The sequence below is a fragment of the Gymnoscopelus braueri genome (genome assembly GCF_963280865.1).
Source record: "Gymnoscopelus braueri genome assembly, chromosome: 11".
NCBI classification, from domain to species: Eukaryota; Metazoa; Chordata; class Actinopteri; order Myctophiformes; family Myctophidae; genus Gymnoscopelus; species Gymnoscopelus braueri.
This window is the reverse complement of record NC_137613.1, coordinates 53,994,513-54,138,691: the sequence shown is the minus strand read 5'-3', so window position 1 is coordinate 54,138,691 and position 144,179 is coordinate 53,994,513. Positions and strand designations below refer to the sequence as shown.

The 144,179-nt window shown below is 42.6% G+C and overlaps 3 protein-coding genes across 4 annotated transcripts; 1 reads left to right on the top strand and 2 right to left on the bottom strand.

The window, feature by feature from the left end:
- Positions 1-26,006: 26,006 nt before the first annotated feature.
- hgh1 (HGH1 homolog) lies at positions 26,007-44,592 on the bottom strand. Its single transcript, XM_080442173.1, has 10 exons — positions 44,535-44,592; positions 43,591-43,716; positions 43,249-43,387; positions 42,190-42,327; positions 40,590-40,750; positions 37,869-37,969; positions 35,502-35,600; positions 29,600-29,691; positions 27,969-28,091; positions 26,007-26,938 (listed from the first exon to the last, which is right to left on the bottom strand). The coding sequence occupies exons 2-10, from the start codon at positions 43,701-43,703 to the stop codon at positions 26,726-26,728; spliced, it is 1,179 nt and encodes a 392-aa protein (XP_080298299.1). The 5' UTR covers positions 43,704-43,716; positions 44,535-44,592; the 3' UTR covers positions 26,007-26,725.
- A 3,590-nt stretch (positions 44,593-48,182) lies between these two features.
- Positions 48,183-82,132, bottom strand: bop1 (BOP1 ribosomal biogenesis factor). 2 transcript variants are annotated; one of them, XM_080442169.1, is made up of 17 exons: positions 81,988-82,132; positions 78,189-78,365; positions 66,255-66,410; positions 64,719-64,873; positions 64,421-64,538; positions 62,812-62,913; positions 60,176-60,391; positions 58,720-58,881; positions 57,970-58,050; positions 57,726-57,795; positions 53,153-53,285; positions 52,527-52,707; positions 51,550-51,627; positions 50,979-51,192; positions 50,476-50,560; positions 49,799-49,906; positions 48,183-48,617 (listed from the first exon to the last, which is right to left on the bottom strand). In XM_080442169.1, exons 1-17 carry the CDS (start codon positions 82,042-82,044, stop codon positions 48,464-48,466), a joined length of 2,247 nt encoding a protein of 748 aa, XP_080298295.1. In that variant the 5' UTR covers positions 82,045-82,132; the 3' UTR covers positions 48,183-48,463. The 2 variants fall into 2 exon arrangements, with proteins under 2 accessions (XP_080298295.1, XP_080298296.1); XM_080442170.1 differs by having other exon boundaries at positions 66,255-66,401.
- A 2,284-nt stretch (positions 82,133-84,416) lies between these two features.
- LOC308095202 (heat shock factor protein 1-like) lies at positions 84,417-110,509 on the top strand. Its single transcript, XM_080442172.1, has 15 exons — positions 84,417-84,811; positions 89,210-89,318; positions 90,393-90,529; positions 94,953-95,077; positions 96,276-96,351; positions 96,778-96,839; positions 97,827-97,923; positions 98,138-98,253; positions 98,346-98,491; positions 100,236-100,356; positions 101,581-101,631; positions 103,088-103,193; positions 103,315-103,368; positions 104,144-104,183; positions 106,255-110,509. Exons 1-15 carry the CDS (start codon positions 84,671-84,673, stop codon positions 106,440-106,442), a joined length of 1,569 nt encoding a protein of 522 aa, XP_080298298.1. The 5' UTR covers positions 84,417-84,670; the 3' UTR covers positions 106,443-110,509.
- The last annotated feature ends 33,670 nt before the right edge of the window (positions 110,510-144,179 follow it).

Genomic DNA, 144,179 nt, shown 5'->3' with positions numbered 1-144,179 from the left:
GGTTTAATATGCAACACAATTTTATACAACTAGCCGATCCGACCAAAATGTCTGAGTCATAGTATCGGGGGCTTTGTCAGAGTATCCAGTATGCCCAGATATGAGATCCCTGATGTCATCAGTATGTGCCCATATATGGCATGCCCATATATGGGCATATCGGTTGGAACAGCGGTTTGGGACAACTGGATATCCACATACAGTATGCCTATTTATGGACATATCGGTCTGATCGGCTGTTCTGGACAACCGCTTGTCCGAACGACTCAACGGCGGGCACCGCACTCCCTCCAGTCCTTGCCGATGCGCGCACCGGGTTTGAAGTTGGTCGGTCCCATTTATGCACATGACCATATATGGGCATAGCGGTTGGATCTGTGGCTCTGGACAACCGGATCTCCATGTATATGTGAACAAGGCCGTAATTGTATCACATTTGACTTGCAATTATCTTGAGGTATTGCACACTCTATTTGTCCTTTAATAAATAATTCAATATCAAACTCACAACAATAAAATATCAATGCACAGTAAAGTGCTGGGTGCGTAATTATTGTGAGTTTCAGTCTGAATATTGTTTAGTTTGTCGACTACGCCACTTTTGTTATAGAGGAGAGTCCCCTTTAAATACACCTTTACTTCTACAGGCTTTCACAGGTTCGAGTTACTGGTAAGTTTCGATACTTTGGTTTTGAGAACACACACTTTAGAAAATTCCCTTGAGAAACTGGACACGGATGCAAAATGTATCAAAAAGGTAAGTATATTTATTGGTCCCTAATACAGTGGCTTCTTTGCCTTAAAAACAATCAAAATAACACTATACTAATAAAACCTAACTAAAACACAACAAAGTAATTTACACAACAACTATAAAATGAATTATAAAGTTGTGCAAATTACGCAGGGCTTGGTCAACAGGTTTGCAATTAGCAGGGGTTTCTGTGCAACAATACTTCATAAGAAAAGTGCTGTGCCAATAAAGTGCTTTGAGATACTCAACACGTTTCGTTTCAGGGGGAAATGCTGCATGTCCATATATGGGGGTAAGTAGGAAGAGGGTTCATGCCAGTCGTCTTTGTCTTCTTTTCTTCTTCTCTCCTTCTGCAATGATAGAAACTATGACCAGTTCACTGTGCATTGGTAAAGTACATGCGCGTTTTCACAGTTGGTGGTTATACAAGGATGAACGTTGCATGGATCGGTACTTACTGACAGGCCAGGCTTTTACACCTGGCGCTGAGTAGGTTGCGTATGCAACGTTTATCACCACTCTCCGTCTCAGCGCTCCTTTGATGGTCTGGTCTCGGTTCGTATGGTCCTCTGTTTATGGTCTGGTCTCGCTCTCTCTTCCTCCCCTTCGGTTCATAGATAGGTACACCTCGGCTTCCAACTGCTTGGTGGCTGGTGTAACTCGCTCAAGTTCCCTCACTTTATTCCGGGGCTCTCATACAACCTCCTCCTTTGCTTCCTCTCTCCGTCTGACCCTCCTTCTCTCTGGGCTCTGCTTCTGCTTTCAACTGTCCCGCCTCCTCTTTTATACCTGTCAAAACCACACCTCCCTCTTCCTTCATTTGTCCGTGGTGACATAATGTCTGGGGACATTGGCCATGACCGTGGCCTTGGGCGGGACCTCGTGACCACCTCTCGGCCACTGAATGTCTCTCAATGAGTGAACCAAGGGACCGGGGGAAAACAATTGTAACCCAATACAGTGCAAAACGGTTGTACAAAAATAATAAGATGGTGGTTAAATGAGCAAATAATTATACATTAAGCACCAATAAAAACATTTACAAAAGTTTTAAGAAACCCCCGTTTCACCTTTGTCACATTCCCCCCTACTTTTCCGTTGGCAGTCCCTGACAACTGGTTCTAATCGTCATGTCCATACCTCTCAGGTGGCTGTCCTAGGTTCGCTCTTCCAGAGCGTCGCGGACCTTCAGGTTCCCTAGGACCGGGAAAAAACCCTATATAAGGCGGCCATACAGGTCCCACCGGTTCTGACACTGGGGCAGGTGCGGGGCTCTCCATCGGGGACCTGGGGGCTATACACACTTTTAATGCATTCCTATGGATCGTTTTATCTCGCCCTCCTTTCTCAGGTCGGATCCTATATACTAACCCCGCATCCCCCACCCTCTCCAACACCACAAAAGGTTCTGGGTCCCACCATGGGCCCAGTTTACCTTGTCCCTGGCGGTTCCTGTTTCGCACCCATACTCTCTCTCCAGGCAATAGCGGTGGCATGCCAGCTCGGCGGTCATAAACCTGTTTACGCTGTGCTGCTATATTTACCATTTTTTTCTCTGCTGTCCTATACGCTGTGGCCATTCGTTTCTGGTGATCCTGCACCCAATCTCCCACTCCCATTCGATTCTGTGACAGCGGTACTCCTAATGCTACATCTACCGGACGCCTCAGATGGCGACCGAACATTAAGAACGCAGGGGCATAGCCTGTAGCACTATGTTCAGTATTGTTATAAGCATGTACTAACTCAGGTAGGTGTTCATTCCATCTTCCTTGGCGATCAGTATCTAAAGAGCGCAACATGTTCAACAGGGTTTGGTTAAACCTCTCCACCCCCCCATTACCAGCTGGGTGGTAAGGGGTGGTGCGACTCTTAGTAATACCGTAAGTATGACACAATTGCTGCATTAATTCAGATTCAAAATTTGGGCCTCTGTCAGAGTGGAAACGAGCCGGGCAGCCAAAGGGCTGGATAATATGTGTCCAAAGCGCACGGACAGTCGTGGGCGCTGTTTGGTCACGCGTTGGAATAGCCCAACTGTACCGAGTAAACAAATCGGTTGCTACAAGAATATTCTGCCATGCATCATTAGGTCTACCTAATGTGAGGAAATCAATAGCCACTACCTCCATAGGATACGACACTTTAAATGGCTGTAAGGGGGCCCTCGGTTCTAACCTGTCCTTCAGTAGGCTGCAGGCGACACAACCTCGCTGGAACTGGCGCACCGCCCCCTCCATGCCCGGCCAGTAGAACCGGCGCCGAAGCTGCGCCAAAGTCCGGTCTAACCCGGCGTGTGCCGCGGCCACATGGAGTCCTTTCCACACCTCCTCTCGTCGCGCTCCTGGACAAACAAGTTGTGAGTATGTTTCTTGTGTATGTTGATCAGTCACTTGCCTATATAACACATTGTCTCGTATGCGTAACCTGTCCCATTGTCGCAGCAGCTGTCTGGCTTCCCGTGACCAACCCTTCTTCTCCATAAGGGTAGGCAGCCTCCTCCGCTCTACACAACTCCTCACCATTTGGATGTCTGGATCCCGATCCTGTGCTTCCCGCCACTCAGCTCCAGCCCACCCATCCTCCCTAGCCACCGGCGTCAACTCCACCACGGCCACTCCTACAGGTTGAACAGGGAATCTAGACAGGGCATCTGCATTTGCATTGTTTTTTCCAGGTCGGTACTTTATGTCGTATGTGAACGATGCTAATTGGGCCGCCCAGCGCTGTTCCACAGCGCCTAGTCGAGCTGTTTGAAGATGCGCAACGGGGTTATTGTCTGTATATATTGTAAACTGAGCGCCGGTTAAATAATCCTTAAATTTTTCTGTCACGGCCCATTTAAGGGCCAAGAGCTCTAACTTAAAGGAACTATAATTTGCATCATTTTGCTCGGTCGGGTGTAGACTTCGGCTGGCGTAGGCAATCACTCGTTCCTGGCCATCCTGGACCTGCGCCAGAACCGCACCGAGCCCACGGCCACTCGCATCAGTATATACCACAAAAGGCTGATCATAATCTGCGTAAGCCAGTATTGGAGCCTGCGTGAGGGCAGTTTTTAGAGCATTAAACGAATTTTGGCATTCAGGGGACCACACTATTTTACACTGGTGGGACTTGACATCATTTGGGATTCCGATTAACAAACTATTTAGTGGCCTAGCTATAGCAGCAAACGAGGACACAAAGCGGCGATAATACCCGGCCAGACCTAGAAAAGCGCGGACCTCACGGACAGTCGAGGGTGGGGACCAATCTCTTACCGCCGCTACCTTTTCAGGGTCCGGTCGCACTCCCTCCTTGTCTACAACATGGCCCAAGAATTTTACCTCCTTTTGGAGGAGCTTGCATTTGTCCAAACGCAACTTCAGTCCGTGTCTCCACAACCGCTCGAAGACCTGGTCAAGGTGCTGCATGTGAGAGGAGAAGTCAGGTGAATAAACAATAATGTCATCAAGGTACACTAATAACGATTCTGTCACCTGGCCACTCAAACATCGCTGCATTAGTCTTTGGAAGGTTGCGGGGGCGTTACATAACCCAAACGGCATCCGCTGGAATTCGAACAGTCCTAGGGGGGTGGTGAACGCTGTCTTCTCCCGATCCCGAGGGTCCATGCCCACCTGCCAATACCCGCTAGCCAGGTCGAGTGTGGAGAACCACTGGGCTTTGGTCAGGCTCGTTAAGGTCTCCTCGATCCGAGGTAAGGGGAAAGCATCTTTGTGGGTTACTGCATTCAGTTTTCGGTAGTCGACGCAGAAACGCCAGCTGCCATCTTTTTTCTTCACCAGGACAATGGGCGCTGCCCATGGACTGCAACTTTCTTTTATCACTCCCTTGTCCAGCATGTCACTCAGTAGAGTCTTCATTTCTCTGTACATGGAGGGCGGCAGCGGTCGGTGCCTCTCACGAATGGGTGCCGCGTCTCCAGTCGGTATTTGGTGCTGTACAACGTCCGTCTGCCCGAAATCCTCATCATGGACTGCAAACACCTTCTTCCATTTACACATCATCGCATGCAGCTCCTTCCTCTGCTGTTCAGGTAAGTCATCTCGTCGGGTCAACTCCTCCATCTCCTCAGGTAAGGTCTTCACTGGTCCATCGTCTTCTATGCTCACCAGGGACACTTCCACTGCTCCATCGGTTCCCAGGGACAGGTTCAGGTCTCGTCTCCCGCGGACGTCGGCCTCCTCCACCGGATACAGCTTCCCTAATTTTTGATATCGGCCCACGGACAGGCTATACGAGTGGGGGTTGCAGATGCGCACTGGGACTCGACCATTACGCACGGTGACCAACGCTCGGGCCACTCCCAGCTCCTTCCCTTCCGGTATGGCCTCCATCAGGGCCTCGTATTCTGCTCCATTTGGTCCTTTCCATGCACGGCCCCATACTACTAATTCACTGCGGGCGGGGACTCGGATTCTCCGCCGGCCGACAGGCCACACATAGCCCAACGCTCCATCTTCGTGGGTTACGGCTTCCACCCTCCTACAGGCGGCGAAGGCTTCTCTCCATGGCGTCCTCTCCTGTTGGCATGGAAACACAGACCTCCCAGGTAATTTGAATAGTGCGTGCCACACGGCGTGGACCACATTCATTCCAATTATCAGCGGCTGGATACAATGTTCATCTTTCACAATTACTATTCCTCTTCCAGGTATCTTCAGTCCTTCTAATTCTAAATCGAATATGGCATAGCCAGAGTATGGTAAATCGAGACCATTCGCTGCCCGTAGGCTAAACACCAGAGGCCCATTTTCCATCTTTTCTTGTGAGAACTTTTCGTTAAACAAACTCTGTTGCATCAGCGTTACTTGGGACCCCGTATCTAATAAACCCCGCAATTTGACTCCCCCCATCATTATCCCAATTGTCGGACATTCCCCAATAAACACTTCATTGGCCCTTAACTTTTTCAGTGAACGTTGCACCTCTGCCCCCCGGACCTCGGCGACAGGGCGTACTAGTTTAACTGAGCTCGATCGGATCTACAGAACCTCGCTATATGACCAGCCTGCCCACACTGTCCACATATCGGCCTACCTCCTTCATCCCATTCATAGCGCTGAGAGGCCGTGTACCGTCGTTCAGGTGGGGGCGGAGTGCGAGATCGTGCGTCAGCGGTGCCAGTGCGGAGGAGCGGTCTGATTTCTTTCATGAGTTCCTGCGTGAATCCTTGCATTTGGGTTTTAACGTCGTCCATGATTTCCTGTTTTAACTTTTCTCTCCAAGCGGGGTCCTGAGAGGGTTTGGGGACAGAAATAGGATTAACAGCGTGGCACATTATTTCAGTAGTTCCGTGTTCAGCATCTAACAGACAGGCTTCTTCGCGCAGAGCAGCAAAATCTTCATCAGGGTGTCGTCGAGCATATACTTTTAAGGCTTGGCCCAGAGGGCCCTCAGCTAAGCCCATAATAAACTGATCACGAAGAATGGCATCGGAGGGAGCGGTGCCTGAGTCGTGTCGCCGCAGCCCACAAAACAGCTCTCTAAGTCTCAGGATATAGGTTTGTACATTCTCTCCTGCACGCTGTGCGCACCCATAAAATAAAGAGCGCATTTCTGCGACTGAAACAGTTTCTTTATATAAAGTGTCTAAGTATGTAAAGATTTTTTCCACTGTGTCACGTTCGCCATCATCAACCACACTAATTTGCCGTTTAGCTTCGTTCGTGAGTGTTTTGATTACAATAGCAACTTTTTTTACTTCTGTTAGTTCCTGGGTACTTAATAATCCTTTGATCTGCTCTTTCCATTCCTTATATCTACTCTCACCTTCTGTACCACCAAAAGTGGGCAACCACGGGGCACCGGGATACACTGGCATCATCATCATTATAAAGCAAAAACAAAACACAAAAATAACAAAATAACAGTACAGTTTCTCTTAAGGGTTTTTTCTGTGTGTTCTCAACCAGTCCTGCCGCGCTACGCCAAATATGTGAACAAGGCCGTAATTGTATCACATTTGACTTGCAATTATCTTGAGGTATTGCACACTCTATTTGTCCTTTAATAAATAATTCAATATCAAACTCACAACAATAAAATATCAATGCACAGTAAAGTGCTGGGTGCGTAATTATTGTGAGTTTCAGTCTGAATATTGTTTAGTTTGTCGACTACGCCACTTTTGTTATAGAGGAGAGTCCCCTTTAAATACACCTTTACTTCTACAGGCTTTCACAGGTTCGAGTTACTGGTAAGTTTCGATACTTTGGTTTTGAGAACACACACTTTAGAAAATTCCCTTGAGAAACTGGACACGGATGCAAAATGTATCAAAAAGGTAAGTATATTTATTGGTCCCTAATACAGTGGCTTCTTTGCCTTAAAAACAATCAAAATAACACTATACTAATAAAACCTAACTAAAACACAACAAAGTAATTTACACAACAACTATAAAATGAATTATAAAGTTGTGCAAATTACGCAGGGCTTGGTCAACAGGTTTGCAATTAGCAGGGGTTTCTGTGCAACAATACTTCATAAGAAAAGTGCTGTGCCAATAAAGTGCTTTGAGATACTCAACACGTTTCGTTTCAGGGGGAAATGCTGCATGTCCATATATGGGGGTAAGTAGGAAGAGGGTTCATGCCAGTCGTCTTTGTCTTCTTTTCTTCTTCTCTCCTTCTGCAATGATAGAAACTATGACCAGTTCACTGTGCATTGGTAAAGTACATGCGCGTTTTCACAGTTGGTGGTTATACAAGGATGAACGTTGCATGGATCGGTACTTACTGACAGGCCAGGCTTTTACACCTGGCGCTGAGTAGGTTGCGTATGCAACGTTTATCACCACTCTCCGTCTCAGCGCTCCTTTGATGGTCTGGTCTCGGTTCGTATGGTCCTCTGTTTATGGTCTGGTCTCGCTCTCTCTTCCTCCCCTTCGGTTCATAGATAGGTACACCTCGGCTTCCAACTGCTTGGTGGCTGGTGTAACTCGCTCAAGTTCCCTCACTTTATTCCGGGGCTCTCATACAACCTCCTCCTCTGCTTCCTCTCTCCGTCTGACCCTCCTTCTCTCTGGGCTCTGCTTCTGCTTTCAACTGTCCCGCCTCCTCTTTTATACCTGTCAAAACCACACCTCCCTCTTCCTTCATTTGTCCGTGGTGACATAATGTCTGGGGACATTGGCCATGACCGTGGCCTTGGGCGGGACCTCGTGACCACCTCTCTGCCACTGAATGTCTCTCAATGAGTGAACCAAGGGACCGGGGGAAAACAATTGTAACCCAATACAGTGCAAAACGGTTGTACAAAAATAATAAGATGGTGGTTAAATGAGCAAATAATTATACATTAAGCACCAATAAAAACATTTACAAAAGTTTTAAGAAACCCCCGTTTCACCTTTGTCACATATATATGGGTGTAACGGGTTTGCTCATGGTTATGTCTGAGTCAGAGTGACGTAGTCGTGGTCCACCCACCCACCCTTAGCCAATTTATATATATATATATATATATATATATATATATATATATATATATATATATATATATATATATATATATATATATATATATATAGGTCAAGAATCGTAACACAATTGAAGGAGACAACAGCTTTTGTACAATTAAAGTGCATTTATTAACCAATAATAATAAATGGTACAATGCTTGAATGAATGATATGAAATAGTAACACAAACTTAATGGATGAACAACAGAGAAGGAACTTAAATCAGGCTAACCAACAACAAAACACAACTATAACTAAACAAAAATAATGATTCCCCGAAGGGATCTTCAGAGCACCACCATAGTCACTGTTGGATAGTTAGGATTGGTTGAAAAACAACATAAAAACTAAAAAATACCTGTAGTTTTGGGATAAAATGGTCTTATTGCCTTCTAAAATATCCATATGTAACTCATAAGTTCATGCATCGCCTTATTTGTGCAGAAAGATCATGTTTCCTCAAATTGTACCAAATGCAAATGTTATGTTGGGTCCATGTTTTATGGCTTGCAGGCAATGAAACCTGTATGCCAAGTTTCAGTCAAGTGGGAATAAAATGTATGATAAATTAAATACAGTGTTAGCATTGCATGTAAATGATCATCCTTTACATTGCTTACTAGGAAATATACCAGCTTCAACAGATGAGCATAGTTCAGCTGCTTGTATTGTTGGAAAGAACAGCAATTAGGGAGTAAAAAACAACAACTGTACTGTATGTGCTGACATCATTATAATGAAAAACTCAATAAAGAGAGCTTTATGAGAAAGGAAAGAAAGAACAAAAGAAAGAAAGAAAGAAACAACTTACAGTAAGTTCTGCATCCATTTCTTTGGAAGCCAACATAAAGGTTCCATTTTCCAGATTCTTCTGATATTCATCAATGGCTTCCAGAATCACCTGAAAAACACTTTAGCTTTAGCTATCATTGACAATCATCTTTTTTCCCCTCCTTTATTTCTGAAGACATGATAATCTGAAGTACCTTTATCCAGTCGTCTCTCTCTTGTTCAGATCTGAAAACGGAAAGAAAAATAACTTGTAAAAATTCACACTTTTGGCTTATGGAAATAGTTTTAACTAGAATTAAAGCTGCAAGCAGCGATGAACGGGCCCTCGACGTTCTGTCCAAGATACAAGCCTTTAAGGCTACATAGCTTAAGCAAATGAACCGAAAGCTTAAAAAGGAAAATATAAAGTTTGAATTAAAAAAAGTTCTGGGAAAAAAAAGAAATACATTTGGGGAAAAAAGTTCCCCAAATGTAGTTCAGAAAAAAAAAATCTGAAAAAAAAAATAAGTCCACCCATAAATTATGGACTCGGCAGAATGCTGCGAACCGAAGTTATGGCTGTTTAAAGGCCGGCCAATAGGAAGACAGAGGGGGCGGAGCCTCAGAAATTACAGCTCGTCCCTATTGGTGGTCTTAGTCAACATACCAAATTTGGACTCGGTAGCATGCTGCGAACCGAAGTTATGGCTGTTTAAAGGCCGGCCAATAGGAAGACAGAGGGGGCGGAGCTTCAGAAATTACAGCTCGTCCCTATTGGTGGTCTTAGTCCACATACCAAATTTGGACTCGGTAGCATGCTGCGAACCGAAGTTATGGTTTAAAGCTGTTTAAAGCCCAGCCAATAGGAATTGTAGATCGTCTATTCTCACTTCCTGTTTGGCGTTGAAGTTTGACGCTTTGCCACGGTCACGCCGTTTTACAAAAACTCAAGCTTTTGATAACTTTTCATCGTTAACGTCTTTTGTGTACTCTGAGCGAATTTGAGGTGGATCCGATAATCCGCCTGGGAGGAGTTCGTTAAAGTACAACCCGTGAAAATGGCGTGAAATACACAAAAACACCACTATCAATTCAAAATGGCCGACTTCCTGTTTGGTTTTGGTCATGGCTACAAGAGACTTTTTCGTAAATTGGGACATGATATAGGTGTGTACCGATTTTTATACATGTAGGTGAAACCGTATTGTCGGGCTTGAAGCACAAAGTTTTGTAGGGGGCGCTATTGAGCCATTAGGCCACGCCCACTTTTTTTTTTTTTTAATACGTAATTTTTCACCACTGATGATGTGTGTGCACAGTAGCGTAACTTTTGGAGTACGTGTAAGCCTTCATTTTCCCGTTTCATTATCGGGAATAATAATAATAATAATAATAATAATCATTGCAGTTTCAATAGGGCTTCGCACTACTGCGAGTGCTCGGGCCCTAATAATCATTGCAGTTTCAATAGGGCTTCGCACTACTGCGAGTGCTCGGGCCCTAATAATCATTGCAGTTTCAATAGGGCTTCGCACTACTGCGAGTGCTCGGGCCCTAACTAGTTGGCACCTTGCAGATTCACTATAACTAGTTGGCACCTTGCAGATTCACTATAGTTGGCATCTTGCAGATTCACTATAGTTGGCACCTTGCAGATTTACTAACTAGTTGGAATCTTGCAGATTCACTATAACTAGTTGGCACCTTGCAGATTCACTATAACTAGTTGGCACCTTGCAGATTCACTATAACTAGTTGGCACCTTGCAGATTCACTATAACTAGTTGGCACCTTGCAGATTGACAGGTCATTGAAGGACAAACCCACCTGGCCTGCAGCTCGAGGGTCCTCTCCTTGCCAGAGACCTGGAAGGTGTGTGGATAGTTGTCGTTGGTGGTCTGCTGCACCTTCATGCCCTCCACTCTGATCTGATTGAGTACAGCGAAACGCTTTCCCACCCCGCTGTACCTCGGAATGCAGCACAACAGGAAGTTGTTGAACTGAGAGGAAAAGATAACGACGGAGAGTTATATGCCAAACCTTTACTTTTTGCATCATTTTAACGTGCAATACTTATCAGTCAATATTCAGATGTGTGGTCCCAGGGGATGGCAATTGCCATCCCTCTAAATGTGACAACGTGTTTTCTTGTCTGCAACCATACATTTAATAGGGACTTTCAAACTGGGGTCCCTATTTTGGGACCCCTGATTTAGAAAAGGTTGGGAACCACTGCAGTAGCAGGCCTATAGAGTACAGTTTAAAGTTGCACACGAATGCTGAGGAGTTTGAATCTCAATTTAAAATCAATACATAGGCTAGATAAGAACTGATCAGTAGTGTGGGTTTTAAATATGAATAGCTTTTTACAGACTGTGTAGGCTAAGAAGACTAATTCTACTTTACAACAATTAATGTGAGGCAAACTCATTAAAATATGTAGTAATATGTATAAGATAGAATAGTTTCAATAGAATGTGGCAGAAGCCACCGATTTTTACGGACAAAAATATTCTCTCCACCCCCTGGCTTGCAACAATTGGAAAGCCCTGCATCGTGTTGAAGACATAAAGCCAAACGAAGAACAGAGGAGGTCATGCACATCCATACCATTTAAAGGCAGGTCCTGAACTCTTAACTCTTTTCTGCCTCGTACTGAGGCTAGCCTTTGTTATGTGTCTTACATAACAAAGGCTAGCCTCAGTACAAGGCAGAAAAGAGTTAGAACACTGTCTAGCTCTCTTCTAGTACTTTATTGTGGCATCCACCAACACGTAACGTTTCAAACAACAATGCTCTTCTTCAGACCAAAGAAGCGATAACCACAATAAAGTAATAGAAGGGAACTAAAGTGTGCAAACTCTCTTCTGCCTCATACGTGTATTAAAAGTTTTAACTGAAAACTCCACTCCAGTGATCCATGGCAGGATTTTTTCTCTCTGATTTCTAAAGCCTTTGCAATGAAAAAATTAATCTTTGCCTGCGGATGTCGCTGTTGAGGGATTTTAACTGTCACTCATCGCCTCTGCTACCCCCCCCCCCCCCCGCCCCCCCCCCCCCATCCGCTGGTGTCGATGGACAGTCCTAACCTGTACTGTATGTCTTGAATGACGTTCCTGAACGCAGCTCCCTGGCCCGGTCAAAGTTCTTGACGTACTCGCCATACATTTTGAGGAAAGGGGCGCAGCAGCATTACGTTTCCAAGGCCTGGGTGCTCCCACCTAGATTTGGCCACAGTGGGAAGGTCAAATGTTCAGTCAACAGTTCAGTTCGGGAGTTTGAGAACCAGGACACTAGCATGACATGGGTAAAGCCTTTGCGGTTTCATTATACACAGCTTCTATTCTGAGAAGGTGCACAATAGGGATAATAACGCCATCTGTAACAAATCAAATCTTGAATAAAGCAGAGATTAAAGCAAAAACATATCTCACGACTTTTGTCAGTCCTCCACACTAGTGCTGGGTTTCCTAAACAATTAGCAGAATAATAAGCAGAAATATAGCTGCAAGCAGCAATAATACGGGGCCAGTGAATGCAGAAAGAAAAAAGAAAGAAGCAATGATAAGTAATATGCACAATAAGCCATAGTAACATAGAAGACTGAACTTGAGAGAAAGAAGACCATGCAATTAACAAATGAGCATTTTAAACCCTCACTAACACTAACCTCAGTAAAACGACGCCTAAGCCTATCCTCAAGAAACACTATAGTAAGGGCTGTTAAGTCCATTTTTATGTTACAATCGTTCACTTTGTGATACAAGCGCCAAATTTGGCATGAACAATGCCTTGGGCCTACTTTTGCAGAAAAGCACGTTAGCCACGCAAAAAAATCCAATATGGCTGCCATTTTCCAAAATGGCTGCTGGTGAAAGACATTTTATGTGTATTTTGACCTGGATTGTGATTGGATTTTGATTATTTTGGTATCAACATATAGTTTTGACTCCCCCGCCCCCTCCCCCCGTTAGCCACGTGAAAAAAAAACAATATGGCTGCCATTTTCCAAAATGGCTTCAGGCAAAAGGCATTTTATGTGTATTTTGACCTGGATTGTGATTGGATTATCCAATTTTGATTATTTTGGCATCAGAATATAGTTTTGACTCCCCCCCGCCCCCTCCCCCGTTAGCCACGCAAAAAAAAAAACAATAAGGCTGCCACTTTCCAAAATGGCTGCTGGGGAAAGACATTTTATGTGTATTTTGACCTGGATTGTGATTGGATTTTGATTATTTTGGTATCAACATATGAGTTTTTACCCCCCCCCCCCTGGATCACAAATGGTTCTAATCGTCACATTTGCTGGCACTCAGCTGTGTGCACTGAAGGCCAAAGCGGTAGCACTGCATTTACCATGACATTCAGTCTTGCACCGGCATTTTGTCAGTTGTTCACAAATCTGGGCAATTGGTAGAGTGTCATCCACGCTACTTGCCAAATATCATCTTCTGCTCGCCATCCCCAGCTGGCAGGGCTCTCTGTACGCATTTGACATACAGTTGCCTGGCTTCAGACACGGGCAACTTGATAAGTGGCATGCTTCACATGATGTGCAAGAGATGCCCTTGTAGGTGGAATGGCATCATAGGACCTCTGCTTCCATGCAAACAGGTAAAATCTTGCATCATCACCCCCATCAGCAGTGCTGTTCTTGTCATGCACTGTTACTGGTGGGTATTGACTGAGCTTCTGGGAAGACATGAGACACTTCAGGCCACACTTGCCGGGTTTGCCATGCTGTCTTTTTGCCTTTTCCCACGAAAGGCTGACACAACATCACATCCAGTGAAAGCGTGAAAGAAAAGGATGCCAATGGATTTTTCAGGGCCTAGATTCTTCACTAAATCGTGAACTGGTAACCAACAACAATACAGTACAGTACAGTACAGTACAGTGCTGTTCAATAACAACACAGTACAGTACAGTACAGTACAGTGCTGTTCAATAACAGTACAGTACAGTACAGTACAGTGCTGTTAAATAACAATACAGTACAGTACAGTACAGTACAGTGCTGTTCAATAACAATACAGTACAGTACAGTACAGTACAGTACAGTACAGTACAGTACAGTACAGCACAGTGCTGTACAGTGCTGTTCAATAACAATACAGTACAGTACAGTACAGTACAGTACAGTACAGCACAGCACAGTGCTGTACAGTGCTGTTCAATAACAATACAGTACAGTACAGCACAGTACAGCACAGCACAGCACAGTGCTGTACAGTGCTGTTCAATAACAATAACAGTACAGTACAGTACAGTACAGTACAGTACAGTACAGTACAGTACAGTACAATAGCAATACAGCACAGTACAGTACAGTACAGTACAGTACAGTACAGTACAGTACAGTACAGTACAGTACAGTACAGTACAGTACAGTACTGTGCTGTACAATAACAGAACAGTACAGTAGAGTAAAGTACAGTGCTGTACAATAACAGCACAGTACTGATTTGTAATGTGTTAGTTTGTCGCCGGCAGCCATTTTGGAAAATGGCAGTCATATATATTTGTTTACGTGGCTAACGGGGGGAGGGGGCGGGGGGGAGTCAAAACTATATTCTGATGCCAAAATAATTTCAATCCAGGTAAAAAAAACACATAACATGTCTTTCACTGGCAGCCATTTTGGAAAATGGCAGCCATATTGTTTTTTTTGGGGTGGCTAACGGGGGGAAGGGGTGGGGGGAAGTCAAAACTATATTCTGATGCCAAAATAATCCAAATTGGATTATCCAATCACAATCCAGGTCAAAAACCACATAGCATGTCTTTCGCCGGCAACCATTTTGGAAAATGGCAGCCATATTATTATTTTTTGCTTGGCTAACGGGCTTTTGTGAAAAAGTAGGTCCAGAAGAAACTTTGTGGAAAATTTGGCGCTTGTATCACAAAGTGAACGATCGGGTCACTAACAGCCCTGGCTATATGTGTAAACCTAAGAAAGCCAAATCATGATCACCTTAATACATTGTCAGGGACAGGGATCGAACTAGCAACCTATGGACTCACAGGCTGCCTCTCTTCTCATTGAGCTAGATATATGGCCTCCCTGACAGTATCTGTTAAAGATAAAGATAATTCCTTTTAACAGGACGTTCATGAAAGTCCTTGCGGGCTTGTTTCCAATGAGGGCCTGTGAGCAATTAGGGGTTAAGAGTCTTGCTCAGGGACAAATTTCATTTCATCGACACATATGCTGGCGTGGCCTGGAATCGTACCTGGGGCAACCAGGGCCTCTGGCTCCCTAGGCGGGCTCACTAACCACTCAGCTATGGCCGCCCCCTGTTGACATCTATAATTATTTCCGTCCATTATAAACCAAGCCTCTGTGTCCCGAACTACTCTAGATCACTGGTTCACAAACCATTTAGCAATAAAGATTTTTTTTGTCTCCTCGGAACGAAAACTAGTGAAAGTATCCGATCTACAATCTCACAAAGGGTTGCTATCTGAAAAGTTGTGTGATTGTAGATCGGCTATTTTCACATTGAAGTATGTCACATATTGTAAAAACATACTCTCAAATAAGCATTTCATGTTTCATGCAAAATTGCACATGCATTATTTGATGCAGTCATGTTTTGTGCGATACAATTAAAAAGTGGAATGACCCACGCACAGACAGACAGACACACATGGAAACGGTAATAGCACATGGAAACGGAATAGAAATTGAAATTGAGACAAAGCAAATGATTCCAACAGGCGAATGTACTTTTCAGCTCGACCCAGCTGAGGTGGTCATACGTAGGACGCAGGGGGGCAATCCCAGGTGAAGAACCTCACTCATGGACACCTCAACCTATTGCCATTGACAGGAATCGAACTCTCAACCTTCAGACTCACAGGCTGCGACACTACCTGTAGTGCTATAGCTTCATCGAGGCTGAAATTGTCTGTTGAAGATGATAAACTTCTGCCTTCTGTCATGAACCAAGACCCTGTTTCACTAACACTAAGATCACTCGTTCACAAACCATTTACCAATAGAGAAATTGTATGTCTCCTCGAAACCGAAACCAGTGAAAGCAGCCGATCTACAAGCTCACAAAACGTTGCTATCTGAAAAGTTGTGAGATTGTAGATCGGCTATTTTCACAATGAAGTACGTCATACATTGAAAAAACATACTCTCAAATAAGCATTTTCATGTTATCTTTACCATTTGCACATGTATTCATTGATACAGTCATGTTGTTTGCAATTAAACTTAAATGAAGTCTGTATCAAGTGAGGCTTAAACTGGCGTCCTTCAGGTTGTGAGGCACACGTTTAAGCAAGAAGCCATTAGACCAACAGACAAGAACCTGTGAAAAAGGAGACCAGAGAGATGATACAGTTTCACGCAAATAGCTGAAAAATCCTGGGTTTAAGTGTTTTTCAAACTGCTCAAAATTGCGGACAATCTAAGGGCGGAGCTTACTGGTCAACATGATACATGTGTTCCTCATGAGTCAAGGCACATGTGTAAGCAGGTTTAATGGCTGTCGGCCAAACGAGGCATGACTTTTGCCTGTTTAAAGTTTGCATTTTCAAAAAATTGCTATAGCGCCCCCGTTTGACCAATTGGAGTAAGATTGGTTTCAGTGATATTTGGAATGACCCTGTACATTACTGCAATTTTTCATGAGAAATGTGAGTCTGCATGTATGTGTAAGGGGCAGATGAATAATTGTCATAAAACTGCAATATTCATTGGCTCATTAAAGCTTCATTTTTTCACTTGAAAAAATCCGCTCCCAATGTTATGTCGGCATAGGTCCAAAGTTCATGTGTAAAAAGTTTCGTGCAGATTGCTCAAAAATCCCAGGAGGAGATAGATTTTAACAGCTTTTCATGTAATTCAAAATGGTGGGAGATCTAAAGGTCAGAGGTCAAAAGTCAGAGTGTGAAAGTTGTTCATCATGAGGAGACGCATGTGTGTATTGAAGTTTTATGGCTGTAGGTCAAACAGGGCATGAGTTGTACCTGTTCAAAGTTGGCATTTTCAATTGAGTGCTATAGCGCCACCTTTTGACGAAAGATTGTGAGATTTTTGGAACCAAACCAAGCCCCCAGAACCCAGTGGTTTCATTGAAGCCAAATGGACATGCTGGCCATTCATGGTACTGCAGGCCTGGGGCCTCAACATGAACTAGCGAAAACGGTTTCGACCAATGGGCTCGACTCACGAGCGTGCGCACGTGCTTGCGCACGGGGCTGCGCGCTTCTGTGACGCAAAACGCGTCACCTCTGTGACGCACTGAGGCCCTAAATAGGCCGCGCCCACCAAATTTCCAACCCGGAAGAAGGGGTGATTTAGGCCCATGCGCTGGGTGAGCAACTCAATGCAAGCGGATGGGAGGAGATTTCGGGTGCCCTCTCTATTATTTTTAACTCTATGAACCAAACACAGTAGAAAAACATTTAAAGTATAATTTCCAACTAAATAGGGGATGCCTTTTCATTGGGTAATACTTTTGAGATCACCAGATTTCAAGGAAATGCATTTAGGTCTAGGTCAAGGTAAAAATGTGCCCACAAAAATAGAAAAATGCTTATAGGTTATAGGTAAAAGCGCGAATCGGCCTGTTATAGTGCCACCATAAGGCTGATTTGAAAATTCTCAGGTGACATTTCTTCCTTGGCCTAGTGGGAATGTGCGTGGAAAATTTCACAGAAATCGCATGCCGCGTTCATGATTTCACACACACAGACACACACGGACACACACGGACACACACACACACACACACACGGACAGACGGACGGATGGACGGACAGGGTGCAAAACATAGTCTCCCCATGCCTACGGCCTGGCAGAGACAATAAAAAGGCAATCACTAAAGACCAGGGATGATGTCAAGCCGCTTGGGGTATATGCACATGTCAGTATGTCAGTATGTCAGTGGTGCTACTAAAATGCTACACATTTTAAAGGACAAGAATGCTGTGACGATCCTGGTACCCCCCCCGCACACATGAGAAAACAAAGCCAAAGCAAAAGTGGAACAATACATTCAAAACAAAATGATGTATGTACAATTAAAAGGGAATAGAAATGGAGTGTTCACAGAGCTGTTACATTGCAACTAAGGGACATACAAAACCATAAGAATTGTGCATTTGCTGTCAGAAATAGTAAAGACTATATATCAACATACTGTATGAAAGGTCAGCTTGCGATAAGCTTTTGCAAAGTTGCGCACAAATAGCAGCTGTTTTTCAAAAGTGTTTAAACATGGTAATTCAGTGTATAAACTTGTATTTGTTTTCCTTTAGGACCAGACTGAGGGACTGAGGCTGGGCATGGTGCCCTCCGGTGGTGTTGGTGACCCCCGTCGCCGTGTGCCAGGACAAACCACCCTTTGCTTTGCGTGTGTGTGTGTGTGTGTGTGTGTGTGTTTATATAGCGCTTTTATCCAAAGCGCTTTACATTGATTGTGCCATTAACCCATCACACACACATTCATACACCGATGGCGGAGGAAACCATGCAAGGCACCAACCTGCTCATCGGGAGCAATTAGGGGTTCAGCGTCTTGCTCAAGGACACTTCGACACTAACTCTGGGGGAGCCCCCCAGCCCGGGATCGAACTGGGAACCTTGCGGTTTCCAGTTCACTCTACCCCGGCCACTCTACCCCTGAGCCACTGCCACCCCATGTTGTATCTGGTAGGTCATAGAATTAGATGTTAAACAGCATTGAGGAGAACACACCCTTACGGAATACCATTCCTCAGTCATCTGAGCCAGCTGTGCTGGCCATTACTGGTCTGTAGAGTGAAGCTGCGGTTTGACAGCATCTCCATGATGAAGTTCACCATATCAGGGATTGTCCTCCGAAACTTCAGGTGGAATTCACAGTGCCAGACTATTTTGGGTTTAATAAAAAAAAAAAAATCTGATTTCTAAAACATTTTTAATTCACTTCATAATAATAATATTAATAATATTAATAATAATAATAATAATAATAATAATAATAATAACTTTATTTCACTTTCATACAGAAAATGCAGCTTAAAGTGCTTCACATAAAAATGTATATGAAATGAACATTAGTTCATAACAATGCATAAAATGCAGCAATAGCACTCGAAGGGTTATGGCTTTTTTTTTTTTTTTTTTACAAGCGCTGTACTGCATCCAACAGTTTCTGGTTGATAGTGGGCAGTATTGAACCTTTTTTGTGGAAATTAGACAAGAAAACATGCTCAAATCCTTTTTTAACATGTGATATTGTGTGCGCATAATTTAATTGAGTTGTTTGATCAGTACTTGATCAGTTGTGTGATTATGTGATCATAATAAATTCTTGTCACTGATATTCAATCTGTATCCTTGTTTTGCTACAAGGAACAAATACAGCATAGTCAAATCTAGCAGAAAGGGCCAAAAAGCGTCATACTTACAGGTCATTTTCAAAACTTTCCCTTCATACGATTCCTTGCGACTTTTTTTCTGTGATTCAGGACATATTGAGGATACAAAATCAGCTGAGTTTGGTTTTGTTGCAATTAGTGGGAGGTTGACCCCCATTTTTGCTTAAAATGCCTGGACTAAAAATGGTTCTACTTACCATTGTTGTTATTATTAATGACACATTTGTTTTTTTTTGTTATCCACAACCAAATAATTGTACTGTTGTGTATCCTACTCATATATAAGATAAAATATCCCAACTTTAAGGAGTGTAGGGAACAGCTCAGCCCTGTACTGAGACACATGTTCCAGTTATCAGTAGACACTCGCTACATTCCAAAAGCGTGGAAAACTTCACTTATAGTTCCAGTGCCGAAAATGTCCAATCCCAAAGTCCTATCGGCCAGTTGCCTTGACATCATTGATAATCAAAAGCTTGGAGGGCATTATTTTAAATGACCTCCTTAGTAATGTGAGTCAATATAAAATGGACCCCTTCCAGTTTTCATATAGAAAGGGGAGGGGCACTGATGACGCTCTTCTTCTTATGCTTAATAAGATCTATTATCATCTAGACCAACCTAAAAAGACACGATATGCTCGGGTACTTTTTGTAGACTTTTCTTCTGCATTTAACACGATGAGACCTCATATTTTGATGGGGAAACTGTATGACCTGGGTGTTAACACCAATATCATCAGATGGGTGGAGTCCTTCCTGACTGATCGGGTACAACATGTCAGGGTGAATAAATAAATATCTCTCCCTATAACCAACACGGGGCAAGGGAGCGTGATCTCACCGGTATTGTTCACTCTGTACACAAGCGACTGTAGGAGTGAATCAGATAACACCTGTATTGTTAAATTTGCCGATGACACAGCTATTGTTGGTCTGATTGAGAACGATGAGATAGGCTACCGAAAAACAGTGGGTGAGTTTGCTGGTTGGTGCAAGAGTAACTTCCTTCAATTGAATATTAAGAAAACTAAGGAGGTTATATTTGATTTTAGGACTAGTGCTCATGATGCACACCAGCAAATAGTTATTGATGGGGATGGGGTGGCGACTGTTGAGGAATACAAGTATTTGGGTACAACAATTGATTCCAAGCTGACATGGAATTCCAACACTGATGCCATCTATAAGAAAGGTCAGCAGAGGCTGCATTTTATGCGCAGACTGAGACAGTATGACGTGGAAAAAAGTGTAATGGTACTCTTCCATCGATCCTTCGTGGAGAGTACACTGACTTTCTGTTTTGTTTCCTGGTATGGCTCATTATCATTGGTTAATAAGAACAAACTCCATAAAATCATCAATGTATCCAGCAATATAGCTGGGGTACGACATGAGAGTATGGCAGCAATGTATGAGACCCGGGTGCTTAGGAAAGGGAGAGCTATAGAGCGTCGCAGTTCCCGCCCACTTCCTGTTTTTTTTGGTGCCGGAAGAAAAAACTCAATGCATTTTTCCATTGACATTTCCAAAAATATTAATATCTATTAATTTAAGCCTCGAATCAAGCCATCATGAGATGACATGAATCATGACCATAAAACGTTTTTTTCTGTGATTTTTTTTTATTTTATATTTAATTATATGATATACTATATTTAATAAATACCCTTTGTTTTGCCGTTTTCAAAAAAAAATAATCACAGAATCAAACGTTTTATGGTCATGATTCATGTCATGTCATGATGGCTTGATTCGAGGCTTAAATTAATAGATATAAATATTTTTGGAAATGTCAATGGAAAAATGCATTGAGTTTTTTCTTCCGGCACCAAAAAAAACAGGAAGTGGGCGGGAACTGCGACGCTCTATTGCTAGGGATAGAACGCACCCGTTATACAGTCAATACCACCTTTTACCATCAGGACGACGGTACACAGTGCCAATGTTGCAGGCTAGGGCTTCAAGATCATTTGTCCCTACAAGTATAGGACTCCTGAACAAACAGGCCCCATCTCAATTCTGTGCATAAAATGTAATGTGATGCCTCTTGAACCATGACTGGTGGCCTTGTCTAGCTTGTATGTATTTTGTAATTATGTTATCTGTTTGTGATTTTTTGTATCCTGATGACTGCTTGGCACAAAATGAATTTCCGCAAGGACAAATAAAGTATCTATCTATGTCCACATAAAGACATAATTTTAACACTTAAAAAAAAATCTTCCTCCTAATCATAATACCTGATGATCATGTTTTGGGGGGGAAATCACTGAAAATCACAGCACCCCGTCTTCAAAGTAACGTTTAACTTTGGAAGAACCTTGAAATAGCTACAGTAGTGTCACGGTTTGAGTCAGGGCGGATTGTAGGACCCAAGTGCAGGAGGAGGCAGAGGCAGAATAGGTTAGATCAAAGGGTTTAATAACAAAAACATGGATACAAAGTATAAGAGCTGAACTCAAGACGGTATCACACATAACAGTTCAACAATGAACTAGCAACCAAACACTGGGAACAGGGAGGTATAAATACACAAGGACTAACTAGACACAGGTGAACACAACTGGACAATTAACACTGGGATAGGCTAACAGGCAAACACAACACATGTGACTAGGGTTACAATAATTACAGGGAGGTGAGTCAAGACAGGTAACAGTAACTAAGCACAACAGGAAACAATACTACAAAATAAGGTACACAGAGAACAGGACACAAATGGAACAATACAACAGAAGAGTCCGAATAAGTCCATGACCTTATAAGGGCAGAAAAGGTCCAAGGACTGAGAAACACAGTCAAAGTACAAGGCCCTAGGAGCGGACCGTGACACAGTAGTATCTTACGGTGCTGCTGTGTAGAGTTGAGTGAAGATGGATGAAGCCTTTTTTTTTTACAGCTGTCTCAAGAGTCAAGGCCTGCTGTCTTCAGACGTAGCATGGGACCAAGCTTGTCTCCTATAGCTGATGATCGACTTTCCCAGCGATGGGATGGACTTTGCAGATCTACAAGTCCACTTGAAGATCTGCTACTTTCGGGTGATACACCACGGGGTGACCGCAGGGTCCTAAGAAAGCTGGAAAGGGACTGGGCTGCCTCAGTTGTGCCCAGCGCCGGTTCTACGCTGATCAGCGCTCTAGGCAAGATTCCTCTGATGCGCGAATTATGGGCGGATTATGATACGTTTTTGGCTACTTTATTTCGGTTTTTGGGTTAGGGTTAGGGTTAGGTTAGGGTTATGTTATTCAATTCTGATTTTACAGATTTATTATCATTATTTATTTTTTTCCCCAACTTTTTTTGCCGCCTCTCCAAACTGCCACTCTAGGCGGCCGCCTAGGTCGCCTGTATGGACGCGCCGGCCCTGGTTGTGCCTGTCTCAAATGACTCTGGCCACTTGTGCCATAATACATTTTCCACACCTTTTAATATTACTCCTACAGATTTTGTCCAAACCGGTGCACATTATCTCTGCAGAGTGAGAATCCAAGGTGTCCAGGGAAAAAATATTGTACGAGCTACGGTTCAAGAGTTATTGGTCGAAACGTTGAGTTGGCTGTTGTAGCGCCACAATGAGGCAGATGTGAAAACATTCACGTTCTTCCTTGGCCTACTGTGAGTGTGTGTGCAAAGTTTCACAGCAATCGGGAGCTATGTTCATGATTTGTGGCATTTTGTGCAAACGCAAAGTTAAAAAGGAAATCAAAGCCAGCTAATATGAGAAATCTGACGGATATGTCTTGATCACAGAGATGGGGACTCGAGTTAGGGACTCGGACTCGAGTCGCACTCGAGTGGCCAAAAACGAGACTCTCGACTCGACTCTGACTCGCCCCTCAAAGACTTGAGACTTGACTCGACTCGAGCCTCAAAGACTTGAGACTTGACTCGACTCGAGCCTCAAAGACTCGTGGACAATCTTTATTTTATGTTTATTTTTTGGACAAATAAATGAATGAAATGCCCAAAAAACTTCCACTCACCTGTCCCCCCCCCCCCGCAAAGAAACCTCCGCTCCAGTGCGTGCTGCGCGGAGCCGGCTTCAGTCAAGCTGTTTCATGCTGCTCATTAACGTAAACATGGAGAGGCGAGCGCAACAGCTGCTATGTGTGTGGCCGCCGCGGCCTTTCATCATAAAGTTTAAATATAAAAACTTCGAAATTAAACAAATATGTTTAGCTCAGAATCAGCTATATAACCTCAGTTATCTTGGCATATGCTTACATTTTTTATAAGATGGTCGGATCATCTGTGACAGCACGTTTAGGAAACATCGGATTTTCATTTCGTTAAACCCAGCTGGGTGAATATTCAACACTTCACCACGGTAAACGCTACGCTCATGTAATGTTCACTGCATAAAAGCTGTGGTTCTCAAACCTTTTCAGGCCGTGACCCCCCAAAAGAATCATATTTGAACTGGGGATCCACATTTAGACAGTTTTTTGGTGCGCAACACAGCCCTCGTTTAAGTGAATTGCTTTCACCTGCTCTGCTGTTGGACTGCTGTGCGGAGTCGAGTGTGCGCAACAGGGCATATCTCCGCCAAGCCAGGGTGACCTACCCAGGCCCATGAAATTCATATGCAGGCATAGTAGCCAATTAGAATGAAATCTGCAAAAACTGACTCATATACTGATACAGAACCATATTGGCTATATATTATCGCTGTCGGGTGGAAATCTTGTATGTTCCTTTTTTATTATTATTTAAAAACAATTAAAAATCATGAAAATAGCCAATCTACAAGCTGTAATTATTAATAATTAAGAAATACTATATTTTAAAGAGTGAAAAATCAACTAAAGTCATTATTAGTGCAAGTTCAATCACATTTCATTTGAATGAAAATAAATTGTGGGGAAAATACATAAAATCTCTAATCTGTGAATCTAATGTGATTTATTATGACCTGTCTATACTTTTACATTTATGCCCCCCCCCCCCCCCCCCAATTTTTTTTTTTTTTTTAAAAGACTTTAAAAAGACTCGAGACTTGACTCGGACTCGACCCTCAAAGACTTGACTCGGACTCGACTCGACTCAACCCTCAAAGACTTGAGACTCGACTCGACTCGAGCCTCAAAGACCCGAGACTTGACTCGGACTCGACTCGACTCAACCCTCAAAGACTTGAGACTTGACTCGACTCGAGCCTCAAAGACTTGAGACTTGACTCGGACTCGAGCTCAGAGACTCGTGGACATCTCTGCTTGATCACATGACTACAGAGATATGGTGTACAAAAAAGGTGTACAATCTGTAGGAATAGTAGAAAAAAACGTTTTGCAAAAATCTGCCTCATGGTGGCGCTGTAACATAATATATTTTGGGTGGAGGTTCTTCCTTGGCCTACTGGGAGAGGGCGTTCAAAGTTTCTCACCGATGTCCAGCGGTGCTTGTGGCATTCTGTACATTTTCATTTCAGGGTAAAAGTAATCCTCGTCACATTTGCACAATGTTTTCACTTAGTAGGGGTGCTCGAGTGGTGCAGTGGTAAAGTGCCTGCCCACCACCGCGGAGGTTGTGGGTTCAAATCCACGTGGTGCATCGGGCTTTGTCGAGCGTCTATATGAACACAATTGGCCCGTGGGGAGGGAAGCCGGGCAGGATAGGGTTATATTTGTCACTGTACATACTCCTACGGATTGGGGGCGGCACCTTGACAGCAGTAAGTGTTGGGCGGGAGGAATCGGACGAAGGCTCTACGTCCTCCCGGTGGGGGCTCCTCACTGATAGGGGTCAGTAGGATACAACAGCAGTGACAACACACAAATGTGTGTGGGGAGGAATTGTCATAGCGACTAAATTGGGGAGTAAAAAAAACAAACATTTTCCCTAAGTAAGTAAAGTCCTTTAGTGCAGCTATCTACAAAAAGACACATTTACATTTTTGTCCAAAATAGAGAACATAAATGGACACACACACACACACACACATAGAGAACATAAATGGACACACACACACACATAGAGAACATAAATGGACACACACACACACACACACACACACACACACACACACACACACACACACACACACACACACACACACACACACACACAACTAGAGCACACCACATCTTTTAGTTCATGTGTTTATTTGAAAAGCTTTGTGGTACAACTTGCAGTTTTTGTTTCTCTTTGTCAGTCTGTATGTGTTCCAAAACATACAGTAGCATGTACTATATAACATGAGGTCTAGTAAACCCTCCAACAGTATATCATTTCTGTCGGGCAGAAATCTCGATATTCTCCATATTTAAACGTTATATTTTTTCATTAATGAATGTCCTACTTCATCATACAATTTTCACTACTTTGGAACGGTTTTGGACATACAAGGTGACATAGTACTTCGAAAATAGTTACTGACAATCTACACACTGATGATGCCACACACACACACACACACACACACACACACACACACACACACACACACACACACACACACACACACACACACACACACACACACACACACACACACACACACACACACACACACACACACACACACACACACACACACACACACACACACACACACACGTATATCTGCTATCTATTGTGCAGTTTTTCCTGAAAAGTTGGCAGAAACCAACTTTTCAGGAAAAACTGATCAAAGTTAGTATGGTGACTTTATACATTGTCAGATACTTGAATGTGTCCTTATATTATCATCACTTTACCCAAATCCATCTCAAGTGGAGTTAGGAGGTTTTTGACCATTAATGTGGAGATAGTTGTTTTGTCCATTATTGATTTGTTTTGTCCATCATTGATTAGAATGACAAAGTCAGAAAATTTGAAAACTAAGTTGGAGTTAGGAGGTTTGACCGACAGTTTGAGGATCCAATGGAGTCAGAAGAAGCACGTTTTAAAACTTTTCATTGGTTCAATATTTGTAAAACCCACACACAGGCGTAAAGGGTGTCCAATAGCACTGATTTATTCGAGAAAAACTACATTTGAAACACGGAGATTGCGCTCGACAGCAACAATATGAAAGCGTTATCATCAATGTTGTTGTTACTATAGTAACAATGAAAGCCACGCCCTCAGTCAGTCATCAGTGACAGGTTGTTGTTACTATAGTAACAATGAAAGCCATGCCCTCAGTCAGTCATCAGTGACATGTTGTTGTTACTATAGTAACAATGAAAGCCACGCCCTCAGTCAGTCATCAGTGACAGGTTGTTGTTACTATAGTAACAATGAAAGCCACGCCCTCAGTCAGTCATCAGTGACATGTTGTTGTTACTATAGTAACAATGAAAGCCACGCAATCAGTCAGTCATCAGTGACAGCAGTCTTGTATGTCACCATGACAACCATCACCTACGTCTTCTCCTCTTCTTTCCTTCTCTCCTCTTCTCCTCCTCCACTCTCCTTATCTCCTCCCTCCTTCTCTCTCCTTATCTCCTCCTCCTCTCTCCTTATCTCCGCCTCCTCTCGGCTGTCCGCCTCCTTCAGTTTCTCCGCCACATCGTCTGGTATCTTCACCTCCATCAGGTTCTCCATCCCTTCCTCTGGTTCATCTCCTATCAAAACCTAGAGGAGAGGAGAGGAGAGGAGAGGAGAGGAGAGGAGAGGAGAGGAGAGGAGAGGAGAGGAGAGGAGAGGAGAGGAGAGGAGAGGAGAGGAGAGGAGAGGAGAGGAGAGGAGAATAAGAGATGAATTTTATTTTATGATTTATTTGGTTGACTTCCTTTGGTTGTTGTTTTTTTGTTGAAAAAACGTGTCGCTATAATCAGTGGTGCTCAAACTTTTTCCAAAAAATATATATATATATATATAAGATTTGCACAAATTATGACATCATTTAAAAAACATTGACCATTTAAAGCTCATAGCGTGGCACTCGGTGCCGCACTAGGAGCTTGTAGATCTGCTATTTTTCAATAGCCAAAGACATCTTAAAATGACACAGATGCATTCCCTTCCCGGTCTTAATGGGTTAAACAGCTCTGTCAACAGTAACCCCCCTGTGGAGAGTTTTAATACACATTTAATGTTACATAATTGCTTGATCACAATTATTAGAGCTAATCGCAATTATTTGGCATGATCTGTAGATTCTGTCCTATTCATCTGTATAAAAACAGCTGGATTAAATAACATGACATATTTCCATCACAGTTGTCCATGCTCTTTTAACGCACCGCGTATCAAATTCTTATGTAAATGGACTGTTTTGCCCAAAATACATAATAGATTTAGGTACTGGTCATTGTCAGTCATTTCTTTGTATATTGAAGTTATTTGGTCATTTCTGCCCTGTGCAATTGTGGTGTACAAAGCCTAAAGGGCAAACAGAAATGTGTAATTTGAATGATGAATGAATATTGTGTGTGTGGCCAGACGCACGCACGACGCACGCGCGCACGCACACACACACACACACACACACACACACACACACACACACACACACACACACACACACACACACACACACACACACACACACACACACACACACACACACACACACACACACACACACACACACACACACACACACACACACACACACACACACACACACACACACACACACACACACACACACACTTTGTACCTGGATGAGTTTCTCACAGACGGCACCGATTCGAGGTTCTTTCTCCCAGCGATGGAACTCTCTCATGATTGGATAAACCTTCTTATTCTGCAGCATCTGCCGGCCGGCCTTGGTCGCCGTCAACTGAGACACACAATGTATTCATTTAGCATTTAGACCAGCGGCCTTCAACAGGGGGCCGATCTACAAGCTCGAGCTTGTAGATCGGCTATTTTCGTCAAAGAGGGAAGTGTAGAGGGGGGAAAAGAGCAGACCAAGTACAGAGCTAAAGTGGTTCAATGTCTGAAATAAACAAAACTAAAACATTAATTTACATAACACTGCTGATGATAGTCAATGAAGCTATCTATGAAATCTATGAAAAGGTTAAATCTGCAACACAATTTTTCCCCAATATGTAGTGGGGGTCCCTGCTTCATCTCTCTCAGTTAAGGGGTCCTTGGCCTGAAAAACAGCCCCTGATTTAGACATTCTTATCCAGAGTGATTTACAAAGTGTCAGGTCAGAGTAAATGACATGAACTCCAGGCAACAAATAACAAGATATAAAAGAAAAGAAGAGCTACAAGGATAGGATACCAGGTAAACATCAAACCTAGTATCTGTCTACTAGGATACCATGTACACATCAAACCTAGCATCTGTCTGCTAGGATACCAGGTAAATATCAAACCTAGCATCTGTCTACTAGGATACCAGGTAAACATCAAACCTAGCATATGTCTACTAGGATACCAGGTAAACATCAAACCTAGCATCTGTCTGCTAGGATACCAGGTAAACATCAAACCTAGCATCTGTCTACTAGGATACCAGGTAAACATCAAACCTAGCATATGTCTACTAGGATACCAGGTAAACATCAAACCTAGCATCTGTCTACTAGGATACCAGGTAAACATCAAACCTAGCATCTGTCTACTAGGATACCAGGTAAACATCAAACCTAGCATCTGTCTACTAGGATACCAGGTAAACATCAAACCTAGCATATGTCTACTAGGATACCAGGTAAACATCAAACCTAGCATCTGTCTACTAGGATACCAGGTAAACATCAAACCTAGCATCTGTCTACTAGGATACCAGGTAAACATCAAACCTAGCATCTGTCTACTAGAATACCAGGTAAACATCAAACCTAGCATCTGTCTACTAGGATACCAGGTAAACATCAAACCTAGCATCTGTCTACTAGGATACCAGGTAAAAAAATTAACCTAGCATCAGTCTAGACAACATGCTACCTAAATAACTGTGTGCACATTTGTGGTCAAGTAAACAGTATAAAGTCTATGATCTAAATAGCCTTTATAAGCATAAAGTTGGACACACCACATTGTGTGAGTGCTCAACATATTACCAAGTAATGTTACATTAAGTAGGTCAAAATGCCCTGATTGATTGTTTGATGTTAAATGCACCTTTAAGGGTTTCTGGACAATATTTGTCATGTTTTGGGGTTGTTATTATTTTTATTAACTACGACTAATTATGGTATTATGTGTTATACTGTGTGTGTGTGTATGTGTGTGTGTGTGTGTGTGTGTGTGTGTGTGTGTGTGTGTGTGTGTGTGTGTGTGTGTGTGTGTGTGTGTGTGTGTGTGTGTGTGTGTGTGTGTGTGTGTTTACCAGCAGTAATGTTTCCAGTAACATCTTTCTGATATCAGGGTCTGGTTCTCTCTTTTTGTCTTCAGACAAATACTGTAGATCTACTGGTAACCCTGTGGACAGACAGACAGACATAATATAAGTCTACAGTATATTATAATAGAGGGCACACACACAGACACACGCATGCACTCATGCACGCACGCACACACACACACACAGACACAGGCCCAGACTCTTCTCCCTTCTCTAAAACACCCTGGACAACACTCCACGCGTCCTAGACTCTTCTCCCTTCTCTAAAACACCCTGGACAACGCTCCACACGTCCCAGACTCTTCTCTCTTCCCTAAAACACCCTGGACAACGCTCCACACGTCTTAGACTCTTCTCCCTTCTCTAAAACACCCTGGACAACGCTCCACACGTCCTACACTCTTCTCCCTTCTCTAAAACACCCTGGACAACACTCCACACGTCTTAGACCAGTGTTTGTCAACCTTTTTGGTGCCAAGGCACACCTGGCATAGCCAAAAGATCCCAGGGCACACCTAGATATACGGTATATATGTATTAGCCTGGTAAACCCTCCCTCCGGAAATCTCATTTCCATTTGATTTCAATGAGATTTCCGGAGGGAGGGTTTACCAGGCTATATATGTATTTGTATATATACATATCTCACACACACACACACACACACACACACACACACACACACACACACACACACACACACACACACACACACACACACACACACACACACACACACACACACACACACACACACACACACACACACACACACACACACACACACACACACACACACACAATTGGGCAGGTATAAAGAAACCTTGACCATTACAAATATATAAATCTTTGGCCTACAAATATATAAACTTGGGTCAGTGCAATAAATGGAGTCTGAAAACCTTCCCAGAGTAAAACTTCTTTGGTAAGTATATTTGGTACCCAATATACTTCTAATATCTAATAATCTGATCCTGATAGCATTATTGCGGACGCATGCGCTGTTGCCCACTACAGACGAACACCAAAACTCTCGCCCCAAAACAGTCACCCCGGGGGAAATCCGGTGATATTCACCTGGTATTCCTAAACGTAACCTCATTAAACTATGCCTAAACCTAACCTTATTCCTAAACGTAACCTCAGTAAAACTAATAATATGGCTAACCTTAAACTTATTTCTAACCTTATCCTCAGTAAAACAAATACAGGAATACAAGAACCGCTGGTCCGCGAAAAGAAATGGGGGCGAGCGTGTTTTGGGGCGAGTTTTCCGGTTATATATCGAGGGCACCGCGGCTTGAAGTTGCAAGAGATTCTCTCCGTGGAGGAGTAATTAAACACCACAAACTACACGGATTACGTTGACACAAACACACTGGAGTGATTTAGAAGCACTTTATAAGAAAACTAACACTTATGTAGTGTTTTATTGTTGGACATTCATCATGGCAGGTTATAACATGGGCTTTTGGGACAGGACAGCCCCTCATCGCAGGTACGACGTTCAGGTCCGCCGTATCGGCCCGTTCCGACCCACTTTCACCCCTGAGTACCTGCCAGGCGAGTACAGGTGATGGCCGCGTGAAGACAAAGCCAAACATTTGCATTTTATATGTGCGAGGGTCGATTCACTGGATGTGTCCGCAACGGACGATGAGCAATGTCTTAAAGGGACTACACCATGAATTAAAAAAAATAATAATAATATTTAATATCATATTGTTTATGTCCCTCAAACGTTTTTCAAAAGGTTTGAGCCTAAATCAAGCCTCAGATATACTCATTCCAACTAACTTCTCTCTGGCTTATAAAGCACTTTCACCTGCATTACCACATTGTCCTGTTTGGCACGGGGCGCTATTGAGCCAGTTTGTATACATGTTATCTCCTGGTTCTGTGTGGAAAAAGTAAAAAAAAGAAAAAACATTTAAAAAATAATAATATTTAAATTATTTATTTTTTTGGTTGGAACTGAAAAACGGGAGGAATTGTTCCCTGACGTGACGTAGGCAGGGGGACCAAATCAGTTTGGCCTGTTTTTAGACCAATTCACAGAAAACCCCAGATTTGCTGTGAAGGCCTGAGTGTTCAAACTGGGGTATTTTTGAGGATAGAAGAGAGGTAGGGGAGACCAAAAACACACAAAAAAGAAGAAAAAGTTAAAATTCATGGAGTAGACCCTTTAACACATTGACTGCCAATCACGTAGATCTACGCGAACCGCTTTAAAGCCGCCACGTGCCAATCGCGTAGATCTACGTGAAGTTCTTTTTTTTTTTAATGTTTTTTTTTTCCAATTTCACCCAAAGACCAAGGATATATGATTAGTTGAAGATCTAGACTCCTATCCACTTCCTTGTTAACTTAAAACTTAAAAATGCTGTATTTCGGCTCCTGAGTACTTTTTTTTTTCCAATGAAAAACTCTGGCACTGGCTAAAAAATTATGAAATAATTCTGGCAGTCAATGTGTTAAGGCATCAGCAGCCCATGACGCATCTATTGTTCTGGGGGGGAGGGGGTTGATTTATTTCTTTTTCATTCCACTCACGGCCCAAAAAAGGTCCGATTGCCAGGGTTGACAAACACTGTCTTAGACTCTTCTCCCTTCTCTAAAACACCCTGGACAACGCTCCACACGTCCTAGACTCTTCTCCCTTCACTAAAAGACCCTGGACAACACTCCTACATTGTAAATTGTAACATCCATGGCTTTAGTATAAGCACTTTGTACATGTATGGAGTAGTACAGACACCAGTGGATATTTGTGGTCGAGTACACCCAGATACACGCACGCCATATGTGACGGCTACCAATTATAGCAGAGACAGCACAATACTTTGCCAGCCTTTTTGCCTCCATTTTGGGCATCCCAAGTTGTTGAAGCCCTCTAACAACCAGTGTGTGGGTATGTCCTAGGCTGCCAAATATAAAAACAAATATTCTGCACCTATAGCCCAGCTCTGAGATGGTATATAGGAGTTGTTGGTATTTAATGACCTTGGTCATAAAGGCTTCACACACACACACACACACACACACACACACACACACACACACACACACACACACACACACACACACACACACACACACACACACACACACACACACACACACACACACACACACACACACACACACACACACACACACACACACACACACAATTGGGCAGGTATAAAGAAACCTTGACCATTACAAATATATAAATCTTTGGCCTACAAATATATAAACTTGGGTCAGTGCAATAAATGGAGTCTGAAAACCTTCCCAGAGTAAAACTTCTTTGGTAAGTATATTTGGTACCCAATATACTTCTAATATCTAATAATCTGATCCTGATAGCATTATTGCGGACGCATGCGCTGTTGCCCACTACAGACGAACACCAAAACTCTCGCCCCAAAACAGTCACCCCGGGGGAAATCCGGTGATATTCACCTGGTATTCCTAAACGTAACCTCATTAAACTATGCCTAAACCTAACCTTATTCCTAAACGTAACCTCAGTAAAACTAATAATATGGCTAACCTTAAACTTATTTCTAACCTTATCCTCAGTAAAACAAATACAGGAATACAAGAACCGCTGGTCCGCGAAAAGAAATGGGGGCGAGCGTGTTTTGGGGCGAGTTTTCCGGTTATATATCGAGGGCACCGCGGCTTGAAGTTGCAAGAGATTCTCTCCGTGGAGGAGTAATTAAACACCACAAACTACACGGATTACGTTGACACAAACACACTGGAGTGATTTAGAAGCACTTTATAAGAAAACTAACACTTATGTAGTGTTTTATTGTTGGACATTCATCATGGCAGGTTATAACATGGGCTTTTGGGACAGGACAGCCCCTCATCGCAGGTACGACGTTCAGGTCCGCCGTATCGGCCCGTTCCGACCCACTTTCACCCCTGAGTACCTGCCAGGCGAGTACAGGTGATGGCCGCGTGAAGACAAAGCCAAACATTTGCATTTTATATGTGCGAGGGTCGATTCACTGGATGTGTCCGCAACGGACGATGAGCAATGTCTTAAAGGGACTACACCATGAATTAAAAAAAATAATAATAATATTTAATATCATATTGTTTATGTCCCTCAAACGTTTTTCAAAAGGTTTGAGCCTAAATCAAGCCTCAGATATACTCATTCCAACTAACTTCTCTCTGGCTTATAAAGCACTTTCACCTGCATTACCACATTGTCCTGTTTGGCACGGGGCGCTATTGAGCCAGTTTGTATACATGTTATCTCCTGGTTCTGTGTGGAAAAAGTAAAAAAAAGAAAAAACATTTAAAAAATAATAATATTTAAATTATTTATTTTTTTGGTTGGAACTGAAAAACGGGAGGAATTGTTCCCTGACGTGACGTAGGCAGGGGGACCAAATCAGTTTGGCCTGTTTTTAGACCAATTCACAGAAAACCCCAGATTTGCTGTGAAGGCCTGAGTGTTCAAACTGGGGTATTTTTGAGGATAGAAGAGAGGTAGGGGAGACCAAAAACACACAAAAAAGAAGAAAAAGTTAAAATTCATGGAGTAGACCCTTTAACACATTGACTGCCAATCACGTAGATCTACGCGAACCGCTTTAAAGCCGCCACGTGCCAATCGCGTAGATCTACGTGAAGTTCTTTTTTTTTTTAATGTTTTTTTTTTCCAATTTCACCCAAAGACCAAGGATATATGATTAGTTGAAGATCTAGACTCCTATCCACTTCCTTGTTAACTTAAAACTTAAAAATGCTGTATTTCGGCTCCTGAGTACTTTTTTTTTTCCAATGAAAAACTCTGGCACTGGCTAAAAAATTATGAAATAATTCTGGCAGTCAATGTGTTAAGGCATCAGCAGCCCATGACGCATCTATTGTTCTGGGGGGGAGGGGGTTGATTTATTTCTTTTTCATTCCACTCACGGCCCAAAAAAGGTCCGATTGCCAGGGTTGACAAACACTGTCTTAGACTCTTCTCCCTTCTCTAAAACACCCTGGACAACGCTCCACACGTCCTAGACTCTTCTCCCTTCACTAAAAGACCCTGGACAACACTCCTACATTGTAAATTGTAACATCCATGGCTTTAGTATAAGCACTTTGTACATGTATGGAGTAGTACAGACACCAGTGGATATTTGTGGTCGAGTACACCCAGATACACGCACGCCATATGTGACGGCTACCAATTATAGCAGAGACAGCACAATACTTTGCCAGCCTTTTTGCCTCCATTTTGGGCATCCCAAGTTGTTGAAGCCCTCTAACAACCAGTGTGTGGGTATGTCCTAGGCTGCCAAATATAAAAACAAATATTCTGCACCTATAGCCCAGCTCTGAGATGGTATATAGGAGTTGTTGGTATTTAATGACCTTGGTCATAAAGGCTTCACACACACACACACACACACACACACACACACACACACACACACACACACACACACACACACACACACACACACACACACACACACACACACACACACACACACACACACACACACACACACACACACACACACACACACACACACACACACATTAACGAATAGTGATTTATGGCATTCGAATTATTCGACCCAAAAGTATTCGAATAGTCGATTATTCGGTTTGATTATTTATTTTTTTTCAATTACATTGATGACTCGACTCAAGGAATGCGAGTTGACGTCACACCAGAGCTCACAGCTGCGTGTCTGCTCTAGAAAAGCCACTAAAAAAAAGAAAATCTAAAAAAAATGCTTTTTTTTTTTTTTTTGAATAGTCGAATAGTGGTTTGATAGTCGAATAGTCGGTTTGATATTCGAATATTCGAATATTCGACTATTCTGTGAATGCCCTAACACACACACACACACACACACACACACACACACACATCTACCTTCATTCTCTTCGTCTGTAAGTTCTTCTGGACCGGCCAATGGGAGCACAAGGAACGGTAGGATGTCCACTGCGTCGCTCAGCAGCCACTCATGATGGGCTGGACACACAAATATGACATACATATTATGATATTATGTTCAAATGTAGTGCATACTGTATATACTAGGGGTCTTCAACGTTTTTCAGGCCAAGGACCTCTTAGCTGAGAGAGAGAGAGATGAAGCAGGGACCCCCACTGCATACTGTATACAATGCTGTTGCAGTTTCAACTTTTTCATAGCTTCATAGATAGCTTCATAGACTTGTTTGACAGTGTTGTGTAAATTAATGATTTTTTTGTTAATGTGTATTTTCAGACATTTAACCACTTATAAACCCTCTAGTCAACTCGACCCTTGGCTCTCGACTTGGTCTGCTCGTTTTCCCTCTACACCTTAATGTCTTCACCGAAAATAGCCGATCTACAAGCTCGAGCTTGTATCGGCTATTTCCGGTGAATAGGGATGGATGCTAGGGTTCAGAGTTACTGCGGCCCCCCCTGCAGTAACTCTGAGGACCCCCTAGGGGTCCCGGACCCCCTCTTGAAGACCCATGGTATACACAATATAATTACATTTTAACCACTTGAACCCCATCATCCATATTATGGGGGGGGGGGGGGGGGGACTAGACATGTACCAGATACCAGTTTTTCCTTCCTGATACTGATTCCGGAATCAGGAATCGGAACAACTCTAGGGGACATTAGCCAAAAATAGCTGATCTACAAGCTATTACATTTTTTGGTCACTGTGTAGATTTGATATGAAAAAAGCGGCCCAAGTACAGAGCCAACTCAGGTCCAGTTTACCAAGTCTAGAGGGTTTAAGTGCTTACATGCACATACATATGATCTGTTCATATGTGCTACATACATACTGTATATCGTTGCTGTCAGGCAGAAACATGGTATCTCCATGTTTCAAATATTTATTATTTTTTCCTGTAAATTAATGCCCTACTTCATCATACAAGATTTTCACACAAAAAAATTCAATAAAAAGTAACGGTTTTGGACTTACAAGGTTTCCACCAGACAGCAATACAGTATAATGACGTGTTCAAATAGTCATACGTATGCATACATATTTATATATAATGACAGTTTATTATTTCTTAATTGACTGTCCACCTAAACTAAAGTATGATACTTTGCCTTGAGTGTTTTACTACAGTAGTCCATACCCGCCATTTCCACCCTCCGTCCAGTCGGGCTATGGGACTGCAACCACAACTACAGATCCCATTGCCTGGGAGGACCGTTCACAAAACACTAATAAACTGCTTACATTTGGGGAAAGTACATTTTTTTTAATGGCTTTGTCACGATCTTCACGTGCCAATGGTCAATGCCAATGTCAGATTGATTGGTCAACCCACAAAATAGCAGATCTACAAGCTCATAGCGCATCACTTCGTGCCGCGCTATGAGCTTGTATATCTGCTATTTTTTTTAAATCTTGAACATTTGTGCAACAATTAACAAATTGAGTGCCAGTTTTTTTTTTAAACAGGGTACAGTCAGTGCCTGGATTTTAAACCATTTTTGAACCTTTTTCAAGTAGTCATAAAATATTTTCAGTGATCACCGTCCTCACGGTGATCCCCTCATTACACACATAGAGGTCTCGTACAATCGGGGGGAAAAAATTTAAAACATTCGGTAATCCGTTCCATAGTTGCAGCCAGTTGAAAATAGTCAAAAATAGTCAAAAATACATAGTAAAAAAAAAGTACACAGGAGCCGAGATACAGGCTTTTGAAGTCATAAGTTAACCAGGAAGTGGATTAAAGTCTAAATCTTCGAAAAATGATATCTCCTGGTGCTGTGAAGGAAAAAAAATTGTAAAAAAAAAAAATCCAAAAACGGTTATAACCATTTTTGGCACACCTCGTTTGGATTCTCAAAAATGGTCCGGACCGTTTTTGGCACTCAATGTGTAAGGTAACCATTTTTAACTTGAATAATTGCTTCTGGGGGTCCCTGGAACAAAGTATTGGGGGTCCGCGGCATGAACAGGTTTGGGAACCACTGATATATAGCAACATAAGTTTTTGCAGAAAACTGTTTAGAAGACGTTTAGATTTAGAAGACATTTGCAGAATCGGCCTCAGGTTTTAATGCGTTAAATTTGTAGTAATAATACATCCAATATATATGTGCTTTTCTCTGTACTGTCGCTTTACAAAAACAGAACAAACAAAAACAACTTCATAAGAGTAGGATGTAAACATTAAATACCATTTAATCTATTTTCATTATAGGCTCCATGTCCTCCAGAAACGTGTGTGTGTGTGTGTGTGTGTGTGTGTGTGTGTCTCTCACTGTGGTCAAAGCAGCAGTTACGTAGAGATCCAATAACTCCTCCTCTTCTTACCGTTGATGCTTCATACAGAGTGTAAGGGAACAGCCTCTGAATCACACACCTAACACACACACACACACACACACACACATTAAAAAATGTTGTCATCTTAAAAAAATATATTTGACATTTAGAGTAGCCAATTATTATAATAGTTTTTTACCCGGGAGGGCGTAGTGCCATATAGTTCTCAATGTGGAGTCCGGGGACCCCCAGGGGTCCTTGGGGGGGTTTCAGGGGGTCCCCAGCAAAAGTAGTTAACACAGCAACACATCACAATATATGTTTTTGAAAAATACATATATAGATCTTCTCTTCTGGGGGTCCCTGGCACAACACGTTTTCAGATGGGGGTCCGCGACCAAATACTTATTAATTTGGGGGTCCTTGGCATGAAATAGTTAGAGAACCACAGTCCTAGACTCCATGGTGGTGGGCAGGTACTTTACCCCTGCACCACCTGAGTGCCCTCATTTATTAAAGGTAGGGTAAGTGACTTTCCTTTGTTCAAATAAGTGTTAAATAGCTCTATATTCTGATGCTACTCTATATACTATACACACTATAGAGTGTTTGTTCAGTAACAGGAGTCTCCATGTCTCTCCAGCTCTTTGATAAATAGAACATGCATTTTCAGGTCGGGATACCAATTTTGTCCAATCAGGAGAGAGAACACACACAGGACACAGGATAAACAAGTGAAATTGGAAGTGATGACACAAAGAAATTAGCAAACACGTTTGGAAGTGGAACACTATAAAAATGAAGCTGATATATGGGTACTCTCTCCTGATTGGCTGAAGATTTGCCACGCACCTGAAAATGTATTTTCTGTTTATTGAAGAGCTGGAGAGACAGGGAGACCCTTGTTACTGTACAAACACTCTATAGCAATGAGTACTATCAGAATATAGAGCTTTAACCTTTTAACAAAAAACTTTTTGTTTCAACCAAAAAATATCACTTACCCTACCTTTAACGCTGCCACCGCGCTCATCAAAGTTGGTATGGTGACTTTATACATTGTCAGATACTTCAATGTGTCCTTATATTATCATCACTTTACAAAAACCTCCTAACTCCACATGAGCTGCATTAGCTGTATTTGGATACAGCTCATGTGGAGTTAGGAGGTTTTTGACCATTAATGTGGAGATTTATTTTCCGTCTGACTTCGTCATTCTAAACAATGATGGAAAAAAACGTTTTCTCTAAAGTTGGAGTTAGGTGGACCAGTTTTTAGGATCCAATGGAGTTATGAGGTTTAGTCAGAAGAGCTTTTGAATACTTTTCATTGGTTCAATATTTGTAAAACCCAAACACAAAATGTTGTTCAATAGCACCGATTTATATTAAAAACATGAAAAAAGTAGAAAAATGGCCCACAGCGACGATATTTTGTATTGTTCCATATTATGCCTCATATTGACAAGACAAACATTGCAAAAGGCTGCACAGCCGAAACCAGTGTTAATTTAGTTGTATTCATAGTCTTTTGAATAACATTCCAATTTAGTTTCAGTCATATTTTTTGTCATATGACGATCTTAGTCAACTAAATCTACAGTTGATTTAGTCGACTGTATATTATGATGGCGTCACACGCATGAAAGGACTTGTATTAGTTCCACTGAATCTCTTCTCCACTAGTTTTAATTTGTTGAAAAAATTGTCAATATATTTAGCCTTAGTCATCATAGCTTAGTTTTGATCTAGTTTTTGTTTAGTTTTTGTCAATGAAAAAAGGTAGTTGACGAACACTTAATGGTTTGATTAAAAACACAGCATGTTCCCACTGGACGCATTGATGATGATTTTAACACATTAACTGCCAAAACCGTAGTCCTACGGGCCGTTAAATCCAACTGTTAAGCGCCGAGACCGTAGCCCTACGGGCTGCGGTCTTTTCGCGCATGCGCGGTCCGGGTGCACTTTCGGAATTTTTTTGATCCACTTCCGTTTCCGGTTTGATGACAGGAAATAGAATTATTTGGGATCCGGTTTTGACGAGCACGCCCGCTCCCGTTCTACAGACGAAACTGAAACTCAATTCTCTTCCTGTAGTTTTTTCTCCTCGCATTTCACTGTTTAACGTAATCCGCTCTAACTCAAACATGGATGCCCCGTTTGACACGTGGTTTTCACTGGGAGATACAGGGAGATCGCGCGGATGTAAACAGACCGTGTAGCGCTCAATCTTAAGGATTTTAACAAGATCTATGGCGACATGAAAAAAACAAAAAAACAACAAAAACACCTTGGCACTGGTGAGTACATTATGAGATTAGCCCTTGGCAGTGGATGTGTTAATGAGATGCAGGACGCACACCCAGTGTTGTATTGGTGATTTTGTTAGTGGTGGGACTCTATTTTAAAGACGTCACGCGCACGTTGCTTAACACTTACACTACAGGTCACACAATGGTCATTGATATGCATCTAGGCTCATTCCTATGTTAATTCACCTGGTGTGACACCCGGCAGTCGGCAGCCTTTGTAAACTTTGTTGAGGTGTTAATTTAAGGATTGTTTTAAATAAATGCACGTGTGTGCGCATGCTCCTGCTCAAAAAAGTGTTACCGCGTCCCATGACCAATGCATCCCTGCGCACACCTAACATCACTCATACGCACACACACACACACACACACTCACACACACAGACTAGCTCCACCCCCTACCTGTCCTTGTCCAATAGGAAGCTTCTGGCTTCAGGAAGTTGTGTGAGATTGGACAGCAGCGGAGCCAGGTAGTGCAGAGACGCCATCTTGTTGAAGTCTTCAGTGCAGAAGATCTCCACCAGCTTAGCCAATCCCAAGGCTGCTTCCTCTTCTTCCAACACCTGTAAACAAACCCCCAGTTTAGCCAATCCCATCGCTTGTTCTTCCAACACCTGTAAACAAACCCCCATCTTCTCCAATCCCATCGCTTGTTAATACAACAATTTTAAACATAATCTTTGTCACAGTCATTTGTAGCAGTCTGTGCATTGAGGCATGCACGGAGAGGAATTAGCTATTCTTATCTTTTGAGACAGAATGAGTGTGCACAATATATTACAATGTATATCATTGTATATGCTTTATATCATGCAACGCAATGAAGCCAGTGGCTCCTTTCAGTTACTTTATCAGCTGAAGCTGAAGAAAATGTGTGTCTTCAACAAACCGATACAGAAATGATTTTTAGTTAAGCGTGTGTGTGTGTGTGTGTGTGTGTGTGTGTGTGTGTGTGTGTGTGTGTGTGTGTGTGTGTGTGTGTGTGTGGGCACGGGCAGCAAGTGAGCGGCGGGGGGGGAGGGGGAGGGGGGGGCTCCTCCACTCAACTCCACTCATCTCCTCCAAAAAGCAAATGACCAATTGGGCCCAGACTATTTCCGGGTCAAGCTGGAGTGAGCGAGTGGGAGTGAGCGAGTGGCCGAGGTATTGGAATTCAGCTTTATTCTGCGTTCACACTGGCAGCTGCAACGATACAGGCTACCATTCATTTTCAATGAAGATACAAATATACATCCGACATGTGTAGCTGCTACAACAGCTACAAAGCTGCAAAAAAAGTTGAGCTGGTTTCAACAGCTTCAGATACAAAGCTACAAATGTGTAGCCAGTGCGGCGCTGAAAACTTGTGAAATCTGCATAATGAGTACTTTCTACTTTTGGTACTTTAAGTACATTTTGATACCAATACTTTTGCTCAAGTAAATTTTGAATTCCGGACTTTTACTTGTAACAGGGTATTTCTACATTGTAGTATTGATACTTTTACTTAAGTAGAAAAGGAACCACTATGTGTAGCTTTGTATCTCTGTATCTGTCAGTCAGTGTGAACGCAGCATTATGGGTCTGTAGCTCTGAGAGTTAAATGAACACTGAAGGGTTTTACAGTGCAGATTGGGGTCCTAGAGATTATTTCAAATGGGGGTCTGTGGTCTAATGCAGTGTTTCCCAAACACTGGCGGACGCATTTTTATGGGTCGTGAGTACATATATTTTTTTCTTTGCAAAAAAGGAAAATCTCAAATTGTCAGCCAATCAAGCATGACATTCCATAAAAAATAAAAAGAAGACGTAGTGAAAATAGCAGATCTACAAGCTCACAACATGTCACATCGCGACACGCTGTGAGCTTGTAGATCAGCTATTTTCAGTAGCTTTGGTCCCAGGGAGATTTTGGGTCTCGAGCCAAAAAGGTTGAGGATCACTGACTGAGGTCAAAGTTCAACCTGCACAACTCTTCTACAGTTAGATCTGACAGACCATTAGGCAGTTAGATCTGACAGACCTTGAGGACAGATCTACAGGTGTTCTTGTGGCGACTCAGGTTGGACAGGATGGTGCAGATTTGATCTGACAACTGGAACTGTGGATCCACTAGATTCCTGAACAAGAACGACAGGAGATCACTGTGTTTTACCAAGACCTGGAGAGAGGAGAGGAGAGGAGAGGAGAGGAGAGGAGAGGAGAGGAGAGGAGAGGAGAGGAGAGGAGAGGAGAGTATGCAAGGTGAGAGGAGACAGGAGAGGAGAGAGGGTAAGGAGAGTGGAAGTGAGGGGAGGAGGCAAGGGGAGAGGAGAGGAAAGGAGAGGGGAGGAAGTGAGGGGAGGAGGCAAGGGGAGAGGACAGGAGAGAGGAAGCGAGGAGAGGAGAGGAGAGGAGAGGAGAGGAGAGGAGAGGAGAGGAGAGGAGAGGAGAGGAGAGGAGAGGAGAGGAGGAAGAGAGGAAAACCTACATTAGTTATAATTGGTTATATTTCATTCACTAATTATAGTTGGTTTCATTACTTTAACGTAGCTACACTGTAGTTTAATGCTGTTAGTTAAAGGTAGTTCACTGTTTTGAATATACATCTGAACTCAATCAAAGGACCACAATGCAGTGTTGATTTTGACAGCAAAAATCTAGTCTAGTTTTCATCGACTAAATATCATAAGATTAGCCGACTAAAATGTATTTTGGCGGTGCCTTGATGGCATCGTAATGGCTGATTTTACACTTGGTTGCATGATGAAAATAGCCGATCTACAAGCTCACAACGCGTCGCATCGTGACACGTTGTGAGCTTGTAGATCTGACCAAACATAAAATGTTTTAGTTCTATTGGATCTTCTCTTCTCCACTAGTCCCTCCCTAACATTTTAGTCAAGTTTTTATTTGTTGACGGAATTGTCACTATATTTAGTCTTAGTTTTAGTCATCGTAGCTTAGATTTTATTACCTTTTTATTTCGTTTTCTTCAGTGAAAAAAGGTAGTCGACGAACATTTTTCGTCATAGTTTTAGTCGACGAAATCAACACTGCCACAATGGAAATACGCTTTTGAGCTTATTGTGTGTGTGCTAACCTCATGCAGTGTCTCATCAGCTGACAGGTTGATCACAGCGTGGTAACAGTCCTTCGCTATGGCGAAGGACGGGTCAGACATCAGGGCCACCATGGCAACCACCACATCAGGTTTAGAACGGAGAAAACGACATCCGTCCCTACACCACACACACACACACACACACACACACACACACACACACACACACACACACACACACACACACACACACACACACACACACACACACACACACACACACACACACACACACACTTACTTGTAGGAGCAGTAGTACTTGTAGTAGTAACAGTAGTAGCATTAGAGTAGTAGTAGTAACGGTAGTATTAGTAATAGTACCTGTTTGCAGACAGACCCAGTATGTATTCAGTAGCGTGACCTTTGACATCTGGCCGGGTGTCGGGCTTCAGGAAGGAGCTGAATAGCTCCGCTGATTCTGACTCACTCAGCATGCTGTCAATCAAACTACAAGATAAACAAACATCAACATATAAACAAACAGCATGCTGTCAATCAAACTATATGATAAACAAACATCAACATATAAACAAACAGCATGCTGCCAATCAAACTACAAGATCACACATCAAAATATAAGACAAAATATGTTAAAAAAAAGAAAAAAGTATTGTAAACAAACATTTTTAATGATTTAACCTGGGTAACCATGTTGAGATTTCAATGTTTTTTTAAGTGAGGAAAATTACATGCTAGCTTCACATTTACAAAATAAATAAATAAAAACAAGAATTCTCAGTACCAGACTTTAACTTGTAGAGTATTTCTACATTGTGGTATTCATACTTTTACTCAAGTACTGTACAACATGTGAGTACTTTGTCCACCACTGCACATTAACAATGACGCCAGTAGACAGAGGAAGCAAGTTATATGAAACATTGCATCATAGATCTGTTATAATGATGATTAGTCAAAACTAGCATTGGATCAAGGCTATCATAGATGTATTTTCTATTTTATAAAGGCTATAAGTCAAAACATGAACAGATCAGTCTCAAGGTGAGAGGACAGCATCTGGAAAGATGTTATTGATCGAATATGGGGTCGATTGTTCCTGTTAGAAAGGAGCTTTAAACCTAAAGGATTCTTTGGCCAAATAATTGTTTTTATATATATATATATATATAAATTGTAATCAACAAAAATGATACGAAAGGAATTGATTACAGTCTCGATCTGTGTCTCCATTCATATTAAGGCCATAGTAAACTCATTATTTGATCTTTAAACAAATAAAATCTTGTAGATGTTATTTTATTTACCAGAGTGTCTTCTCTTCACATCAGATCAGCCGCATGTTACACAGACAACTGACTGCTTCCGTGTTATGATGACAGAAGCTCCGCCTTCAGAGTTACGTCACTTCTTTGACGGTGTTACATCGATATTGGTGTCCTGTTGAACCGTGTCTTCAGCAGCAAGGTGCATAGTAGCCCTCAGCTCCATTAAGAACCTCTAACTCCGCTATACAGCTCCGAGATGAGGTTCTATGTCGTTGTCATCCAGAATCGGTGGAACGTCCGCCAAGGCTCCGTTGTTTACCCTTTTGTATACATCGTATCCCAAAACTAATGATAGATTCCAAACCACACGGATGTTTAAGGTTTGGTCCGGAGCATAATATTTTAGGTCCGGAGCGAAACTACCCGTTTAAATCGCTTATTTAGTCAGCCTGTGGCCATGTTTCCCATTGTAGCCAAACCGGGAGCAGTACTGGCAGCGGACGTAGGGGGGTTTTCCGGGTTGAATGGGAAACATGGCCACAGGCTGACTAAATAAGCGATTTAAACGGGTAGTTTCGCTCCGGACCTAAAATATTATGCTCCGGACCAAACCTTAAACATCAGTGCGGTTTGGAATCTACCATTAGTTTTGGGATACGATGTATACATAAACGTTCAAATTTCAAATATAAAGTGCTGACCCCACGGCCACGGATGTTACAAGTTAAAGCGCCTGGGTCTAAGTACCCGTATCTTCCGTATTGTTAAATAAAAAGCTTTAATCCAATCGCCGGCCATTTTTTTCAAAATTTCTCCAAGTGCTTTCACAACGCGCCCTTATCGGTTGAGAGGTGTATTGCACTCTGACACATTATGAAATCTTTTTATTATTTTTTATTTTTAAGCTTTTTATTGAACAATAAGTAATATACAGGTACTTAGACCCATGCGCTTTAACTTTTTACATCCGTGGCCGGGGGGTCAGCACTTTATATTTGAAATATGAACGTTTATGTAGATGTACTGGTTGTAAATACATTTTCAAAAAACAGGAACAAGTAGTGCCATGACACTTGTGACAGAGGCTACTGTAGGTGTAGCCCTGGTTCAGAGCGTTAGTGAGTTGACTCACTAACGCTCTGAACCAGGGCTACTGTAGGTGCATACTAGAGGATTTTTCTATTTGATCGTGGATGGTGCTGTATTACTCGTATTATTACTCGTGACCCATAAAAAAATAGTTAATTTCAAGGACCCCCATAACTCTGAGAGTGTACAAATGGAACCAAATGGACCCGTAAGAGTCCATTTGGTTCCGTTTGTATACTCTTAGAGTTACAGACCTGTAAGGATCCATTTGGAACCCTCCTAAGGAACCCTGAAGGTCCTGGCCTGGACCCCACTTTGAGAAGTGGCCGCCTTGGTGTCGGAAAGGTCCCTGGTTTGATCCCCGGCTGGCTCCTCCTGGCTGGCTTCTTGTCAATTAGTACCCTTGTGCAAGACACTGTAATCCCTAAATTCTCCTGATGATGAGCAGATTGTTGCCTTGCCTTGCATTGCCTTCCATCGGTGGGTGAATGTGTGTGTGTGTGTGTGTGTGTGTGTGTGTGTGTGTGTGTGTGTGTGTGTGTGTGTGTGTGTGTGTGTGTGTGTGTGTGTGTGTGTATTACTATACAATAGGATTAGGCATTTAGAAATTAGGTTTAGGGATTAGATATAGGTGGCTTGGCCATGTCCACAGGATGGATCCCAGCCGGCTCCCCAGAGCTGTCCTGTACGGTGAGCTGTCAACAGGCTCCAGACCTCTTGGTCGCCCACGCTTGCGCTTCAAGGACGTCTGTAAACGTGATATGAAGCAGGCAGGCATTGACCACAACAACTGGGAGGAAGCTGCAAAAGACTGTGGCGTCTGGAGGCGGACTGTCGCTTCAGGAACTCGCCGTGTTGAGGAGAGGCACATCTCCTTGCTGCAGGCGAAGAGGCAGAAGAGGAAACTGCTTGAAGCAGCCCCCACTCCAGTACCAGACCCTTCCCCATTCATCTGCAACAACTGCAATAGAGACCGTCACTCCAGAGTGGGGCTGTGCAGCCACAGTCGCCGCTGCAAGAGGAATAGACCCCTCAGGCGCAACCCATCGTCATCACTGACGGACGGATGCCTATGATGATATGCCTTATTTACACTAGTTTGTGCGCTTGTGTTGTTGCACCGAAAAATAATCTCACTAAGGCTTCAGGCTTATGGTTAAAAATGGCAAAACACAAAAAGAAAATGGCACAAGTATAGTAATAGATACCTGAGTGTGTGTGTGTATCGGTGAATATGAAATGCATTCTAAAGTGCTTTGGAGAATGATGCTAAATAAATGCAGACAATTTACCATTGTCTGGTATGCAATGACTCAAATGCCTATGTATGTACGTTCAAGCAGTTTAGAACATTAGTAACACACACACACACACGGATATTTGACACGTCCTACAGTGAAATAGGCTACATAAGGCGTGGAGGTCTCCATGTGAGGTCAAACAAGATAATGTCTACATTAAAACGATATACACTGCATTCAAATGATGAAAATGATAACACTATACATTCATTTCCTAGCAGGAGTAGCAGGACATCGAGATGCATGTCAGAATGCTGAACCACCTTCAATATTACACACGTCATCAGTGGTTCTCAAAGTGGGGTCCAGGGACCCCAAGGGGTCCTTGAGGGGGTTCCAGGGGGTCCCCAGCCAAATGAATTAATATAGCATTAAAATCAGTTTTACCATTTAACTATAAATAGGCCATTTGAAAATAGCAGATCTAAAAGCTCACAACGTGTCACATCATGATGCGTTGTGAGCTTGTAGATCTATTTTCAAAAGCAATCCTGAAACAATTTGGAGGGGAAATTAATATTTTTAACACAAAGATTGGCACTTGTATTTTCAGATGGGTGTCCAAATACATATTAAAGGTAGGGTAAGTGATTTTCTTTGGCTAAAATAAGTTACATAGCTCTATATTCCGATATTCAGAGTACTCATTGCTATAGTGTGTTTGTTCAGTAAAAGGAGTTTCCATGTCTCTCCAGCTCTTTATTTAACAGAAAATGCATATTCAGGTCGGGATACCAACTTTATCCAATCAGGATAGAGAACTCAGTCAGGATACAGATTTTAAAAAGTGCAATTGGAAGTGATGACACAAATAAATGAGCAGACACATTTGGAACTGGATCGCTATCAAAATGGGTACTCTCTCCTGATTGGCTGACATTTTGTCACCTACCTAAAAATGTATTTTGTTTATTAAAGAGCTGGAGACAGAGATAAGAGACCCATGTTACTGAACAAACATTCTTATAGCAATGATTACTATCAGAATATAGAGCTTTAAACTTTTAACAGAAAGCTTTTTGTTTTAACCAAACAATATCACTTACCCTACCTTTAATTTAAGGGTCCTTGACGTATCAGAACCCTGGCATCATCTGACCTCAGCATGAACTACCATTGATGTCATGTGTGTTCTAATAACCATAATCATATGACATTTTAAAATATATACTTAACCCTGATCTTATATTTTAATACACTATAACATTTGATACAAAACAACTAACACTAGTAAATATACATATTTTGGGGTAACTGAATTCTAATCACATCTAATCACACACACACACACACACACTTCAAAAAACACCAGTTTATTTGAAAGGAGACGGTCAGTCATACATGAGAAACATTTTCATGACAAAAGATTAATTATGAAAATAACAAAAAAAAGTATCAAACTTGGCATTTTGATCCAAATAAACTGTTGCTAGGATACATGTTTGCTATGTGTTTCTAATAAGCATCCATCGCCGGGGGCAACGAGGGTTCCCAGGTAAAAGACTGGGATGACTGGTCAGGTGGTCGCTAGGGCGGGTTGCTGGGCGGTTGCTAGGTGAACAGCCTGCCGGGCGGTTGCTAGGTGAACAGTCTGATGGTTGCGTCGGCTCCAGAGGAGAAGAGCCAGGGCTGGGTGGGGTGAAAGGTCACGTCGAGGACACCCAGGTCAGAGGTCACAACGTGACCTTTCAACACCTTGACCGGAACTATGAGGGGATTCTGTAAGAGGTCACTGGGAGAGAGAGAGAGAGACAGGTGGTTAGATTAGAGACAGACACATCACTGACACACAGACAGGTGGTTAGATTAGAGGCAGACTCAAGTTAGTTAAATAGCTCAAAACGCATCGCATCACACTTTTTTTGAGCTTGTAGATTTTTATTTTTGTTACTTTTGAATTGGAATCCTGAATTATTTTTTGCTATTTTTGAATTGGAATCCTGAAAAGCAACATTTTCAAATGCATTTAGTTACATGTTAACTTAATTAACTTAAATACAAATACATTGGACATAAAAAAAAAAGATAATATAATTGTAATACTAGTCATTAACACATTGAGTGCCAATCGCGTAGATCTACGCGAACCTATTTAAAGCCGCCACGTGCCAATCGCGTAGATCTACGCGAACCGTCGGCCCTCGTTCTAATGACGAAACTGAAACTCCATTTTCTCCTTGTAGTTTTTTCTCCTCGCATATCACTGTTTAACGTAAACCGTTCTAACTACAACAATGGAGCTCCGTTTGACACGTGTTTTTTTCTGGTAGACGCAGGGAGATCTGGGCGATGTTTACAAACAGTGCAGAGCTCAATCTTAAGGATTTTAACAAGGTCTATGGCGACGTGAAAAAAAGAAAAAAACAATAAAACGTTGGCACTGGTGAGTACATTATGAGATTAACCTCTGGCATGGAATGTGTTAAACTACTAATATAGACTGAAGTAATTAAAGTGGGTCATGTTTGCATATTTGTGATTGGAACAGCTGAAATCAATAATATATCAGTATTCCAATATTAACCTGTGGGCCGTACATTTGCCCATGTATGGATTAGAGAGACAGACACATCACTGACACAGACAGGTGGTTAAATTAGAGAGACAGACACATCACTGACACACAGACAGGTGGCTAGATTAGAGAGACAGACACATCACTGACACACAGACAGGTGGTTTGATTAGAGGCAGACTCAAGTTAATAGATAGATGAAAACACAGAATTAACGGGCTGTATATGATAAACAAGGTACTGTGGATTTTTAGTCCTACAAAGCAAAGAGTCACAATAATGACCTTTCTTTGACTAACTTATAAACCATTCCATGACATGAGAGAGTGTGTGTGTGTGTGTGTGTGTGTGTGTGTGTGTGTGTGTGTGTGTGTGTGTGTGTGTGTGTGTGTTCTTACTTATAAACCATTCCATGACAGACAATGACAGATCCGTCATCCGATCCCGAGGCGAACAGGGGGTGGTGCTTATGGTAGGCCACGCCCCTCACCGCCTTCTTGTGGTGCCTAGCAACAAGACATAAACAAGCAAGACGACAGAATGATAAAAATGACCTCTACATCCTATCGGTCCAGTTGTCACCATGACTATTTTTATTAATTTATTTGTTTTTTTTTGACAGTCAAACAGCCAATCATAGCACTGGCACTTGATCGATGGATAACTTGAAAAAGAGAGAGGTGAGCGCTCATCAAGATGAGTAGTTCACAGTTTGTGTGTCGGGTGCACGGTTCTGGCAGAAATAGTCTAGAGATTACCAGCAATCACACTGATCCTGGACCTGAGTTGTCTCTGTACGTCAGGGAGTGTTGATTCAAAATATATTTTACAAGTTATATTCCCCAAAACCGATAACCGACGCTAGTAATACTCCATGTAAAACCTCAATCTACTGTGGGTGTGTCTCTGTGTGTGTGTGTGTGTGTGTGTGTGTGTGTGTGTGTGTGTGTGTGTGTGTGTGTGTGTGTGTGTGTGTGTGTGTGTGTGTGTGTGTGTGTGTGGTGACGGGATGGGGGCTCCCCCACATCTGATGAAAGTTATACACCTATGAATGACACAACAACAGGACACCTACCTCAACACCTTATACGGTTTGGTTGACAGATCCAGGTCGAACCAGCCCAGTTTGCAGTCGTAACTTCCAGTAATGAGGTTATCACCTGGAAACCATAATAATAATTATATTAATAAAAATAACAACTTCCACAAGCTTATCACCTGGAAAACATGTCTGACAGTTCATTACTTTTACTCCACTGCATCTCAGAGGAAACTTTAGTTACTAGTTACTTTGCAGATATAAATGATCATATTATAAAACATACATTAACCACTTTAGCCCTATTTTATACCTAGGCTATTTGAAAATAGACGATCTACAAGCTCACAACGCGTCGCATTTTCAAACATTTTAGCACTTTTACTTTTGGTACTTTAAGCATATTTTGATGCCAATACTTTTGTTCTTTTACTCAGTAAGGAGTAAGTAACATTTTGAACCCAAGCCTTTTCAGTTGTAACAGCGTATTTCTTCCACCACTGATTAGAGTTAATTAGAGGTTAATTAGAGTTAATTACCTGCAGGGTGGACAGCCATGGAGCTGATCCATTTGGAGTTGCTGATCAGCTTCTTGCTCAGCTCCTGTTTGATCAGGTTGTAGATGCGGACCGAGCGCTGCGTCGCCACAAAGAAGTAGGGCCTGACGGGGTGGAAGGACACACACTGCACCACACCCTTGCTTTTCCTGAACGGGTTCTGACTCCGCCTCTTGCTCACCTGGTGGATTAATACCTGCGGGGATGGACACATGTAATCGTCATTGTCGGGTGCAAACCGGTGTTCATTTCGTCGACTAAAACTGTGATGGAAAATTTCGTGGACTACCCTTTTCCACTGACGAAAAATGTAATAAAATGATGACTAAAACTAAGACTAAATATATTGACAATTTTGTGAACAAATACAAAACTAATTCACTACTTTTGTGCAACACTCTTGTATGATAAAGTAGGGCATTCATTTATGAAAACATGTAAACAAAAATGTATGGACTGTTCTTCCCAACAGCGTTGTATAAATTATACATACATAATTTCATGCAGTGTAAATGTAATGAATAAATGAATCAAAGTAATTGTGTATTATTACCTGCAGGTTACTGGATGTGTCTGGCATGACGGAGGCCAGGTAATCTCCTTTACCATGCCATGTGACCTGACGCACAGCCTGGAGAGAGAGAGAGACAGAGAGACACACACATAGAATTACTATACTCATATTATATGAACACACAGCATTACTAGTCTGTCTGTCCAACAGAGACAAACACTAACTGGGTTTCCATCCAAATGTTTTAATTTAAATGCTCTCTACGTTTGCAAAAGTGTTTTCCATCCCCCATTTGCACATTTCATTATTTATTAATTTTTTTGTGATATTTCAGTATTTACTTTCAGGGTTTTTATGCTCAAAATCTGTCTGTTCAATAAAAGGTATCCGTCTGTCTGTCCTGGTACAGAGACAAACACTGTCTGTCTGTCTGTCTGTCCTAGTACAGAGACAAACACTGTCTGTCTGTCTGTCTGTCTGTCCGTCCTGGACAGACAGACAACAACTCATTTAACAACAACTCATTTAACAATAGCGTCCTCGGAGCCGACCAAACCACGAAAAGTTAGTAACATTTTAACTTGCTCTTTCATCATAGAAACAAGTGGGATTATAACCAAAACGATCCATGTTCTTTGGGAAAAATGGTGTTAGTGTTCCGTGGAGAAATATTGTTAGTGGGAATGAAAACATAGGCGCACCACCGGAAGTGGAGGGCTGAGGGCAGACCAAAACCCCGGTTTCCTGTGAGCATGGGTACAGCTCCGCCCAGAGTCAAATGGAAAAGTGAAAAACAGCAGAGGGTGCTGTTTTTCCTTTTTATTTTACGATAGGTTCCCAGATTGACGTAGTACAGATACAAACACTGTCTGTCTGTCTGTCCTACTACAGAGACGAACACTATCTGTCTATCCTTCTGTCCTAGTACAGAGACAAACACTGTCTGTCTGTCCTAGAACAGAGACAAACATAAACTGCTTTGAGGTCATGATGAGGAGACAGGGGGGCGTGGTTACCTTGGGGTGCTCTATTTTGAGGCGGATCCCCAGGTTAAGCTCCTCCCCTTCCGTCACACTCCATGTGACGTGCTGCTGCGCCTCCTCGTCTGGAGCCTCGTACGATTGGATGAGCTGGTCTGTTGTCGTGGAAACCAGCTTGTCGCCCAGTCCAGGGTTTATCAACAGCACTGTGGAGTTCCTGGGAGAGACGCAGGCAGACAGACAGACAGACAGACTGAGCGAGGAGTCAAGGAGGAGAGGTGAGGACCTACGGTAAGACCTCAGAATCGATGTTTTTTTGTTGCTTTTTACCAGTGGTGGAAAAAGTACTCACATTTCTTACTTAAGAAAAAGTATCAACACTGAATTGTAGAAGTACTCTGTCCGGAATTCTAAATTTACTTGATTAAAAGTTGACAGAAGTATTGGTATCAAAATGTACTTAAAGTACCAAAAGTTCCAGGTCTTAATGGGTTAATGTAAATGTTTTGCGGACCCCCTGTAGTAACTCTGGGGACTACCAGTTGAAGCAAATTAACATTTGGAACGATTTCAGGGTCAAAATGGAGGACAGGGTGCGGAGGAGGCAGAACGTTATCAAAGAGAGAGACAGACACACAGAGAGAGACAGACAGGTTGCTTACAGAGCCACGGCCAGCAGGCAGACAGACGGGTTGGGGTTCCAGGCGACGCTCTTCACGGCCCCGCCCACTGGGATGGTCCTGAGACAGCGGGACGAGCACACCTCCCACAGCCTCACTGTGGAGTCATCACAACCTACACACACACATAGACACACATGCATATATTTACACAACTTCACTGTAGTCATCACAACCTACACACACACACACAACTTCACTGTAGTCATCACAACCTACACACACACATAGACACACATGCATATATATACACAACTTCACTGTAGTCATCATAACCGATAGTTACGTATGTAACTATGGTTCTATGAGTCCCGAATGACCGCCAGAGGCGGTGCTTAAAGCACTGAATGGTCCCTTCGCGAATGCGCAGTTCGAGTACGTATACCAACGTCGTCACTTGTGACCCCGGGATGAACCGAAAGAGGCTATATCTTCCGGTGTCACCAGGGGGTCAGTCCCTACAGAATCTTCTCGCGTGAACACGAGGATTCTGAGCGACAGAGCGCTCTGGCGGTCATTCGGGACTCATAGAACCGTAGTTACATACGCCCGGACTGGGCACAGCAGCTCCATCCTGTCGGACCTCTCCCCAGGCGGAGGGTTGAACCGGGCCAGCCTTATGGGCTGGTTGAGGTGCGCAGTCGTAAGCTGGGGGGAGGGAGCGCTTACGCTGCCTGTACCAGCAGAGGCTACTAATGGATGGGCCGTAGCCCGCTTATGCTGGGAGAAGAACGACTCCAGCAGAGGCTAGTGGTAGCGAGTTCAGGTGACCAGAGCGCTAACACAACTGGTAGCAATGAATATTAACAAATAAAGACAAAAAACAGCTATGCCACACAGCGGTGGCTACTAATGGCTGGGCTGTAGCCCTCCTATGCTGGGAGAAAGTTGACTCCAGCAGAGGCTAGCGGCAATGAGTCCAAGTGACCAGAGCGCTAACGCAACTGGCAAGCTTGCTATCGCAAGGGCTAATCAGGGAAAAAGAAACGCAAATAAAAGAACACTAGTATAAAGAATAGTGTTAAATTATGCCGTGGGCAGGCAGCGTCAAGCTTGCCGTCACTAAGGCTAACCCAAACAAAAACTAAAGTCGAGCAGCTCGCTTCATTAGTTTATAACAACAAAGGACACTGGTGAAAGCAATAACGCTAAAGTTACACCGTGTTAGTAGCAGGCAGCGCTGACGCTTGCCGTCACGAGCCAGAGATGTCCACGAGTCTCTGAGCTCGAGTCCGAGTCAAGTCTCAAGTCTTTGAGGCACGAGTCGAGTCAAGTCTCAAGTCTTTGAGGGTTGAGTCGAGTCGAGTCCGAGTCAAGTCTTAAGTCTTTGAGGCACGAGTCGAGTCAAGTCTCAAGTCTTTGAGGGTCGAGTCGAGTCCGAGTCAAGTCTTTGAGGGTCGAGTCCGAGTCAAGTCTCGAGTCTTTTTAAAGTCTTTTTTTTTTTTTTTTTTTTTTAATTGGGGGTGGGGGGGGGATTCTATTCTTAATTTATTTAATTATGTATTTATATGATGTAGCCTAAGGCTGAAATACAGTTATTATGCACACACACACACACACACACACACACACACACACAAACACGAAGGCATAGATGTAAAAGTATAGACAGGTCATAATAAATCACATTAGATTCACAGATTAGAGATTTTATGTATTTTCCCCACAATTTATTTTCATTCAAATGAAATGTGATTGAACTTGCACTAATAATGACTTAGTTGATTTTTCACTCTTTAAAATATAGTATTTCTTAATTATTAATAATTACAGCTTGTAGATTGGCTATTTTCACGATTTTAAATTGTTTTTAAATAATAATAAAAAAGGAACATACAAGATTTCCACCCGACAGCGATAATATATAGCCAATATGGTTCTGTATCAGTATATGAGTCAGTTTTTGCAGATTTCATTCTAATTGGCTACTATGCCTGCATATGAATTTCATGGGCCTGGGTAGGTCACCCTGGCTTGGCGGAGATATGCCCTGTTGCGCACAGGTTAGGCGAGCAGAGCAGTGGCGTCTTATCTTCTCAGCAGTGGCGTGATATCTCTGTGTCTCCTCAGCTGTCATAGACATGTCACTTGCTTGTAATCAGTGGTTCTCAACCTGTGGGTCGGGACTAGCTGTAGTATACAACCCTCGTAGACGTATTTATGGTTGTATACTACAGCTAGGTCGGGACCACAACGGAGCTCACAATGCCTCGCAAGCTTGTAGATCTGCTATTTTCACAATATTTATCTGTGGAATCGAGTCAAACTAAATGTGGATCCCCAGTTCAAATATGATTCTTTTGGGGGTCACGGCCTGAAAAGGTTTGAGAACCACAGCTTTTATGCAGTGAACATTACATGAGCGTAGCGTTTACCGTGGTGAAGTGTTGAATATTCACCCAGCTGGGTTTAACAAAATGAAAATCCGATGTTTCCTAAACGTGCTGTCACAGATGATCCGACCATCTTATAAAAAATGTAAGCATACGCCAAGATAACTGAGGTTATATAGCTGATTCTGAGCTAAACATATTTGTTTAATTTGGAAGTTTTTATATTTAAACTTTATGATGAAAGGCCGCGGCGGCCACACACATAGCAGCTGTTGCGCTCGCCTCTCCATGTTTTAGTTAATGAGCAGCACGAAACAGCTTGACTGAAGCCGGCTCCGCGCAGCGCGCACTGGAGCGGAGGTTTCTTTGCGGGGGGGGACAGGGGAGTGGAAGTTTTTTGGGCATTTCATTCATTTATTTGTCCAAAAAAAAAACATAAAATAAAGATTGTCCACGAGTCTTTGAGGCTCGAGTCGAGTCAAGTCTCAAGTCTTTGAGGCTCGAGTCGAGTCAAGTCTCAAGTCTTTGAGGCTCGAGTCGAGTCAAGTCTCAAGTCTTTGAGGGGCGAGTCAGAGTCGAGTCGAGAGTCTAGTTTTTGGCAACTCGAGTGCGACTCGAGTCCGAGTCCCTAACTCGAGTCCCCATCTCTGTCACGAGCAGATGCTAACCAAAATAAACAAAGCTATTGGCTCATTTGAGCAGCGTGAGATTGTCAACAGCTAGCCGTTCCTATGCTAACGGATGCTAACCGGAGCACTCACGCTACCGTTAGCAACATGCAACCAGATGCAGGAGGGAGGAGGCGCACACGCGACCTTTACCAACAGAGGAAAAACTTCAATTTAACAGCAGCAACCTACCTGGGGGAACGTCCCCGCCGGTGAAGCGATGGACTCCCAAAGCGTCCGTGTGAGCTTAATCCCGCTCAGGGAGCGAGAAGTCGCAGTTCTTAGAGGGCGAGATAACGCTACTCCGACCTATGGTCACAGAACTACCAGCGACCTCTTTTTAACAAATGATAAGGTAGGTTTGTAATAATAGTAGTATGGCTTAGTGCAGATCTTTCACAACCTGCGCGCGAGAAGAAAAAAGGGACTGACCCCCTGGTGACACCGGAAGATATAGCCTCTTCCGGTTCATCCCGGGGTCACAAGTGACGACGTTGGTATACGTACTCGAACTGCGCGTGCGCGAAGGGACCATTCAGTGCTTTAAGCACCGCCTCTGGTGGTTAGCAGGGACGATATAGAACTACACACACACATAGCCACACATGAATATATATACACAACTTCACTGTAGTCATCACAACCTACACACACACACACACACACACACACACACACACACACACACATATAGACACACATGCATATATATACACAACTTCACTGTAGTCATCACAACCTACACACACACATAGCCAAACATGAATATATATACACAACTTCACTGTAGTCATCACAACCTACACACACACATAGACACACATGCATATATATACACAACTTCACTGTAGTCATCACAACCTACACACACACATAGCCAAACATGAATATATATACACAACTTCACTGTAGTCATCACAACCTACACACACACACACACACACACACACACACACACACAGAGAGACACAACTTCACTGTAGTCATCACAACCTACACACACATGCATATACACAACTTTACTGTAGAGCAGTGGTTCTCAACCAGTGGTCCGGGGACCACCAGTGGTCCTTGGGGGGGTACAAGGGGGTCCCCAGCTAAATTAGTTAACATGGCGTCACAATCATTTTAACCAATTAGCTTTGGCTATTAACAAATGGCAGACCTACTGTACAAGCTCATAGCGAGGCATAGGGGGGCGGTTTGGGGCGCGACGGGACGCGGGATAATCCCACGTTTGCAACTACTTTTGCCTGCGCACTTCACCGGGTATAGACTAGTTACTAGTCACTAGTAAATATGTACATTTTAAAAGCAAACATTTTAACTCAAATCTTTGTTTCTGGGGGTCCCTGGCACTAAACATTTTCAGATGGGGGTCCGCGGCCAAATGTATATCAATTTAAGGGTCTTTGGCATGAAAAAGGTTGAAAACCACTGCTGTAGACTCATCACAACCTACATACACAGTATAGATATATATAGATATATATATATATATATATATATATATATATATATATGCACACACACACAACAGCGGATCATACTGACCTGAGGCCAGCCATTGGCCAGTGGGCGAAACACTGATGGAACGAACCAGACTGGTGTGTCCTTTATAAACCTAGCACACACACACACACACACACACATTTAGATGCAAAGTTATCATTTGGAATCAATTAAGGTGACATTGTGGTGTGAGTAAACGTGCACAACACTGCCTTTCTACTGTACCGAGTGAGATTGTGTACGTGTTTGTAGTTGAAGTGTGTGTGTATTCAGGGTGTGTACATACCATAGCTTGCGTTGTAGGGAATGGTTGCAGGTCTCTGGGTTTTGGGAGACTTGGAATCAAATCTTCAGGATTCACATTGACCTGAAAAACGAACGAACGCACACACGCGCGCACACACACACACGGTTAAGGACACATCCAAACAATCCTCATTTACGGGAGCGTTTTAGCACCGTTTCAGAAATAAATGGAAATGCATCACATCATGATTCATGGACATCACATGATCATCATTTATATCGTTGCTTTTTTGTAAATGAATGCTCTACTTCTAAGAGTGTCACACAAAAGTAGTGAAAATAGCCGATCTACAAGTTCGTTGTGAGCTTGTACTGTAGATTGGCTATTTTATTTTAAAATAATAATTTTACAAAAAAGAAACAAATGACTTCTTTAAAAGGGTGTTGTGAGCACGTAGATCGTCTATTTTCACATTTTTACCTCTTTCTTATGTAATATTTGACAATTTAGACAATGTTTGACCATACTTTTGACGCAATGAAAATGTCATTTTAGAGGTATTCAAAGTCATTAGATTGTCACTTTAGAAATGTGCAGACACCCTGTAAACACTTATACTGTATGTTGGTTTGCTTACTGTTGAGTGAGAAAACAATGTTGTGCATTAATAAGCTAATCGTTTGAGAACCACTAGCCTAGGACACAGGGATGAATCCAGTCATTGTGTGTGTGAGTGTGTGTGTGTGTGTATATATATATATATATATATATTGTATGAGTGTGTATTACCCTCATCTTGCGTTGTCGTGGACACAGGTAAAGGTCCAGACACCGTTCAAATCGTTCATGGATGAAGCGGCTGAAGGCGGGAACGGAGCGCAGGTTGGGGAACTTCCTGGGGAGGAAGGGCAACTTCCTGTCCTCTGGGTCCTGCTGCTCCCAGGCCAGACGCTGAGAAACACACACACACACACACGTTAATTTTGACAGCAAATTACATTTAGTTTTAGGCATCTGAAATATTTTACTTTTAGTCGACTAAATATCATATTTTAGTCGACTAAATCTACAGTTGATTTAGTCAACGAAAATGTATTTTGGCTTACATTGATGGCGTCGTAATGTCTAATTTATACGTGCACCGAAAATAGCGTGCCGAAAATAGCCCATCTACAAGCTCAAAACGCGCCACAGGCGCGTTTTGAGCTTGTAGATTGGTTATTTGTTTTCTTGACCACAATGTCAAGAATGTAATTTAGTTAATTAAACAGATGCTAGGTTCATCGTTTACCTTGAATCGTATAGTTTATTTCGGTAGTATATTATTTAGACTGATGCTAGGTTCTTGATTTACCTGGGATCCTAGTTTCTTGAGGCACTACACTGTCTCTCTGCATGTGTTTACCTTGTTTATTGTGAGTTGCTCTGGGTAAGAACGTCTGCTAAATGCCTAAATCAGGGGTCCTCAGAGTTACTACTGGGGGGACAACAAATCTTTGTGTGATAAGAACTTCCTTTTTTTTTACATTAAGCACTTGAACCCTAGCATCCTTATTCTGAGGAAAACATTAGCTGAAAATAGAAGATCTACAAGCTCACAACGCCTCGCGCAGCGAGGCATCATGAGCTTGTAGATCGGCTATTTTCAACAAAGAGATTTGGGGTAGGGTGGAGAAAAGAGCAGACCAAGTACAAGTTTGAGGGTTTAAGTGGTTATAGGGAAAGTTCACCCCCAAAATGATTTTTTTGTCCATCGATTAGTCACCCCACGGAGACTTAAATTCATGGATATTTTTTGTTTTTGTCACATTCCTAAGCCAATAATTTGATGACCAGTAGCGGTTCCGATTGGAGACACAAAGAGTCTCCTTTGTGTCTCCTACCGGAAACGCTGCCTACCGGTCCGCTGGTCATCAAATTATTATTACCTTAGGAATGCAACAAAAACTAAAAAATATCCATGAGTTCAAGTCTCCATGGGGTGACTAATCGATAGAAAAAAAGTATTTTTGGGGGTGAACTATCCCTTTAACTGCCTGAAAATACACATTAACATGAATCCAACACATTGACAGTACTGTCAAACAAGTCTATGAAGCCATCTATGAAAAAGTGAAATATGCAACACAATTTTATACAACACGTAGTGGGGGGTCCCTGCTTCATCTCTCTCTCTCTCAGCTAAGGGGGTCCTTGGCCTGAAAATTTGGAGACTCCTGGCCTAAAATTGTAAATGGTGTCTAACCTCCTCCTCGGTCAGCAGGTATTCGGGTGGGGGGTTGTAGCTCTCGGCGTGTCCAGGCAGAGACATCTTGGGCGCGGGGACGTGCATCTTGTGTCGTCCCAGGATGGACGTGCTGTCCTCCGTGGCCCAGAGGTCGTAGTACCGCCCGATGTCGCTCTGCTTGGGCTGCCTGGGTTTGATCCAACCCATCTTTATGGCATGGACCATTTTGGATACCTGATAGACACACAGACAGACACAGACAGACAGACAGATGTATGAATTAATTGACTGATTGAATGCTTTATTAACCCATTTAGACCTGAGGCCGATTCTAAAAACGCCTTCTAAATCCAGTTTTCTGAAAAACTTCAAAAATGTTTTCAAAAATGACAACAAATGTATGTTGCTATATACTGTACATAGCAACAAGAACCCCAAAAGGGGTTCCCGTCCTGAAAGGTATAGTTACTAACAGTGGTTCCCGCCCAAAATGGGTTAACAAGATTGTTAACACATTGAGTGCCATAAACGTGAATTCCCGTGTTTGCAAATTAAAAAAGAATAAAAACTAGAAAAAGTGCTCCTCGGAGCACAGGTCTCCGCCAGGTCAGGTAGTTATTTTGGCCTCCTGGTGGCGCTATAATAGGCCAATGTGAAAAGGGTGCCATTTATTCCTAGGCCGTGCATGGCAATCGGACACTGCATGCATGATTTGAAGCATTTTGTTCTAAAAATGTGTTTTGCTAAATTTGACCTGGTGGTGGCGCTATAACAGGCCAATGTTTAAAGGGTGGCATTTGTTCCTCAACGTAGTGCAAATGTGCATTCAAAGTTTGACCACAATCGGACGCTGCGTTCATGATTTGCGGCATTTTGTTCAAAACGGGCCACTTCTGCAAACATGACATGTCAATGTTAGCCAATCAAGATGGAATATGAAAAATCAAACAGATCCGTCTTGATCACGTGACTCTAGAGATCATGTCTACCGATTTGCGTGAAATTTTGATATAAAAAAAAAAGTTTTACATAAGTCTGCCTCCTGGTGGCGCTATAAAAAGCAAATGTGAAAAATGCAGGGCAAAGGTTTTTCCTTGGCCTCTAGAGAGTGTGCATACAAAGTTTTACACCGATTGGTGCAGTTATAGGTAAAAACACGAATCGGCCTGTTACAGCGCCACCATGAGGCTGATTTGAACATTTTCAAATGGCATTTCTTCCTCTGCCTAATGGGAATGTGTGTGCAAAACTTCACAGAAATTGCATGCTGTGTTCATGATTTGAGGCATTTTGTTTGAAACGGAGTACTCCTGCAAACTTTGAAAGCCAATTTTTGCCAATCAGGATGGAATATGAAGAATCTGAAATGAGACGTTTCTTTTAATGACTATAGAGATACTGTGTACCGATTTGTGGGATTTTTGGCCAAAATCTGTAGGAGTACTGTCCAAAAATGTGTTTAGCACAAATCGGCCTCCTGGTGGCGCTATAAAAGGCCCATGTGAAAAATTTGGAGCAGAGGTTCTGCTCTGGCATCCAGGGAGTGTGTGTGCACAGTTTCGCTGTGATCGAGCCAACAGTGCCAGAGATTAGCTGTACACAAAATGACAGACGGACGGACACACGGACACACACACGGACACACGGACGGACGGACAGGGGCGAAAACATACTCTCTCGCCATGCCTTTCGGCCTGGCGGAGACAATAAAATTCCACAAGGGGCGCTCTAACGCAACTTAGGAATCATCCTAGGTCCCTGTAAAATGGAATGGACGGATGTGATAAGGGCCCAAAAAACGTCTCTTCCGTCCTCTCCAATGATAGGATCTGGAGATAAAGCTCCATATCTCCATATCTTTTTACCGCGGTGAAAACCAGCCATTTTCGACGGGCGATCATTCTGCAATGGCGGATCTTGTTAGAAACGTTATTGTTCCAGTCGTTAGACGGGACCCTCGACCATCGCGCACGCACCTTTGTTTACATCCGCGTCCTCGTGGAGGTTTCAACAGCTCTACACACATCAGCGTAAACGGTAAGAACGGTGGCACTGGATGTACCCTGTTTAAAAAAACCTCTAGCACTTGATGCGTTAACAGCAACAAGTGGTATGAATCACTTTAATTATGTATAAATCAGTGTTAATTTTGTTGACAAAAACTATGACAAAAAAATTTAGTCAACAAAATGTGTTCACTGACTAAAAACTAAATAAAAACTAAGCTATAATGACTAAAACTATGACTAAACATAATTACAATTAAAGATAAATAAAAAACAACTACTACTACCTACTACTACTACTAAAATGTTAGGAGGGACTAGTTGACAAGAGATCCAGTAGAACTAAGACAAGTCATTTTATACTTGGTTGTGCGTGGATGTCACGCTCCAAAAATAGCCAATCTACAAGCTTGTAGATGGGTTATTTTTGGCATGTGGCCAGGCCTAGTGTAAATCAGGCATTACGACGGCATCACAGCCCACCAAAATACATTTGTGTTGACTAGATCAACTGTAGATTTAGGTTGACTAAAAAATATGACATAAACTAAATGGGATTTTATTCAAAAGACTGACTAAAACTAAATCAAAATGTGCAGTCAAAATGAAAACTGGTATAAATGTGTTCAAAATAAATGGTATTTGTACCTTTTCCTTCTCTATGAGAGAGGGAATGAAGCTTCGCTTGTCCTCAGGTCTGTTTGTGACTGGATGGATCATCACTTCACCACTGAAGAAATCTACTGATGGCTGGAGAGGAGAGGAAAGAGAGGAGAGGAGAGGTTAATGGAAATACAATATAAACGTTACACACATTACGACATGCAGTTCATATGGATTTAAGCTAAATAAAATCTCTCGACTGAAGATGTTTTGCTAGGCCAAGTCCTAATGTATGATTTGTGAAACAGTGTGATATGACCCTTCCACCCCCCCCCACACACACATCACGCTAGCGCCGATTCTTAAACAAATTAACACAATATGTAAGATTATGACGTTTTAGTAATATTGTTCCTGCTGATCTACTGTACATACTGCCAACCAGGTCAACAAATCACAGATTGAGGCTTTAACCTTTGCTTTAATGGAATATACAAAACCATTAGGGGGTTTTATAGAAGATGCTACTGAACATGTGTGTCAGTTTGAGCACTTCAAATGCTCTAATCTTAAAATAATAACCGGAAATTTTCGCTGCGCAACATGCTTCCATAGAAGACATGCTGGCTTCTACGGAATCCAAATGACTGAAATCAGTCGTAGCGACTGAGAACTTCAATCCATGAGTTCGCCGAAATATATTGGAACAGTTTTGAAAAAACATAGTGCATCAATATTTATTAAAAAGCACAGTGGAGGAACTTCAGCCCTGTGCCTCCCGGACGCCCCTCTTACTTTTTATGTGTGCAATCTATATTATCTATAAATTCATCAAACCTGTGTGGGGGTGTGTGTGTGTGTGTGTGTGTGTGTGTGTGTGTGTGTGTGTGTGTGTGTGTGTGTGTGTGTGTGTGTGTGTGTGTGTCAGGCATAATGTCCTACCGATTTACCTCAAACTTGGTGTTTGTATGTGTCACCCTTGACTCTTGGGTGTGCAAAAGAAACCACAAATGTCTGTATCTGTCTGTCCCGCGGTTCTGTGAAGGACGCACCCAATCTCTGTGTCTGTGGGGAGGGGTCACAACACGCCATACTGTACCTTCTGTTCTCACCCACCTTTCTTTGAATTTGAATAAGATTGCTTCCCTCTCCCAACATTACTGGCATTCTTCTATTACATTCATCCAAGCTGTGGCTTTTGCCTACTTTCTGTTCCATTGCCATAGGCTGTCACTTATATTGGCGGTGCGTGTGCGGCACAAACGTTACCCAAAGCTCGGCCAATCAGTTAAGCCAATGGGTCGGCTTGGCCAATCAGGGACTTATACTGGCTAAGCGGCACAAATGTGACATGACGCTGCACCAATCCGTGAAGCCGATGGTTTGGGTTGGCCAATCAGGGAAGCCGATGCTTACAATCCCCTGAACACACTGAGAATGTGTGCGTTCTCCCTCAGACCCGCAGTCAGACAGATACAGATATTCATGTTTGCTTGTTTTTTTGGTTCTCTGAAAGCGTCAGCTTTGAGACCACTTTGTCGGACGCTTTCCGAGTTACGCCCCTGATAGAGTGACACACACACACACACTCACACAGACACACACACATATGGTGAATTAATAGAAGGATTAATGTTAATATGTTTATGTGAACCTGGTATTCATTGAAGTTGACGTCTCCAAACTGTCCTCGCTGGAGTCTCTTCACCAACTCAACCTGCTCATCTGACAGGACGATGTCACTTCCTGTCTGCTTGTCATGGACCGTACGCCTGGAGAGAGACAGACAGACAAACAGACAGACAAACAATGTCATTACCAGACTCCACAACCCTTGACCCTTCATCAATTATCATGCCACATTCAAACCAATGTTGCCATCATGCTAACCCTCAAATTATCATTCCACATTGAAAACCAATGGTCCTGTTAGCATCACGCTAAGCCCTCACCAATACTCCGGGTTGTCCATCTTGTTGAGGAACTCGTCCAGTTCGTCCTTATTTCTGATGGGCTTGAAGATCTTCTTTCCGTCCAGATCGTAGCCGATGTGAGGGTAGTCCTTGTACCACTCCATGGGGATGTTCCCCACCGTGTTCCTGATGTCCTGTACACAACAGCACGCAGGTTAGAAACCCAAACCCTCTGGCTAAAACATGTCTAGGATTAATGCTAAAACTAGGCATGTCACAAATACTACATAATCACCTTATCGCAATAGGCTCTACGCACAGCAGCCGCATTGGAAAGAAATTGGGCCCCTTTCTTACTTCCTTCACAGGCGTTACCAATGATACTAATTAAGGCTCTGTTCCATTCTGGTCAAACAGAGTCAGGGTGCTGATAATGTGCATGTTGGCTCACTGGAAACAGTCTGCTACACCAGTGGTTCTCAAAGTGTGGTCCAGGGACCCTCATGGTTCCTTGAGGGGGTTCCAAATGGCCCCTTACGGGTGTGTAACTCTGAGAGTGTACAAATGTAACCAAATGGACCTGTAAGGGTCCATTTGGTTACGTTTGTACACTCTCAGAGTTATGGGGGTCCTTGAAATTAAAAAGGAAAAAAAGGATAGTGGAAATAGCCGATCTACAAGCTCAGCTATTTCCACTATTTTGTAACACATTTTGAGAGTAAAATATTAAATACGGTATATTTTGGCCATAATACATTATTTTGATTATTGATATCGGTCATTTCTTTGTGTATTTAAGTTTTTGTCAAATGTGCCCCATGCAACTTTTGCTTACAAAGCCTAAAAGCCACACAATTAAGTAGTTAATTGCAATTATTTGTATGACAATTAATCGACAAGTACATTTTCATAATCGTGACAGCCCTCCTGGATCAGATTTAGGTCCTGTTTACTCCACATGACTGCTAGACTGTTTCTGACACACAGTTTGATCAGAATATGATAAGCTACTTCTACATTTATAATTAAATTCTGTACATGGACAAAGACGATTCCATGACCAACACATCAAAACACATTAACTAATGTCCAAAAGTGGAGTTTGCCGTTCACAAAAAGCAACATAAATTATAGTCCTACCAACCATGATAGCATGGATGGAAATAATCTGTAAAATGGTACTTTTGTCTATGACATAGTCTCTTGATACAGCCTTTGAGACAATAGAAAAAAGTAATCAGTTGTGTGAATAATTATGACTTTTCATTATGACTTTTCACACTGGCTGCTTTTCAGCGAGCCACAAACGTGAAAGAAGCGCTCTGGTGAGAACAGTCGCATGCAAATCTGTGCATGCAAAAATAAATGTCATGCAACCTCCGAATCAGTAAAGAAAATCAGTAATAAAGTAAAAATACCTCAAAGTTGTACGTAAGTACAGTACTTGAGCACACTTAAGTACTTTACTAATGTTACTTTACACCACTGGTGTGTGTGTGTGTGTGTGTGTGTGTGTGTGTGTGTGTGTGTGTGTGTGTGTGTGTGTGTGTGTGTGTGTGTGTGTGCGTGCGTTACCTCTTCATCCGAGGTATCATGCTCGTACTCGTCTACAGTCGGCGGTCCTCTCTCTTCTTTGCTCTGTCCTGGGATCTCTACAGGTGATACTTTCTCCTTCAGAATGGCCTCCTCAGATGGGACCTTCTTCCGTCGATTCTTCTTAACCTTCGGGACCTACCAGACGCAAAGCAACGTTATTTTTTTTTACTGCCGTCACCTTTGGGTCAGGACATTGTCGTCAAGTTAAAAGTGCAGGAATCGATTAAATCGTGCGCGGATCCCCTGCAAAGTAACCTGCGCTGAAATTCAGGCCCTGGATGTTTCATTATCACTATTCACTAGGGTTGGGATTATTTAGGATTCTTCCTAGGATTTCCTTAGGATTCCCTTTAGCGATTCCTACAGGGGGTTCCAAATGAACCCTTACAGGTCTGTAACTCTGAGAGTGTACAAATGGAACCAAATGGACCCGTAAGGGTCCATTTGTTACGGGTCCATTTGGTTCCATTTGTACACTCTCAGAGTTACAGACCTGTAAGGGTTTATTTGGAACCCCCTGTCTGAATCGCTAAAGGGAATTCCTACAGGGAAACAGCAGACCACCATACCTCTCAGAGTTATGGTGGTCCTTGAAATTAAAACGTTAGAGCAGGGGTCTTCAACAGGGGGTCCGGGACCCCTAAAGGGGGTCCGCCAAATATTTGTGTGGTGGGGAACATTAGCCTAAAATAGCAGATCTACAAGCTCACAACAGCTCGCGCTGCAAGGTGTTGTGAGCTTGTAGATCGGCTATTTTCGGAGAGTCAGTGTAGAGGGAAAAAGAGCAGACCAAGTACAGAGCTAACAGTCAAGTTGACTAAATATTGAGGGTTCAAAGTATCGGTCTGAAAATACAAATTAACATGATTCCAGCTATCTATGAAATCTATGAAAAAGTGTTATCTGCAACACAAATTTACACAATATGTAGTGGGGGGTCCCTGCTTCATCTCTCTCTCAGCTAAGGGGTCTTTGACCTGAAAACGTTGAAGACCCCTGCGTTAGAGAACCACCGGTATTGTAATCGCATAGCAGACGTGAAGTCCACATACCAGCTCTTGACAGTGTGATAAAAAACGCTTTGGGGAACAGTTCCAAATGTTCCGGATGGCAAACCTATTAAATCACAGGATAAAAGGTGAACATCCACTTTGTATCGATTTTGCAGTGACCCTTCCTTCTAAGGTGGTGGTTCTCAAGTGGGGCCCGGGGACCTCCAGGGGTCCTTGATGACCATGTCATCAAAAAAGCCCCTTTGCAAAGGGGGGCTTCACAACGTGTTTGTAAGCTTGTACTGTATATCTGCTAGTTTCAAATATCAAATGTATACGATTAAAGTGGTTAAACTCGTTTTGATTCTATATTAAACACATTTTGGTGTGGACCCCCTGATGGGACCCCTGGGGGTGCGACTCCACCTTGAGAACCACGGACATGCACCCCCTTGTGGAGAACATGGTGAATGATGACCATGTATCACAGTGATATAAAACATTAGACTTTAAAACCTGTTTTATAAAAGGTGTTCTATATGTGCATAATAGATAAAGTTGTCACCATTCTCCGAATCTATAATTCAATTCCACTTTCACACTCAATTTGATTTAAACATAATAATAATAATCACACTGCAAAAAAAGACATTCTAATCCTGGTGTCTTTCTGCAGTTTAGGAAACTCAAGTTGATTGTAAAGTACTCTACTGCCATCTAGGGTCACTTTTTTTAACTGCAATGTGCACTCCTCACATCAAACAGTTCTCAATCTCTTGATAGTCATTTTAATTTAACTTCACATTTTAAAGTTTCACTCATTTTGATCAATCAAAAGATTTTTTCCAATTTGAATACATTTTGGTGACACCGCTCATTATAACATGTTCTGTGATGTACTGAATTACTTTTCAGGAAATGGACAAAATTCAGAAAATTGGGGAGAAAGAGTGTTCTCATGGATCCAATGTATGGAATCGGATCACTGCCAATACTCCTAACTTCAAATAAAGGTTTCAGAACCTTGAAAACCTTTTTTGCAAGACTGAAAACTCGTTTCGAATCTCTGAAAAAAGTGTTGAATCTCTGAAAAAAGTGTTGAATCTCTGAAAAAAGTGTTGATAGGCCGAAAACAATATTCAAAACTCTGAACAAATATTTTACAGTGTTTCGCCAACACATTTTCAGAGTTTCAAATTTGTCACAAACACACTTTCAGAATATGCATTTTGGCACTGTTCTCCCTGGGTATTATTTTGTTTTACATGTGTGAAACCTTGTAAACTCCTGACTTAAAATAAAGGGTTCAAAAGGCTTGAAAATAATTTCAAGACTGAGAACTGGTTTTGAATCTTTGAAAAAAGTGTTGATAGGCTGAAAGTGTTTCTCAAATCCTTGCAAACACATTTTACAGTGTTTCGTCAACACCTTTTCAGAGTTTCAAATTGGTCACAAACACACTTTCAGAATATGCATTTTGGCACTGTTCTCCTTGGGTATTATTTTGTTTTCCATGTTAGAAACCTTTTAAATGGGAATCGTTTTTGAAACTAGCAACTTTATTGTTGAAAGACTGAAAAAAAAAATCAATGGTTAAACTTTATTTTGAAACTGTGATTTAGCGTCACACACACAGCAGCACATTCTCCTCAAATCTCTGAACACACACACACGCGCGCGCGCACGCACACACAGCAGCAGCGGCGGCGGCAGAGGCATGCCTTAAGTGTTGAAACTCTGAAACTGCTACTCGAAACCTCGCAGGGAGGCGGGGGGGAGCGGAGGCGGGACCAGAGGCGGGGCCGTTTGAAGTCCATTCCATTCGCTCCAAATGACACACTTCAGTTTTATTCATGGTTTACACAGGAAATAATGAACTGATTACAATAATGTAAATTCTCTCAAATCAGTAACAGGTAGGTGATACATATGCCCATCAAATATGGTTTTATTGAAAGGCAATCCAGGTACCAACATTCGGGGAATATCTGACGGCTTGGAGCGCCTCAGTGCGGCTGCAGAGTTCATCTTGGAATTTGTCATTACAATTTTACTGTAATCCACATTCCTAAACCCCCCCACTCCTACACCCCCCCCCCCCAAAGGGACCCCCCCCGAACCCCCCCCCCCCCTGGCCCAAGGGGTCACTCATAATAATTCTATATCAGCATATTTTGTGCATTCAAACAGAACAGTTGAGATTTCATTTGGCCAGATCTCTGGCAATTGTACTTGAATTCTTATAATTTTAATGTTTATATGGTCTTTCAAGTTTATATTTTCATTTGGTATCAGTCATGAATTTATTAGAATGTATTAGAATTCATTTTCTCTATTGATATCAAGCCGGATTTGTCCACGTGCGCAAGTGCATGCTGTAACATAATAATACACAACGTGTACTGTACATATATATAGCCCACTAGGCTAACATTTTTGGGGGTTTTAGCTATGGACCCCCAAGCTCTAAGCTCCACCTTGGCGCCGCTAATGGAGCGGTTTCAGAAAAGAAAAATGAAAAAAATTAAACCGAAAAAAAGGCCTGTCTGTCTGTCTGTCTATAAATCTATTTAAATATCTATCTATCTATCTATCTATCAAACTATCTATCTCCAGCATGTTGTTCAACAAATAGCAGATCTACAAGCTCACAACAACTGTTATTGTGAGCTTATCTGCTATTTTCAAATAGCGTATGTATAAAATATGTCTGAATTGGTTAGTGATTCATAATATAATCATTTATATCTGCGAAGTGTAGGATTATTATAATTATTATTATTATATTACAATTAAAGTAAGCGCATCGGTTAGTGTGATTGGGTCTGGGTCTGTCTGTCTGTCTGTCTGTCTGTCTGATGCGTATACTATTCATGTGAGATGTGACAAGTGGGTTAATTAACGAGAAAACATCTGAGAAACCTGCAGCATGTGAGCGTCTCTGAGTAGGCCTATACGTGATGATTACTGACCCTGACCCGTCAATCAACGTGCGCGCAACAGTGAGCTGTGACAGAACATCAACATTAATGTAATAATAATAATAATAATAATAGTAATAATAATAATAATAATAATAATAATAATAATAACAATAGCGTAATAGTAGTTGTGTTGTGTATGAGTGTACCGTTGTGTTTACGACACTAGACCGTAAAGTGTGACTGCTCTGTTGTTGTACCGGCTTGTAACGTGCGTTGCCAGCGTACATGTTTGTTACCCAGTAAAGACGGACCTATAAAGCTAACCCTTCTAGTAGCGTGCCTTATTATGTGGATATAACATTGACGACGAGGATGGAGATGACTTTCTCACCGCCTCCCGCTTTCTTATCGTTCCCGGGCGAGCCTCCTGTACCATGGACTCGCCGGCTGGGGTCGTTCGAGACCTACATCACGGCTCTGGGACTCACGGACGTAAGCGATGCACGGAAAAGGGCCATCTTAATCCACTGCCTGGGCACAGAAGGACAGCGGATATTCACCACTCTTGGGACCGCCGAAAAATATGCAGACTGTGTCACATTACTGTCTGGACATTTTGCAGCCCCACAAAGCGTTATCCTCCGTAGGATTTTGTTTCGCCAGCGCCGACAACGTGCGGGTGAGTCAGTTCACCAATATGTGGCCGATCTGAGGGGTTTGGCCAGCCTGTGCAAGTTTGAAGCATTACAGGACGAAATGATTAGAGACCAGCTAGCCGAGCACACAAACAACCCAAAGGTTCGTGAGAAATTGATAATGTCCCCAGATGATCTGACTCTCCATAAGGCTGTGGAAATAGCTTTTCAACTTGAGACAGCAGAGGGGTTTGCCAGGCAATTGGCTTGCGCCTCATCTCCACTGCCTGCACTCACAGCACAGCAGGTCGAGTCCCCATCGCGTTCAGCTAGCCCTGATCCTCTCCAGGACGCTTCCCACATAAACTATGCTGGACGACAGCGCCCCCCAGGTCAGCGCTGCAGTAACTGCGGCTCATCATCACATGCTTCCAGAGCCCAAAACTGTCCCGCCAGGGGCCAGCGTTGCCAACGTTGTGGTAAACAAAACCATTTTTCCAAGGTTTGCCGTTCTGCCCCGGCCACCACCCCACGGCAGCCTTTCTCAGCTACTGACCCTGCACCCACGACTACTATACACTCTGTGAGTGCTGCTCGCCGGCCGTTCAAGGTGTGTACTGTGGAGCTTGATGGCGTGTGCCTGTCGTTACTGCTCGACACTGGGGCTAACGCGTCCCTCTTGAATGCGGCTACAGTCACACAATTTTTCCCACACCACACGCTTGCTGCGCCGTCCAAAGTGCCCCTCAAGGGTTATGGTAATTCCAAAATTAACATTGTGGGCACCTTCAGCTCCGCGGTGCGCTATGGCACTAAGACTGTTTCCTCTTTCACATTCCAAGTGGCAAGCCACGGTGCTAACCTCATGGGCCTGGACTTGTTCACTGACCTAGGTTTTGTGCTCATGGATTACAGTGGGCTCACTATCCACCATGTTGATTCACTGTGGCCCCAACAATGGCCTGGACTGTTCGCTGGGCTGGGTTGCCTCACTGCCTTTAACCACCAGCCCCTCCTCAACCCTGATGTACACCCTGTCATCCAGCCCCTGCGACGCGTTCCTCTTGCCCTGCGCGACGAGGTGGCTGGAGAGCTCAACAACCTCTTGGAGGCAGGCATAATTGAGCCAGTCAACGCGGCACCATGGATCTCGAATCTGGTGGCTGTGCGGAAGAAGACAGGGAAGCTGCGCCTGTGCATTGATCTCAAGGCAGTTAACAAGGCAGTCATCCCCGACAAGTACCCGTTGCCTACAGCGGAGGAACTGACCACACAGTTCCATGGTTCTACCATATTCACAAAGCTGGATCTTCGGCAGGGCTATCTGCAGGTTCCTCTACACCCTGACAGCCGGAGTCTCACCGCCTTTGTCACACACATGGGGGTGTTTCGATACACGAGGATGCCTTTCGGACCCAGCTCGGCCCCCAGCTGTTTCCAGAAAATCATGGCCACCATACTAGCGATCTATTTGATTGACATTGTGGTTCATGGCTCAACGCCTGCTGCCCACGACGAGCGCCTTCGCTGAGTCCTCCATGTCCTTGCCAGCCAGCACCTCACTCTGAACGGGGACAAATGTGTCTTCGCCGTGCCTGAGATAGAGTTTGTGGGGTTCCGCCTGAATGCCAAGGGGCTCCGTCCACTCCAGTCTAATGTGGAGGCTGTGCTACGCCTCCCTGAGCCTGCCTGTCCAGCCCAAGTGGCCTCGTTCCTCGGAATGACAGCCTACTACTTACGTTTTCTCCCTCAGTATTCGGCCACCACAGCCCCGCTGCGCGAGCTGTTGAAGAAGGACGCACCATGGGTTTGGACCCCCGCCTGTTCAGACGCCGTCCAGCAGCTCAAAGTCCAGCTCACCTCGCCACCCGTGCTCGCACACTTTGACCTCGCAAGCCCCACACTCCTCACCTGTGACGCCTCCAGCGCTGGGGGCTGTGCTGTCCCAGATCCATGCTGGCGTTGAGCGGCCCATCGCTTTTGCCTCTCGGGCTCTAACTCAGCAGAACAAAAGTACTCAGTGGGGGAACGGGAGGCCTTGGCTTGCATCTGAGCGAGCGAGCGTTGGCATATGTACTTGTATGGCCGTTCCTTCACACTGCGGACGGATCACCAGGCCCTCACGGCTCTGCTCGCAACGTCTGGCACAGGGCATAGGCCACTCAGGATCCATCGCTGGTCGGAGCGGCTCCAGCAGTATAACTTCAGCCTGCAATTCACTCCAGGTCGTGACAACGTAGTAGCAGACCTACTGTCACGGGCAACCCCCGGCCCTTCTCCAGATCCTGGTCCTGACTCCGCTGAGCAGGGCCTCATCCAGATGCTCCACTCTCCACTCCAGCCTACAGTCTCACTCCAAGAGCTCCAGACAGCCTCGGAACAGGACCCGGTGCTCTCCCAGCTCCGCACTTTTATCCGCTCGGGGTGGCCCGCTAAGGTCCCAGACCAGCTGGTTCCCTTTCACCGGGTCAAGGACGAGCTGTCCTGCTGGAATGACGTCTGCATAGCCCGCGGCCTCTGCACCGTGGTGCCTGACTGCCTAAGACCATGTATCTTGACCATGGCCCACGAGGGTCATCTGGGCATTGTGAGGGTGAAGCAGCGCTGTCGTGACCTGGTGTGGTGGCCTGGCATTGACAGAGACATCAAGGCCTTAGTGAGGGACTGTACAGCTTGCCTTCTCAGTGGAAAAACCGGCCCACCCGCCCCGCCGCCGCTGCAACCGCTGCATTGGCCTGACAAGCCCTGGGAGCACCTCCAGCTCTACATCTGCGGGGAGCTTCATGCAGTCCCACACCACCAGCGTTTCATGGTGGTGGTGTACGACCTTCATTCCAAGTGGCCTGAGGTGCTCTCCACGGGGACTGTTACCACCCGCGTGGTGACTGAGTTCCTGGACTTGCTCTTCTCCCGCTGGGGGCACCCTACGGCCATCACGACGGATAATGGCCCCCAGTTTATCTCTGCGGAGTTTGCTGCCTTCCTGGAGGACAAGGGCATAAATCACGTCCGTACATCATTCTACCACCCTGAGGCCAACGGGGGGGTGGAAAGATTTAACCAGACACTGAAGAATGGCATCAGAGCTCACCTGGCAGATGGCTTCTCCTTCTCTACAGCTCTTCGCCGCACGCTTCTGCACTACAGAGCCTCACAGCATTCCACTACCGGTTGCTCCCCAGCATTCCTCATGTTGGGACGGGAGCTGCAGCTGCCTTTGGATCGACTGAGGGCTTCCGTGATGGTGCCACCTTCAGCTCGAGGGCGCAACAGAGTCCGCCACCGGCAGCGTCAGATGAAGCAGCGTTTCGACAGGACACGGAGGGTGAAGACTCCATCGTTCGCGGCCCTGGACTGGGTCCGCGTCCGCCGCCCTCACAGGGGCCACAAGCTGCAGTCTTTCTGGTCCACGCCTATGCAGATAACCGACCAGCTGGGGCCTGCCACTTTCCGCCTGTCCGATGGGTCACGCTGGCATGCCAGGCGCATTCGGCGAGTGCCACCACCTGCTGTCGTGGGGCCGGAGGCTGCCATGCCTGTTACACCGCCTGCTGCCGCAGGTATGTGGGCTAATACTGACTTTGAGTTTACAGCAGGTGATATGGACTTGCCCCCGGTGCGCCCTGTGGCACCTGATGACCACCCGGTGGTGGTGCGCCCTCCGGCACCTAATGACCACCCGGTGGTGCCCGTGGCACGGCCAGTTCGAGACCGGGCTCGACCAGATTACCTCAAGGACTATGTTACCAATTTCTGAATGCATAAGACATTGGGGGGGTGGGGTTGTGTTTCATGGTTTTCTATGGGGGGGGGAAATGTTGTGTATGAGTGTACCGTTGTGTTTACGACACTAGACCGTAAAGTGTGACTGCTCTGTTGTTGTACCGGCTTGTAACGTGCGTTGCCAGCGTACATGTTTGTTACCCAGTAAAGATGGACCTATAAAGCTCACCCTTCTAGTAGCGTGCCTTATTATGTGGATATAACAAGTTGTAGTAATAATAATAATATGGGTAATAATAATAATAATAATAATAAGGGTAATAATAATAAGGGTAATAATAATGATGATAATAATAATAATAATAATAATATATATATTTTTTTTTATTATTCTGAATACAACATTAATGGACTGAACCAGTCTGTCTGTCTGTCTGTCTGTCTGATATAAATTATTATATTATGAACCATACACTAACCACTTCAGACCTATTTTATACATACGCTATTTGAAAATAGCAGATCTACAAGCTCACAGTAACCGAGCTTGTAGATCTGCTATTTGTTGAACAACGTGTTGCTAATCACCGCGTTGGGAGCTTACATCTGGGGCTGTCATTACTGGACTGATATTATTTATTGGGGGGGGGGGGGGGCAGCTGTAGGCAAGTGGTACATATTGCTGGAGATAGATAGTTAGATAGACAGACGGACAGGCAGGCAGGCAGACAGACAGACAGACAGACAGACAGACAGACAGACAGACAGACAGACAGACAGATCGATCTACAAGATACATAGATAGATACAGACAGACAGACAGACAGACAGACAGACAGACAGACAGACAGACAGACAGACAGACAGACAGACAGACAGACAGACAGACAGACAGACAGACAGACAGACAGACAGACAGACAGACAGACAGACAGACAGACAGACAGACAGACAGACAGGCAGGCAGACAGACAGACAGACAGACAGACAGACAGACAGACAGACAGACAGACAGACAGACAGACAGACAGACAGATCGATCGATCTACAAGATACATAGATAGATAGATACATATACACAGACAGACAGACAGACAGACAGACAGACAGACCGACAGACAGACCGACCGAATCACACTAACCGATGCGCTTACTTTAATTGTGATATAATAATAATAATTATAATAATCCTACACTTCGCAGATATAAATGATTATATTATGAATCACTAACCAATTCAGACGTATTTTATACATACGCTATTTGAAAATAGCAGATAAGCTCACAATAACAGTTGTTGTGAGCTTGTAGATCTGCTATTTGTTGAACAACATGCTGGAGATAGATAGTTTGATAGATAGATAGATAGATATTTAGATAGATTTATAGATAGACAGACAGACAGACACACCTTTTTTTCGGTTTAATTTTTTTCATTTTTCTTTTCTGAAACCGCTCCATTAGCGGCGCTAAGGTGGAGCTTGGAGCTTGAGGGTCCATAGCTAAAACCCCCAAAAATGTTAGCCTACAGTGGGCTATATATATGTACAGTACACGTTGTGTATTATTATGTTACAGCATGCACTTGCGCACGTGGAAAAATACGGCTTGATATCAATAGAGAAAATGAATTCTAATACATTCTAATAAATTCATGACTGATACCAAATGAAAATATAAACTTGAAAGACCATATAAACATTAAAATTATAAGAATTCAAGTACAATTGCCAGAGATCTGGCCAAATGAAATCTCAACTGTTCTGTTTGAATGCACAAAATATGCTGATATAGAATTATTATGAGTGACCCCTTGGGCCAGGGGGGGGGGGGGTCGGGGGGGGTCCCTTTGGGGGGGGGGGGTGTAGGAGTGGGGGGGTTTAGGAATGTGGATTACAGTAAAATTGTAATGACAAATTCCAAGATGAACTCTGCAGCCGCACTGAGGCGCTCCAAGCCGTCAGATATTCCCCGAATGTTGGTACCTGGATTGCCTTTCAATAAAACCATATTTGATGGGCATATGTATCACCTACCTGTTACTGATTTGAGAGAATTTACATTATTGTAATCAGTTCATTATTTCCTGTGTAAACCATGAATAAAACTGAAGTGTGTCATTTGGAGCGAATGGAATGGACTTCAAACGGCCCCGCCTCTGGTCCCGCCTCCGCTCCCCCCCGCCTCCCTGCGAGGTTTCGAGTAGCAGTTTCAGAGTTTCAACACTTATGGCATGCCTCTGCCGCCACTGCTGCTGTGTGTGTGCGTGTGCGCGCGCGCGCGTGTGTGTGTGTGTGTGTTCAGAGATTTGAGGAGAATGTGCTGCTGTGTGTGTGACGCTAAATCAGTTTCAAAATAAAGTTTAACCATTGATTTTTTTTTCAGTCTTTCAACAATAAAGTTGCTAGTTTCAAAAACGATTCCCATTTAAAAGGTTTCTAACATGGAAAACAAAATAATACCCAAGGAGAACAGTGCCAAAATGCATATTCTGAAAGTGTGTTTGTGACCAATTTGAAACTCTGAAAAGGTGTTGACGAAACACTGTAAAATGTGTTTGCAAGGATTTGAGAAACACTTTCAGCCTATCAACACTTTTTTCAAAGATTCAAAACCAGTTCTCAGTCTTGAAATTATTTTCAAGCCTTTTGAACCCTTTATTTTAAGTCAGGAGTTTACAAGGTTTCACACATGTAAAACAAAATAATACCCAGGGAGAACAGTGCCAAAATGCATATTCTGAAAGTGTGTTTGTGACAAATTTGAAACTCTGAAAATGTGTTGGCGAAACACTGTAAAATATTTGTTCAGAGTTTTGAAATTTTTTTTCGGCCTATCAACACTTTTTTCAGAGATTCAACACTTTTTTCAGAGATTCAACACTTTTTTCAGAGATTCGAAACGAGTTTTCAGTCTTGCAAAAAAGGTTTTCAAGGTTCTGAAACCTTTATTTGAAGTTAGGAGTATTGGCAGTGATCCGATTCCATACCAATGTAGTTATTATTGAGTCACACCCTCTTGTTCATACTTTTCATTGGTTCAATATTTGCAAAACTCACACACACACTTAACCACGTTCACTTTCAATCATTTTCAAACACAAGCCTGCAAGGTGATGAAGTGTGACGCGTTGCGATACTGTTGTACAACAAAGTAAGGCCTTAATTTACAGGGGGGGAGACGACGACATAGAAAGGTGTTTTGAGTCTCCAGAACACTAAAGAACAGGGAAAACTGTTGTGCCCTTCTTTGTCCTTTGTTCACGGTTGACTGCAGGTGCAGTGGTCTCAAAAACAAAGGAAAACTGGTAGAAAGACTCGCTCGCTGCATAGATATTAAGGAAAACTCCTTAGACAGAGACTTAAGACAATATAATTTCTTTATTTTAAATGCTCATAATGTGCTCTGTGCTCATAGTGAGGGGTGAATTTAAAAAAGCAAGTCAGTGTTATATGGGTGGATCACAGACAAACATTGCTTTTATAGGGCTCTAGATCAGCTCAGCTCGGGTGCTGAGGATCACTACTCAGGGTCATTACCATGGAGTCTACAGAACAAACAGTCTGTATATCTGCTTTCACTGTCATTTCCACACAGTACAGCAGTAGTTACCTTGGAAACTAAGGAGCGTTTGTTTACCTGAGCTGTGATTGGCTGCTTTGCTGCGTGACCTTCATCCTCATCCTCCTCCTCGTCGTCACTGTCACTCCCAGAATCCTCCAGTCCAGAGAAAATGCTTTCCTCGCTGTCCGTCAGATCTCCATCACCCTCCTCTTCCTCGCCACCAGCCGACGCCTCTTTGTCAAACGGAACCAACTGAAAAAACAGACAGAAACAAAACATGTGTTTACTGGAAACAAAACATTTATAAAATGCTAAAAACTAAACATATATCCATGCCGTGACATACTGTGTACAAACTGTATCTTCATGATTTTTGGGTCCGTTCATTAATTCTTAGTAATTAACGCATTTAGACTGGGAGAGAATCTGTGTCATTTAGATTTTTAGCTCATAGCGCAGCACTGAGTGCCGAGTTACAGACCTGTAAGGGTCCAATTGGAACCCCCTTCAAGTAAGGTCCCTGGACCTCACTTTGAGAAGCACTACAATAATACATATGCGCGGCACTGAGTGTTGCGCTACAAGCTTGTAGATCTGCCATTTTAGAAAATATGTGCAAATCTTTGAATATATATATATATATATATATATTTTAAAGCAAACATGTGTAACTCAAATCTTTGCTTCTGGGGATTCTACATCAGTTTAAAACAGTTTTCTGAAAAATGTATGTTGCTATAATCGTTCTCAAACTTTTTTATGTCAAGGACCCCCAAAATGATGTATTTGGCTGCGCACCCCCATCTCTTTGTTTCAGGGACCCCCCAGACGCAAAGATTTGGGTAAAAAAAAGTTTGCTTTAAAACATTTCTATATTCAAAGATTTGCACACATTTTCAAGATTTTTTAAAAATAGCAGATCTACAAGCTCGTATATATGAATTTTTGAATAGCCAAAGACATCTAAAATTTACACAGATGCGTTCTTAATGGGTTAAACGAGGATAAATTCAGCAATATTGCAGCTGTATGGACAGCTTGGTTTATCTTCTTTGTATCAAGACTTTGTTAGAACAGAATCCATGTCATGTTATGAGCAACGTTCTGTCAATATACCCTGTGCAGTCATGACTTTTTCTAGCCGCAAGCAACTCCTATCCTATTTTTTATATCTGGAATCTAGAGTGTCAATACCAACCCTTGACAGCCCATACATCCAAACAGACAAGTCCTATCTGATCGTATTAAGCGACGCTAATCTCACCAACATTGCAGCTGAGCGGAAAGCTTGAATTATCCTCTTTGTATCTGCAAAGTTTAAGTTTCATAAAAATGTTATGAGCTACCAAATTCCATGCAGGTGATTTGGCGTTTGGAAGCGCTCGTTTTCAATAACGCAACGCCCTGCTGCCTCCTCGCATTATGTGCAATTTAGAAACAGGTGGTAGTTGTACAAAAGGACCGTGGAGTGATTTCCAACGAGCGCTTCCAATAAGTTCCAAACTCGAAAGTAATCACCTGCACGGAATACATTGACAGAAAGTAGCTCATAACATGTCTCTACGGTGGGTTTTTATGAAACAAAAACTTTGCAGATAGAAAGACGATAATTCAAGCTGCAATGTTGGTGAGTTTAACGTTTTTTTTAACCCGTTAAAGGAGAATACCGGACAAATTAAGTGTTGTCTTTGATGTCTCGTTACTCACCGACCGACGTGAAAAGTGGCGTTCTTTTTTTCCATAGATTCCCCTGTCGTCATGGGTTAGGGAGATTCGTCTATTATAACCGACGCAAAGTTGTATTTTTCTCTACTGCTAGTCATTGTGGAGTCTCATGATAGTCAAACATACGTTGAAAATTCCTGCGAGGCCACCGTTAATGGCGAACGATTTAACACTGGATGCTTGTTTCTTTTCTGGCCTCGCAGGAATTTTCAACGCATGTTTGACTATCATGAGACTCCACAATGACTAGCAGTAGAGAAAAATACAACTTTGCGTCGGTTATAATAGACGAATCTCCCTAACCCACGCGCTCCCATTATGACAACGGAGGGGGTTTAAAAAATTACGACAGGGGAATCTATGGAAAAAAAGAACGCCACTTTTCACGTCGGTCGGTGAGTAACGAGACATCAAAGACAACACTTAATTTGTCCGGTATTCTCCTTTAAGACCGGGAACGCATCTGTGTAACCACTTTAACCTTATTATCTTATACTTTGGCAATTCAAAAATAGCAGATCTCAAGCTCATAGTGCGGCACGCCGCGCTATGAGCTTGTCGAACTATTTTTGAAAAAGTGTGAAAATGTGTGCAAATCTTTGAATATATTCATTTTTAAAGCGAACATTTCTACCTCAAATCTTTGCTTCTGGGGGGGGTCCCTGGAACAACATATTTTGAGATGGGGGTCCGCAGCCAAATACATATTATTGACATGACATGAAAAAGTTTGAGACCCACTGATTATAGCAACATGCTTTTTTCAAAAAACTGTTATGATTTAGAAGACATTTGTAGAATCCCCCAGAAGCAAAGATTTGAGTTAAAAATGTTCGCTTTAAGAATATATACATTGAAAGATTTGCACAAATTTTCATGATTTAAAAAAAAAAAAACAGATCTACAAGCTCATATTGCGGCACTCGGTGCCACACTATGAGCTTGTAGATCTGCCATTTTGAATTAGAATAGCCAAAGTATAAAATAATGGTTAAAGTGGTTATAAAATCTAAAATGACAGTTGCTTTCCTGGTCTTAAAAGAGTAATACAATCAGATAGGACTTTTCTGTTTGGATGTATGGGCTGTCAAGGGTTGGTATTGCAACTCTAGATTCCAGATATTAAAAATGGAATCTAAGAGTTGCTTGCGGCCAAGTGGAGGCTACGTGTTGCAACTTAGATGCACACAGCATCAGTTGCTGGTGGCTATCGGCTATGAGTTATCTTGTATCTCTGAGTGTGTTGCTCTCTGTTGTGTGTTACTGTGCTGTGCTGTGCTGTGCTGTGCTGTGTGTGTGTGTGTGTGTGTGTGTGTGTGTTACTGTGCTGTGTGTGTGTGTGTGTGTGTGTGTGTGTGTGTGTGTGTGTGTGTAAACATGAATATAATTTCAGTTTGATGTGTACTTGTACTGACCTAAGTTCATACAACACATACACAGGAAACATGTTTATGTTCACGATTTCTTTCGGTCTAAAAAGCCAAGACAAGATCTGTTCTTTACAGTGTCCAGAGGTTGAAAGTAACTTAAGTACATTTACTCAAGTACTGTACTTTCGTAGAATTTTTAGGTACTTTTACTTTACTGGAGTATTTACAATTTTCAGTACTTTTAGTTCTACTCCACTACATCTCAGAGGCAAATATTATACTTTTACTCCACTACAATCATTTGAAAACGTTAGTTACTAGTTACTTTGCAGATTACAAAACATGCATTAACCACTTTAGCCTTATAAATACTTTGACTATTTAAAAATAGCATATCGCAAAGTGAGCTTGTAGATCTGCTATTTAAAAAAAAAGAAGATGTGTATACATATTGAACTTGTGAAATGGTACATTCTGTATGAGTACTTTTACTTTTGGTACTTTAAGTATATTTTGATGCCAATACTTTTGTACATTTACTTGTAGCTGTGTAATTCTACATTACAGTATTGATACTTTTACAGTTTTACTTAAGTAAAACATGTGAGTACTTTTTCCACCACTGACAGTGTGTGATCTTAGATCAGTTACAGTACAACCATTCATTTCATGTGATCATCATCATAGTGAACTAGCATCAGATCCATGCTAACATGCTAAGGCAGCTCTGTTTATATTCATATGGATTGATCTCCATGTCGTTTTCATCAGACACATACCTGTTCTTCTTCTTCTTCTTCATCGTCCACGCTCCTCTTCCTCACGGTGCTGATCATGATGTCAACTTAGTTCTGATGTGTAGATGATCTTCATGAACACACACTGTAGCTCTCTCACTCACTCTCTCCCTAACACACACACACACCAGATACCATGTGGTTGTGGCAGCAGCACCACTGGCAGTGTGCAGGGTCAGAGTGCATGGTTCACTTTGTTGACAGCGACACCTACCGCACCGGAGTGCGAACGCGGACCAGGATTCGTCGCCATGCCGGCTAGTGGTTACATTTCTTTTTTACATATGTAAAAGTAGCCCTGAAACATGACTGTCATACCGTTATGTGAACCATGGCTAATGTAAAAGTATCAGTACTGCAATATAGAAATACTCTGTTACAAGTAAAAGTCCGGAATGCAAAATGTACTTGAGTAAAAGTACAAAAAGTATTGGTATAAAAATGTACTTAAAGTACTAGCCATGGTTCCCATGATGCTTGTCTGTCACAAGCGTCATGGCACTACTTGTTCCTGGTTTTTGAAATGTTTACATTTACAACCCGTACATCTAAATAAACGTTCAAATATCAAATATAAAGTGCTGAACCCTCAGCCACGGATGTTACACGTTAAAACTCCTTGGTTTAGGTACCGGCCATATCTCTGTATTGTGCAATAAAAAGTATTTTAAGCAGAGTGGTGGCCATTCTCTCAGAATTTTCTCCATTGGCTTTTAAATACGCGACCTTATCGTTTGGGTGGTGTACTGCACCTTGATACATTATAACTCTTTGAGAAAATGGCTGCCGATAGAAGTACAATGCTTTTTATTGAACAATACGGAAGAAACGGGTACTTAGATTCATGCGTTTTAACTTGTTATATCCGTGGCTTTGAGGTAAGCACTTTATATTTGAAATTTGAACGATAATGTAGATGTACGGGTTGTAAATGTACACATTTTAAACACCAGGAACAAGTAGCGCCATGACTGTCATAATATGACAGTCATGTTTCAGGGCTAATAATGTACCAAAAGTAGAAAGTACTCATTATGCAGAATGCCCCATTTCACAAAGTTTTCTAATGTATAAAATGCATAAAATGCGACACATTGTGAGCTTGTAGATCTGCTATTTTCAAATGGCCAAAATGTATATAGGGCTAAAGTGGTTAATGTATGTTTTGTAATAATAATAACAATAACAATCTACAAAGTAATTACTAATTAGTAACTAAAGTTTTCAAAACATTTTAGTGTAAAAGTACAATATTTGCCAATGAGATGTAGAGGAGTAGAAGTAAAAGTACTGAAAATTTGAAATACTCCCAAAATACCTGAAATTTGTACTTTATGTACAGTACATGAGTGAATGTACAAAAATATATATAATATAATTGGCCACGGACACATTTGTCCGTGTACAGACATATTGTTGACCTCGGCTTCAGACCCATTTTTGGGGTCGCCACGGTCTCATTTTCATAAGGGACAAAAAGAATGCAATTCAAACATTCTCAATGAATTTCAGAAATAATCAAAACATTCTATGAAAAAAGGGAACATTTTCATTTTATTTTATTTGTTACACAAGTAAGACGCGCGAACGCTGGAAGTGAACGCAGCTCGAAAATATTGTGTATTTACGGACTTGTAATCCGTGTTATTTCACTGTGATGGGGAGAGAACATTGTGTGTGTGTGTGTGTGTGTGTGTGTGTGTGTGTGTGTGTGTGTGTGTGTGTGTGTGTGTGTGTGTGTGTGTGTGTGTGTGTGTGTGTGTGTGTGTGTGTGTGTGTGTGTGTGTGTGTGTGTGTGTGTGTGTGTGTGGTGTTGCATTTAAATCAGAGCATTGTCTAAATTCCTGCACTCTGGCGCCCTCTACATAGGTAGTGCATGCACACAGACAGACACACAGACAGACAGACAGACAGACAGACACACAACCTGAGCAGGGTTACATAGTAAGCTCCACTTGGTCGGAGGCGCGGCTTCGCCGCGCCTCCTTCCGCGTTCGCAATAATGTAATCATAATTAGTTACAATAATAATAATAACATTTGAATCATGGAAAAACTTTTTTTGGGGTAAAATGGAATTATTTATGTATTTATTTATTTGTAGGGAAGGTAAAAATAAATTGATAATAATAATAATAATAATAATAATAATAACAATTAGTATTATTATTGTTATTGTTATTGTTATTGTTATTGTTATTGTTATTCTTATTCTTATTATTATTAAAAGAAAAAATAGGTTTTGGCCAAACTCAGGTCGCGACCCTTTTACAGTCGCGACCCAGTGTTTTGGAACCACTGGAAGAAGTGCGTGTGTGCGTGCGTGCATGCGTGGCCACGCTGTGCGTGGCTATGTCTTCACGACGTCATCAACACGCGACAGTACTGAGTACTCCACTCTGGCCTGGTTGACGCAGATCGTGGAAACATTTTCCACTCGCATCATTTTCTCTTCTAAAACCCCAAAATGTTTTCATAATTAATTATCATTCATATTAGGACGCTTAAACTGAACAGTCGTTGTTTTTTTTCTTTCATTTTTTATAAATTAACCCGTCGGACATTTAGTGTATTTGTTCGTGTGCTTTTTCAGTAGTAGTTGTTACTGTTATTATTGTGAGTGTGGGGCTAACGCTAGCATCGTTAGCAGTGTGTTGCCGTTACTAATGATGGAGTTTAACGCTAATAGCGCCAGTAGTAATAACGTCAACAACGTCAATGTCGGCAACAACGTGCCTGCGTTCCTCACCAAGCTGTGGACCTTAGTGGAAGACCCTCACACTGACCAGCTCATCTGCTGGAGTCCTGTGAGTACACACACACACACACACTCTGATGCTAACATGCTAACAATAATAACTGGAGTCCTGTGAGTAAAACAACACACATGCAAATATGCTAACATTTAGAACTGGAGTACAACAACTACACTGATGCTAATATGCAGTGCTGTAAAGTAACTAAGTACATTTACTCAAGTACTGTACTTAAATACAATTTGGAGGTACTTTTACTTCAAACAGTCTTTCCAATTCTCTATACTTTTACTTCTACTCCACTACATTTCAGAGGCAAATATTGTACTTTTACTCCACTACATTTATTTGAAAACTTTAGTTACTAGTTACTTTTCAGATATCAATTATGATATTACGAAACCACTTTAGCCCTATTTTATACATAGGCTATTTGAAAATAGCAGATCTACAAGCTCACAACGCGTCGCTTTGCGACGCGTTGTGAGCTTGTAGATCGGTTATATTCAAACATTTTTGTACTTTTACTTTTGGTACTTTAAGTACATTTTGATACCACTACTTCTGTAATTTTACTCAAGTAAATTTAGAATTCTGGACTTTTTCTTGTAACAGAGTATTTTTATATTGTAGTATTGGTACTTTTACTTAAGTAAAGAATTTGAGTACTTTTTCCACCACTGCACACTGATGCTAATATGCTAACATTTATAACTGCAGTCCTGTGAGTAAACAAACACACTGATGCTATTGCTAACATTTTAGCCTTAGATCAAGATATAAACATCGATACAATACATCTACGAGAGTCTTGATCTAAGGCTACTAACATTTATAACTGGAGTCTTGTGAATAAAACACACTGATGCTAAAGTGCTTACCTTTATAACTACTACAAACACATTGATGCTAACATTTATAACTATAACTGTACCACAAACACACTGATGCTGTTTGTCTTTGTTTCGATGAATTGAGTACAAAACGACCCCAATGGAAACAAGCCATAGGCTTTCTTGAGTTTAAAAAACCTCTTAGCAGACCTTGTATTGAGCTGTACTCCCTGTGCTTTTTTGCAAACTGCTAATAAAGTATTCAATCAATCAATGCTAACATTTATAACTGTACTACAAAGCATTTATACAACATGCTAACATTTTTCCCATGAGTGAAACAACTCACACACAAATGCTAGCAGTAAAGTAATCAAGTACATGTACTCAAGTACTGTACTTAAGTACATTTTTGAGGAATCTTTACTTTACTGGTGTATTTCCAATTTTCAGTACTTTTACTTCTATTCCACTACATCTCAGAGGCAAATATTTGACTTTTACTCCACTACAATTATTTGAACATTTTATTTACAAGTTACTATGTAGATTTTGATTATTATTACAACACATAAACCACTTAACATACTGTACTGTACCATTGCAATTAATGTACATGTTTCTGCACATCTAGGGATGAACACAGCACTCTTTATACTATCTGGAATGTATCCTTCTAGCAATAAAGGTCTTAATATGTTTAATCTGAGACACTTGGGGTAAAGTGATCACCATCACATACTGCAGCTCATGGCCAGAGCCATTCAAGGAGAGTTACGTCACCTCCGTCCACTTCTTCGTGCCAGGTCTTCTATATAGCATTCTATTGGCGAATAGTGACAAAGCCCTAAACCAGAAGTTTACGGAATGCATTGGAGTCTATGGCCGTTTGTAACCATTTCCAGTCTACTTGAACCACTTGACCGACACTGTTTCTGACCCCTCAGTGGCGGAACTCTCTAATATACGGCTCTGCTCATGGCTCTAGCTGACTAATCAAACAGTTTATTAATCTCAGCTGTGCATGTTTCTATTAAAGTGGTTTTGCACCCTGAATGCGCACACGCCCACCAATGTTTGTAAACAAGAAACCTGTCTATACTGTACATCCTCCGTGTTGCCACAGAAAGTGAAAAACCGAGACGGTAGAACATAGTAAAAATCCTCAAAGTTAATTTGACTCTGATTCTGCCACACTGTTGAAACTGAAAGCAGAGCTGTCTGGATACACATGGCTGAGCGAGACAAAAAACATATGAAAAAGAGGGGCGCATTGATGGGGCACACCTAACTTTATTTTTTTCAAATACTTAAAACATACAAATTCTAGTTATTTTTACTGCATGGGGTCGACGTCAGCAAGGGCATGCAGTCGCAGTCGCAACGTGTTCCTAACGCCAAATTAAATGGGTTCAGATCTGAGCCAAGTCTCCTGAGGAGGCGCGTCTGAAGACTCTCCAGGACAGGGGTCTCCAGATGTAAAAACAGATGATGTGTTATATAAAAAATACACAAATATATATATTTCAATTCTTTAAAAAAATGTCATTGCCTAATGGAAGGGCCGGCTCTGCTACTTAATATTATCCTACAATTTAGCAAGACTAAAAAGTGCAATTACTTCAAACTAAAATTGGAAAATCGCCCAGAAGAGAAAGGGGGAAATAATAACTGAAAGCCAGCAGCAAACATAAGGGTGTTTTTAAAAGGCGATCTAAAAGAAAGAACTAAGAGTCGCAGCCGACCTGGCGTTTATGTAATACAAGTATAAATATAATAATTGCGCGGCGTCATCGCCTTGATATATAACTGCGTTAGCCTATGTTCTCATAGAGGACGGCCGTGGGGGGGCGTGTTTGGGGTCAAGGGGCGCGGATTTGCCCAGGAGTGCGGTGGAATTTGGACACACGCGACAGCTGCTGCTAATGGAGCTGACAACAGAATGAATAGACCAGGTGTTGGTCTGTATTTTTAAACCTCACAGTGTTCAGCCGGCCAAATAGTTCACTTTTTATGTAAACATCCATGCTGTTCATCTGGTCAAATAGTTGTATTAAATGCTATTTACTATGATCTGCTATTTTGGCTACTTTTGTGTGACACTAGTATGACAAAGTAGGGCATTCATTTACACAAAAACATGAACAGTGCACATATGCAGATTTATAGGTTTCTGTATAACTACTGTATATAAGTGACTATGTAATGGCTGGATACAGGAACAGTGGGCAGGATGGGCACCCGAGAACTCAGGGCACCTCAAGAATGTCATGAGTGTTGAACGTAGCTGAATTCATGAGAAAATCAGAATGTGTTTTTGTCATGTGGAATAATGCGCAGTATGCGGAAAAAGTTGTTGGCAATGTGTGCTGTGTCTCAAATGAGTGAGGATAAAGCCATTTAGCCTGTAGTCTTCAGTATGGTGGATCTTATATAGGTATCCCCTTAGTGCAGTGTTTCTCAAAGTGAGGGCCAGGGACTCTCAGGGTTCTTTGAGGAGGTTATAAATTGACCCTTACTCAAGTCTGTAACTTTGACAGTATACAAATGGAACCTAATGGACCCTACCCACTTGGATTCATTTATATACTGTCAGAATTGATAACTTTCTGCTTTTTGAAATACTGTGTGTGCGTGCGTGCCCGCCCTGAGACCTGCCCCTCGTGAAACAGAGCAGAGTAGGAAAGAAACGACGCAGTAGAAACTCTTAAACACTTGCACATAAATTAGATAATTGACATAAATACACATTTTTATTATGGGTTAACACAGACCTCAGGGGTTGACACTAAGGTCTCAGAGGCACTTGCCCGTCGGGCAAGTACAGGTCATTTTCTACTTGCCCACAGGTCTTGCCCACTTACCCGAAAAGTAAATCGTCCTTTATAAAAATGATAGGTTAAATTTGAATTACCATTCAATTAAACACTTATTTTTTTACTTTCTACTTGCGAATTATGGGGCTGCACGATAAAAAATGTCATACCTCAATATGTATGCCAAATATCTAAATAGCTATGAATATGACTATGGGTTGAAGGTAGGGTAAGTGATATTTTTTTGGTTAAAACAAAAAGGGTTTTGTTATGGGTTAAAGCTCTATATTCTGATAGTACTCATTGCTATAGAGTGTTTGTTCAGTAACAGGGGTCTCTCTGTCTCTCCAGCTCTTTGATAGACAGAAAATAAATTTCCAGTTAGGTGACACCATTTCAGCCAATCTGGAGTGAGTACCCATTTATCAGCTTCATTTTGATAATGTTCCAGTTCCAATTTTACATGCTCATTTCTTTGTCATCACTTCCAATTTCACTTGTTTAAACTGTATCCTGTCTGAGTTCTCTGTCCTGATTCGATAAAATTGGTATCCTGACTCGAAAAGGCATTTTCTGTTTAATAAAAAGAGCTGGAGAGACAACATGTGTTAGTGTCAATCCCTGGACCTGTTCTATATGAAAAGTGGCTGTGTATGTGTTTGTGTGTGTATATATCTATATATCTCTCTCTATATATATATATATCTATATATTTTTTTAAAGGGTGGGGGTAATACAATGGTATGGGAAACACAAGTTATAAATGATGTGTATAATGTGTATGTTGTGTGTGTTTTCAGAATGGAACCAGTTTCCACGTCTTTGATCAGGGCCAGTTCTCTAAAGAAGTTTTGCCCAAGTTCTTCAAACACAACAACATGGCCAGCTTCGTACGACAACTCAACATGTGTAAGATACACTCACCGAGTGTGTGTGTGTGTGTGAGTGAGTGTGAGTGAGTGTGTTATGGCTGGACAATTAATTTAAATATTATAAAAGTTGCAACATGAACTACTGCAATTTCCAAAATTGCAGAGACTCCAATTGTGTGCATAAAAGACAGAGGGGTCCAAAATGGACAACTAACTCTAACCCTGTTTTTTTGTTGCCAAATGATCTCCCCAATTGAATCATTATGCCAATGAATTCCTCCCCCACACACATGTGTGCGTTGTCGCTGCTGTTGTATCCTACTGGCTCACCTGCTAGTGAGGAGCCCCTACCGGGAGGACGTAGAGCCTCCGTCCTACTGCTCCCGCCCTACACTCCCTGCTGACAAGTGCCGCCCCAGCCCGTAGGAGTACGTGCAGTGACAAATATCACCCTCCCCGCCCGACGTCCCTCCTCCGAACACGGGCCAATTGTGTTCGTATAGATGCTCGACAAAGCTAGATGCACCGCGGTGGATTCGAACCACCCGCCTGGTGGGCACTTTACCACTGTGTAAACTGTGTCACCCGAGCGCATACAAATTTCATTTCAAGCAGTGTGTGTGTGTGGGTGATGGCCTTTCTCGCACCTGGTGTGCTTAACCCATTAAGACCGGGGAAAGCATCTGTCATTTTAGATTTCATTGGCTATCCAAAATGAGCTTGTAGATCTGCTATTTTTGAAAAATCGGGAAAATGTTGTGCAAATATTAGATTTTTTTTAAGCGAACATTTGTAACTCATGAGCTTGTAGATCTGCTATTTTTGAAACTTTATGGTTCTTTTAGTAGACTTTATTACAGTCTACTAAAAGAACCATACATGTATTTCATGTTTAGCTCATTGTCTATTGGAGTGACCAGCTCAGTGGCCTTGTGGGTAGTAGAGTGTCCGCCATGAGACTGAGACGTCAGGGGTTCAGTTCCCGACTGAGACTAGCAAAGAATTTAAAAAATGGTAATGCCTCCCTGCTTAGCACTCACCATCAAGGGTTGGATTGGGGGTAACTTAATATACACTGTGTGTGTGTGTGTGTGTGTGTGTGTGTGTGTAGATGGGTTCCGTAAGGTGGTTCACATTGAACAGGGAGGCTTGGTGAAACCTGAACGAGACGACACAGAATTCCAACATCCTTATTTCATCCGAGGACAAGAACACCTGCTGGAGAATATTAAACGCAAAGTTACTAATGTAAGTTATTACAAAGTTACTAACATAAATATTATAAAGTTACTAACGTAAGTTATTAGTTATACAATATTAAAAGTAAAGTTACTAATTTAGTGTGTAGACAGACAGACAAATCTTTATTGATCGTGAGGGAAAGTCGGTATCTGTCCGTCACTGTGATAACTGGTGACAGACAGACTGTTTGACAGTCTCACACAGTGATAACTGGTGACACTTTGAACATTATTTGAAGATGAGAGAATGTCGTCTCAGTGTGTAGTCTAGATGGAAAGTGGGGTCCACGCGCATAGGGCGGATTTTTTCGCCACCTGGTTTTTCTTCATCCTTGAAGTGTGTATTTTAAGATTCTGCCAGGTAACAGGCTGAAATAATGTCCCATGGGGTTCATTTGAACCCTTTGTTACACATATCCTGAACCCAAAAAAAAAAAAAAAAGTACAACTTTGGAAGGAAACAACCTACGTTCTTTTCCCCCCATACAATTTGGACCCAAGGAGAATTCAATGTGGTTATTATTCAGATTCAAGAACATCTTGACTCTATTACAGGACAACAAACGCAAAAAAACGAAGCCAAAATTGTTCAGATCACACATGTAATTCTGTTTTAAATAAATACTTATGGTGGATTTTTCAACTGCATTTTCTCAATCCTTGAAGTGTGTTTTTTTTAAGAATCTAACAGGTACCAGGCTGAAATAATGTCTTCAGACTTCAGTAAATTTGGTATTATTGTGTCCACTTAAGCTGCAGCCTGCAGCTCTCAAGACCTGTGGAAGAGCATTCCATACCTTTTTTGTTTTTGGGAGCAGTTAGGGGTTAAAGGGCAATAGCACTCATTTTCAACATTAAACTACAGAGTCAGTGACATACGCTCTGCCAAAAGTACAGGGTGTACTTTTGGCAGAGCCAAAAGTACACCTCAATCAATCACCTCAATCAATTATCCAGTTCTAGGCAACATAGAGGGGGGGGGGGACTTTTTCTTATTCCCACACAACAGCTCTAAGGTGTATTAAAATGAGTGGTATTCCCCTTTAAGTGGGTCCCTTGCTCAGGGACACTTCGAACCTTAGGCTTCCCAGGCGGGCTCACTAACCATTCAACTATTGCTTCCCAACCTGGTACGAGGAATGACCAATAGACCCTGCAGCTGACCTTAGGGTCCTGCTGGGCACATAATATTGTTGTAACAGGTCAGTGAAGGGTCCTGGACATCACTATATGCTTCAAAGTGAGGCTCTACTTGCAGCACTGGTGGACCAAAGTACTCTACCCCAGTACTCAAAGTATAGATACTCCTGGTGAACATTACTCAACTACAAATGAAAGTTGCTCAGTCAAATTTGTTTCCAGTTAAAGTATTGGAGTAGGTTCTTTTACAAATAGTATTCAAAAGTACATTTTCGTTTTAATATCTAAACATGCTCTAATAACACTTTCCAAAACTTTTTCAGAAATTTTAATAAACTAATAGTAAAGATAGCAGCTCTACAAGCTTAACACATTGAGTGCCAGGGTCTTTTTAAAACAGGGTACAGTCGGTGCCTGGATTTTTAACCATTTTTGAACCTTTTTCAAGTAGTCACAAAATATTTTCAGTGATCACCGTCCTCAAGGTGATCCCCTCATTACACACATAGAGGTCTCGTACAATCGGGGGGAAAAAATTTAAAACATTAGGTAATCCGTTCCATAGTTGCAGCCAGTTGAAAATAGTCGAAAATAGTCAAAAATACATATTTTAGAAAAAAATGATATCTCCTGGTGCTGAGAAGGAAAAAAAATTAAAAAAAATAAAATATTTTTCTTTTTTTTTATTTCTTTTTTTCCCCACACAACGCATGGCTTCTCAAAAACGGTCCGGACCGTTTTTGGCACTCAATGTGTTAACTGTGATGCGTTGTGAGCTTGTAGATTTTTTTTTTTTTTTTTAATGGGGCATAACTCATTGAGTGCCCAAATTATTTCTGGCTATTTCTGGCCAGTGCGATTTTATTTATTTTTATTTTTTCAAAGCAAAAAAAAAGTGCTTTGGAAGCGAGATACAGCCTTTTTCAGTCTTTTTCAGTTCTAAGTTAAAGGGATACTTCACTTTCACATAAAATAAACATTAAAAATATATATAAAAAAAAATGAAAGAAGTTATGGCAAAATAAAGGCCCCCTCACACATTAGTAGGACACTCTAATGCGTGAGGGGGCCATGAATTTTCCATTACTTTTTTCATTTATTTTTAATATATTTTTTAAATGTTTCCCCGGCCCTAAAGTGAAGTATCCCTTTAAACAAGGAGTGGATGGCGCTGCAAATCTTCAGATAATGATATCTTGGGTTCTGAATTTTTTTTTTTTTTTTTTTTTTTTCAAAAACACGTGAAACACGTGATTGGCACGTTGCACCATAGCGGTAAAACATGTGAAACACGTGAATGGCACTCAATGAGTTAAGTGTCGAAATGTCCCTGAGCAAGACACTTAACCCCTAACTGCTCCCCCCGCCGCGCTGGAATGCTCTTCTACAGGTCTTGAGAGCTGCAGCCTCAGTGGACATTTTTAAGAACCACTTAACCCATTTAGACCTGAGGCCGATTCTAAAAACGCCTTCTAAATCCTGACCTAAGTTTTCTGAAAAACTTCAAATATTTATTACAAAATCACAAAAAAAGTTATGTTGCTATATACTGTACATAGCAACAGGAGCCCCAAAAGGGGTTCCCGTCCTGAAAGGTACAGTTACAAATAGGGGTTCCCGCCCACATTGAGTGCCAGGTATTATCATCCAAATCATCCTCAGAGTGCCAGCGTTTTTACCGTGTCTCTGCGATGTTTAGACGGCTGTAGAAGCCACAACGAGGATCCGGATGTAAACAAAAGACCTCCGGGCGATGGGGTAGGGGTCTGTCTATCGACTGGAACAATAACTTTTCTATCGCGATCCGCCATTGCAGAGATCGCCCGTCGAAAATGGCTGGTTTTGGCCACTGTAAAAAGATATGGAGATATGGACCTTTTTCTCAAGATCCCATCATTGGGGCGGATGCATGTCTGTTTTTTTTGGGCTGACGTCACATCCGTCCATTCCCCTTTAAAGGGTCTAAAGGCGGTTACACACCGGCGAATATGCGAATATACGCAAAATTCTGACTCGTTCCGGATAATTAAAAGACGCTTTTTCGCTTCGCTTTTTCGCGCCATGGTTTTTTTTTTAAACGTATTATTCGCATGAAAAAATCGCCCCGGTGTGTAAGGACCTTTAGGATCATTCCTAAGTTGTGTTAGAGCGCCCCTTGTGGAAAAATAAAAGAAAAAACGTAGATTCTCGTTTATGGCACTCGACAGGTGTATTTGCAAAAACATAGATTCTCGTTTTTGGCACCCAATGTGTTATAATAACCACTTTAATGAATTCCTTTGGTCCAACTCGTCGTTTCCTTCAAAAGTCATGCTCTTTTCTATGTTTTCGGGTTGAGGATAATGTGTAATAAAGGGTTGAAAATATAGACCAATTATTTGTTTACCAACATTGAGACTGGACGCACAGGTGATTGTTTCATGCAATCAATTCTCGACCTGTTGTTTTGGGGTGCGCTGGTTTCAGCACCCTAATCTCTCAAGAACAGATTCTGCTCTGCGTTGGAATCTGTCGGGGAGGTTCGTCATAACGTGTACGCACTGACCTACAAGTGGGGCGTGCCTTCAGATCAGGAAGCAGGCCGCGCTTTACCCAATCAAATGTAGTGGGCGGGATTCACGTGTCCGTCGATCCTTCCCCACTGGAAACCAACCAAAACTAATTTAACAATAGCGTCCGCGGACAAAACCACGGAAAGATATTCACATTTTAACTTGCTCTTTCATCATAGAAACAAGTGGGCTTATAACCAAAACGATCCATGTTCTCTGGGAGAAGTGGTGTTAGTGTTCCGTATAGAAATATTGTTAGTGGGAATGAAAACAGTCGCACCACCGGAAGTGAAAGGCTGAAGGCAGACCAAAACCCCGGTTTCCTTGCGCACAGGTGCTCCATTTTGCTCCCCCCAGAGCTAACTGAGATAGTAACAAACAGCAGAGGTCGCTGTTTTTCCTTTTCAGTTGGCTCTGGGTTCCCAGATTGAGCGCACCCCAACCCCCTCTTGTGTGTTGGCTAGTGCTGCGCGCCCTAGCGAGACCTGACAGAATGGGTTTCATTTGCAACCAGTATGACGCTTGCAACCAGTGTGAGTTGTCTGTTAAGGGGTCTATAACCCATGGGACATTATTTCAGCCTGTTACCTGGCAAAATCTTAAAATACACACTTCAAGGATTAAGAAAAAGCAGGTGACGGGGGGGGAAAAATCAACCCTCGTGGCCCCCACTTTCCATCTAGACTAGTGTCCTGTGAGCAAGGCATTGATGTGGGATTTTTGTCATGGGAATCGCAGGTGTCCAGTGTGAAGCAGGAGGAGCTGAGGATATCTCCAGAGGACGTGACCAAGATTCTGACCGACGTCCAGCACATGAAAGGAAAGCAGGAGAACATCGACGCCAAGATCATCACCATGAAACAGTAAGACTGAACCCACCTTCTAAATGACTTAAAGGAGTAGTTCACCCAAAAAATTACTTATTTTCTAGACTTGGCTTAGGAATGTGACAGATACAGAAAAACACGCATACAGAAAAATCCGTTATAAAATTTGACTTGGCAATGAATTGTCGCTCAAATAATTGCGATTAACGATGTAATTGCGTTTCTGTTGTTGGAACGGTGTAATGGAACGATGTAATGGTCTGCCTCCTTCGAGAATTCAACTCTTCAAATTTAGCCAAATTAAGTGTAAAGCGCAATACAAAGCGTGCGCAAAATGTTAATCAATTTGGACCTGGATTCTACTAATGATTGTAAGACAACGTTCTTGTTTTGCTTATTTCCGACAAGTCTAGGCTATAAAACACAGTCCCCGGTTCTGAATGGAGCTGAGGAGAGAGGGAATAGCTTTTGCTTTCCTAGTTGTCTCTTTATCGGCTACTGTACGTTTGAGAGCAAAGCCTTGTTTATATTTTCAAAGACGAGCCGTAAAAACAAAAATTAAACGGATCTGACCTATTTTCTTGCAAGTATTGTATTGCAAGCTTGATGAGGCAGGAACACATGTTCCCCGGTCTCCCAAAATCCTGCACTTTATTCTTAACTGACTGCTGTCAAGTCTGGATGTTACAACTTGTGCCAGTTATGTTTTTATGCATCACCAGTCACTCAATGCGATTTGAAATGTGAGTTTGCTGCCCCACACACGGGATTCATGATTTTGTCCATCTGATTAAAAAGACTGTAAAAAAGGAGAGTTGGATGGGTGTGTTTTGCCACATTGCTGTTGTCATGGTGCAAACTGGGGTAGGTTACTCTGCTTCAACTTCACTTCATCTCCTAGCCTGTGATCTGAGCTTAGTCCTGAAAAGAATATCCTATGGAAGTGATATGTTTTACAATTCTTCGTTTTGGTCAGTCAGAGAGTGAGAGAGGTGCATGGCAGCAGAAAGACAGTCGTGTCGTCTCATCTCTTCATTGACGGCGTGCAGTCACGTTACTATGCTAACCCGACACTGGCACTGCACGCGTTAGAGGCGGTTTACTGACTGAATACTCACGTACGTGTGTTGTGTGTGTGTGTGTGTGTGTGTGTGTGTGTGTGTGTGTGTGTGTGTGTGTGTGTGTGTGTGTGTGTGTGTGTGTGTGTGTGTGTGTGTTGATTTGTGTCTCTCAGTGAGAACGAGGCCTTGTGGAGAGAAGTGGCCAGTCTCCGACAGAAACACGCTCAGCAACAGAAAGTCGTCAGCAAGGTACTACCATCCATCCCATTTTGCCACTTTACACAACGATGACAGTGTTGTCAAACAAGTCTATGAAGGTATCAATGTAGCCTATGAAAAGGTTTCATCTGCAACACAATTTTATACAACATGTAGTGGGGGTCCCTGCTTCATCTCTCTCTCAGCTAAGGGGTCCTTGGCCTGAAAAACATTGAAGACCCCTGGTTTGATTGATTGATTGAATAACGGCACAATTACATTTATAATACTTTGTCTAAAAGGTCTGTCCAAAAAAGTCCTTGCGGTCTTGTTTCCATTGGGGTCCTTGGTATTCAATTCATAGACATATATATATTAGCAACCAAACCGTTCAAATATCAACACAAAAATACAGAAAAAATAATGGTCTATGATATTGTGTAATTAAGTACAGTGTTCTGTCTGTGTGTCTTCCAGTTGATACAGTTCCTGGTGTCGCTGGTTCAGTCCAACAGAGTTATGGGAATGAAGAGAAAGATGTATGTCTACGTTCAGTCTATTATTACTACTATTACTAATGCTACTATTACTGTTACTACTAATACTACCACTACTAGTGCTATTACTACCTCTACTAGTGTTATTACGACTACTGCTACTTCTACTACTGTTACTACTAGGGTTGTCATAAGGATTTGTAATGTAATTGTCATGCACATAATTGTGATTTACTATTTAGTTGCATTGAACATTGGAAAATATGAATAACAATTACATTTGTGTTATATATGACTAATAACGTCAATAAAGAAATGACTTAACGTATTTAATAATTGTATACTTAAAATATATATATTTTTTAAATAAAAAAAATTGCTGATCTACAAGCTCAAATGCGTCAACACATTGTGAGCTTGTAGATCAGCTATTTGCGCTATCATTAGTTTTTTTCAATGTTTGAAAAGGGATGAATATTTTTGTCCAATGTGGAAACGATTATGACCATTCTGCAAAATAATTGCGATTATCTCAAATTATTGCAATATGGTTGATTAAGTAATAATTGTGTCAGGCCTTACTACTGCTTTTTAGTACTAATACAACTCCTTCGGTTACTACAACAAACTGCTACTTGTACTATTGCGTACTGCGTAGTAGTTAGGGCTGTCAGTTCTCCTCTATAATCCCATTCGAATTTCAATGCTTTATTATTTTTAATATTCGAATATTTTCGAATATGTTATATAATTTATTTAAAAAAAAAATTTAAACGTAACTTTTAAAAACGTAACTTTCTCTGTTACTATAAACAAGTGACGTTTATAGGGAGAAACATGATGAAAGCATTTGTTTTCGCATTTTTTTTTTAATTAAATATATTTTTCTATATTCGAATGGCAATTTTAGCATTCGAATATTATAATTTTTTTTCACATTCGAATTATTTTCGAATAGTGAAATTCGTTCTGACAGCCCTAGTAGTAGTAGACATAATGTAATGGCATCACCATTGTGTTTGTTTACAGCCCTCTGATGCTGAGTGATTCTAGCTCCACCCATTCCATGCCCAAATACAGTCGTCAGTTCTCCTTGGAGCACGTGCAGTCGTCTCCAGCTTTCAACGTGAGTCACACAAAAGTCGCTGTCGGGTTGAAAACGTGTAGGTCTCAAAACTTTACTTTTTAGGCAATCTACCTCGATACTAAAATTGATGGAGTAACTATTTAGCCAAAAAGATTGTAGCACTGGCTATGTGCACCAATTCATCTGTAATGTGATGACATATTTTTTAGTTTGGTAAAACTGTGTGTGTGTGTGTGTGTGTGTGTGTGTGTAGACGTCTAGTTTGCTTCCTGCTGACAGTCCTCTGAAGTCTGGCCCCATCATCTCTGACATCACAGACCTGGCCCCGCCCTCTCCCACACCCATACCCTCCGATTGGACAGAAGCAGGGTGGGGAATCAGCCAATCAGATTTGTCACAGTGATGTCATTATGCTACTATTGGCTTGTTCTAACTCTACCACTTCCTGTTTCCCGTTCCAGAGGCAGCCCATTGGCTCATGTGAAGGAGGAAGTAGAAGAGGGCAGAGCTACTCCTGTAGACTCCTCCCTCTCTCCCACCACCTTCATTAACTCCATCCTGCAAGATGACCCCGCCCACAACCTCCTTACAGCCAATCCCCTGCCAGGTAGGATTCACACCACACCCACAACCTCCATAGAGAAGGTAGAAGAGTCTAGGACGTGTGGAGCGTTGTCCAGGATGTTTTAGAGAAGGGAGAAGAGTCTAGGAAGTGTGGAGTGTTGACCAGGGTGTTTTAGAGAAGGTAGAAGAGTCTAGGACGTGTGGAGCGTTGTCCAGGGTGTTTTAGAGAAGGTAGAAGAGTCTAGGACGTGTGGAGCGTTGTCCAGGGTGTTTTAGAGAAGCGAGAAGAGTCTAGGACGTGTGGAGCGTTGTCCAGGGTGTTTTAGAGAAGGGAGAAGAGTCTAGGACGTGTGGAGCGTTGTCCAGGGTGTTTTAGAGAAGGGAGAAGAGTCTAGGACGTGTGGAGCGTTGTCCAGGGTGTTTTAGAGAAGCGAGAAGAGTCTAGGACGTGTGGAGCGTTGTCCAGGGTGTTTTAGAGAAGGGAGAAGAGTCTAGGACGTGTGGGGCGTTGTCCAGGGTGTTTTAGAGAAGGGAGAAGAGTCTAGGACGTGTGGAGCGTTGTCCAGGGTGTTTTAGAGAAGCGAGAAGAGTCTATGACGTGTGGAGCGTTGTCCAGGGTGTTTTAGAGAAGGGGGAAGAGTCTAGGACGTGTGGAGCGTTGTCCAGGGTGTTTTAGAGAAGCGAGAAGAGTCTAGGACGTGTGGAGCGTTGTCCAGGGTGTTTTAGAGAAGGGAGAAGAGTCTAGGACGTGTGGGGCGTTGTCCAGGGTGTTTTAGAGAAGGGAGAAGAGTCTAGGACGTGTGGAGCGTTGTCCAGGGTGTTTTAGAGAAGCGAGAAGAGTCTAGGACGTGTGGAGCGTTGTCCAGGGTGTTTTAGGGAAGAGAGAAGAGTCTAGGACGTGTGGAGTGTTGTCCAGGGTGTTTTAGGGAAGAGAGAAGAGTCTGGGACGTGTGGAGCGTTGGCCAGGGTGTTTTAGAGAAGGGGGAAGAGTCTAGGACGTGTGGAGCGTTGTCCAGGGTGTTTTAGGGAAGAGAGAAGAGTCTAGGACGTGTGGAGTGTTGTCCAGGGTGTTTTAGGGAAGAGAGAAGAGTCTGGGACGTGTGGAGCGTTGGCCAGGGTGTTTTAGGGAACGGACACCTATCCTGGGCACGCGGCTTTGCCGCTCACCAGGATAGGTGTCCCTTATTTTAATCTCTGGGAGTTGGCAACCCTAAACCTGGCCATACCTTAGCTTTTGATGAACTGACGCCACTGGACACACACACAGAATAAACAGGTACAGTGAAAAGAAAAGGATGTCAAAATGTACTTTTTCTTATAACAATAACAATGTGTAGTAGTGTGTTACAAAATCGAAAAATCGAAAGTAGGACAGAATTTTTTTGCTTGCGGCCCTTGGACTTTTGGTATTTTGCTTAGTGGCCCTTGAGCCATCTTAAGTTGAGTAGCCCTGGTCTAGGACGTGTGGAGCGTTGTCCAGGGTGTTTTAGGGAAGGTTCAGACAGCTTTCCTGTGTCAGCTGATCTGTGTGAGCAGGAGGGATTATGTCTTGAAGGTATGATGGTGGCCATGCCTTTGGTTGCCAAAGGCATGGCCACCATCAGTGGGCACTGGATATGGACAGCAACCGGGAGCCAATGGAGGGAGTGGAAAAGGGGGGAGACGTGAACATTTTGGCTTGTTCAACACTAGGCGTGCTGAGGCATAATGCCTGTCTTATCTATATAATGACTGTCTCATTTACATAATGACCGTTTCATTTACATAATGACTGTCTCATCCTGCAGATCTCGGCGCTGCTACCGGCTCCCTCGTCGCGTCTGACCGTGCCCCCAGCCCCACCCCTAACCCTGCCCCCAGCCCTGCAAAGCGAAATCAGAAATGCCTGAGTGTTTCCTGCATTGATAAGTAAGTATTCATTTTACTAATTACAAATTGCTACTACTAACTGCACTACTAACCCAATTTTCTGCCGTAATCTCAAAACTCACCTCCTCAGACTCCACCTTAGCCCGTAGCACTTGACCTAGTTACGACAACCATGCAGACTTACCATGGTCATTTTGTTCTCATGTTTGTGTTACTTATTTATTTTTGGTAGTATATTGTTTAGACTGATGCTAGGTTCTTGGTTTACCTGGGATCCTAATTTTCTAGGGCACTACACTGTCTCTCTGCATGTGATGTATGTGTTTACCTTGGTTAAGAGCGTTTGCTAAATGCCTAAATTGTGAATTCTACTAGTAATACTATAACTAAATTGTCTGAGTGTTTGCTGTATTGATAAGTAAGTATTACTATTACTAGCCTCGAGCCAGGATCCTATCTCCCGTTAAGTATTACTATAACTAATAGGCTCTATGCACAGCAGCCATATTGGAAAGAAATGGGCCCCTTCCTTACTTCCTTCACACCAATTATCTTACCAATTATACTAATGAAGGCTTTGTTCCATTCTGGTCAAACTGAGTCAGGCTGCTGATATGGGACTCTCTCTTTCTTTGCTGTTTTGCCCAGGTGGGTGTGGTTGTATACCTAAACCCTAACCTTAACCTCACAAAAACTATGCCTAACCTAACCTCAAAACCACGTTTCTGGTCGAAACACCGGGAAAAGAGGAAATCTGCAGTGCTGATATTGTGCATGTTGGCTCACTGGAAACACTTCTGCTACACCAGTGGGTCTCAAAGTGTGGTCCAGGGACCCTCATGGTTCCTTGAGGGTGTTCCAAATGGACCCTCACGGGTGTGTAACTCTGAGAGTGTACAAATGGAACCATTTACTCTCAGAGTTCGGTCCTTGAAATTAGAGAAAAAAAGTTTGAGAACCACTGTGCTACACTAAATGGAACAGAGCCTTCATTAGCATCATTGGTAACACCTTTGAAGAAAGTAGGGCAGAGGCCCAATGTCTTTCCAATATGGCTGCTGTGAATAGATTATTATTACTAACTCCACTACTGGTAATACTCGACTAAATGTTTCCTGTATCGAGAAGTATTACTATTACTAATACTAGTACTAACAACACTACTATTACTAATAATATCACTAGTAACAACACTGCTAGTAATATTATTGTTATTAATGCTACTACTAATGTTACTGCTGAATGTACTTAATTTGATTCTAGTGTTTTAGCTCATCGGAAGTCCAGCCCAGGACATAACCAGTCTAAACCAATGTGAGTGGAATGCCACTCATACACACTGATGGTACACACTTTACATCATCAAATTAACATGCGCACGCACACACACACACACACACACACACACACACACACACACACACACACACACACACACACACACAGAGAGAGAGTACACTTTAGGGCTTCACGACTACTGCTGAATTTGAATAGTCATCGACTACTAACACAGAGTAGTCGACTATATATATATAGCATATTTTTTTCCTCCAATAACACTTCAACAACTCATCAAAAACATCTTCAGATTCAACCAGTGAAGGGTTAAACACTGTAGACGTCAAGAGGAAGGTGTGAGACACTAGACTCAACAATACAGATGAGCTTAAAGGAGAATTTCGCCCTTGGCGTTTTCCTACCTTGATTTGGTGTTAAGACATGATGAGAGTGGTCCCGGACCCCCAGTTCATAACGAGCGAAGTTCTCCATTTCGGGGACCCCCCAAACCGAAGCTCAGAAGTCTCGTCTCGCGATACTTCCGCCCGCCGTTCTGGAGTTCCAGAACGGCGGGCGGAAGTATCGCGAGACGAGATATCGAACGTGATGTCATTAAAACAGATCTGTACACAACAATGGCGGCGCCCATGTAGCAATACCTTAGCAGTGACATCAGACGGACCACACACTACATATATATACAAGAAAAAACTATTTTCGAGCGACGGAAATAAGCAGATTTAGCCAAGATCTAAAGACTGCCGTTCTGAGCTGAGGTTTGGGGGGTCCCCGAAATGGAGAACGTCGCTCGTTATGAACTGGGGGTCCGGGACCACTCTCATCATGACTTATCCCATGTTGGGCGGGAACCCCTATTAGTAACTATACCTTTCTATATACAGTACATAGAAAACAGAAAACTTAGGTCAAGATTTAGAAGGCGTTTTTAGAATCGGCGCCGGGTCTAAATGGGTTGACAACATCAAATCAAGGTAGGAAAACGTCACAGGCGAAATTCTCCTTTAAGGCTGCTATCAAAGCAAACCTGGGCTTCATAACACCTCAGCAGTGCTACAGGCTGATCACCTCCACGCCATGATGAAGTCATTTGTTCAAAAGTAGCCCAGACCAAGTGCATAAATTAACACACTATTCAGTTGGTCGACATTTCTGTATTATATGTAATACATTTATGTAATATTGTAATATTTTGAGATATCGATTTTTTATTTTCATGAACTGTATGCCATAATCATCAAGATTAAAACGTCAAAGGTTTAGGGCCGTGGCTGAACACATTATGAGGTTAGGGCTGCCACCATCATGAAATTGTACTCGACGATTAATTGTCACACACATAATTGCGAGTAACAATTTAATTGTTTTTGGCATTGAACATTTATGTTTGGCTTTTTAAGCTTCGTGAACAAAAATTGCACTGGACAGATATGACAAATTATCTCTGTGTGTGTGTGTGTGTGCGTGTGTGCAGATCGGAGTTAAGTGAGCATCTGGAGAACATTGATGGCAGTCTGGAAAGCCTGCAGAACATTCTGAACTCTCAAAACATCAGCTTCGACTCCACACCTCTGTTTGATGTACGTACCTTGGTTGTGTGTGTGTGTGTGTGTGTGTGTGTGTGTGGGGGGGGGGGGGTGTTGTGTATCCCTTAATCTTTGTAATGAATGCTTTTTGTTTGTTGTTGTTTTTTTACAACAGTTTTTCAGTTCGTCAGTTTCCAGTGGAGACTTTGACTTGGACAGCCTGGACAGTGTAAGACGTGTGCACACACACACGCACACGCACACGCACACACAGACAGACTAAATTGCAAGGTGGCTTTGGAACTGTGGAGCAATTTAAAGATCGATTTATGCTCCAGGCCAGGTGTCTATAGGCCTAGTCGTTTATGAAACTGATAGCTGGACGGCCTCTCAAACATGGCCGAACGCCTTCATTGCGTTCTCCTCCACATTTTCAAAGTTACTTTTCAGGAAATGTGATAAAAAAGTTAAAACTTTTACACACAAGCTCTTGTTTTGTATTTACCTTGTATTTAATTGGTTCAATAATGATAAAACCCATACAAACTCACTTTCTAAATAAAAACAATAGCAAAAATAGCAGATCTACAAGATCAACCACAACGCGTTGTGAGCTTGTAGATCTGCTATTTTTGTATGACGGAGAGATTAACTTTAACTTTTAACTTCACTTAAATATTGAAATATGGAGATACAAGGTCTCTGCCTGACTGTAACAATGTATTTATCACGAGTATGACCAGTTTTTATCATTATTATTTTTTATCCCATAGCCAGGAAGGATAGTTGCTCTGTGATTGGCCTGTGTTTTGTCTGTCTAACCAAACATGGACTACTTCCCATAGCCTGGAGGGATATTGATTGACAATGCGATTGGCTACCTCTTCCTAATGTTGTAAAGATGTGATCCGTAGTTTTCCAAACAACAGGTTTTTATATATATTGAATGTAAGATTCTTCATGAGCAGATTATTAAAGGTGATGATGTGACTTTCTCCTCCTAGCTGCTGTCCCCTTTAACTCCAAAAGCAGACGATAACACAGGTAACACTCACACACACACACACACACGCTATACTTGTGAGGACACCAACATTTTAAAGCCATATTTTAAATATTTTTCTTACCTTAACACATCCACTGCCAAGGGCTAATCTCATAATGTACTCACCAGTGCCAAGGTGTTTTTGTTGTTTTTTTGTTTTTTTCATGTCGCCATAGATCTTGTTAAAATCCTTAAGATTGAGCGCTACACGGTCTGTTTACATCCGCGCGATCTCCCTGTATCTCCCAGTGAAAACCACGTGTCAAACGGGGCATCCATGTTTGAGTTAGAGCGGATTACGTTAAACAGTGAAATGCGAGGAGAAAAAACTACAGGAAGAGAATTGAGTTTCAGTTTCGTCTGTAGAATGGGAGCGGGCGTGAGCGTCAAAACCGGATCCCAAATAATTCTATTTCCTGTCATCAAACCGGAAACGGAAGTGGATCAAAAAAATTCCGAAAGTGCACCCGGACCGCGCATGCGCGAAAAGACCGCAGCCCGTAGGGCTACGGTCTCGGCGCTTAACAGTTGGATTTAACGGCCCGTAGGACTACGGTCTTGGCAGTTAATGTGTTAAAGGAGTAGTTCATTCGGGGGGGGGGGGGGGCACGGTGGCGCAGTCGGTAGCGCTGTCGCCTCACAGCTAGAAGGTCCTGGGTTCGATTCCCGCCGGGGACGCTGTGGGCGCTGGGGGCGTGTCTTCTCCTCCGCGTCATCAGCGCCCATACCCTAGGTGGGGTTGGCGGAAGGGCCTCTCTATGTGGAGTTAGGGTAGTTTAATACCCTCACAAAAACATGTAGTAACCCTGGTCGCTATACCGCCTCCTCCATGACAGCCGGGGCGCCTGATGGAGGGGAAAGGAACTGGTTGGATTAACGTGTTCCTTCTACGCGCTACGTCCTACCGGGGAAACTCCCCCTGTAAGGTGACAAGAAGGTCAGTTGGCTCTCATGCATTGAAGGAAGCATGAGCCTAGGCCTCCCTAGGCTGTGGGGGACTGGTGTAGTGCTGGTGTAGGGCTGGTGTAGCGACCAGGATCACTTAGAAATTGGCACCGGGTAGATTTTTTTTTTTTGGGTGAATACTCCCTTAAGCCTAAAGCCGAAAAATAGCAGATCGCTGCGGCACATTGTGGGCTTGTAGATCGGCTATTTTTATTTATTTTTTTTACTTTATTTTACATTTTTCATGTTATAAATGTCACAGTACGATTGGAGAACCAGGACGATTGAAGACAGAGCGCTCGTTTTTAGGCACGGGGCTTTGGGGCGAGGCGGGGCTTTGATGCGACGCGGACCTGTCTGTTGTTGTTCCCCCGACCCCCCCCACGTAGCAACCAGGAAGCTACGCTAGGGGAACGCTGAACACGCGTTCACACCTATACCTCTATGGTTCACACGCACGTGTCACGTGATAATAGTTATTGTCCATGACGGAGGCGCGCCGACTCAGCAGAGCTTGAGGCCGAGCTCCAGGCGCGAGTGCCCGCGCTGACCGGCCGATGCTCTGATGAGTCGAATCAGCGCCGTCCGAGTTGTGAACCGATAGGGACAGAATAGTTATTTTCATGGATCACTGTGTGTGTGTGTGTGCGTGCGTGTGTGGTTGCGGCCATATATGCGTGTGCACTTTATTTGGAAAGCCTGGCTTGTGGCTCCCTCTAGTGCTTTACTTTTTCTACAGAATTGCTGGTTGAGTGGTAAAAACAAGCGCGCTTTCTTCAATCGTCCTGGTTCTCCAATCGTACTGTAACATAAACATGCATGTAGGCATAGCATATTATACAAAAAATATCGCATAAAACACACATACAGCCCCCCCAGGCATTACTCCAACCCCTAAATCTAAGCTCTAAATCTTATCCTAATTGTAAGCCTAGTTTTTAACCATAAAACAAACATTTATCTTGTGAGGACAAGGAACACTGTGTCACAATGTCTATTTCTCATTTTAAACTATACTAGTAACACACACACACACACACACACACACACACACACACACAGTTATGCACTTGAATTGTTGTCATGTTTATTTATTTTTCCTGTTGGTGTCTTCTGATTGGTTAGGGAAGCAGCTGGTGCAGTATATGGCCTCACCCCTGCTAACGGCTAGCGAGGAGGCGGACCTGCCTTCTCTGCTGGAGCTGGAGGGGGAGGAGTCATATTTCAGCCCTGACCCCACCCTCTCCCTACTGGCCACACCCATATTCAGCCAAGAGTCCAATGAACAAGAAGAAGAATCACTCGCAGACTGACTTCACATCGCTTTGGTTACAGCCTCCTTCTTAAAGGAGCACTTCACCCATTTAAAACCTTATCGTCATATAATTGGTCCTCACTAATGCTCATTATGCAATGGCACCATTTCTGTCTACTCACTCTGTGTCTCATTGGTGGGCTGTGGACAGTTCAGAAGCCCGCCTACCAGTGACATCATCGATGGGGATTCCAATCTAATATAAACTACAGCCTTTCTCTTCCTGGAAAGTTAGCATGCTGAAATAGAAGCTGTTCTTGCATTAATAAAAAACAAATGTATAAAACTAAAGCTTGAAATCTTGAAATGACCAACCCTACCCGTACCTACCGATGATGTCACTGGTAGGCAGGTTTCTGAACTGTCCACAGCCCTCCTCTGAGACACAGACTGAATGGACAGAAAAGGTTTCGTCTTATAATGAGCATTAGTGAGGATCAATTATATGAAGATGCGGTTGAAAATGGGTGAAGTGCTCCTTTAACCTCCACTCACTTCACCAACAACAAGAGAGCTTCATCCTTAGCAACAACCAGCTAGCATCAACTGTACCAACACAAAACTGGCTTCATTTGTTTGAACAGAATTGGAGGATATTTCTTATTAGACGAGTAAGAATCAATCCAGTGAGTTTAGTTTTTATTTAACGACTTCAACCAGCTTTACAAACTGAAGATGAATGATTGTTAGTGTGACTCAACCATGTGGAGTCTATCGTCACTGTCGGGAAGAAACCTTGTATCTCCATAATTCAACTTTTGAAAGTTTTTTTCGTAAATGAATTAGTCCGTGAGCCAGGGGGGTTGGTCACTACCATCTGAGGGGAATAATGCTCATAGTGATTTTTGTCAAGGTATGCATGTCTAGAGTTAGAAAATATGTGATGGCCTTGCACCAATGGTAGCTTTATGGGTGCTATCATGCATTTTATGTTAAAACACTAGGCGAAAATTACATGGGTCAATATATGAAAACATACTATTAATCCCCCCCAAAAAAATATACAAAAGGTTTTTCAATTGGTTCTGGTACGTCTAGGCATGCTTAAGAACATACAAAAAAATCTAGGAAATTATATTTCTCGTAAAGCCATCATTTTCAAGATGGCGTCCAATATGACTGCCAGGAGCTTAAATGGCTTTATGATACTGTTCAACCTAGAAAGGTGGTTTTGGTGTCTAAAACTAGGTCTTAGGGTTCAAGAAATATGGCTGAATCAGTGAAATTACCATCAGTTAATTTTTTATTGCCAAATCAAAGATGGTGTCCATCCCATGGTGATGTTCCATTGTACTAAATGATGTTAAAAACAACAAAATATTGCAGTTGTGTGAGGGAATCTGTGAACTTCGTGAACGTGATTCATATGGGGACCTGGGGGGGGCATTCATAGGTGTAGAATCTATTTCTAATGTTATATTTTGACTTGCTGGTCAGTCTTTGGCCTATGTGCTAAAGGTCAGGTCAAGGTCTCTCTCGCACCTTATCGTCCAACCAGGTGTCCAAGCAGGCAGCAGATATGGTCACTGGTTGACATGTACAGCAGGCCCTATTCACCTCACAATTGACATGGAGCCGTTTGTTGACACCTTGCAGGTATATAAGCTCTATAATGTAATTGTGCATCCCGGTGGGATGCATGTTATACAGTCATTCTTCAGCTGCATTGCAAAACTGATGCAAGGTTCAGCACTGGAAGTGGAAATGCATGTGGTTGCAGAACATGACAGGCAAGTTCAGTGGTCAGTCCTGAGTGTATCAGCAGCACTCTGAAGTGGTTTCTATCAACTTGGCCAAAGACATTTGAACAGATACAGCAGTAGCCTACCTGGATACAGCACATCTCCATCCTACTGGCTGACAGTGGGTAGACAACTTCTTCCTACACTTCACATCCACCAGTTTGAATGCGCAGGGAGACACATTGACATTAACTTCACCTTTTCTCTCATGAAGCACATGACTGAAGCACTTCTTCCATGCTGGCCATGTGCAGTGTGCTTGATATCTAACCCAGTGCCTGCTGAAGATGCATGTGCTCCATGCCATAGCATAGAGGCTAAGCTAGACCTTGTCTGTCGGCACCATGATGGATTCTGGATCACTGTCTCTGCTGACCATTCTGGGGAGCAGACTGCCATAACGATCAGGAAAGATGCTGTCATGTGAGTGGAGTGGACTGAAGCCTTCCCCAAAATGTGCAGAAACAGAGGGAGAGTTGAAGCACTGGTGTGTCTTGGTCATAAAATATTGGGGTGTAGGATTCCTCACACACAGAAAGATCATCTCTTCAATCCCATCCTTGGCTAATTTGCCCCCATGCTGTTGTGAATAGTAATGTCCTTTACCCACATGAGATGTCATCATGAAGAGTAAGAACATTAAGCAGAAGCCGTTGAGCATGTTGTACACCTTCAGTGCTGACGATAGATACTGCATTTAGTCATGATGAGGCAGACATCACCATGAGTTCCTATATCCCTGATGCAGCCATCTCTGGAAAGGGTGTGATACACATGCTCAGTGATTACACTGATGTTCTTGTCCTGTTGTATGCTGTGTATTGGGGTGTATCAGGTGGACCTACAGTGTAAAGTATAGATGGAGCATTGGGATGGGACAGTCTTATATGTATGTCAAAGGCAAGATCAGAGCACACTACACTTTGCTGGCAGGGAACTTCCCAGGCTACCCTGATGTGCTGGGTGAGGTGGGTGCCACAAGTCAATGGCCCTTCCTCCAACACCGACCAACCTGTTGCACCACATGTGGGCTCATTTATTTACAAGTGATGTTGTGGAAAGTGGCAGACCACCAAGCCCCACCTGACAAGTCGTTTGATGTCACAAAATTTGGATAGGAGATCTAGGATATTCTTGTTCCTGTCATTGCTAAGGGTGACCCCACCGTCAGAGCTATGTGACATGGTGCAATATCACTTTAGGGCACAGAGAGTGAGAAGTACATCACTGATGTACTGTAACTGCTCTGGTGAAGATGGTTACTGATGATATGTTCAAGCTACAGATGAGGAGTGATGTTAATAAGGAGGATACTTGTAAGGATGAGTAGAACAGGATGTGGGTTGGAGAATACAGATGTAGTTGCAAAAGATACATATTTGACATTAGATTATATCATTTTACATTCATGTTATTATGAATACCAGTTCTTGTGACATGTTAATGACACTTTTCACAAAACAAAATCATGAATAGTGAACCATGAATGTTCATCAAGTTGTTTCCATTTGTTGTTCTCCCAGAGGTCAATTTTAACCTTGACCTGACCTTTGACATGATTGACCTGATATTAAAAAAATAACATCAGGAATGGATTCTACATATGAAAACCCTAAAAAAGAGGTATTAAACAGAGGTATTCTAAGACAAGCGGATTAAAAGTAAAAAATTGCCAGGCGTGTGTTTAGTGGCCATTTTGGATATTTTCTTACCCATTGCACTATATTCTGTTTATTGAATTTCATAATACATTTCCTTAGAATCTATGTATGTAAACATGGTTTTAAATCTATAGGTAATTTACAAAGGAACCCTTTGTGTTCCATCTTTCATTAAAACCAAGTACATCTTATGTCTCACATAGTCACTATGTTGTCACTGCCTGTAATAGAAAAATATTCTAGATATGCAAATTTTAACAACCTTTCTGGACAATATATAGTCTGAGCTTTATCCCAACAATTTTTCAGAGAGAGGGTCAATAATAAGAGAGAACCATCAGTTTGAAGTAGAATGCTTCATTCGGATTTTGAAAACTGTTTTGGCTTGTGGTTATAAAAGGAGTGATAACACACAGATAGCTACCACCGATGCAAGGCTATCACATTTTTCCTAGCTCTAGGGGTGTATACCTACCCAAAAATCACTGAGAATTATTCCCCCCAGATGGTAGTGATGACCCCATTTTTGGGGTCCTGGCTCACGGACTAAATGCCCTATTTCGTCCTATAACAGTGTCACGAAGAATTAGCAAAAATAGCCGAGCTTGGAGATTGGCTATTTCTACCACTTAAGAAAACACATTTAACCCATTTAGACCTGAGGCCGATTCTAAAAATGTGTTCTAAATCCTAAGTTTTCTGAAAAGACGTTATATCTAAAATGACACGGATGCTTTCCCGGATTGAATGGTTGAAGTGAAAGTTCAAGTGGTTAAGTGTGTGTGTGGGTTTTATAGATATTGAACCAACGAAAAGTATCAATAAGAGCTTGTAGTCCGGGAGTCACAGGGCTGAACGTGGTTTTGTCGGTTAAAGTTTTTTTCTCAACTGATTCTTGCTGCTGGGGGTCCCCTCTTAAGGATTCAAGAGGGTGCGCAGTGAAATCCCTTGAGCATTTTTTATTATTAACCCCTTAATGCCCAAAACACTAAAAATTCACCCAAAATAGACTTCTATGGTATTTCATGCAAAATACTTGATCTAAATGCTTAAATTTGGTTTCTACAGTGTGTATCCATGTAAGTGGATGTGTACAGTGCATTAGATTTAATATTTGTAAACTTTTAAATATTAACCCCTTCATTCCCAGAACAACTTAATCTTTAAACTGTGATATTGTGAAATAGAACATGCACAGAAATCAAATCAAATGCATCAGATCTGCTTTCTACTAAGTCTAATAGTGGAACTGGTCATGTTTCCTTTTGGATGAATGCATATTAAGCCTTTGAGGCCAACCATCTTTTAGTCATTAACCCTTAAATGCCCAAAACAAAAAACGTTTTTTATGGCATTTTATGCAAAAATATTGATTTAGCGCATCAAATTGGAATATGTGTTTGTATGGGCCACGGTCCGTGGCCCATCGCTGCCCCAGGAAGAGGCCTCTTCCTGGGCATGGTCCCTACCTACTAGATGGCACCAGTCGGCCCTTCTCCCTGGCTCTCCCCTTCACACAGGGCAAGGGCCAGGGAGCCCAGTGCCTCACGGCACAGTGCCGGGTGCACACTCGCCCGCTCTACCCGCCCCGGGAGCCACCGTCCCTGGGTAGGAGGTGGTCCATGGACCCCCGATGGGTACCAGGGACCGGGGACGGCGCCGCCTTGTGGACGCCGGCGGTATTGCGCCCCGCGGCCACCACAGGCCTATCCAGGCTTGTGGATCTGCTCTTTTTCGACCGCAGGACTTTGTCCTTTTTCCAGACCCACGGCTGGGGACCCCCAGGGAACCCCGGGGAGGCCTCGACCCGGCCCAGGGAGCCCCCAAGCTGGGTGCTCGCTCCAGTCCGGGGACCTCCAGAGGCTCGAGCCTGGCCACTCGGCCGGTCGGCTCGGGCCTCTCCGGCCAGGGACCCCAGGGACCCCCGGGGAGGCTTTGACCCGACCCAGGGAGCCTCGAAGCTGGGTACTCGCTCCAGTCCGGGGGACCCACGCCTCCGGGGGACACCCGGCTCTCCAGGCGTGGACCCACTCTTAAGAACCCCTCAGCGGGCGTTAAGTGAAGTGGCAGGCCGCGGCCAAAGCACCGCGTGGACCTGGTGGTACAAACGGCCAGGCGCGCCCATGGGACTATCATGGACTTAGCGCCTTGGACCCGGCAGAGGCCAGGCCCGGGCCTGGCCCCTGCCGGGCGGGGAGAAGCCTCCGTCCCCGGGCCGGGGACAAGCCTGCTCCTCAACAGAGTCAAGCTCAACAGGGTGTTCTTTCCCCGCTGAATCTGCCCCGTTCCCGGGAGGCGCCGTCACCCCTGGGAGTGCGGCGCGCTCTGAAAAAGGTTGTTAGTTTAACGTCAGGTACGCCGGGGGGCCACGTGCCGGCCCCGGCGTCCCGGACAAAAGGTTGGATCGAGGGTTGACTCTCAATAGATCGCGGTCATACAGCCGCTCTGCTACTTACGAGACCCTGACCCAGAATCAGGTAGTTTACGAGTCATTTGGCGCCATGTTGTTCACAAACATGAAGTGCGCGTCCGGAGGGGGGCCGCCATCTTTTGGCGACCCCCCCCGTAAAGCTCAGGCGCGCGAGCAACCTGAGCCACCTTCGCCGCGAGCCCTTCCAGGCCGACCCAGAGCCGGTCGCGACGCAGCGCCGCGGAGAAAGTGCGCCCGGCGAGGGCACGGCAGCGCCCGGGGCGGGGTCCCCCTGAAAGGGAGATCCCCGGCCGGGTTGAGTCCTCCGGGCAGACTGCGCAGACCCCACCAGTTTACCTCTTAACGGTTTCACGCCCTGTTGAACTCTCTCTTCAAAGTTCTTTTCAACTTTCCCTCACGGTACTTGTCCGCTATCGGTCTCATGCCGGTATTTAGCCTTAGATGGAGTTTACCACCAGCTTTGGGCTGCATTCGCAAACAAACTGACTCCGAGGAGACGTTGCCCCGGGGCGTCGGGGGCCGCTACCGGCCTCACACCGTCCACGGGCTGAGCCTCTATCAGAAGGACTCAGGCCCCCGATCGACACCCGGGCGACAGCCGTCTCCTGTACGCCACATTTCCTGCGCCCACCGCGGGCGGGGATTCGGCGCTGGGCTCTTCCCTCTTCGCTCGCCGCTACTGGGGGAATCCTTGTTAGTTTCTTTTCCTCCGCTTAGTAATATGCTTAAATTCAGCGGGTCGTCTCGTCTGATCTGAGGTCGTAAAGCAACGGGTTGCTGGTGGCGGCTCCCCCCGTGAGCGAGGAGGCTCGCCGAGACGCGGTGAGAAGACCGCCAGCCTCCCCAGGAACCGCACGCTCCGCGGTGGGTCGGCCGGAGTGCGCCGGGCGCCAGCAGGCTGCTAGAGACACAAGGTCCACAGGCAGCCGTACGGCACGCACGGCGCAGAGCCGGCTCCGACCTCCGCGGGCCCCGGGCTAGGGTGGCCGACCGGGGCCCACCCCGCGAACGGGGGGGACTGACCGGCCGGCTCCCCGGCTGGCTCCCCGCCCGGGGACAAAGTGACGGCAGGGGTGACGGCCCTGCAGGCTGCAAGCAGCGTCCGCCGAAGCACACGAGGTGCCGGCGGGGCCCTTGCAAGAGGCGGGCTACGAGTGCCTATCGGTCAGGAAAAAGTAGCGGGTTCCACGGCCCTCGCGGGCGGCGTGGTTCCCGTGGAACACAGTGCAAGACTAGAGTGGCCACCGTGGCCGACGGCGGGCCCTGCATTCGGGCAGGCCTGCCGTCCGTGTCCCCAGTGTCCGCACGCTGGTCCATATATCCGGGCTGGGAAAAGTTGGCGAGACTCCCGGGAGAGAATTTCAAAGGAGGGGGCCATGGCAGAGCCCAGGTCCTTGTGGGCTCCACGAGAACTTCCAGGGTGCTAGGCCCTACCGCGTCCGACCGGAGGCCTCTCTCGGGCCTGCCGTCGTCCCATCCTCGGCGTCCGCACGCCGGTTCCATATATCCGGGATGGGAAAAGTTGCCGAGACTCCCGGGAGAGAATTTCAAAGGAGGGGGCCAGGGCAGAGCCCAGATCCTCGTGGGCTCCACGAGGACCTCCGGGGCGCCCGTCCACCCGGCCGTGCCCGACCGGCCGTGCCCGACCGGAGGCCTCTCTCTTCCCATAAGCCCGCTGGGAAGAGGCCTCCGATTTCATGGTTCTCCTCAGCCACCACCACCGGGCGCCCCTCTCAGGCCTCCCGAGACGGAGCCTCGCCCCGGGCTTCGCGACGGCCAAGCTCCATAGGTGCGTTCTGGAACAAGTCGGCGCCTCGCCCGGGAGACTTTTTCACAGGAGGGAGGCAGGGACGAGCCATACGCCTCCTGGGCCACGGGGAGGGGACAGGGAGGTACGACGCGGAGATCCAGGAGGAGGGGGCCCGCGCCGCCACCCGAGACGGAGCCTCGCGCTGGGCATCGCGACGGCCAAGCTCCATAGGTACGGTCTGGAGCGAGTCGGCGTCTCGCCCGGGAGACTTTTTCAAAGGAGGGAGGCAGGCACGAGCCAGACGCCTCCTGGGCTACGGGCAGGTGACAGGGAGGTACGACGCGGAGATCCAGGACAAGGGACCCCTCGCGGCGCCGACACTGCCCCAGGACCATGCCCCGGTTCCGGGCATGGTCCATAGCTACCCGCTGGCACCAGTGGCCACTTTCCCCCCACGCGAAATTTCACGCAGGGGAGAGGCCGTGAGCCCACAGCTTCCTGGGAGCTCTGGACTCTGAAGAAATCCTGGCTTTTTTCCGAATCCTCCAGGATTTGGGGCCTCTCGCGGCGCCGACACTGCCCCAGGACCATGCCCCGGTTCCGGGCATGGTCCATACCCGCTGGCACCAGTGGCCACTTTCCCCCCCACGCGAAATTTCACGCAGGGGAGAGGCCAGAGCCCCAGGGACCGGGGGGGGCACCGACGCGTGCGCACCCCCGGCCCGGATCCAACGAGCCCTCCGCCGGCGCCGGGCGACCCAGGGACAGGGAGGTACCGCCCGTTTTGGCCCGAAAAAGAGCAGATCGACAAGCCGAAAAAAAGTTGAGATTTTCGTCCGGGGGTCCGCCAGGGGGTCCCCGCGGACCTCTGGAGGCCATACAAACACTATGGGAAAGCTATGGGAAACACCAAATTGGGAATATGTTCTGTAGATATTTTTGTGCAGGATGCTCAAGATGGAAGGCCTGAAAGGGTTAATGTGCATTCATCCAAAAGGAAAAAAGTTCCACTAGTGTAGAAAGCAGATCTAATGCATTTGATTTGATTTGATTTCTGTGCATGTACAATATCAAAGTTTAAAGATTATGTTGTTCTGGGCAGGAAGGGGTTAATATTAAAAAATGCATAAATATTAAATCTAATGCACTGTACACATCCACTTACATGGATACACACTGTAGAAACCAAATTTAAGCATTTAGATCAAGTATTTTGCATGAAATACCATAGAAGTCTATTTTGGGTGAATTTTTAGTGTTTTGGGCATTAAGGGGTTAATAATAAAAAATGCTCAAGGGATTTCACTGCGCACCCTCTTGAATCCTTAAGAGGGGACCCCCAGCAGCAAGAATCAGTTGAGAAAAAAACTTTAACCGACGAAACCACGTTCAGCCAAAAATCACCCTTTGACTCCCGGACTATTGTGACTAAGTAACTCTATTGAATCCATTTGAACCTGAAAAGTAACAGTCTTGGACATACAAGGTTTCCACCCCACAGTGACGATAGGAATCTACGCCTGCATGTATCTGACACATGCACAATACAAATGTACGTAATGATCCAAGAGCCCACTCCAATGCATGTACCGATACCTCAGGATTACTGGATATGTGTAATATAATATGATAAGATGGAATATATTACATATATCCTCTTTATCGTAGAGTTGTCCAAGGTCAGTGCTACATCCCATGAAGTGTAGGAACGCCCCCACCAATCAAATGGTGTTTTGATTTGACTTATGCTTAGGCATGGGTTTAATTATTTAAATGTAGTTAAGATTAAGCATTAGTTTAATTAATTACATTTAAAGGCATGGGTTAGGTTAAAGAAATTAGTACATTTAAGGGACTGTTAGTAGGTTAAGTTTAGGCCTGGGTTTGGGGTAGTTAAGGTGCGGTGTTGTGTTCATACACTTCCAGGGATTTTGCACTAAATTTGATATAATGAATAAAATGTGGTTGATATTATGAAAAGAAAAGCCATCTTCGCTGACTCTAGTTGTACTGAAGCTGGTGGCAGTGCAGTACTTTGTTCTACAAACACCTGAATACATGGAGCTAAATGCTAGAAAAACATTGTTCTTTTTTAAGTTCACTTAGTGTAGCCAATTATTGTTACCCCTTTTTTACCCCAATTTAGTCGTTATGCCAATTAGTTACTGCCACTGCTCGTTGTACCCTACTGGCCCAGCTGCTAGTGAGAAGCCCCCACCGGGAGGACATACTGGTGTAACCTACTGGCTCAGCTGCCAGTGAGGAGCCCCCACCGGGACGACATACTGTCGTACCCTACTGGCTCACCTGCCAGTGAGGAGACCCCCCCCCCCCCCCGGGAGGATGTAAAGCCTCCGTCCTACTCTTCCCGTTCAACATTCCCCACTGACAGGCTCCGCCCCCAGCCTTTAGGAGTACGTGCAGTGACAAATGTCACCCCCTCCACCCGGCTTCCCCAAACACATAATTGTGTTTGGTGGTGGGCAGGTATGAGTGCAAAGAAATGAAAAAGAATATAAAAAAGGAAACCAATTGTTCAGGATTTCAAATATTCATGGCCAACTGCACTATTAATACACTATATTGTAACATGATCAAAAACAATATAATGATACAATCTGTGTTGTGATAATATCGCCTCCACAACGTGTCCACTTTAGCATCCTGCCAGGACTCTTAAGTACCAGCAGATCCCCTGGATGATTGTAGCGCATCTACAGTAGAATAGCTCTGGAGAAAAGTCATGTTGGTCTGACATTTGTTCATGTGAAGCCAGCATTTTAAAAGGGACTGACTTCAATATCACAGATGAGGTCAAACACTTTGGGTTACTGACATACTTTATGGAGTAGGTACATAGATGACATGGATAAACACTGCACACTGGGGTTGTAAACAACAACCAATGTGTCGGAGTCAGGAAAGTGCACAGAAACTAGAAGCAGCAAATACAAGTGGAACGTTCGATTAAATCAAATCTATATTTTTTATTACAGAGGTTCGTATAAACAGGCTGTTTGTAAAAGAGAGATTATATATAGATATATATCTGTGGTTCCATATCTATTCAAGTGTTACCGAGCAAGGCATGCATCACATGATTTCAAACCAACCAATGATTTTGTGGAATCTTTTAGTTTGTCTTCTTGTTGGTTTGTAATTTTGGTTATTTTATCATTTGGTTCTGTCTGCTGTTATGATTTTACTGTATGTTAGGGCTCAGCGATATGTCAAATCAATATCACCATTAATTAAAACTTCTGCCTCGAGTATGATTAACGATTATTTAAAAAATAGCGAAAATAGCAGATCTACAGATCTTGCCGATCGGTCATTTTTGCAATTTTTGAAAACGACCATTGTGCAACGAATTGTAATACAGGGTTAAGTGGTTGATGATCAGACTTATGAGCGATACATACTCTTTCCGATGTCGGAAAATCTTCCGGTTCGCAAGGCTTCCCGAACTATAGTTTGGCGAGTCAGGAAATCTGGAGGGATTAGGGTTCAGAGGAAAAGTTCTGAAATGTAAATGTTTTCGATATATCGCCTCCTTTTCCAAAGGAAGGTTTGGAGGGTCGGAAGGAGTATGGACCACGCTTAATCGATGTAGTCGATTATTTAAAAAAAACATTTGTTACGATTTAGTTTGCGTCGAATCGTTGATATATACAACAAAAAAAAAGGATTACATGTAATATATGGAACAACAGACTGGTTTATTCCACATGCTACATGTAATGGATTACATGTAATGTATGGAATAAACCAGCGTCACACATGGCTAGAAGGTGCAGTTACCATGTGTGTTGCATCAGAATCTAGATTTAATTCATGGAAAACAAATGTTGCTTGTTCCCTGAACACTTCAAAGAAATCTGAGCATATGATTTCATTTTATATATGTACATAATGAACAACAGAGACAATGATTCTCCCATCAATCTGATGGAGTACATGACACTTTAACTTGACAATGTTACACAAAAAAAAAATTGTGTAATGAGCTTCCAACAATTTGAATGAAATCACTTGCGGTGCATTTCTTTCAGTGTAGAATTTAAAGAAATAGTTTCCTATCAATTGCTCACCCCATGAAGCCTTGAATTCCTGGAGATTTCTTTTGTTTTTGTCACATTCCTGATCCAATAATCCAATATTTCACGACACCACTGCGGTATAGGAGACCAAGGCAAAACTATATAAAATAATATAAACTCCTAAACCACTCTCACAGTGTAATCACTGGGACGCCTACTGATGATCCAGGTTCTAAGAGAATGTTTTAAATATGGTTTTGCTCTTAAGATTGGTCTCGACCCATGAACTTCATGTTCATATAGTCAAATATTGGATGATTGGCTCAGGAAGGTCAAAAGAAAATCTCCATGAATTCAAGGCTTTATGGGATGAGTAATTAATAGAATTGAAGTCTCTTTTTTTTTTGGGTGAACTATTCCTTTAAAGTTTATTTTCCAGTGTTCAGAAGAGTGGACAGGCTGGTACAACAGTCTCCTTTTATTTCTGTTTTTGTTATTTTTGTTATTTTCATTACTGATGCTGGTCTGCTGTTGCCCCACAAAGCATCCATGTATTTATTTTAAAGGCAGTCTCTGTAAGCTTTATTTTATGTTAGAGAATCTACAGGACAAGTTTTAGTTGAAGCAACACAAAAATAAAGTTCACCATTAACCTTGAACTGGGTGTTTAGTGTGAATTCTACTGGCTCACCCTCCATTTTACTTTGTTCCAGTGGTTCACAAAGTGGGGTCAGGGGACCCCCTAGGGGTCCTTGAGGAAGTTCCAGGGGGTCCCCAACAAAATGAGTGAGAGAACGGACTGCCCCGCCCCCACCTATTCATTTCAATGAAGTTCCTCACCCAGTGCATGAAGCAATGGAAGGACATTCTACGTCTGCATATTTGTGTCCAAATGTGAAACATTGGAGCACCAGGCAGGAGCAGTAGGGTTTCAGAAGATAGAAGCATGCGCCATAGTGTTTTAAATGTGGAAGTCTTGCAATACTAGATTTGACCACCAGGCTTATATTGCACCAAGAACAGTAACCGTTCTTGGTGACATAACACAGTGGCTCTCAAACCTTTTTGTGTCAACGATCCCCAAATTAATATGTATTTGGCTGCGGACCCCCCAAAGATTTGTGTTAAAATGTTTCAAAAATATTCAAATGTTTTTTTCATGTTTTAAAAAAAATTGCAGTTCTACAAGCCCACAACCTGTTGCATCGCAACGCGTTGTGCTTGTAGATTATTATTTTCAAATAGCTGATGTATATAGGGTTAAAGTTCTTAAACTAAGTAATTTAGCTGGGGACCACCTGGAACCTCCTGGGGGTCCCTGGACCCCACTTTGAGAACCACTCACAAGAGATCTGGAAGCATTTTGCACAACATGTGTTTTAATTGAAATGCAAAAACAAGCAGAGATCTGATGCAACTTGTTGACATTGAAAGATCATGTTCATGTTATGAACACACTGAAGCAGTTTATTAAATAATACAAATAAAGATGTATTCATGTATTTATCACAATACATTTTCAATCATTTGAAAAACATGATGGCATAAACACTTAATTGAAAAATTATGTAGAATTCAATAAAACAGAAGAGAAAACAATTGGAGAAAAACAAACAAAAAAGGAAAAAAAATGTGAAATGAACAAATAACAAAAAAAAATAACATTATTTCTTTGAGATGAATGAATGTAGCTTTGAGACAGCAGGTCAAAATGTGAATAAACATGAATAGTTTAATACTACAATTAAAAATAGAATAATTTGTAATAAAAAATGTCATCAACCACTTAATCCCCAGATATTACATCATTATGACAAATAGCATGTTTTTTTCTAATAACCTACTTTGTCATACAAGATTGTCAAACAACGTGTGTGAGCTTGTAGATCGGCTATTTTCACTATTTTAATTAAAAATAAATAGTAATTTAAAAAGAAGGGTTTTGGACATACAAGGTTTCCACCCAACAATATGACAAACAGCTGATCTACAAGCTCTAAATGCACCGCGATGCGACCCGTTGTGAGCTTGTAGATCTGCTATTGTTTGCCAATTTCTAAAGAAACGTTTGAAAATGTTCCTTAAATAGAGATGAATGTGCGGTTAATGGGGTTAAAATAGTTTAATAAAACACATGTCTGTATAAAATCAATAAACATTAAAGCAGATCAAAAGTTATGGCAAAAAAATTACATTTACAAATATCAACCAATGACAGGGGGTGGAGCCAAGTTGCACCAGTGAAAGACAAGGACTCTGATCTGAGTCCAATGACATCAACCACTCTGTATGGCAATCAACTCAAAAGTTACATAGAAAAAAAGGAAACACTTGACCTTGTAACACGGAAGTTTGACTTTTCGCCACGGTCGTGCCGTTTTTACGAAAACCCATGCTTTTGATAGCTTTTCATCGTTAAGGTCTTTTGAGTACGCTGAGCAAGTTTGAGGTGGATCTGACCATCCTCCTAGGAGGAGTTTGTTACAGTCACAATAAATTCAAAATGGCTGACTTCCTGTTGGGTTTATGTCATGGCTCCTAGATGGCTCCTTTTTTTGTAAGTCGGGACATGATACAGGTGTATAACAAATGTCATACATGTAGGTGAAACCGTATTGTGTGGCTTCAACTTAAATTTTGTAGGGTGCGGTATTGAGCCATTTGGCCACGGCCCTTTTTGAGACCAATAAATTATAAAAATCTTCGCCACTTGTGATGTGTTTGCAAAGTTGCGCCACTTTTTGAGTAGGCTACGCTTAGGCCCTCAAAAACGTGAAAAATGACTCCATGCATTTCAATAGGGCTTCGCAGTGGTGCTGTGCTCGGGCCCTACATTTCCAGGTGGAACAAACTCAGTTTTACAAGTACAAGTACATCTCAAGTCTTTGCTCTTGAGTCCCGAGTCAAGTCTCAAGTCAAGACTGACAAGCCACAAGTTAAAGTAAAGTCCAAGTCCAAAACTTTTTGTTTCAAGTCCCAAACAAGTCCTAAGCTTTTTGGAAGGTATCAAGTGACTTGAAAAAACTTGAAGTCTCAGGTCAAGAGAGAGCTCAAGTCATGAGTCATTGACCTTGAAGTCCAAGTCGAGTCAAGTATTGTTTTATTTTATCAAGTAAGTCTAAAGTCATTCAGTCAAATGTTTTACTCGAGTCAAAGTTGAGTATCAAGTGCACACGTCTGCAATGTAATTGATTGATACTTCCACAATACATTAGCCGGGTTTCCCAAAGGGATCCTGCGTAGGGATTTACGTGCGGTCCTTACGAAGGGTCTTACCAAAACCGCACGTAAGAGTCTCTCTCCACACAGGCTACGCAGTACCTTAGCAAGCAGGTAAGATTTCAGGTCGTGCGTAGCCTACGCAGCTGCGTGAGAGCCTCCTACGCAGCTGGGACCCGGCGAAACCTACTCACTATACCTTCATTAGTAGAAGCTGGTTGTGCGTTACGTGCTATCTAACTGGCTTCGGGAAACACCACCGTCGCAGGTTCTCAAGAGCACGGCGTTACGTGTCTGCCTAACTAGCACCGGGAAATCGCACGTAAGACCTCCTGGACAAAGTAATTTAGAGGCAAACTATAGTTTACAACCGTAACCCCGGTTCTATGAAGTACGAAGCGAGAGGTCTCGTTATGGGAGAGCGCTCCCCCTAGCGCGAACACAGAAACATTTCCTTGATACACTTCCAGGCAAAGTCCTTTTGGCTGGATCCTGATTCGCTCCCCTTACCTGGAGGTCCCGCCCTCCGTCTATATAGTCAGTGGGCGTATCTTTACTCGTTCCTTCAGAATAAGACTTCCTCTTCTCGTCTGCCTTAAACCAGAAGGGGGTCTTTTCAAGACCTCTCGCTTCGTATTTCATAGAACCGGGGTTACGGTAGTAACCTATAGTTCTATTTCAATACTCCGCTCTAGGTCTCGCTATAGGAGAGAATTGATAAACTCCCTGATTGTAATTCCGAAGTTTCGAGTCACCAGCTCGAGGTATGACAATGCCTGGAAGCGACACCCAGGACAGCACTTGCCGCCAGGGGTGCGACCAAATCCTAGGTGCATAAAAGCCCAATCAGCCACAACATAGGCACCCTGACTAGAACATGTCTAAGACACGGCCCATGATGACACTGCTCCCACTGTGGTGCGTGGATCTAGGCTCGCTGGGGCACGCACCACCACCCGAGTGGACCATGTAATGACCCGTGACCCAGTGGGAAACAATTATTAAAGAACATTACCGCCACGTAACCATGTCTCAATAACCGATCTGACCAAAACAAAACAGATCGGTCCACACACATACTCAGACCCAGCCCTGGGCAGAGGTAGTGTAGTGTCTGTTGTCCGTCTGTGATGCTGAACAGACCATAAGTCGTCAGGGACTCAGTTTGAGAACCAGAACGGCACATTAAACTGGGAAAGACAGAACAACCGTTCAGGCGGGTTTTTAGAAAGCCAAGTGTGGGTTACCCCATACCTCAGCCAAATTATGCATTAACTAGAGATGACATATTTAGGCAAACCACAGTTTGCCCAGAGCCATCACTCCACGGGCCAAGCCCATAGGGCTCGGCCCTCTGGGTGTGGCAGAAGACGTCGCCCCTCCGCCTGCATCAACACTGCGTAATTGCAACGGTTAGGGGTGATCGTATAGAACCAGTGTGATCTCCTGAGAGCCAGTGACCCTAGATTGGGGCCACTAAAATCAAACCCAGTCCCTCCTCCCATATCCTAATGAGGGTGGGAAACGGTCTTGTGAGTAGCCTCCCCATTTGTGTCAAATGAGAAGGTCGAGGCCACGAGACCCGTCATTCCCATGCATGTCGTCAGAGATATGCATGGGAATAACAATCCTGAAACTCAGTTTCAGTAGATAATCTTCTACGCGTAGCGTGTGCTGCTGCGCCTCGCTATGCGAGTCGGCTTGTAGCAACTACTCACCGATGTACCTCGATACACGCATCCTCCGTAGGGAGGCCATTGTACATTTGACAAACATCCTGGGCTAAGGGAAAAGCTAAAGGGTAGAACCTTATACTCGCAAACCTCGCCCTCGAAACCGAACCACAGGGAATTTCTGTGCGGCGGAGAAACGAGAATGTGATTTAAAACACTGAACACTTTTACACTTTAGATCTATCTATCTATCTATCTATCTATCTATCTATCTATCTATCTATCTATCTATCTATCTACTAGATAGATAGGCTGCGAAGGTTTTCGGGAAAGGGGTTTGCTTCTGAATTACTTAGTCCAGGAGGTCTTACGTGCGTGCTGTTTCCAGAAGCTAGTTAGGCAGACACGGTACGCTGTGCTCTTGAGAACCTGCGACGGTGGTGTTTCCCGAGGTTACATGTCGGCTTTCCGACATGTCGCCTTTCCGACGGTTACTAACCCTATACCTAACCCTAGCCGCACGCGGAAGCCACTAGTCGGAGTAGTGAGATGTCGGAATGGAAGGCGCACACCGTTTCCCGAAGCAAGTTAGATAGCATGTAACGCATAACCAGCTGCTACTAATGAAGGTAGTGCGTAGCAGGTTGCTAATGCGCAGCTGCGTGGAGGCTCTTACGCACGACCTGAAATCGCTTTGGGAAACCCGGCCATTGTTGTTGAAAATTGGACTTCTTAATATGGTGTGTGTGTGTGTGTGTGTGTGTGTGTGTGTGTGTGTGGTTGTACGGTTACACACATAAATGACCATACATTTGTTGTTGAAGATCCATTTGTCTTTGTCCACATTGTGTGGTTTTCCTACACGGCTGTATCTAAGGAAATAAAACAAAGTTACAGTAACTCAACAAACACTTAAATGATTGATTCTGGACTCTGATGCTACTAATAAATGCTGTAATATTTGTACAAACTGAAAAGCTTGTTGTCCAATCTATATATGTTTTTTATTTATAGATATATAGAAAGGTTATTGTGAAAATAATGACCTTGAGATACTATCCCCCTGATTGTAAACATAATTCAACTGTTTCCTTTAAAAAAAAGAAAGAAAAGGCAATTCATTCTCAGCATGTCACTTGTGTTGACATTAATTTTGAGTGGATGCTCCATCTCTATCTACAGTATATCTGTTATTAAATAGGACATTACTAAGCACTGGAGGACACAGTTAGGGGGAAGAACAAGATTTACATTAAAGTCCAGATGTCAGTGAAAATGACCCTCTCTGATTCATTTTTAAACAACATTATTTGTAATAAGTCTGGCGATCAAAATACATATAGGCCATTAAAGGTAGGGTAAGTGATTTGCGTTGGTTAAAATAAGTGTTAAATAGCTGTATATTCTGATAGTACTCATTGTTATAGAGTGTTTGTTCAGTATTAGGAGTCTCCTTGTCTCTCCACCTGAAAATGCATTTTCGTTTCACTTTCAGTTTCATTTCCAATTTTATCCAACCAGGACAGAGAACTCAATCAGGATACAGATTAAACAAGTGAAATTGGAAGTGATGACACTAAGAAATGAGCAGACAAAATTGGAACTGGAACACTATACAAATTAAGCTTAAAAATGGGTACTTTCTCCTGATTGGCTGAGATTTTGACACCTACCGGAAAATGTATTTTCTGTTTATTGAAGAGCTGGAGAGACAGGGAGACATCTGTTACTGAAAAAACACTCTATAGCAATGATTACTATCAGAATATAGTATTTTAACCTTTTAACAAAATACTTTTTGTTTTAACCAAAAAATATCACTTACCCTACCTTTAACATAAACATAAACTAAATAAAAATGATTTGATTGAATCTTTAAAATGTAATATATCTCTGCTGTCCAGCCCGAAACTGCTAACTCCAAAACGCTCATTGTACAGGAAACAAAAAAACAAAATATAAGTTTTTTAGGAAATGAAGAAAACCTTATATTTTTAAAACAAAGCAATACTGCCTCATCAAAGTTGGTATAGTGACTTTATATATCGTCAGATACTTGCATGTGTCATTATATTATCACCACTTTACCCAAATCCAGCTCAAGTGGAGATAGTCGTTTCAGACGAGCAGAAATCAAGCTGAAATGGAGTTAGGTGTCCAAACAACAATAGCTCCACTTGCTGCCGAGGGAGAGGTTTCAAAAGGGTACAAATGTCCAAAAGCTAACAATGGATCTCCAAGCTCACAATGCATCACAACGTGTGAATTAATGCCCTGATGCTTCATGACACTTATATAGGCCAACAATAATAAACAGGAGACGAGTCGCGACAGAAATGCTATCAACACTTCATAGATTTTAGAAATATAATTACTTGTTTTCATAACATTAGCGTCAGTGCTAAGTTTGATAAACAGGTACACTGCATAGTTTTAACAGACTACGGGGAGTTTGTTTAAGTGATACTCCTCGTCGTTCACTGCGCAGCACGCTCTGTTCTGTGTTGTGAAAAGGCTGCAGCAGAGTAGAGAGGGGGAGTTGTTTGTTTTTGACGGACAGTTTGAGGATCCAATGGAGTTGGGAGCTTTCGTCAGAGGCGCTTTTTAATACTTTTCACTGGTTCAAATGTTTAGATTTTTTTACACAGACGTAAAGGGTGTTCAATAGCGTTGATTTATGAAAAAAAAAAAAAAAAGCTTAAAATGGAGTTAGCTGGTTCGTCCCGGACACCGACGATATACTATACCATCTTCATAGTCATCAGATTGGTTGATAACTCCATAGACACTTGTGTCGCCTAAAGGTAAACACATGAGCATTATAATGATTATTTCAATAATGGTTTCATTTAATTTGTACATTCATGCATGAGTGCGGTGTGTGTGTGTGTGTGTGTGTGTGTGTGTGTGTGTGTGTGTGTGTGTGTGTGTGTGTGTGTGTGTGTGTGTGTGTGTGTGTGTGTGTGTGTGTGTGTGTGTGTGTGTGTGTGTGTGTGTGTGTGTGTGTGTGTGTGTGTGCGTGCGTGCGTGCGTGCGTGCGTACTCCCATGTAGCCGAACACCACTGTGAGTTGTGTCAACGTTGGTGCGTTTGGTTTAAATTCTCTTGGATTTGGTGGTTCAAACTTATGTATAATTCATAGGATATGGAATGCTAAATGAGGGTAAAAATAGAGCAAAGAAAAAGGTCATGTAAAGCTACTTTAGGGATGTTCTGGGGGGAGAAACCTACTTGATCAGAGATAGCTTTTTTGGGGGTGTTTAAAACACACATTTGACATGTTGAATGAGACTTTAAATTAGAACCAGTTCAAAGACTGACCGTACTGCAGTGGACAGTAAACATCATCAGAAACCACGTCTTGATTGGTCGTCTGGTCTGCTGCTGAGCCCTCATTGGTTCCCTCAGACTGAATGGGTCTGTAATTAAAAGACAAATATTTATCAGAATTGAAGTATAAAACAAGATGTAATATTTTTTATCATTAGACAGAGATCAATGCTGTACTTACGTGACATAACCTGGATCTGTAAATTAAAAACAAAATTATAAAATTATAAATGATATCATAAATATTTGAACCAAATAAAATGATACAGATAATGGCCGGGTTTCCCAAAGAGATGCATAGGGAGTTACGTGGGGTCCTTACGAAGGGTCTTACGTGCGGTTTCCCAAAGCCGCACGCAAGAGCCTCTTTCCACACATGCTACGCAGTACCTTAGCAAGCATGTAAGGTCGGAGCTGTCCTATATCAAGCGATGCCAGACTAACCGATTGTTCCACGGAGTTTATCAGGTGCAACAAGTGGGATTGTACTCGGCCCATCAATAAAATTATGCTGAAAATGAACACGCTTTAAGCGCTGGTGGTAACTGTGCCTGCACAATACCCTTGTTTTAATTTTAAACTCTATGACTTCCTCTTTCTATATCAATGTAAGCTATAATATGAAGATAGACAGTGGTGTACTGTGGATGTTTAAACTAATGGAGCGCAATGTCAAGCGCGCGTGCACACGCTCGCGAATACAAGTGCACGTGAGCGATCCTATTTAATATGTAGGCCTATTTATTAACCAATCGAATGTTATTCTTATTAATTTACTTGCATAAATCTTTTGAAAATAGCAGATCTACAAGCTCACAACGCGTGCGTTTTCAGTTTGTAGATCTGCTATTTTCAAAAGATTTTTTATACATATAAAACGTGTGAAATGGGACATTCTGCAGTTTAAGTATATTTAATTTTACATGTTTATTTCAGCATCATCTATCTACCTTTAGTTAACTTAATATTTTCATAAGATGATCAGATCATCCGTGAGAGTCCAATTTGTAAACGTCAGGTTCATGCCTAGAGCATGAATATAAGCTGTCGACATGCCATGTCGCGGTGTATATACATATATGTGTGTGTGTGTGTGTGTGTGTGTGTGTGTGTGTGTGTGTGTGTGTGTGTGTGTGTGTGTGTGTGTGTGTGTGTGTGTGTGTGTGTGTGTGTGTGTGTGTGTGTGTGTGTTCACTGTATATATTCTATTTCACTGTATATATTCGCTACGAAGGTTTTTTTGAAGGGCAGTTTGTTACGAGCGCCCAAGGCGCTCGTAACAAACTGCTGCGTAGGACAGGACTGCGTAGGCTACGATTGGCAGACACGTAACGGTGGCCTACGACGGTGGTGTTTCCCCAAGCCAGTTATATAGCATGTAACGCACAACCAGCTACTGCTAATGAAGGTAGTGAGTAGCAGGGTTGCTAATGCGCAGCTGCGTGGAGGCTCTTACACAGCTGCGTAAACTACGCACGACCTGAAATCGCTTTGGGAAACCAGGCCAATGTTCTTCAGTTTTTTCTTCATGTTAAAGCATGTCAACGAGGTGATGTCACTGTCACACAGTAAACAAAACTGTCCTTTGAACAGAGAGCCACGCCCCCTCAACCCTCTGAGAAGTTACTCTGCTCAGCAGGGGGCGCAAAACATTTCTAACAAATCCATTTAATCTGAAGCAGAAAACAAAGGACTCTCCTAACATTAAAGTAATACTAGGTAACCTTTTCAATAAAACTAAAGTTAAATTGTATATCTTTTGTGAGTGGCAAATGTTTCACAACACCCACTCCATGAATTTCACCCCCGTAAGCCTTTTATTTATATACTTTCTATTGAACGGTGTCGGGGGAGACTCTCCCGCGAAAATGACGTCATCTGGCCGGAAAATGCACCGGTTTCCTGTTTGGCCAGGAACTACCGCACCGGTTTCCTGTTTGGCCAGGAACTACCGCGCTAATAACAAAAAGGAACCTCACACTGATTTTAAAAGAATGTAGGATTGGAAGATCGAAAAACAACAGCAAAAGAAAACACAGCTCATGGTAACTAATGCTCCACTGGCTAAGAGAAACGATCCGCAGATAGTATAAAACAATTAAAAGAACGCTTTTTGAAACGCTTTGAGGTTGCTAAAAATCGTTATTTGTGAACCTGCATTGTACAACTTTAATATTCCACAATAACACCTCATGAAACTAGATTTAGAAATTCGATTCGATTTTTAAAAAGGGGGTCTGATGATGATGATGACAGAGGAATGATGATGAAAATAATCAAGGCCTACGATGTTCCTCCCAACCTACTCCCAGCCATTGGGACCATGTACACGGGAATGAGAGCCAAAGTGATAAAACCGGACAGTAACAGCGAGGAGTTTAACATCCATACCGGAATGCTGCAAGGAGACACTCTTGATGACTCTCCTAACATTAATAATCCACAATAACAACACATGAAATTAGATTAAAATCATTTGATTGGATGTTTAAAAAGCATACAGTACTATACCATTCTCATAGTCATCAGGCTGGTGGATTATCCCATAGATGCTGCTGTCGCCTAAAGATAAACAAAGCATTATTGTGGTGCTTATAATCATTATTTCAATCATGGTTTCAATTTAGGTAATTATTATGCTAATTAAGAAAAACAAGCACAGAACAAACTGACATACTTTAAGGTACTTCCAAAAATAACATTCATTGATTGATCATTGGAGATTATGTTTTTTTAATTTGAAGTTCTAAATTACTTTAGATTCAAATAAGAATCAGTTTTCATCATCAGAAACACATTCAACATGATTGGTTCAAAGACTGACCGTATTGCAGTGGACTGTACAAATCATCAGGAAGCACGCCATGGTCTGCTGCTGAGCCCTGATTGGTTCCTTCAGACTGAATGGGTCTGTAATTAAAAGACAAATATTTATCAGAATTGAAGTATAAAACAAGATGTAATATTGTTGATCAATAGACAAAGATCAATGCTGTACTTACGTGACATAAGCTGGATCTGTAAATTAAAAACAATAAGTGATAACTTAAATAACGAAATAAAAGCATACAAGTATAATTTGACATGTTAAAGTGTGTGAACGACATGATGTCACACAATAAACAAAACAAAACTGGAGATCTGCAACCGGGCTCTCATGGAAAACAACATGCCGGAAATATGTTCTCTCTCATATCATCCCAGTAGCTAAATCATCTGGAGATCTCTCAAAACCGTCTACTGTACGTGGCATCAGCCTGACCTGCATATCGCAAAAACGTACAACCGAATGACACTGAACAGGATACGGAGTGCTAACAATCCCCACCTCAGAGTAAACCTAAATGGATTTCGAGAGGGGAGAACCCCCATCGATCAGATCGTTGCCTTATGGAGGATTATGGGAAGAAGTGAAGAGGAGCAACCTAACGGTAGTGTTGTGCTTCATTGACTTCAAGAAGGCACTGGACTCTCTACACAGAGGAATGATGATGAAAAGACTCAAGGCCTACAATGTTCCTCCCAAAATCATTTGGATGTTTAAAAAACATTTACTGTACCATTTTCATAGTCATCAGGGTGTTGAATTACACCGTACAGGCTTCTGTCACCTAAAGATAAACAAAGCATTAATGTGGTGCTTGTAATTGTTATTTCAAGCATGGTTTCAATTTAGGTAATTATTATGCTAATTAAGAAAAATAAACTGACATACTTTAAGGTACTTCCAAAAATAACATTCATTGATTGATCATTGGAGATTATGTTTTTTTTGTTTTAAGTTCTAAATGAATTTAGATTCAAATAAGAATCAGTTTTCATTATCAGAAAAAAACGTTAACATGATTGGTTCAAAGACTGACTGTGCTGAAGTGGACAGTACACATCATCAGGATCCCCATTCTGGGCTACAGCTGAGCCCTGATTGGTTGTCTGATCTGCCGCTGAGCTCTGATTGGTTCCCTGAGATCTGTTATTAAAAAAGTAAACATGTATCATAAATGAGTATAAAACCAGATGTAATCTACTGCTGTCATGTTGACGAATAGACAGAGTGATACTTAATAATACTTATCTAGATGTAATCTACTGCTGTCATGAGTAATCCTTACCTGACACAACATAGATCTGTAAAAAAAGAAAAGAAAGAAGATTGTTGTATCATAAATATTTCAGCCTTTACATTTCTGTGTCATAATATTTAGTATTTTAAGGAGAGTTGCTCAGTGATTATAAAGGTAGTGTAAATGTACTTTCACACCAGGAGCAACGCAAATTAACAAAATAAAAATGTGTCGGTGGATTACAGGTGAATGATTTTATTCTTGTTGAAAATCAACCTTGTTTCGGAAAATAAATAATTGCTTTATCGCTGTGTAATCTTTGCATACTGTGTGGATGTCCTCATGATGTAAACAGCAATTTACTTTAATGTGAATTAATCACACAAAATAAACGCTCCCATGTATACAGACCGTAAGTGATACTGTTTGGTTAAAACAACAACTTTATTATTAAAAAGTTAATTCAATGTATTACATTATTTAATACTAACTGTGACACACACGCACGCACACGCGTACACACGCGTACACACACACACACACACACACACACACACACACACACACACACACACACACACACACACACACAGAGACACACACACACACACACACACACACACACACACACACACACACACACACACACACACACACACACACACACACACACACAGAGACAGACAGACAGACAGACAGACAGACAGACAGACAGACAGATGTAATCCATGTAATGTAGTGGTTCTCACCTTTAGAAGCTGTGTATCTACACAACTGGATCAGCAGGATGGTCAGTAGAATCACACCCAGAAGTCCTACAATCAGAGCCACTACATTTGGAGAACTGGGCTCCACAGGTACAGTCACTGAAGGTGGAGGAGATCCACTCACTGAAAGGTGGAGACACAGAGACTGTAATGAAAACAGTAGAGCCCGACGGATGTAATGTAAGTGTTGTAATATTGGCCACCGATGTGACCCGATCATTAATTTACCGTACACTTGTCTTTTAGAATGTTGGAACTGCCATTTTACTAGACCTACCAAGTAGAGCAGGCACATGCACACAAGACATGAAAGGGGGCTCGAGCCCGTGCCCTTTTACCCGTCGGTAAAAGTGCCCTCTCCAGACCATGGATGCAGCATTTACTATGGTGAAAGAAACACAAATGCCCCCTCTCTATGCCGAACTCGAAGGCAGCATTCAAGAGAATTGCCCATTTCTAATTCTCCTGAATTTGAATGCAGCATTTATGTTGAAAGAATTACCCTCTGTAGAAATCCGTGCCGTACGCCGCATCTCCAGTAAAACTTGATTATGCTTAATTGAGCACAGTGTCGCGCACAGAATTATAGCCGATCTACAAGCTCACAATGCGTCGCAGGGCGACCGCGCGCAACAAAGTATATGCCCAACCGAAACCTGACCTCGTCGGGTGCACACATCTGCACATCTGCACAAATCTGCCTTTTATAGCCCCACCAGGAGGCTGACTTATAAAAAAAAAATATGATATTATCTAAATTTCACAGTACACATGATCTTTATAGTCATCCTGATTGGCTAGGATTGACATCGAAAGCTTTCAGGAGTGGCCCGTTTTGCAGCGTCCGATTGCACGCACATTCGCACTACGTTGAGGAACAAATAGCACCCTTTTGACATTTCCCTATTATACAGTGCCACCAGGAGACCGATTTTAGCAAAACATATTTTCTGATTTTACGCCTACAGATTTTGTCCAAACATCACGCAAATCCGTACACATTATCTCTATAGTCATGTGATCGAGATGGATCTGTCCGATTCTTCATATTCAATCAACATTGCTGGCCCACAATAACCTCTGAGGAGCACTTTTTCTAGTTTAAAATGAGATATTCCTCTAAATCTGGGTAGAAATGTAAAAAAGAAAAAAAGGCAATAGGTGCCCTTTTGAAATTCCAGCCCTGCCTCTCCAAATCCCTCTACACCCTCTACCTGAAGTAGAAGTATAACACAAGTGAACTGCGTAGCATCTGTGTCATTGAATGCCAGTGGCAGCGCACGTGTGCACATCAATCAAACAGTAGGCTACACAACCCAACAATAAAGCAACAATAAAGCAAAATCCCAACATTATGAGAGTCTTACTATCCAGCAAGCAAAAAAAATGTATAACGGCAAACAAATTCTAAGTTTAGGCTATCACTATCATACAAGTATAGAGAAGCTGTAACCTCACCGGCGCTCTGATGGACACGAAATAAATAATCCTTTTGCAAACAACATCCATCCATAGGCAGTCATAGTAGCCAATTGGAATGGAATCTGCTAAAACTGACTGATAAACTGATACATAAATATATAGGCTATATATTGTCGCCTTGTATGTCAAAACCTTGTATGTCAAAAACAGTTTGTTTTAAAAAATATGTTACTTAAAAAAATATTTAAAATAGTGAAGAATAGCCGATCTACAAACTCACAACGTGTTGTTTCTCGACATGTTGTGGGCTTTTGATCTGCTATTTTTACTACTTTGGTTCGACACTCTTGACTGTATGATAAAGTAGGGCATTCATTTATGAAAAATCATTGAAAGTTGAAATATGGAGACACAAGGTTTCTGCCCGACAGTGACGATATATATGATTTAATATATTGCATTTATCTATGAAAACATTATTTATGTTTATTTGTATTTATTTGCTTGCTTTTTGTTCAAATGTTATCAACTTTAATACAAATCCAAGTTTTTCAAGTTGATTTGGAAACACCTTTCGGTGATCTAGGACACTGTTTCCCAAACAGTGGGTCGGGATCCATATTTGGGTCGCGGACCAATTTATTTTTCTCCACGAGCATGTAGATCTGCTTCTTTCACTAGGTTGTAAAACAAGTTAAAAACAGTCCACATGTCAGCATTCACACTGAACTCATTTAAACAGCATGTTTTTAATGAGTTGATGGAATGCTGCAGTATTGTTAGGTAGTGAATGAAGGAACTGGACTCACCATGTACTGTGATGTTGACAGCATTGCTGTACTCTCCCAGTCCAGACATACACCAGAACACTGTATTGATGAGTTTATTGCTGCTGACATCACATGTAAATCTGGTCATTGACACTGAGTCAGATGAACACTGTCTCCCACCGCCTCGTCCCTTAGTGAACCTCATCACTCTCCATACAGTAGAGTTTCCCTCACAGATCAGTGAAACAGACTCATTGATGAAGTGTTGAGTTCTGTTAGAACTCACTGTGAGAGAAGCTGAAGAATGAAGATCTAAAACACAACACAGGGTCAGCGGTCAAACAAAGAGCACTGTTACAATGACACAGTGGTGGACAAAGTACTCAGTACTTCAGTCAAGTATAGATACTCCCGGTCAAATATTACTCATGTGATATATCTGTCAATTTTGTACTTGAGTACTTTAAAAAAAAATACTTAAGTATGATTTGGAAAAAAGCATTCAAAATTACAAAGTAGATTTTCATTTTAATGGTAATGCATTGATGTATTGAAATTATTTAAAAACATTTTATACTTTCAAATGTTTTTTCAAAAATAGTGAACCTAGCTGATCTACAAGCTTACAAAGTTCTACAGCTGGTAGATCTGCTATTTTCACTCTATTTGAAACAGGGCTTAAGTGGTTAATTCATAATGTAGCCTACTGTTTAATTCCTACAAATGTACAGTGGTGGAAGAAGTACTCAAACGTTTTACTGAAGTAAAAGTAGCGATACCACAATATAAAAATACTCTGTACTTTACTCTTACAAGTAAAAGTACTCTATTCCAGGGGTCTTCAATGTTTTTCAGGCCAAGGACCCCTTAACTGAGAGAAAGATGAAGAAGGGACCCCCACTACATGCATAACATTGTGTTGCAGATTAAACTTTTTCATAGTAGGTGCTTTAGAGCTCTGTTTCCCAAACAATGGGTCGGGACTCAATTTAGGGTCACAAGTAAATATCCCTTTTTAATGTTTCTAATTGTTTTCAGAAGATAAGAAAACTAAATCCTAATATTTCTGACATTTTCGACTTCAACATAATGTAAGAAATTAAGTAGATCGGCTATTTTCACTACTAAATAGGCCTTAAGTGGTAAATTAATGTATTATTGTAAGTTTGGGTCTCAGGGAGACAGAATGTATCTTTTGTGTCTGGAGCTGAAAAGTTTGGGAACCACTGCTTTAGGTCGTTTATAAAACAGTCTAGAAGAATTATGAATTATGAATTATGAGTCACACTCACCACCAGAAAACACATACTCGGTGTAACTGTAGAGAGTGTGATAAACTGGGTTTCCTCTCTCAGCTCTACACCCATATCCTCCTGTGCCTGTAGGATCATGAATGATGGAACCTTCTACAGTCCCATTGAGGCTACCAGGTAAGAGCTCAACCCTGTACCAGTAGAACCTCCATCCTGCAGATGATCCTTTAACTTCACAGCTCAGAGTCACTGAAGCTCCAGGACTCAACCATGTAGGAGACACACTCAGAACAGGGTCGGCTTCATCTGTTGGAAAGCACATTTCTCTGGATTAAAACACATTTGGCCTGATTCACTAAGCTGTTCGTAAATAGTGCCTAAATAAAGTTACTAAAGTTACTAAAGTTACTTTCAATAAGCACAATCTCACGTGCGATTCACCAAGCTGTGTGTACTGCCTTCATTTGTGTGTATCGCGGCTGTATCTCATTTCTGCCTGACAGTCACGAGCGCGCTCCCATGTAGATCATCCAGGCCCCATTTAACACCATAAAAGGCAACCGGGAACCCTAGCGTCAGACCATTAACACCATCACGCTTCAAAATGGACAGATCTACAAGCTGACAACTTGTCGGGACGCATCGCATAACAACTTGTAGATCAGCTTATTTTGGCAAGCGAGTCAATCACACGTTGCGATGGATCCACTGAACATTAATACAGTAAATATAGCATACTCTCATGTAATGAGAGAGAAGTTCATTTATAAAGTTCAACCTCACGACCAAAGGCTAATAAAACTGGGCAAGGATATTATATACTATATAAGCCCTTTCTACTGAACAATTGCTCACTCACCTTTAATAAGGTAAAATAAAATAAAATGATTAGATTATTTTTATCAGAGCTTTCAGGGATCATCGGAATTGGAAATGTAATGGAGTAATGGACATGGCAATATTTCATCCATACTGTATCCTCCTCAAGGTAAGACTGCGTTCACGTGATGTGGTCAATATTATAAATGAATAGTGTGATAGAGTTGGCATGAAACTTAAAGCCCAATAGTGAAACTGTGACCACAGTTGCAGAAACAGCAAACATGCTGAGGGATCTAATAATTCAGCTCTAAATGCGTCAACTGAAAAGAAATAAAAAATAGGTTGAATTTGCATCATGTCTATAATATGCATCCAAGCAATAGTTCGTTGACACCTTTTTTCCTTCTTTTTTATGTGTTGACAAATGTTGGGCACGTACATAAGTAAGGATTTTGCATGAAGAATAAAGCATTCTAAAGCAGAGTCCTGCACGAGTCCAATTTTGAGAACCCGCGCCCGCCCCTCCCGTCAATAACTAGATCCGTAGACCGACCCGTCACCCGTGATTATTTCAAAATACGAACCAGACCCGCCCCGCCCGTCAAATAATGGACACGTTGTCCGCCCATTTACCCGTGATTACATGATTGGCCGAACGTTCATATTCTAGCGCTCCAACCTCGACAATCAGACGATGTCTTTGGCGCAGTCGGTAGCGCTGTCGCCTCACAGCTAAAAGGTCCTGGGTTCGATTCCCGCAGGTAACGTTGTGGGCGCTGGGGGCGTGTTCTATCTTCCGGGTCATAGGTGCCCATAGCCATATGTGGGGCTGGCGAAAGGGCCTCTCTGTGTGGAGTTTGCATGTTCACCCCGTGTCCCCTAGGGTAGGTACCCTCACAAAAACATGCAGTAATCCTGGTCACTATACTTCCTCCCCCTGGCCAGCCGGGGCGCCTGATGGAGGGGAAAGGAACTGGTTGGAATAACGTGTTCCAACCAGAATAACGCGGTGCCCCAAATGCTACTCCTCCCACACGGTTCACACACCCCCGCCAATGTATACATGAAAACGTGCGCAACGACCGGGCCAACCAGGCTATTACTTTTCTCGCCGTTTCGCATTACCACGGCGACGTAATAGGCAAAACTACGTAACCACGCCCCCTTTTTGGCCCACATCGAAACCCATGTTAAAAAATAGTGCCCGAAACGCTTCGAAACTTCGCCTAAGTGGGGGTCTACGAACAAATACATCGGACGTTTTTGGCTCAGACGACCGGAAGTGGGTGAAACAAGCACTTGAAACAATTTCAGTAATTGTTTACAATTGTTTTTTGTTTTTTTGTTTGTTTTTAAAGAAGCTCCTTTTTTTGCTTTCGTTTAATTTTTAATGAATTTTCAGATTCATTTTTTTCTCCAGCCAGCTGCAGGCACACTTAACATTTCTTAGGAATTTGGTTTCTAGTTTACAATTATGTCTGTTGAAGATATCAGTCTCTCCAATTCACAATATATCCTTGACATGTTCTACTGTATATAAATGTGATATATTCTGACTTACCTAACACAGTCAGTGTAACAGCATCACTCCATCCTGTTGAAGACTGCAGGTTATTTTTGGGACGACCCTGACACCTGTAGTCTCCACTGTGAGACACAGAGACTCCATTGATCGTGAATTCAGCTTGGTTTACTGGTTTGTCTGAAGATGAGCTGGTTGTGTTCCATTCATAAATCCAGTCAGTGTCTCCTCTCCCCTCTATCTCACACTTCAGAGTGACGGTTTCTCCATAGAATAACGGAGACCAACTGGGCTGTTGGATCACAACAGACCTGCCCACTGTTTACATGAAGAAATCCATATTAATGAACAATAACTGTATATAGTGCTGCTGTGATACGACGCATAGTGAGCTTGTAGATCTGCTATTTCACCATATTTGAAATATGGATCAAGTGTCCTTCCTAGAAATGTAGTAGAGTCTAAAGTAACATTTTTGTCTTAGAAAAGAAAATACAAATGCTCAAGGAAAGAACAGATAGTAAAATTTACTTAAGCACAGGACTCAAGTAAATATACTTTGTTACTGTCCACCACTGGTCTAGATTATTCAAAACAAAACAAAACAAAACAAAAATATAGCAGCGATAATACGCCAGTGAATGAAGGGGAGAGAGAGAGAGAGAGAGAGAGAGAGAGAGAGAGAGACATGGAAACGGAATAGATTGAAGAGTGAGAGAGAGAGAGAGAGAGAGAGAGAGAGACATGGAAACGGAATAGATTGAAGAGTGAGAGAGAGAGAGAGAGAGAGAGAGAGAGAGCCATGGAAACGGAATAGATTGAAGAGAGAGAGAGACATGGAAACGGAATAGATTGAAGAGAGAGAGACATGGAAACATAATAGATTGAAGAGAGAGAGAGATGGAAACAGAATGGAATGATTGGACACCTCAACCTATTGCCATTAACAGGAATTGAACTCTCAACCTTCGTACTGACAGGCTGCAACACTACCTATAGTGCTATAGCTTTGTCCAGGCTGTTGTTGTCTGTTGAAGATCATAAACTCTTGCCTTCTGTCATGAACCAAGCCCTTGTTTCACTAACACTAAGATCACTCGTTCACAAGCCATTTACCAATGGAGAAATTGTACGTCTCCTCAGGAACACGTTGCTATCTGAAAAGTTTTGAGATTGTAGATCGGCTATTTTCAGAATGAAGTATGTCATACATTGAAAAAACATACTCTGAAATAAGCATTTCAGGTTATCTTTAACAATTGCACATGTATTAATTGACACAATCAAGTTGTGTGCATTGCAACTTTAAGTCAAGTGATGCTTGAACTGGCGACCTTGAGGTTGTAAGGCACACGCTTAAGCGAGAAGCCATTGGACCAACAGACAAAGACCTGTGAAAAAGGAGATCACACAGATGATACAGTTTCACGCAAATAGCAAAAAAATCCTGGGTTTAAGTGTTTTTCAAACTGCTCAAAATTGCGGACAATCTAAGGACGGAGCTTACTAGTCAACGTGATAGATGTGTTCCTCGTGTGTCAAGGCACATGTGTAAGCAGGTTTAATGGCTGTCGGCCAAACGAGGCATGACTTTTGCCTGTTTAAAGTTTGCATTTTCAAAAAATTGCTATAGCGCCCCTGTTTGACCAATTGGAGTAAGATTGGTTTCAGTGATATTTGGAATGACCCTCTACGTTACTGCAAATTTCAAAGAAATGTGAGTCTGCATGTATGTTTTAGGGGCAGATGAATAATTTGGTGGGAGATCTAAAGGTCAGAGGTCAAAAAGAGTGTGAAAGTTGTTCATCATGAGTAGACGCATGTGTGTATCAATGTTTTATGGCTGTAGGTCAAACAGGGCATCAGTTGTACCTGTTCAAAGTTGGCATTTTCAATTGAGTGCTATAGCGCCACCTTTTGACGAAAGATTGTGAGATTTTTTTCTTGATAGTTTTTCATGACCATCTATGGCCGAGTTTCGTAAAAAGCGTATGCACGGTTAAGCCAGAACTGCGAAAAACGGCAGAAGAAACAGAGTAATGCCAATATCAAAACGGAGCCATGCTGGCAGCCTTGCCCCGTAAATACTATAAGTCTGTCAAACAACTTAGAAAACATATTTACCTGGGACCACTTCCAGCTGTACTTCAGTATAGAGGTCTTTCCCGTTCTTGCTCACTCCACACCAGTATTGTCCTGCATCGCTCAGCTGAAGGCCAGTGATGGTGACTACTCTGTTTTTAATAATAGAGTATCTGCCCACCTTAATTACTTCAGTCTCAGTAGGCCAGTCAATTTGGGTCTCAATAAGAACATCAGCATTGCCACAGCTTCCTTTACACAAGTAGTACTGGTAATTAGACCCATAGCCCGTTTGGTAGGGGCAGGGAATTTGAACTTCACTCCCTTGGTATCCGGCCACACAAATCACTTCTGCTGCACTTCTGCTGCACAACAACACAGCAGCTGTAGGGACAGACATGAAATCAGAATATGGGTCTTTCTTTCATCAAAAACATGTTTCACAAAAAGATTATATATTATAATATGTTTCAAAATATACAATATTTAGGATGGGGTGTTACATTTTTTCCCAGATGCTGTTATCCCCAACACTACTATTTTATCCCCAACATGTCTAGGTCTGCTTTACTGACATCACTGATGGCAGAGAATAAACATGAAACCAGTGGGGAAATTTGCCACAGAATATTCAAGAATTCAATAATAATTTATGAATGCTTCAATGAAACCTTGTTTGGATTTTCTTTTGGTGTGTGCTCAAAGGAAACAAAACAATACAACGCACACACTAAAGGGACACAGTTAAGTTAATGACCTGAACTGGGTACCCACTGTCTCAGGAGATGTGCTGTTACAGGACAAAAAGTGCATTGGATGAGAGGGATCCCTGATTATTTTCAGACCGATCCTTAAGATTAAAAAGTTATAAATATAAGTCCATGGCCTCTTGGGTCTGAGACTGCCTCAGGGCTCCCCACCCACACTCTTGCTATGTGGCCTTAGTAACACTGAATTTGATTTCTTGTATTTACTTTGGATTATTATTTTGGCACTTTTTTGTCAATTCAAACACAAAAATATTGTTTCTTCAGTGATTGTTTGCGGTGGTTGAGGTGCTATGTAGCACCGCTGCTGTACAAAGAACCTGTTCAACTGCTGTATGGTTCTTTAACGGTTCTCTACTGGTTCTTCAGCTCAGTTTAGGCACTCTAATGATATATATATATATATATATATATATATGGTGCTACATATCACCTTTAAGACATGTCCAAGCCAAAGAACCCTTTTAGTGATGTTTAGCACCATTTTTGTTTTGTGTGAGATATGATCTACTGGATAACAATTGATGTTGATGAAACAAAGTTGATGATAAAATCCGAGAGCACCTATAACTTAGTCATACTCTTGACAGACAGACAGACAGACAGACAGACAGACAGACAGACAGACAGACAGACAGACAGACAGACAGACAGACAGACAGTGATAGAGAGAGACAAGACAAGACATAAGAGTATAATAATAACAGTGTGTCTAATGTTAAGCTATCAATATCAATGTTCTGATGGAACTAGAAGAGATCATATCTCTCCCTCATTGACTTACGTCTCTGCACCAAGATATAGTTACATTTTTCATTATTTATTATTTAGTTTTGACTTTTTGTTTTCAATTTTAGTTTAGATTTTTTTTAAGCAGCTTGTTTAGTTTAGATTTTAGTTTTATGGAGACGGCTTTGTTTTACTTACTTAGTTTTTATTAAGTGTGCCTGCCATGTAATGGCAAAAGAGTTATTGTAATCCGCCATACTTATTAATACATCATGCAACAAAACTTCATCCGTCCGTAACTGCCGCATGGTTTACACTACCGCGGCAATATATACATCAAAATGTGCGGCTTGGCCGGGAATCGTGTGCTCGGACGTTTTTTGCTGTTACACGTTACCATTGCGACGTCATTCGCAAAAAACTACGAAACCCCATCACTTTTGGCCTTACGCAGCGCGCCAAATGCTACTCCTCCCACACGGTTTACATGTCCCCGGCAATGTATACATCAAAACGTGCGGAACAACCGGGCCTTCGCCTACCCCCCCCCCTAAATGGGGGTCTGTGAACAAATATAAATCAGTTTTTGCCTCAGACCACCAGAAGTGGGTGAAACAAGCACTTGAAACTATTTCAATAATTGTTTATATATTAGAAGAAAAAATGTTTTTTTTAAAACATTTTTTTAGATGCTTATTTTTTCCTTCAATTTTCTGGCTTTTTAATTTTCCTTTTTTAGTTCATTTTTTAATTATTTTCTTGCTGCTTTTTTTTTTACTCCACCAAAATGTACCACCCAAAAACCTGTTAGGAGCACGTTTTAGGCCATTTGGATTGGTGAGACTTTGTAGTGACACTATTTTGAGTCTCCAGCAGGCAAACTTAAATTGTCTTAGGAAATTTGTTTCTAGTTTCCGCTCTACCTCCTGAGCCACTGCTGCCCTTTAGTTTGTATGTATTTGATAGACTCACTGATCAGGTGGTTGATGTGCTTTCACCACTTTATTATTTTTATATAATAACCCCCCTGACCTTTGGACCCCTGGGTCTGGGCCCGGCATGCCTGTGTCTCAGAGGAGGAAACCTGCCTACCAGTGACATCATCAGTAGACAGGGTTGGTAACTTCAAACAAGATTTCAACCTTTTTTTCTTTTAAATTAAAGCCAGAACAATGGCTTCTATTTCAGCATGCTAACTTTCCAGGAAGAGAAAGGCTGTAGTTTCTATTAGCTTGGAATCCCCATCGATGATGTCACTGTCAGACAGGTTTCTGAACTGTCCACGTGAGAGACAGAGAGAGAGAGAGAGAGAGAGACATGGAAACGGAATAGATTGAAGAGTGAGAGAGAGAGAGAGAGAGAGAGAGAGAGAGAGAGCCATGGAAACGGAATAGATTGAAGAGAGAGAGAGACATGGAAACGGAATAGATTGAAGAGAGAGAGACATGGAAACATAATAGATTGAAGAGAGAGAGAGATGGAAACAGAATGGAATGATTGGACACCTCAACCTATTGCCATTAACAGGAATTGAACTCTCAACCTTCGTACTGACAGGCTGCAACACTACCTATAGTGCTATAGCTTTGTCCAGGCTGTTGTTGTCTGTTGAAGATCATAAACTCTTGCCTTCTGTCATGAACCAAGCCCTTGTTTCACTAACACTAAGATCACTCGTTCACAAGCCATTTACCAATGGAGAAATTGTACGTCTCCTCAGGAACACGTTGCTATCTGAAAAGTTTTGAGATTGTAGATCGGCTATTTTCAGAATGAAGTATGTCATACATTGAAAAAACATACTCTGAAATAAGCATTTCAGGTTATCTTTAACAATTGCACATGTATTAATTGACACAATCAAGTTGTGTGCATTGCAACTTTAAGTCAAGTGATGCTTGAACTGGCGACCTTGAGGTTGTAAGGCACACGCTTAAGCGAGAAGCCATTGGACCAACAGACAAAGACCTGTGAAAAAGGAGATCACACAGATGATACAGTTTCACGCAAATAGCAAAAAAATCCTGGGTTTAAGTGTTTTTCAAACTGCTCAAAATTGCGGACAATCTAAGGACGGAGCTTACTAGTCAACATGATAGATGTGTTCCTCGTGTGTCAAGGCACATGTGTAAGCAGGTTTAATGGCTGTCGGCCAAACGAGGCATGACTTTTGCCTGTTTAAAGTTTGCATTTTCAAAAAATTGCTATAGCGCCCCTGTTTGACCAATTGGAGTAAGATTGGTTTCAGTGATATTTGGAATGACCCTCTACGTTACTGCAAATTTCAAAGAAATGTGAGTCTGCATGTATGTTTTAGGGGCAGATGAATAATTTGGTGGGAGATCTAAAGGTCAGAGGTCAAAAAGAGTGTGAAAGTTGTTCATCATGAGTAGACGCATGTGTGTATCAATGTTTTATGGCTGTAGGTCAAACAGGGCATCAGTTGTACCTGTTCAAAGTTGGCATTTTCAATTGAGTGCTATAGCGCCACCTTTTGACGAAAGATTGTGAGATTTTTTTCTTGATAGTTTTTCATGACCATCTATGGCCGAGTTTCGTAAAAAGCGTATGCACGGTTAAGCCAGAACTGCGAAAAACGGCAGAAGAAACAGAGTAATGCCAATATCAAAACGGAGCCATGCTGGCAGCCTTGCCCCGTAAATACTATAAGTCTGTCAAACAACTTAGAAAACATATTTACCTGGGACCACTTCCAGCTGTACTTCAGTATAGAGGTCTTTCCCGTTCTTGCTCACTCCACACCAGTATTGTCCTGCATCGCTCAGCTGAAGGCCAGTGATGGTGACTACTCTGTTTTTAATAATAGAGTATCTGCCCACCTTAATTACTTCAGTCTCAGTAGGCCAGTCAATTTGGGTCTCAATAAGAACATCAGCATTGCCACAGCTTCCTTTACACAAGTAGTACTGGTAATTAGACCCATAGCCCGTTTGGTAGGGGCAGGGAATTTGAACTTCACTCCCTTGGTATCCGGCAACACAAATCACTTCTGCTGCACTTCTGCTGCACAACAACACAGCAGCTGTAGGGACAGACATGAAATCAGAATATGGGTCTTTCTTTCATCAAAAACATGTTTCACAAAAAGATTATATATTATAATATGTTTCAAAATATACAATATTTAGGATGGGGTGTTACATTTTTTCCCAGATGCTGTTATCCCCAACACTACTATTTTATCCCCAACATGTCTAGGTCTGCTTTACTGACATCACTGATGGCAGAGAATAAACATGAAACCAGTGGGGAAATTTGCCACAGAATATTCAAGAATTCAATAATAATTTATGAATGCTTCAATGAAACCTTGTTTGGATTTTCTTTTGGTGTGTGCTCAAAGGAAACAAAACAATACAACGCACACACTAAAGGGACACAGTTAAGTTAATGACCTGAACTGGGTACCCACTGTCTCAGGAGATGTGCTGTTACAGGACAAAAAGTGCATTGGATGAGAGGGATCCCTGATTATTTTCAGACCGATCCTTAAGATTAAAAAGTTATAAATATAAGTCCATGGCCTCTTGGGTCTGAGACTGCCTCAGGGCTCCCCACCCACACTCTTGCTATGTGGCCTTAGTAACACTGAATTTGATTTCTTGTATTTACTTTGGATTATTATTTTGGCACTTTTTTGTCAATTCAAACACAAAAATATTGTTTCTTC

Coding starts and splice junctions, on each gene's coding strand:
- hgh1 (XM_080442173.1), bottom strand. CDS start 43,703: ATGCTGAGTGAGTCAGAATCAGCGGAGCTATTCAGCTCCTTCCTGAAG. Junction 43,388..43,590: donor CTGGGTCTGTCTGCAAACAG/GTACTATTACTA, acceptor TGTGTGGTGTAG/GGACGGATGTCGTTTTCTCC. Junction 29,692..35,501: donor TACAGACGAAGAGAATGAAG/GTAGATGTGTGT, acceptor GTCTGTCCACAG/GGTTACCAGTAGATCTACAG.
- bop1 (XM_080442169.1), bottom strand. CDS start 82,044: ATGATCAGCACCGTGAGGAAGAGGAGCGTGGACGATGAAGAAGAAGAA. Junction 78,366..81,987: donor AAGAAGAAGAAGAAGAACAG/GTATGTGTCTGA, acceptor CTGTTTTTTCAG/TTGGTTCCGTTTGACAAAGA. Junction 66,411..78,188: donor AGCAGCCAATCACAGCTCAG/GTAAACAAACGC, acceptor TGCGTCTGGTAG/GTCCCGAAGGTTAAGAAGAA.
- LOC308095202 (XM_080442172.1), top strand. CDS start 84,671: ATGATGGAGTTTAACGCTAATAGCGCCAGTAGTAATAACGTCAACAAC. Junction 90,530..94,952: donor TTAAACGCAAAGTTACTAAT/GTAAGTTATTAC, acceptor TGGGAATCGCAG/GTGTCCAGTGTGAAGCAGGA. Junction 101,632..103,087: donor CATAACCAGTCTAAACCAAT/GTGAGTGGAATG, acceptor GCGTGTGTGCAG/ATCGGAGTTAAGTGAGCATC.